The following is a 121,896-nucleotide window of genomic DNA, read 5'->3' as shown; positions in this document are numbered from 1 at the left end:
TTCGCACCCCAAATGCCTCTTATACTGACGACTGGCGCATAAAGCCTTCGGTAGCAACAATGGTCGCAGTGCGTAGCCTTGTGCCTCCTGCTACGCCAACATCCTGTGGTTAACTCTCCTCACCTTTCTTTTAAGGACCACCATGCTGAGTCTGGCCGGAGGCTACACAAATGTCTTGCATTCCCGGGAGTTCCTTGCCCTCCTTGCTATCCTTGGTGTCCTTAGCGGTAATCGGGTCTTTTGCGGTTTTTGTTGTCTTCGGGGCCATCCTGCTTTGAATCCAATGCCGAAAAAATTCAAAAATAGTTGCACAGTCACGGAAATCGGGGAAGGCTCTGTGCTGTAGTGTCACACCCCGTGAAGGCAATCAGGTAAGCAGAGCCAGCCGTCCCGCACTTCGTAAACACTGTGAATGTGAGTAATGCCGTGAACACCAGCAATACTGGTAGCCTGCGAGGTCTGGACAGCCTCACAGTGAATCCATTAAGGCATACACCGTAAGTTTATCCGTTCATTCCAAAAGGAGTCTTACGGGAGAGGAGAGTCAGCGCTGCCCTTCTCTGAGGTCAGTCAGCAGCCATCTTGCCCCACTGTGGCCTAATGTGCATGTGTTGTCTCCCTAAAACATGGTCTAATTGGTATATACCTAATTGGCATATTTAATAATTATACGTCTCTACTAATGTACACTACATGTGCCCAGGGCCTGTAGAATAAATGCTACTAGTGGTGCTCCAGTACTGCTTGTGCCATCCACTTAAGCAGCACTTTAATACATGTGCTCAGCTTGTCATTGCAGCCTGTAGACAGTGTCTCCTAGGGCAGGATGCTGCGTAATTAAAAGGTAGGAAATGCACATTTATGTTTTACATGTCCTAATAGTGAAAAACTCCTATATCTTTTTTTCAGTACTGTGATGCCCGCCCATCTCATTGAATAACATTGGAGATTCATTATTATATTTATTAAGCTGCAATTCCTTAACAAAAGGAGGTAGTTATAACATTCTTGGTACCTATAAACTTGTACTAATAAAGCCTCTTTAATGGTAAAGTCGAATATATCATTACATGTGAAAATGCAACTTTTAGAAAGTTCACATTTTCTTGCCCTTAGCCTTCTATGCCCTTAGCCAGCCTTAGTTCACATGACTGGGTGTAACTGACAGTTGAGCCTTTGTGAATTCATCCCAGACTGTCACACTGTAGTAGGATTAGCATAGCCTAAGTGGCCTTCCTACAGGCATGATGGATTGTGGAGCTGAGGACAGCCTTCCTTGCACCTGAATAGGTTGTTCTCAGCCACCACACAATAAGCTTAACGACCCTATAATGTCTGTGCAGCCAGCTAGGAGGCAGGATACTCCTGGAATGTCAAAGGACCTTTCTGGAAACTTCTCCAAATTTCTAAGAGCAGGGCACCAAGGTAAAGAATTAGGGCTCTCAGGCCTACTCTTCAGCTTACCTGCGGAATGACTCTCAGAAGACAGCCTGCTGGTGTGACCTGCTGTGCACTCTGCTGAAGTAAGGACTGCTTTGCTGCCTGAAGCCTGCATTAAACCCTCAGAGGCCAGATCTGCTTTGGAGCCCTGCATCAACACATGCACCCAGGACTACCAGAAGTGACTCCAAGGGCTAGTTCGCTAGCCTCCCACCATCTTGAGCCCGCAACTGGACCCAGCCTGAGTGGGTCCCGAACCCTCAAGAGGTCTCCATCTGCTCCTGGACCCTTGGTTGTTGTGCTAAAGGAGCCTATGTGGCCATTTTCCCAAACTGAACCTTAAAGTATAAAAAAAGAAAAAATCATAATTCCAGTTCTACTGATTGCATGTTTGTCAATTTAGTGTTAAATCACGTATTCAAATGTACTCTATTTTATACATTGGTTTGGTATTTTGCTTGTTTTGTATTCACACATTGTAACTGTTTGTGTGCTTCATAAGTACTTTACACTTTGCCTCTAAGATGAGCAGGACTGTGTTTTGTGCCAAGCTATCCAGGGTGAAGCGCAGATAAATTATGTGACCTTTTGTGGTTCACCCTGCAAAGGATTATGACTGATGCTTGACCAGGACTCACACCTTGGTCAACCAACAACTTAATTTCTCACATTAATCATTTTGACCGCTTCAATTTTACTTCACCAATTCAATGAAATGAGGTAGTGATTGATTAAAAGAGGAGGAAAACACAGTACCAAGATATTTGAGTTTAAGTGGGTTCCATATAATATTCTTCCCCTCTTGCATGTCAGGAGTTCATAAAACATTCAAAGGGATTAATGAAATTGTTCTGATAATTATTGTGTACAGAAGCAGATTGTTTGAAAATATTTAAAATAATTGGAATCAAGGTAGAAGACGTACTAACAAAAAAACAAATATAATCCACAGACTGCTAGAACAATATCCTGTATTAAAATACTTGTATTGTCTGTACTATTTCCGATAAAACATAATAAAAGGTTCTATCACAATGAGAAATAAAAGTGGGAAGAGAAGACATTGTTGTCTAGTAACTTTATGCAAAGTAATAATTGAAGAAATAAGACCAGTGAGATAGATTTCAGCTGATCGGCTATTATATACTGCCTTGAATTTTAAAAACAATTAGGACCAAAATGAAAAAAAAATCCAACACACCCAATACAAATTGTAATTTCACCTTATTGAATGCTTGTTCAGCATCTGAAGCTAATAGGCCATCAGGAATTGTCATTTTATAAATAAAGGATAGAACATGACATAAGTTGTGTGGTATGTGCGGAAAGCTTTCCTTTCATTAAACTTGTTTGTTCAGAGTGAATTAGGGATGCGAATATTGGGACTAACCTGTTAGCTAATGAATTATCATAAATTGTACAGTCTTGCTAGTATGAGCAATACTAGTTGATAATTAGAAATTGAAATATCATTCATTTGGGAAGAGCAGCAATAATCACTTATTTGAAAGAACCCTTAACAGTAGTACTAGATAAAAATCATGAAATAAAGAAAGAATAGACAATAGTTGGTTCTCAATGTTTTATGGAAATCAGCTGAAATACCACCTGGACCAGGTGTTTTTATTGAGTTTAGGGATTTAATTGCTAAAGAGATTTACTGCAGACGAATAGGGTTTCCTAGCGTACGTCTATCTGCTGTAGTAATTTGAGGCAATTTACTCTATAAGAGGAATTTGTTAATAACATACTCCTAATAGACTATCAGACTCTCATGAAGGTCAGACTAAAATGATAAAAATTAGTCAGGCCTTTTGTCTCTTAGGGAGCGATTACCCTACGGCAAAGGCTCTGAGCTCCCGTGCCGCGTCGTAATTTTAGAAAGTTCGCATACGAGGTGCCTCTTGGTACTGTGGGATTGGAGCAGCGCCCATCTTGGGAGTAGATTTTACAGGCCGGTCGGCGGACCAACGGTGCGGCTCTCCTTTCATTCCCCCTGAGCGACTATAAGTTCGAGCTGTCAGTTCGAGCTGAGTTGTTGCCTGACTCGCTCCGCGAAGAACTTGAGGCGGAGTCTCTGGGGCTTGGTGTGCAGTGGCACTTTTAAAATAACTAACTTTGTTTTTTTTAATTATATGCATTGTGCGCTGACCGCTATCGCGCTGTGTTTATTTTAATTATTTTCTCACGCTGAGTGTTAGCGCGTGTCACCGCTTTCCCCAGTACTGCTCCTGGAACCATCGCGCTGATTGCAAGCGCTAGCACTGCTTATTGCCGAGTGCTTTTATATTTGGACAGGCTGTGTCTTCCGCCTTTCTGACCCTTATTCCCACTTGTACCTTTTCTTTTTCGGCACCCGAGGCGGAAAGCCGGGTGCTTTCTCCTCGCACTTTGTTTCCGGTCTTCCCACGCCTGTGTTGGGTGGCAACAGCACTGTGGAAGGAGAACTGTCTTTTTTTTTCTTCCCCACCCCTGTCCGGCATATGCGGTGCCGCTGGGTACTGTGGGATTGGAGCAGCGGCCATCTTGTGAGGAGATCTTACACACCGGTCGGCGGACCAGCTATGCAGCTCTCCTTTAACTCTCCCTGAGCGACTATAAGTTCAGGGGCTCTTCGCTCCGCGCACAGACACGCTTTGCGGATGCACCTATCCCGCGCCAAAGGAGCGCCTAAAGTAAGCCCGTCTGCGCCCATCAGCGTCCCGGATGTGGACGGGTGTGGACATGGGTCTTCCTATAGTGGGTCTCTCCTCTTTCTTTACCACTATGCTCTCCTATACTTCTGTGGAGCTCCTTTCTCTTCGGGGCGAGGTGGCTACGTGCCGCTGCATTTTTCCTGGTTGGTGGGCTTTGAGTAAAGGCTGCCATGATTGCGGATGGCGTTTGGTCGGCTCTCATGTCGCATCCCCTGCGACCCTGCCAACTAACAAACCTTGATCTCTCAGCAGGCATTCTTTGGACATCCACAATCTGTTGACGGAGTCCAAGCCGCCCTGTCTTTTTTTAACTGAGACCTGGCTGGGAGAAAGTTCTGGCCCTGACCTAGCGAATGCCATTCCTACTGACTATGTTATTATCAGAAAGGACAGGGCCTTAGGAAGAGGGGGCGGGATCGCTTTGGTAGTTGACAAGCGCTTCCCCTGCGCCACTCTCCCCACTGATAATATTTCGGTCTGTGAGTCTCTTGGCTTTACCCTCTCTCTATCCCCACGCCAAGCCTGTGCTGGGCTTTTAATTTATAGTCCTCCGGGTCCCATAGGCCTTTTTTTTGAGGAACTGCAGGCTGTCCTCTCTGTACTTTGTTTAAAATCCAAACATTGCATTTTATTGGGTGATTTTAATTTACACATGGTTGATGGTAGTGATTTGGATGTTGTTAAGTTGTGGGACATTACAGCTCCTCTAGTGCGGTTACCGTATGTTTCTGTCCCCACACACAACAAAGGCCACACTTTAGACCAAATTTTTTCTACAGCTGCGATCTGCACATCACCCCCGATCCCTGTCCTATGGTCTGACCACTTTTTAATAAATTTTATTATATCTCCTGTCATCACTACCTCCCCCAGACCGTTGGAAGGCCCTAGAGGGACTGCTAGGGATTTTCACCGGGTCTCCCCTGAAATGCTGGCATCTGCACTCTCCATGCACCCTTGTCAACTGTCTGGTAGTTTAGAGGAAGATCTGGATTTGCTACATAGGTGGCTAGTAGATAGATTTGAGGAGTTAGCTCCCATGTCTATTCCTAGAAAATCCTGCAACCGCGCCTCAGCAGCGTGGTTCACTCCTTTTCTTGGTGAGCTGCGCCGAGAGTGTAAAAAAGCTGAAAGGGCCTGGCGCTGCATGTATGATCCTAGTGACAAAAATAAATATAGGGAACTCACGAAGCTCTATCACCTCCATAATATGGCTGGTAAAAAAGCTTATTATGACAAAAGAATTGAGGACGTGGCGAATTAGAGTAAAGAAATGTTCCGCATTGTAAAAGATTTTATCTCCCCTACCTCGATATTGCCATCCCACTCCCACATGGAAGCAGCGGTCCATCAACTTGCAATCTTTTTCACCTCTAAAATTAAAGCTATTCAAGATACTTTTTCCCCTCTGAGCTCAGTATCTGTATCCGAGCACAGGCTCTCTCGGTTTCCATCCTTGGTAGTGGAAGTCCCCTCTCTTTCTGAGTTTCCTCCTCTGTCCCTACCTGCCTCTCTTGACCTTCTCACCCAGCTCAAGTCTGGCTCCCCGCAGGATCCCTGTCCCACTAAATGCCTTGGAAAAGTAGCACCAGCCTTAAACTTCTTGTTTAACCCGGTGCTCAACAAGTCTTTGAGCACAGGGGTGGTTCCCCAGGCCTGGAAGCAGGCCTTGATCCTCCCGCTTGTCAAGAAGCCCAATTTGGACCATCTAATCCATGATAACTATAGGCCGATCTCCCTTCTCCTGGCTCTGGCAAAGGTGTTGAGAAGCATGTTCACATCTCCCTCTCTGACTACATTGAGAGTAACAACATCCTTCACGATACTCAGTCGGGTTTTCGCACCAACATGAGTACGGAGACCGCTCTCCTTGAAGTTACTGATGCCATCCGGGAAGTTCTGGATTTAGGTGGAAACACCATTTTAGTTATGCTGGATTTGTCGGCGGCCTTTGACACCGTTCCCCATGACGGTCTCCTTTTAAGACTCCGGGAGATCGGATTGCGTGGAGTGGTGGTGAAGTGGTTCGGCAAACGGTCTGGGCGCCACCTTTCTCCGCCGACATGCCGCCATTGGAGGTGGGGGTGCCTCAGGGCTCTATCTTGAGCCCCACCCTTTTTAATATCTACATGGCCCCTCTGGCAGCAGTGACGGAGTCGCTCGGTGCCTAGATCGTATCGTACGCTGATGACACCCAGCTCCTTTTCACCTGCACTAAGGGCTCTGACTTTGATGGTATGCGGATCAGAGACTGTCTGGGGGTGGTCTTTGACTGGTTTTAACAGCACAGTCTGAAAACGTAATTCCAATAAATCGGAATTGCTTTTCTTTGGCTGCTCTCCTGATCCGAGATGGAAGGCCTGGTGGCCTCCTGACTTGTACCCTCCGGCAGATGCCTCTTCCAAGGCGAAGAATCTTGGCTTCCAGATTGATGATGGCCTTTCCTTTGGGCCTCAGATTCGCGAGCTCACAGGGAAATGCTTTGGCATTTTAAAAATGCTAAGGAAATTCCTTCCAATCTTGTCCCTGGAGCACAGAAAGACCATAGTACCGGCTTTGATAGGCTCCCGTCTAGATTATGCGAATGTGCTCTATCTGGGATTGCCAAAATTTCTTCTTGCGCGCCTTCAGCTAGTGCAGAACTCTGCTGCAAGGGCCATTTCTGGCCTTCATCGAAGAGCGAGTGCATCGGAGCTGCTTAAAAGGCTTCACGGGCTCCCTGTGGCGAGACGGATTACTTTTAAGGCGCTTACTCTCGCCTTTAAGGCACTTTATCTTGCAGGGGCTAGATACATCAGAAGGTGTCTTGCCTTTTATCGGCCCTCCAGAACTCTGAGATCGGCTTCTTTGGCCATGGCTTCTGTTCCTCCCATCAGACGGGCTAGAATTGGGGGCCGCTCTTTTCGATACTTGGCACCACGATGCTGGAACTCCTTGCCCGTCTCTCTTAGGAAAATCAGCAATCTACTGGTTTTCAGGAAGGAACTGAAGACATGGCTTTTTACCCAGTAATTTTTTTCTGCTGCTCTGCATCTGCGCTGGATTGTCTCTCCTTCGGGTCAAAGCGCCGGGACACTCCATGGAGCAGCTGTGCACTATAAAAGAGCCAAAATACCATACCATAACATAACATTTTGCCGTCTGGTTTCCTTTCCCACTGCCTCATTATGTTGGAGGCGGTCAGAAAGGAAACTGGCCTGTCATTCCTGCAGGCTTCCGACAGGCCAGTGAGTACATCCACTAGTGGGAAGCTGGCAATTAATCTCAAGGACGGGTCTTTCTGCCCTTTAGATTACGTTCACAGTTTACAACATGGTATCCATGCCGGTCAGTCCAACATGGATATCATGTAATGCGTGTTTGAGGGTCCAGGTTTGATGCTCAGCCTCCTCAACACCTATAGTGCCGCCCTGTTGATCCCTGCTCTTTGTAGCAGGCACCTTGAGGTACAGGGTACCGGAATGAGCAGCATCTCCAATTTCACTATGAGAGCATGCATTTCAGCCGGCTGTATGCTACCATAGTGAAAAATAGGAAGCAACCGGGGCGGAGCTTGCCGGCGTCCATGAAAGACGTGTGAGCGCTGAGCTCCTCGCCTGAGCCCCTTTAATATCCGACAAAGCTAACCTTTTGGCACCTGGCTGGCCCTAGAAACTGTGGGTATTGCTTCAGCTGCCCCCGGTGCTGGTGGGGGCACCTTCCCCGGTCGAAATCGGTTGTGGTTTCGCTCCGCTGGTCGGCGGAGGGCGAAGTGACGGACCAGGCCGCAATCCACGGACTATCCTGAGGGGCTGCCCGGCCTGCGTCACGCTGCGTGCGGCGTGTGGTGCCGGAGTGGACTCGGTCTACCAGATTGGCGACTATCCTGTAGTTTCTTCTGAGTGCCTTTAACCTGAGCTTTGGAGAGTGGACGTGGTCGCACTGCTCACGGAGGTGCGTTAACCGTGGACCAACTGCTGTTGCCTGGAGGTGCGCCGGCAAGGTGCGGGAACCCCTCGGCGGGAAGCTATACCCTCCCGAAGACATTTGTCGGCGGACGCCTCCACCTGGGACGCCTCGGGGGCCGACGTGGCACAGTGGCCTGGGAGTGTGCTGGAGTGAGTGGGTGCTATTCCCTTGTCATCAGTGAGACCTGCACTGTTGTGCGCGCCCGGTGGCGGGCTTCGTCGTCCCCTGGGCCCGCCCGAAGCTAACGGCCTGCGGCCGCCATTTTGGCTTCATTTTTTGCTATGCAACAACCTGCTCAACGGAGTTCGCTCCCCCGGCGCTCCATTACACCACGCCGGCACTGGCTGGCGCCACTTTGGCTGGCCGCGGGGTGCCTTGCTAATGACCCATTGGCGATGCTATGGGGAAGGGAGATAGGAACCGACCGAAACTGTTGTTCGATCAGCGGAAGCCGAAGGGTGCTGAAGGGGCGCCTCCGGAGACCTCAACGCAGCCTGCGACTGCTGATAGCTCGCTGTGTGCGGACATCCGCGAAATGCTTTGCACCATGGAAAAGGGCTTACAGGACAGTATGACGGCGATCGGCACGAAAATTGACGCTTTGTCCTTCAGGATGGACCGCATGTCTGAGAGGGTGGACAAACATGCTGAGCGGCTGGATATGGCGTAGCGGCGGCTGACAGAGGCGGAGGAGGCCCAAACGGAAAGGGATAAAGATCGAAAGCAGTTCAGCCGCCTACTCCAGGTCATACAAGACAAGACGGAGGACCTGGAAGCACGCTTACGGCGCTCCAACGTCCGCATCACGGGAGTGGCGGAGTCTACCAATACTGGCAAGATGGAGCTGTTTGTGGAGAAGTTACTCCACACGCTGCTAGGGGGGGACGTCTTCTCCCCTATGTTCATCGTCGAGAGGGCCCATCGCACCCTGGGACCGAGGCCGCAACCTGGCCTTCCACCACGGCCGATCATCGCAAAACTCTTGAACTACAGGGACCGTGACTTGGCACTGCGGCTGGCAAGGGAGAAAGGGAATCTACAGTTTGAGGGCATGAACATCTCCCTCTACCCTGACTTCACGGCGAGAGTACAGGAGGAAAGAAAGAGCTTTGCCCCGTATAAAAAGCAGATGAGAGACATGGGGCTAGACTACGCCATGTTGTACCCAGCGAGACTCAGGATCAATAAGCAGGGGCACTCGCATTTTTTTATGGACCCAGCGGACCTGAAAAAACCTCTAAAGGAATGGGCCAAGGAACAACGCAACAGCCCGAGGGGTCAACGTGAAGACAAGGAGGAGGCCGCCTCTATGGACGGCCGGGGGTGATCCACCCTACGACCCTGTACTCGGCTTGGCTAGGTCTCCAGTGCATGTCGTGTTACAACTACAGGTCCTATGAACCTACTTCTTTGACTTTGTGGAGTGTGGTTTTTGCTGCTTTGGACATGCTGCAGGGATGTGATATTACTATGGTTTACTGATTGGCTTTCGTATTGGGGGGTGCTACCCTCTGACTGAGGGGCTTGTTATTTGTCACTCTGCTTTTGCTGGGGCTGGGGGGGTGCCGAACGACACTAGGTCTGGTTCTTGCTTGATTGAATTGCTGTCTGGCTGGGAACCTCTGCCCCTGCGCTTTCGGCTCTTGACTCTCTGGAGGGTCTTTGGGTTTGTAGTGTGTTGTGTTGGGGAGGGTTCAGGGCGGGTGGTGACGTGCTCTGTCTGACCGGGTTGGGGTTGGTTGGCTGTGGGTGGGTAGACGTTTGTCCTATTCTTCTATTGTTGCTCATGCATTGTGGGAAGTTCGGGGACTGTTGGGGGGGTCTGTTTGAGCCAGCTACTGGAGTGTGTCTACTGTACCGTCTCTACTCTGATAAGCTCTCTGTCTTACAATGGCGAATGTTGAGTCTCTAGGGCCGGAGAGCGGCCCAGGCTCTCTTCGACTGCTATCATGGAATGTGAGAGGGCTCAACGATTTTCATAAACTTAGGAAGGTCCTGGCCTACTTGCAGCGACACCAGATTGATCTCGCCTTGCTGCAGGAAACCCATCTGCCTTTGTCCAGTCCCATGTTGCAGACGAGGGGTCTTGGGAACGCATGTGTTGCTGCAGGGTTCACCACACATGCAAGAGGGGTGATCACCTGGGCTAATCCCAAATCTCAGTTGTCGCTTCAGCAGGTAGCTGTGGACCCGGAGGGTCGGTATGCGATTGCTCGATGTGTGGGGAAAGGACATGATTTGTTGCTTGTGAATGTGTATGGCCCCAATTATGACTCTCCTGTTTTCTATGCCTCGCTAGCAGACAGCTGTAGACTATATGTGGGCTCTAGGATGCTGTGGGTGGGGACTTTGATTTGGTTTTGAACCCAGAATTAGACAGGTCGGCTGGTCCCCCCAGGTCCCCGGCTGCCTCGGCACTGCTCCTGTTAACGGAACTAGTGAAGCTTGACCTGCTGGATGTGTGGCGCCATAGGCACTCGGGGCAGGGCGGGTTCACCCATTACTCAGCCTACCATGACCTCCATACGAGGATTGATTATTGGTTCATCTCCCGGTCCCTGCTTGATTCGGTGAAGGGGTGCACTGTGTTGCCTCGCACGCTGTCTGATCATTCGCCTCAACTTTTGCTCCTGGTTGCCCCAGCTAGGAGGATTCCCCCGTTTACCTGGAGATTCCCCCCATATTCCCTCCTAGACGAAGCCTTCAGAGGGGAGCTGGCTGAGGACATAGAGGTGTTTTTCTCAACTAATGTGGGGTCGGTGGATAGTGTCCAGGTGCTCTGGGATGCATTTAAGGTATATATCAGAGGGATGACGATGGCTAAACACTCAGGGGTGCTCAAGGCTATCAGGCAACGGTTGAAACTGCTTGAAACACAGCTGGCTGATCTGGAACGGCAGGCGGGAGGTACGGGTTCTGCTGACGTCACGGACAAACTTAAACCCCTGTTAGAGGAATTTCATGAAGAGGCGGACAGGGAGATAAAACACATGGGTAAATATGCCACAGCGCGCGCGTATGGGGAACGAGACCGCCCTGGCTCCCTTCTTGCCAAACTGATGCGCAACAGCAGGCCACCCTTAGTGATCGGGGAGTTGGTGACGGCTACTGGTGACGTGGTGACGGAGGAGCAGGATATCCTGGCGGAATTCCATACTTATTATACGGCACTGTACTCGTCGAAGTCCGGCCACCTTGAGGAGGAAATCGACGACTACTTGAGTTACATACAAATGCCCTTCTTGGCCAACTGGCAAAGAGAGATTCTAATGGCCCCGTTCCAGAAAGAGGAAATAACGGAGGCGCTAGAGGGAATGAGGTCGGGTAGCGCTCCTGGGTCGGATGGCCTCACGGTGGCTTTTTACAAGGCCTTTCAGGATAAGCTGGTCCCATACCTGATGCTCCTTTTTGACGATATTTGTCAACAAGGCAGCATGACGAAATCTATGAGGGAGGCGCTGCTCATAACCATCCCGAAGCCGGGCAAACCCCCCAATGAATGTGGCTCTTACAGGCCGCTTTCGTTGATTAACGTGGACGCGAAACTGTATGCGAAGGTTCTGGCGACACGTTTGGCTCTTCTGGTCCCGGACCTGGTCGCCCCGGAGCAAGCTGGGTTTGTCCCGACGCGTAACCTAACCTATAACATCCGCACGGTGTTGGGCACTATTCAGCATGTCCAGCAAGAAAATAAGGCTGTGGCCATTTTCCTAGACATGGAAAAGGCCTTTGACTCTGTAGAATGGTCGTTCATGCTCAGAGTCCTTCGTAAGTATGGGCTCGGAGAACCCTTTCTGCAGATGCTGGGAGCCCTGTACTACAAACCCACTGCGCGGCTAAAGATAGGGAATTTGGTCACTGCCCCGATCGAGATCAGCAGGGGCACTCGGCAGGGCTGCCCCCACTCCCCGCTGTTGTATGCTATGGTGGCGGAACCCCTGGCCTGCGCTATAAGAGATTATCACAGGTTCGAGGGAATCAACTTTCCATCTTACCAGATTGGTATCTCGACTTATGTGGACGACACTCTGCTGTATGTCCGTGACCCGGAAGCAAACCTCTCGGCGGTATTGCGGGAAGTGGTGAGGTTCGGGGCCTTATCGGGCCTTCGGGTCAATTGGAATAAGTCAGTGGTGTTGCCTTTGACTCCGGTAACGCTCCCATTCGACTCGGAGTACCCATTGCAATGGACCACGGACTCCATACGTTATTTGGGGATCCGCATTCACACTGACCCTGAGATCGTGATACGCGAGAACTACGGGGTTGCCTATTCCAAACTGGTGGATGATGTTGAGGTGTGGTGCAGGCTCCCGCTGTCCCTTATGGGTAGGATAGCGCTTATGAAAATGGTGGTGCTCCCCAGATTCCTCTTTCTCTTCACAAACATACCTGTGGTCCTCTCTAAGGCCTTTTTTCGGCAGCTTACCCAAACGCTTATACGACTTGCGTGGGGGGGCAAACAGCCAAGGGTTCAATGGCAAACGCTCCTTATTCCTTATGAACATGGGGGTCTTGGGGCTCCGGACCTGGAACGGTACTATAGGATTGCGCAGGGGGCACATCTTCACACTTGGATCCACGGGGATCCTAGCATCCCACATGTGATATTGGAATGCCTCTTTGCAGACTCTACACCTCTCCCGGCCACGATATGCTATCCAGCCGATCGAAGGGTTGGTAACTTGGATTCCATTGCTGCCACAAACCACGCTTGGCATGCAATGGTCCGCTCCCGAGAGAGTGAGCTGTTGTACTCTCCCCTACTGCGAGTGGAGTGGGCAGTGTGGTTGGCCCCGCTAACGGAGAAGGGCGTCCTGAAGGCGTTGCGGGAGTTGGGCATCGACAAGGTGGGGGACCTCTTCTTAAATGGCACTATGAAGACGTCGCAGCAGGCTCTCCAGTCCTTCCCTGGGGCGACGCTATTGCATAGCTTCCAATACCACAGGGTTCGTAGAGCGGCGCTGGTATCACTGGGCCCGGAATTGGCAGAGCCACAAGAAGTGCCTGAGCTCACGTATGTGATTAAGACCCCCTCTTCCCGTAAATTGATACCTGCTCTTAAGAAACTTGGTGATGGGCACCGGCAGTGCCCCCCCTCCAGGGCCCGATTGGCCTGGCAGGCCGACCTTCAGTCTCCCATCTCGGATGAGATGTGGCTCTATTGCTGCACGAACACTAGGAAAATTTCACTTAATAGTAGGCACCGCCTAATTCACTTTAAGTACCTGCAGCGGGTGTATTACACGCCGGAAAGGCTCCACAGGTATGGGCTACGGGAGTCAGCGGAGTGTGAGCGCTGCCATTTCCCTACAGCTGATTTTCAACATATGTCCTGGACTTGCCCTAGTATCCATAAGTTTTGGAGAGAGGTCTTCACGGAACTTAGCTCTATCCTGGGTGTGGAGATTCTGCCCAGCCCGGCGCTGGCGTTGCTGGGTTTCTCTAAACCGTTGCCAGTGGCATTGAGGCGACTTGCTGACATGGCGTTGCTGATGGCCAAGCGTCTGGTTGCGTTGTGCTGGATGAGGGGGCCGGTTCCTACTAAGAAGCGCTGGGAGGCGGATTTGCTTTACTGTTGCACGCAGTCGGAGGTGTACAGTGAACTGCTTCCCCCAAAAAGTCGCCCCAAGAACTTCTGGGGGTTATTTAAGGAATTCCAGAGCGCGCAAGGGGACAGTCCTGAGGGGGAGGAGTTGGATGGAGTTGGATGAAATGCAGGAAGGTGGGGTGGCGATGGTTGACTTTGATGAGAATTGTGGTTGAGTGTTTCCATGCTGAAGGTGGGTGGGGGATCCCGCCTGAGTCTTGCCCGTGCAGTGTGCTGGGTGAATACTTATGACGGCTGTACTGGGTAGTGGTTTGCATAGTCCCTCTCAAACTTTGCTCCGTTCCATTGGGCCCTTGGGTCAGTTGCTATGGGTCCTAAGTTCTACTATAGACGTGGTAGTTAGTGCAGGTGGGCGAGTGGACACGGGTATAGGTAGGCTGGGTAGTTCGTAGGGCGGGGGTTTGTTTTTGAGTGGGTTTTTTGTGGTTTAATGCACCTTTTCATTTCTCCCTACCAGGAGACTTTATCCTCAGGTCTTTAAGAAGTTGGCTTAATATATGTGTACAGACTGCATTACCTTTGCACACCGAACTGTGATATGGAGTGTCACCACCAACGCTGCTGGTTGGGTTCTTTTTTGTTATATTGAGGTCAGTCATCTGCTGCTTTCATAATTCGATATTGTCTCTTATTTCTTTCTTTACTTCCAGTGCGCCGCCAGGCCTCTGGGATGTTGGCGTCGTGGCTGTGTGTGTGGCCTCTACTCAGGGATCTGGGTGTGAACTACTGTTGCCGCCGGCCTCCGGGTTGTAGGCGATAAAGGCTGTGTGCACATTTCAAAGGTGTAATAAAGTACAAATTTAACAAAAAAAATAAAATATAGGAAGCGACCAAATAGTTTTCGGTCACATCCTAATGAGGCACCAAAGGGGTGTCAGGTGGTCCAGGCCCAAGTCGGTGTTGGGCTGAAGTAAGTCTGCACAACATCATAATGAGCCCCTAAATGTGGGAACATTGTAATGAAAGGTTTTATTTGACTGAGAAGAGGAGTCATTTTGCTGATTGCTGCTGCATTATCTCTGATTAGTTTCTTATTATCAGGCACTTTCATAGAGAGAGTAGTAATTTCTCACAGAATCTGTGTAATATCGGAACATATCATATCAGGATTGTTATTGAATTGCTTTTATTTGCTCAAGATTGCAGTGCTGTCATACTTCTTGTGTTTCAATAACTTTGGATTTCAAAGGAGGTGTCCGGGCTACTTGTTTTCTTTTATTTGAAAGGAATGCTACTGATTTGGGCCATAATTCACATAAAAACACATTAATGTTAGGTAATGTTTCTTGAGCCAGTAAAAATAATAATATAAAAGTATTATCACAAGCAGGTATATAATACCAAAGAAGGAAACTGTGAAGTCAAGGAAAATTCCTAAAAAGCATGTTAATAAATAAATCAGTCAAACATATTATTTAAAGACAGAATAAAAGCCAGCAAAGTCAACACATTGCAGCAGCAATACCTTTAGGAGGGGCAATGCATTGAAGAAGAACTGTAACAGAGAAGGACCTCAAAGACAACTCTTTCACCAGTCCCACATCTTAGAAACTGCAAGTATACTTGACACCTGAAAATACCTCAGGAAAGATCGCTCAGCAGAAGATTGAATGCGGTTTCACTGGACTTCCAGAAAGCTGCAGAAAAATGTACCCAACCTTCACAAAAAGCAATCAAAGATTGCAGGTATGGCGGAGAACTATACCTCATAAGCCTTCTTGGTTCATATGAGCAGTTATGATGAAGAAGACTCTGCGATATACCTAGTTCTGAGATTTGCAGAACTAGGTATATCGCAGAGCATCTGTGTACATATTATTACACGTTATAGAATGACAGCTGAACCCTGCCTGCCTTAGCATACAGGAAATTACAACAAGTATAAATTATGCAAACATACATTTATAACAAATGTTATTTTGTTGTGAAGGCAAAAATAGTGAATGCATATTTGTGGTAAACGTTTTAAAGGTAAGTATTAAGTGTTCATATATATCTCTCCATTCTGGTGTGGCTAGCAGCGCCACTCGACCATGTTTCGTCAGTGTTTATAAATTGCTTTTCAGAACTAAACGTTCTATGCTATTGCTATCCATCCTAAGAATGCTATAACATTTGGGAAAGAATATACAGCCCAGCAGTCCAGCGCTAGAAGCCAAGATGGCAAAGATCTCCACGGCCACCATATTCCGGCCCTTAGTGCTGAGGTAGGCAGGAATGAAGGAGACCCAGACGCTGCAGAACACCAGCATGCTGAATGTGATGAGCTTGGCCTCGTTGAATCGGTCAGGGAGGTTCCTGGCGAGAAAAGCCACCATGAAGCTGGCAAAGGCCAAGAGTGCCATGTAACCAATCACACAGTAGAAGGCAGTGACAGAGCCCTGGTCACACTGCAGGATTATCGTCCCAGTCTCAGACTGTGTGTCAGTGCCAGGGTGAGGTGGGGAGGTGAGCAGCCAAGAAATACAGATTGTCACTTCTCCCAGTGTGGACAAGAGGACAATAGAGCCGGACACCCGTGATCCCAGCCATCTGCTTATTCTGCTCCCAGGCCTGGTGGCATTAAAGGCAATGACAACGGTGATGGTTTTTGCTAAAACACAAGACACAGCAATAGTAAAAACAATCCCAAATGCAGCTTGCTGGATCAGACAGGTCCATGTCATGGGGTGTCCAATAAATAGGAGGGAGCAGAGAAAGGCGAACATTAGGGTGACAAGCAGTGTGTAGCTGAGATCCCGGTTATTGGCCTTGACTATCGGTGTGTCTCGGTGTTTAATAAAGATTCCCAGCACTGCAGCTGTGGCTATAGAGAAAGATACAGCTGTGAAGACCAAAACTTCACCAATGATATCACTGTATGAGAGGAAAACAATGGTTTTGGGGATGCAGCCATCCTTCTTGTCATTGGGCCACTTGTCCTCAGGGCACTTCTGGCAGTTTTCCATATCTAAATTGAAGCAGATAAAAATAGAAGCCATAAGTGTTCCATCAATGCTAAATGTAGCAGTATGTTTACAACATTGTTAATGGCATTTTGATATGTAAAGAATAATTATATTGAAAGAGTTTTTCTTGTTGTGATTTATTTACATATTATTATGCTTTTGTGATGCCTCATGGCTTTTGGGACCTAAATTCAGATTCTGAGTGACATAAATCTATTGGCCCTCTCTTTTTCTTTTTATTTAAACAGCAATTTATTCATAGAGGATAAACAAACCTTAAGCATTCTAATTCTAATCCAATCCTAGTAAATAAGGAGTTAACAACCATGAGGCAAAGGTCAGATGATTTATGATTAGGCTGTCCAGTTTTAGGTTTAAACCTATAATAACTGACAAAACCCCACTGAAAGAGAAATAGCCCACACCAGTAAAAATATATAAACACTGAGAAAATGCCTGCACAACCACAAACTAAAAGCCATTCAAAGAAAGGAAGAAGGGAGTGAAAGAGTTATTTTTTCCTTTTCGAAGGGGCCAATACAATGTAACTTTGTTATACAAGCTAGCAGTAAGAAAGTGTGGGCTAATATTATTCTGCTTGAGTTGTGTTGTTTTTAGATGCCTCTAAAACATTGTTACTTCTTCCTTTTGTTTTTTTTCAGTTCTGTGGTCGTTGGTCTAAAGATGCAGAGTTAAGAAGCATGTTTTAGGTCTTGTTTAATTATTGTATAAACTGTAGAGAATTGGGAAATATCAAAATCATATTTGATTCTGTCAGTGATAGATAAAATGGCTGGTTCCATAAGAATCTTTCCTAATGTGTCATCACAGTCACCCACAGAGAATGGGTTAAAACCCTTGATACATCAGCCACCAGTTTCTAGTGAGTCGTATTGATAGTAGGTGAATTTCCAACACCTCAGGCTATAAACATTCAATGCAAGGTATAGTGACAAGTATATGTGAAAAGAGCGCATTCGCCAAACATCTGGGATGGTGGTTGTTGGAACTGGCCCTTCTTGCAGGGTTATCCCCAAACTTTTTGCTTCTCCCTCCCCTATTTTTCCTGACCCAAAGCTGTTGGCAATAGGACTCTGGGCACTTTACCACTGCTGATCAGTGCTAAAGTGCATATGCTCTCTGTGTACATTGTTATTGTAATTGGTTATCCATGATTGGCATATTTGTATTACCATGAAGTCCCTAGTAAAGTGCACTCAGTGTGCAAGGTCTGGTGATTCAAATGCTACTAGTGGGCCGGCAGCACTGGTTGTGCCACCCACAAGAGTAGCCCTAAAATGGTGTCTCAGGCCTGCCACCGCAGTGCCTGTGTGCAGTCTGTGAACTGCCATGTTCACACTGGCCAGGCCGAACCCTTCCCTTTCTGTACACATTGGTCACCCCTATGGACGGCACAAGGTACCCCCCTGGGCAGGGTGCAGTGTATGTGAAAGGTAGAGCATGTACTAGTGCAGGTGACAAGCTCTGGTAGTGAATTACACCCATTTTTGTTTTTCACTATTGTAAGGCTATCTTGCCCCATAGGCTATCTTGGGGGATGCTGGCTACAGTGCTACCAGCATATCATCCCATAGGAGCAAGATAGGACATAAAAGTCTAGTATCCCTGAACACAGAATTTAATAATTCTTCTTTTAGGAAAGGTAGTTTTTAAATCCTGTGTTTGAGAATAGCACTTTTAGAAAGTTGCTGTTCTCTTGTCTGACCTTTCTGTGTGCCTTGGCCTGTTTGGAATTGACTGTCTGGTTTGAGAGTGACAGGGGCTGGGGAGCCCCCAGGAGGCTGGCTGAGTCAGCCCTAGGCTGAATGACTGCATCTGCATCTTGAGTGGTGGGTGGTGATAGCACCGGGACCTGAATAGGACTGTGCCTGCCCCCCACAGTGTTGGCTCCACCCCCTGTGGTGCATCTGATGGCTCTGCCCTGTACTGGGAAAGGAGAGAAGGAATCATGTCAACAAAGTGCTCCAGGGCTGTGCTCTCCCTGCACAATGCTTTCTCCACCTCCTACTGTGCGGCTGACAACCCTGCTCCTCTCTCTGAATGGAAAGGAGAAGCCAGGAAAATAAAGTGCTCAAGGTACACCCAGAACTGGTTCAGACCGGGCTCAGAGCCCTCCTGCACAAACGGAACAAATAATTTTAAGGGTATAAGTACAGGACCCCTGACTACAGAAAATTAGATCATCCTGGAATCAAGAAGGAACCTCTGCCAAGGATAAAGCTGACACTGAAGAAGGAAGACTGTCCTGCTGTTGCTCTGCTGGACTGACCTGCTGTCGCTTTGCTGCCAAGGAGAGGGGAAGGACTTTGCTTTGTGCTGTGTCCCCTTGCTTGAAGGAAACTCCAAGAGCCTGAGAAGAGCTGGCCTCCTGTTTTTTAGGTGCCCAGAAACAAAAGGACTTCACCCTCAGCTTCCCTGAGCTGTGCTGAGAGAGTTATTTCCTTCCTAGAGTGCTTGGGCCAGTTGTGGTGCTTCTGGAAGTTGTACCTGTGTTGGGAACCTGGAAACAAAGATTTTAGAAACTTGCTACAGAAAATTTAGTGGATCGCTTGCTTGCGGAGTGCATTCCCGATAGTGCGAAGAAATTCCCGCTGCTATGGAGGTTGAGATTGTCACAGCGCCTGTCACCACTGCCAGAGACGTTGCACCCTTCGTTTGTGGGATACACCAGACCGGTGCGGAAATATTACCATCGCTGCGAGTGTTGTCACAGAGCCTGTCGTAGCTGGATGAGCTCATATCCATTCTTGCTTGCTGACCACATCACTTTGCTGTGAGTGTCGTTGCAGAAGCCATCGCATTGAGGAGCTGCAAGAGCGAGATCACCGCTGGTCCGTGCATGGTCGCCCCGGAACTACCTAACCCTTGGAATGAGGCTATAACAAGAAAAGGGTCCTGCCAGGTGTGAATCATATCTCTCCTGAATTCGGACTATAAAATCTTTACAAAAATCTTGGAGGGAAGACTAAGATAGTTGACGACGTGCTACACAAAGATCAGAAGGGCTTCGTAAAAGGAAGGTATCTACACAAGTTAACGGGTTCATAGAAGCAAATAATTTGGCAACAACTTATGCAACCCCTTTAGCAATAACAACATTAGATGCCTCTAAAGCCTTTGATAGAGTTTTAGTGAATGGGAAGCCATCTTCATCGTTTAAAAAACTCAGAGGTACAAGACAGGGCTGTCCCCTTTCCCCCCTTTTGTTTAATTTTTATATAGAGCCCTTTGAACATATACTTAGAATAACAACCAACATCCCTTCCTTTCCTCAGGGGGAATGGGGGAGAAAGGTAGCATTTTATGCGGATGACCTTATGGTTCTCTCTTGTCGGCTATTATACAGTTGTACAAAAGGGGGTGGTGATGGACGGAGCATCTGAACCAATCAAACACTCACACCCAGTCAACAGATCTGGGTTTAATCCTTCACCAGTTGGTTTCATCATACAGTTAGCTTTATAATTTGTCAAGGTGTTGGGTTACCTAGTAAATGAGGACAAAACAGAGGTTATGGTATGAAATAAGAGAAAGGAGAGTCGGTTGATCAAGAAGGAAATGCGATACCTGGGGTTACAAAATTGATCAAGATATAAATGAAATCCTAGAAACTCCTAAATAACCCCTGCTCAACCCTGTGGTTATTTGGCAGTCGCAGGAAGGCTTATCTCAGAGGCAGTTTGTAAAGCATTTGTTAACACATACAGTAATACAGTGAAATCACTACATATGGACACCACAAAGGTTTTATAAAAATAATTCATCTTTATATAGACTTAACACAAAACCCAAATGACACGCTTCTCCGATGATGCAACAGCAACAGCTGTGACGGAGTCGCGCTTCTTCTCGTTGAATCACGCTACCAGCTCCCAACTAAGTGCAGTCTTCCCCAGACAGAATTCCCAGCAAGGGAATTCCGAGGGGAGCTGGTGCTGAAGTCTTGTATCCCTGAGACTTCAGCAGGAGGCAAGCACAGTTCAAGCCCTTGGAGATTCTTTTTCAACAGGATAACATTTCCCCTATCCTCGGCAATTAAGTAACCACTGTAGGCCAACCCCAGAAAATCGCACACTGGCACAGGGGCAGTCAAATCCTTCACCTTCCTTGGTTTCTCCTCCTTGGCGAAGGTCTGTCTTGATTGCCAGAAGATATCTAAAGTCTTAGGGTCTGGGCCTTAATATTTATACTAGTAAATACTTTGTCCTCTGAGGGCAGAGGGTGCCTGTGCCGAGCCAAAACCAGTTCTGTGCAGATTCCTGGCAGGAGGTGGAGACAGCATTGTTGAAAGCAGACCTGGCCCAGGTAGCTGAAAGGAAATCTCCTACCACCTACTCTCTGGTCTATGAGGGCTCAGGGGAGTGAAAGAAAATCACAGCCCTCCACTCTCTATTCAGCCACGGTCCTATTCAGCCCAGCCCTGACTCGTCAGACTGCTGGAGCTCAAGCCCTCCTGTCACTCACAAACCAGACATGCAATACACAACCTAGCAGAGGCAGGCTGGATGGCTAGGCAAGAACATACCCACTTTCTAAAAGTAGTATTTTCAAACACAGAATGTTAAAACCAACTGTTCTAAAAGATGTATTTTATCAGTTCAGGCATACAAAATTAGTTTTTCTACCATGTTGCCTGGGTCAGTTAGGACCATAAGATGTTATAGTCAAACTGCCCATTCTAGCCTATGGGGACAGGTAGCCTTGCAATAGTGAAAAACAAAATTGGCTGATTTCACTATAAGGACATGCAACACATATCCTACCTTTTCTTACAATGCACCCTGCCCTTAGGCCTACCTTGGGGGTGGAGAACATATAGAAAATGGAAGGTTTAGGGACTGGTAAGTGGGTGCACTTACCAAGTTGACGTGGCAGTACTAACTGCACACAGGCTCTGCAATTGCAGGCCTGAAACATACTTTACAAGCTGCTTCTTTGGGTGGCACAACCAGTGCTGCAGGCCCACCAGCAACATTTGACTTACAGGCCCTGGGCACACATGGTGCACTATACAAAGGTCTGACAATTAATCAAATGAGCCAACCATGGAGTCACTAATCCATTACAATACTTTATAATAGAGAGCACCGTGGCACTGAATAGAAGTGGCACAGTGCCCAAAGCATCTAAAACAAGCAAAACATTTCAAAAATAGAGGAGACAACAGAAAAAAATGGTACCAAGAGATGATAGTGTAGTTCAGTATAGATCGGGCACTAGCTCCTTGGATTGTGAATTTCGGTGGAGAACCCACTGTATTTCTAAGGTTAATAACCTGAATTCCCAAATATTCTAACTTTGTCACAAATGCCCAACTTATGTGATCTGAGCGGTATGTCAGCAGTTGGTCCGGTGTATGGATTAGATTAGCATTGAATTCACCTGTTATTATTGTATCCCAGTGAGGATTTAAATTGCTTAAATCTGAGACTGTTGTTATTAATAACAAATTAAGTACTTTTTTCTTATTTGAACTTGGGTTCATGTAAACATCAGTCAGCAATACTGAACAGCAAGATTCCTCCTATACGTGAGTTTGATTAGTTGCAGGCTGGGTCTGGGGCTTTTAGTTGTTCAGATTTATGTTGAGTGTTGTTGACACATAGACAGCAAATTCCTCCTTTAGGGCATTTATTTTTGTTAGCTTCCACAAAATAATGAATAAAACCTTCCAGAGGCAGGTTATCCAAGGCAAATGTCTCCTTGAGTGGTAATATCTCATATGCTTCCTAATCCTGAGGCGGTTTGCCATCTTCTAGAAGGTTGTTTGCCCCTGCTATGTTCCATGAAAGAAGATGCATCTTCCTTGGTGGGGGCTCCCTGGGTCATTCTACCTTTTGCACGTTTAGTGTGGTTGCAAGCCACTTCTAATTTGTTTGGTTTTTATCTTTTTGTGAGTCAGGGTCGATCTTCTTTTCTGGTGAGCTTCGGTTGCTTCCTTGGAAATTCAGCAGAATTGAGTAGACCTCCCATCTGTCTTATTCTTTCAAATCTCATCCTTTAGTTTCTTGGCACTTCTCCTTGGATGATTATTCTCCCCAATCTTATTCTTTAATTTCTTGGTGCTTCTTCTTCGATGTTTTGAGGGATGATTCTAAGAGTGTATAGTTACACCCTTGCTCCTAATGGTTTCTCCTCCCGTCTGTCTTATTCTTCCCAATCGTATTCTTCAGTTTCTTGATGCCTCTTCTTCGATGTTTCGAGGAATGTTTCTGTCAGAATGCTCACTGGACTCAACCAACCATCCACAGGAGCGAATGCCTGTTCCCAACTCCCCTCAAAGGATGAGGGCCCAGATTGTATTTCAAAACCTGGACTACGCATTCACGGGGGAAAGGGTAGTGGGGGAAAAAGAGAGACTACCTCCAGATTTAGTGATCATCTGCTTCTTCTCGGTCACTTTAATTTCAGCTCTTTGGTCAATGGTTTTAGAAATAAGAGGACCTAAACACACTGAATTATCAAAATTAGAATAAACCCATTTTACAATAGGAATATTAGATAAGCATATATTTTGTAGAATCTTCACACACACACACGCCTGGATCTCTAGGAAGGCTAGCTTCTCTCTATAGATTAGTCAGGCTCAACATTTAATTCTCAAAATATTTTGAGTGGTTCTTGATGATGAAACAGACTATAGTCTAAGACTAGAAGATGAGATAGTTGTTTCTGAAGAACAGTCTATGGTGATTCTAGTCTTTTTTTAATTAGAACATTAGTTATTCAAAGGGTGAACCAAAAGGAACGCTCTTAGTGTATAACCGGAAAGTTCTCCACAGGAAAACATCTCTTCCAATGTGATACGCTGACGAACGTTCTTCTCAGCTACAGGAGACTTTGTGACTAGAATACTTATCTTCAAACAACAAAACGCGAGGAACACTAATCTATAAAGGCCTAGGAATCTGGGTTGGAATTTCCTAATCCCTCTTAAATGAAGGTGTTCAGTTGACAACCAAACCATATCTCCAATTATGTAACTGGCATATTCTTTAGTTTCTTGGCTTTTCTACTTCGATGTTTTGAGGGATGTTTCTTGGGGTATATAGTCTGACCCTTGCTCCTTATGGTTTCTCCTCCCATCTGTCTTATTCTTCTCAATCTCATTTTTAACTTCTTGGTGCCTCTCCTTCGATGTTTCGAGGGATGTTTCTAGGGGTATATATTCTGACCCTTGCTCCTTATGGTTTCTCCTCCCATCTGTCTTATTCTTCTCAATCTCATTTTTAACTTCTTGGTGCCTCTCCTTCGATGTTTCGAGGGATGTTTCTAGGGGTATATAGTCTGACCCTTGCTCCGTATGGTTTCTCCTCCCATCTGTCTTATTCTTCTCAATCTCATTTTTAACTTCTTGGTGCCTCTCCTTCGATGTTTCGAGGGATGTTTCTAGGGGTATATATTCTGACCCTTGCTCCTTATGGTTTCTCCTCCCATCTGTCTTATTCTTCCCAATTATCCCTTCCGGTGTATGTTCAACGCTATACTGGATGCACAGCATAAGTATATGAGAATCAACACTTTACAATGATAAATAGCTGAAAATAAACCAGATCAATCCATTGCTTTTCTCAAAGATTCTGGAATCAGAAAAATTCTCGATGTGTAATTGCTAACAGAAAAAAAATCAAAATTCTGAAAAACTTGAAACATGAATAACTCTGATTGACATAACCTCTGCATATTACAGTTCAATGTCCCACCCCAGCCCAATGCATTGCGTTTCTGGATTGTATTCATCCCTTCAGTCATTTGTTTGTTCAGTTGTATTCTAGACGATCTTGACTGTTGCACAGCACCATTTCATCCTAGTTCTTTTTTGCACTGCGGAGCGTAAATTTGTGTGTAGGCATTAATCCCTCCACTGGGCGTGAATCGCGTTGTTTGAATTGTAATTTTTCTAAGTAAATATTTCAATATGTAACATTGTTTATATGTTTGTTTTTTCTCACAGTTTCCCCTGAAGAAGGGATGAATACAATACCGAAATGCATTGGGCTGGTTCCGACACAGTTTCTAATGAACAGAATGATCTCTGTAGACTTTCTGACTGATAACGTAATAAGCCCCATTGTCTCCTAAACAATATATCTGTAGCCTGTGTCATATATGTTATTAATTTTTGTTTGATGGGAATTTAACCATATGTTAACAAGTCCAGTACTTCGTAAAGAATTTCAGGTTATTTCATGGAACACCTTATTGAAAACTGGTTGACCTTTTACCGGTGTCAGCTGAAGAAGGTCACCAAAAAAGATTTCATATTTTCCATCAAAAAATATCATAGTCTGTTTTGAGAACCTCTTGCATTCTCAAGTGAACAAAGTTTAGTGTTATATTTGACTCCATATACTAACCACATGGATTATTAAAACCATCAGTTTCTAAAGAACCCTTTTATTAACTTGTTGACTATCCTGTTCCACATGCTATTTCTCTGAGAAAGGGCAGTCTGTTGGATTAGGTTACCAAGTAACTGTGGCTCTACTTTGACTATTTCATCTACAAGCACTTCCAACTCCTTCTCTGTAAACCGGGGCTGCTTCCTTGTGGTCATGGTGAGGGTGAATGTGAATGTGTAGGTGGGAAGGTGAGGATGAGTGTGAATTTAAAAAAAAATTATGTTTATAAGAATTGTTTAACAATTAACCCCTTCCATGCTGGTGACGAACCCCAGCCGTCATGCACTACGGTGCTCGTGTGCTGATGACGGCTGGGGTTTATCATGGTCCGCCCGTGTTCGTCCGGCGGCCGCACAGGGGAAAAATCGCAGCCGCACGGAAGGGGTTAAAATCTGTGTAAGCTGTGTGTTGGGTGAAGTGTGAGTGTATAAGGCAGAACGCAGGGAGTGTGTGGGAAATCCTGTGATCTAGTAGCAGTTGTATTAGAGCAAAGGATCATGGTCATGTTTTTGTCCCTTTATATAGGTGGATTGGTGGGTGTGGGTTGGGCTAGTATTTGAAGTTTTGTTGGGCTAATTTGGCAGTGCCAATGCTTGTTTTGAATATTTTTATGAGTTTCTAATTATCATTTGTGCAACCAACCGACACGGTTCGTAAACTGTGTTTGGTGCATCGTCTTCAGTTCCCTGGGGTAAAGAGAGTCTGATTTAATGCAAGAAAGCTATTCTTCATCGTTTTCGAACGAGTATTTCATATCAGGCTTATATCTGGATGATTCGGTCATGCGGATTGTTTTCCTACCAACTCAGTGGGAGTTTAACATGCAATGCATCGTAATCCTTCGATCAGCAAGCTCATGGTCGAGTTGGTGGAAAACCATTCCGGAACCAAATCAGTAGGAATGTTATCCTAATGAGATATTAATCGGACCCTAAGACGTGATTCTTCAAAGAAGATCAATGACTACAACCCTGACCTTTTGTCTATGTGGAAGGCAAACATGGGCCATCAGTTTGTTGCAGATTATTCAATAGTTACATCATATTTATAACGTCTGAAAAGATCAAAATGAAAAAGGTTTTAGAAGATATCACTAGAAAATGTTAAAACATAGTTGTACAGCTTCAGTTTAAAAATGCTTTCTCACTGGGAAACCGGATCTTTTGAAACCTGTGATCAGTTGATCTGGTTTAAGGCTGGCTTGTACATGCAAGAGAGTGGTGATGTCTTTTCCAGGGACTGAGGGGCAGATTTACCAGCCCATTGTGACACTTTTGCGCCGCCATTGCTTCACTTTTGTGACGCAGAGGTGGCATAAACAATGAAGCCAATTTACAATGTGACGCATCTAGGAAGATGCGTCACGTTGTAAAGCCCTGCATCACAACATACCTGCATCAGGTTTAATGTATGCAGGGTGGGCATTACCATGCAGGAAGGCCTCATAGAATTAATGCAGTGAAATCTACAAGATTTTTCTGCACCATTTCTAGGATGACACTGCGTCAAAACTTTACACATGTTTCAAGCATGGTTGGGCTACCTGGGGAGAAGAGTGTTGCACTGACTACAACTCCAAACAGGCACTTTCCTGTGTGTAGGACAGAGCCTGATGGGAGTTTGTGTCATGGAAAACACTCTTACCCCACCCAGCACAACCACTTTATTGGGGCCCAGGGGTATCTTACAGTGACAGGATGTGTACTAGCAAGATGGCTGACACTGGGGACTGGTGTCTGAACCTATCACAACTATCATATTTGCCTTTGTGCCATACACACCAGCCACCAGTGACATCCGTCTTGCAAGTACACTTACCAGCGTTGTCTGGATCACACTCCTCCTGATGGCTTGGTTGGGCGGGGTGATAGGAGTAGTGTAAGTCTATCAAATAGAGCCTAAGTAGGCAAACCTCCGTTCATTCAAGTAGTCTGCCACAAAATGGACGAAAGCACAGTTTGGGATTTCACCTGACTATGGAGTAAGTGTAAAAATACATGATTGGTTTAGGGACAAAGCTAAGCAGCCACACATTTTGCTGACCACAACCATTCACTTGTGTATAATGACATGAGAACAACAAGTACATCAGCCACACCATTTCCACATATTACTAGGTTAATAAACAGATTTTGAGTATGTAGACAGCCTAACACATGTGACTACCAAAGACATGGACTAAGCCCAGTACACAGGCCTCAAAAATACCAACATTGGGAAATAAAGAGTATGTGTGTCACAGTGAAAGAACAGATGTGTCATACACCAACCGAGCAGTGTCATTCACTGGGTGTCACAAACCAGTCAATGTCTTTGGACATGTAGTGCAAAATAAACACAACATGCCCATGTATGCACATAGCTAGACATGTTCACCAATCCCATCCTGTCAGAGTTACATTGTCCACCAAAGACATAGGCCAGCATCATGGCTGAATGAGGACAATATATGTACATTATTTCATCATTAGGCTCAGTAGCCCATGTAATGGGTATGGTTTGAGGGGCTGTGGACAGTCACATCAATCATTGTATCTTTTATGTACCCACATGGTGAGCTGGGAACACCCTCGGAACTAATCAGGACAGCCTGTCCCAAACCTCAGTCGACTAAGAACTCTCTGGCATTGATGTCCCTCAACCATCCTCGGATGATGTAGAATGACCTGGCACATCACTTTAGGGTAGGCCCACAGCACCCGCAGCGGCTACAGCAGGATCCTCTGCGACCACTCTCAACTCAGCTGACAACACCCATCTGAACCTTACCCAGAAGGACACAAAAGCCCGAGCCACCACTAATAGCACAGCAACACAGAGCACTCTGGAGTTGGTGGATAGCAACATCCCTGTCAAAGAGGAAGGAAGCTCAGTGTTGAGTGTGCCACCAACAACTGGTCATGCTCCGGTGGGTAGGGGTAGTGGGAGAGGCAGTGGGGACCTGGGCTGTCATGCAGCTGGTGCTGATGATGAGGAGCACCCAAAACTCTCCCGGATACTCAATGCGTACAAGGGTTGCCATGGAGAATTTGTCCTGGTCGTTGGGATCCTCAGGAACATTGAACAACTGTAGACAGCCCAAAATCAAAAACTGGAAGCTGTCATATCTAAAATTGATGACCTGACTTCAGTGGACTAGGACATCATCACCTGCCTGTGATCCCACTACATCCGGTGCATCAACATAAGCAATTATGTAAGGGGTTCTGCTCTGAACCTGTACTGGATCCTTCGCATGTTGTTATTCCTGATACCGCCAACATCCCCTTCTGGTTGTGACTCCCTATTATGACCTGGCTATGTGCCCTGCGGTAAGGGTGAGATTATACACAAAGTGGGTTTTGTTGGATACCTGCTCAATCATTGCTATAATAATCAGGAAACAGGATGTGGGACTGTGCGATTAGGATGACGGGGGAGTGGCAGGTCATGTTGTGCTCAATTTTTTGCTTAGTGTGTAGTTCTGAAAATTCTGGACTCGTGCAACAAACTTTGTCGTAGCATGACGATTTTGGTGTCAAAAGACCGATAATGGCTAGTACACTATGCACAAGCATTTTTGCCATAATCAAGTAACGATTTCACCTCGAAATCGCCATTTTCGTTTTTGAACCCTTGGGTTCCATTTTACGCTTGGCAGCCATTTTGTGAGTTGCCCTTCACATTGGCTTGTAACCACAGCTGAATTCGATATCAAAGGACACATTCACCTTAATTGACTTTTCTGTGACCTGGGCAAGCTGGAACCATTGCCCCAGGCCAAACCTGTTTGGTCAGTTTCTCTCCCAGTGGCCGAACAAGATAGCATCAAAGCACAACAGGCCATAAACTGTTCCCATCGCACACACCCCGCCTAAATCTTGCTCACACCTGTCCCTGCTCTTTTCTCTTCTTTTGCTTTATGATGAGGAGGAGCCCGGTTTTATTGAGGGTACACCGATATCTGATGGAAATGTTGGGCCTTGCCGGGTAATTGATCACGAACTGGACACACTAAATGTGGACTTGTCATCATGACTCTGCTTTTTCTTTTGTAATGAAAATATGTGAATAGCGCACTGTAAATCCAAGAATGTTTGCCCTGTAAATCTAAGAATGCTTGCCTGAAGCTTAAAAATCTGTATAAAAGGAGAAGCCAGGCTTTGTAAATTTGAGCAGTCTCCTGAGAATATACGCACTGTGTTGTTGTACTTCTAGGACGCTTGTTACTTGGTTACAGCCAATAAATTACAGCTTTGACTTCACCTAGAAGACTCGTGTTTCTGTGGTCTGAATCTGGAAAGTACTCGAGGTCTTTGGGTGTTGCCCCTGACACCACTGGGTTACCGGATCAGTACCTGTTCTGAAAAACCCAGTACCTCAAGTGGCATGTATTGATCAGTCAACAATTGGTTCATCAGGTAAAGTGAGGTGTAAGATTGTAAACAGGCTAGGTCTAGGTTTACCATCTGATTGGGTTGATGTATTGTATTGCTACTTGGTGGATCAGCCATGTATTTTGATTTAATTTTCCAGTGTGGTTTCTTTATATTGTTGGTTAATTTCAAGCTATACAGAGTAGATAATGTGTTTCTTGCTATGGTGTTGGGGAACTAGCAAGGTAGTTAGGATAAATGATATCACTTCCTGAAATATGACTTCCTATGACATGAGATGTTGTATTCTTTGTAGGAGTTTCAGATATTCGGATTTTGCCAGTGCAAATAATGCATGTAGGTGTGGACATGGAGGAAGTGCAAATGTCTCTGTGGGCATACTTTTGTGAGTACATTGAATTTCTGTTGCCCTGTGATGTTTCGTTGTGTGCTGTAGCGTACTCATTCGTTCATTATGTTGTACATGCATATATGTAGCTATGGGCCTTCCTGTTCCAACATAAAATGTGTGTTTCTCCCTTTATTTCACTGTCAGACTGTAGATACCTGATGTTGACATTCCCTCATTCTCCATACACAACATGCTACAGAAAGCCATTTTACATTTAGGAAACAATAAAAAACCGTCTCTTCGAGAAAGTGCAGTTAGACCAGAAACGTCTTGTGGTTGCAACTAGCGCTGCGATACCTAAGGGTATGCATGCGCTCTATCAAGAATGAATTAATATTAATAATAATAACACTTTCTACTGTACTGACTTTCGCTATGTAGTTAAGTTAATCTGGAGGGGTAGGTGTCTTACATACTGGTGGTGATGGCTGCGTTGGTTGGGGTTGTTATATTTCTCATAGATCTATAGTAGAGGGAAGACATGCACAATGGACTCTATAGCTGTACAGGATCAGTTGCAGGAAACATGTTGTGACAAGATTTGGAGTCAGAATACTCCCCTTCTACCTGCTCTGATGAGGTTGTTGGCATGACAGAGTCGGCTTGTCCGAAAAATTCTTCTTAATAGAGCTGATTGTTTCAGATTTGGAAGTGGCTCTGAAATGCTCCATTCGGTATTTCCGATAGCTTCCCAGTCGGAATTTCCAATCGGATTTGGAGTAACCGAGTCAGTCAGTAAGCAATTGGTTTTGGTGATTGTAGGAGAGTAGGGTCTGGTATCCTATGGCCACCCCAAATTTTTGCTTTTTTCTTCACTGGTTTATGGCTTAATGTGGCTGTGGGGCTGCTAATCAGACCCACAGCCTGCTGTTCTCTCTCTAAATAATGCCAATGCACTCTAGGTGCATTACGAATTGGAACTGGTTCACCTTATAGGCCCCTGTAACAGTATACTCCAGGTACCCAGGACATAGGTGTATCCAAGGCCTACCAGGGGCTGCAGCATGTATTATGCCACCCCTGGCCTGGCCTCCATATTTGACACAACTGGCTGATCACGCAGCTGGGGTAAGTTGGTGTAATCACCTCTTACTTAGATATAGTAAACCTATATCTAACCTAACTGGACACATGTTAACCTATAAGCCACTCCTATGGAAGGCCTCAACAATCCTGGAGGCAGAGTGCTTGGTTTCATGTGAGATGGTGCTCTGGCACGAGCTGAGCCCGTCTGCAGCTGTCGAGAACAACTCCCTTAGCTGTTCCGGGATATTGCCATACCATATACTCTTACGTGCATTATAATCCTCGCGGTTACTTGCTAACTTTGGTTTGGCTTTATCAAAACTTGTCGAGTAAGGTGTCATACGAATTGGGATACTACCCCCTCGCCAGTTTTGGCGACGGGGGTAGCATTCCACCCTTCTAGAGGGACACGACATATACATAACCTGAACCCCGGTTAAAGTTAAACTATTATTTATTATTATTTATTATTTTTGAGTATTTGTAAAGCGCAGCTGATACCTTGCAGGCTTCCTGGCGCTGGAGAATACTCTACTGAGGAGAGACCGAAGTATATAGCAAGCGGGAGAATTTAGGGGAATAGCCAGGTCTTGATGCGTTTCCTGAATGGAAGCAGTTGTGAGATCTGGCGTATGTCAATGGGCAGACTGTTCCATAATTTGGCCGCTGCGACCCTGAAGGATCTACCACCGGTTCTGGCTTTGTTGTATCTGGGCACCTTTACCAGACAGGCCGAGGATGATCGCAAGTCTCTGGTAGGAGTGTACCACAGGAACAGATCTTGCAGGGGTTTGGGCCCAAGTGCATGCAGGGCCTTGAAAACAATGCAGAGGGACTTGAAAGCCACACGCTGCTTTAAAGGTAGCCAATGCAGCTCGGCTAGGGCCGCTGTGGCCGAAGACCTTCTCGTCCAGCCAAGAGCCAGCTTGGCAGCGGCTGATTGAATTCTTTGAAGCCGGTCCAGCAGCGTGACTGGAGACTCAAGGAGCAGGGCGTTACAATAGTCAAGGCGACTGAGAATCGTGCACCTGACTATCAACGCCCGGGCTTGTGCAGGGAGAAGTGGCATGATTTTTCGCAGGGAGCGTAGCAGAGCTGTGCAGATCCCCACTGTTTTTGCTTCCTGGGTTTCCATACTCAGCTTGTTATTGAGCATGGCTCCCAGGTTGCGGACCGAGGGGACTGGCTGAGGTTTGTCCCTTGTCTCTGGAGGCCAGAAGTCACTCGGAAACTGGTGAGGTATGTTGATGCCAGCGCAAAACAGAACCTCTGTTTTGGAGGAGTTGAATTGGAGAGAGTTTCTGTGGAGCCACCCAGCCGTCTCTTAGGCAGTCGTGGAAGGAAGTTAGAGGGATGGAATCTTCTCCTTCCCAGGAGAGAATGAGCTGGGTGTCGTCCGCGTAATTAATCGTTTTTATCCTAAATGACTTAATTAACGTGATCAATGGTTTGAGGTACACGTTAAAAAGGATGGGACTGATGGAGGATCCCTGTGGAACTCCCTGGGGCACTGGTGCGAAAGCGGATTGGAATGGGGGGAGGGAGACAGATTGTCTCCTGTCCCGCAAGTAGGAATGAAACCAGAGCACAGCTGTGCCGTCCACACCTGCTTCGCCGAGTCTCTGCATTAGCGTCCTGTGGTTGACCGTATCGAATGCGGCAGACAGGTCCAGCAGTATCAGTGCTACTGGCTGGCCCCTGTCTGCAAGCATGCGAAGATCCTCCATGGCTGTCAAGACCGCTGTTTCGGTGCCGTGGGCAGGAAGGAAACCGAACTGGAGATCGTCTAAGAAGTTGTTCTGCTCAAGGTGAGTGGAGAGGCAGGAGCTGACCCATCGTTCAGCGACTTTCGCAGGAAATGGCAGTAGGGAGATGGGTCGGTAGTTAGAGAGACAATCTGAGCTCAGGGAGGGTTTTTTTAGGAGCGGGGTGACTAGCGCCTGTTTCCACGGGGTTGGGACATAGCCACAGAGCAAAGACTGGTTACATGTTTGGTGCAAAGTGCCGAAAAGTTCTGATCCAAAGCTTTTCCAAATTTTTGGAGGCAGGGGGTCGAGCGGGGAACCCGAGGTAATTCCGAGCGCCAGTCTTTCAAACTCGGATTCAGGGATAGGGGGGAATTCACGTAATTTAGCCGTAGGGCTGGGTCCTAGAGGCGTCAAGTCCTGAGAGCTGGTGCTGGCTCCCTGGATGTTGGGGCCTCCCAGAGAGGGGGGGGTCTTCAGGTTTTGAATGATGGTGTTGATTTTATTAATGAAGAATGCTGCAAGATTATCACAGAGGGCTTGGGTGGGAGGCTGTGTCGAGATGGCACAGTCTGGGTGGGGTACATTTTTAAGTATCTGAAAAATGCTTTTCGAACTATTGGTGGCGTTGGTAATAGTGGAGCAGTAATAGTTAGCCTTATTTTGGACAATGGCAGTTTTGTAGGCCCGGAGGTTGTCTTTCCAGAGAGTTTTGTTGGTGTCGGAATATCCTTGCCTTCATTTTCTCTCTGATTGTCTGCAGGCTAGTTTGAGGGCTCTCAATGAGTCGTCGAACCATGGGGCAGGTGCTCTTCTCTTTGGTTTGCACTTTTTCTGAGGGACTAGGCGTTCTGAAGTGTTGGAAATCCTTGTGCAGAGGGACATGTAATTGTCCTCCACCGATTGAGCGGTGGAAAAGCTGTCTTCCACCTCGAATACGGGGCCGGCCAGTCTTAGTTTATCCAGAGCTTTCCAATCTCGATACAGAGAGTCGGGGGCGGTGCTGAGTGACGGTCTGCTGGCTCTGCTGCCGGCTATATGAAATTTAATAAGCGCGTGGTCGGTCCAGCACATAGGCAGAATGTCGCTCAAGAAAACTAGCTGGGGAGAGGAGAAAATTAGATCAAGCTGGTGCCCAGCGGAGTGTGTAGGTTTATTGACCAGTTGGGAGAGTCCCATACCTTCGCAGGAAAGTAAAAGATTGTTTAGAGCAGAGTCCAGGCTGCCATTAGGGCAGAGGTTAAAGTCGCCCAGAACAATCAGCTTGTTATGGGAGGTAGCCATATTGGTAAGGGTGGTAAGGAGCGACTGCTGCTGTGTGGAGTTGAAGGCTCCCGGCGGGCGATAACATATCACCGCAGTGAAGGTTATTCCGGATTGACAGTTGATTGAGAGGCCAAGTATTTCCGTACCGGCCACTGGGTCCATATCAAGGGTTTTTATGGACCAGGAGGCTCTATATATTATGCCTACTCCACCACCCCGACCCTTGGGTCTAGGGAAATGCAGGATTTTATAATCTTGTGGACAAGCCCAATCCAGTTCTATATTACAATCGGAATGGGTCCAGGTCTCAGTCAGGAATAGTGCGTCAAGACGGTGGTTATCAATGAGCTGAGAGATTTCGTTGGCGTGTTTAGGCAAAGACCTAACGTTCAACAGGCCACCCGACAGCAGACCTTTGCAGGCGAAATCATGCAAAGGGTAGGCAGTGTCTGTGAAGGAGAGATGGCCTTCATGAGCAAAATCTCTGAGACGGAGTAAAGACTCACGCGTCAGATGCGGAAGGCTGGTGGTGAACTGGGTGGCAGGAACCTCGGGGGCCGCTCCAGTCGCTGCCGAGGCGCGGACGAGCGCAGACGAGCTTGCCTTATGCGCGCCTTCAGCGCGCAATCATCGCGCCCGCTGCACTTCCTGCGAGAACTCATGATTTGTAGTGGAGGTCGGTGCGTAGGAGGGGGGTGTGGTCAGCCGCAGTGGGCGTGTCTGGCGGGTCCCTCGACCAGGAAATGGTGGCAGGACGCGATCAGAGAGCGAAGCAACAAGCTGTCTGCCGCTACGCTCCAGACAGGTGATGCCAAGAGTTGTTTTTAATTTGAATTTAAATTTGAATTTAAAAATATTTCTATAGCGCGACGTTCACCAGACGGTTTCTTGGCGCTTTTGGGAACATGGACTGCAGAAACAGAGGGATAAACAGAAATCAATTCAGAATTGAATTTACAGTGGAAAAGCTTGGCTGAACAAAAAAGTCTTCAGGCCCTTACGAAAGAAAGAATAATCTTTGGCCAGACGTAGGTGGGCAGGAAGGGAGTTCCAAAAGGTGGGTGCCAGAAATGAGAATTTGGACCCACCCCATTTTTTTCTCTTGAAACGGGGAACCTGTAGGAGAGCTTGGGACGAGGACCGGAGCTCCCTAATGGGAACATATTCCTTCAACAGGGCAGAGATAAAAGCAGGGGCAGTTCCCTGGCGAGACTGAAAGACCATACAGCCCATCTTAAAAAGAGAGCGCTGCCGAATAGGCAGCCAGTGTAGAGCCTTTAAAAGTGGCGTGGAGTGATGAGAGCGGGAAAGGCCATAGACTAGCCGAGCCGCCTGATTCTGCACTAGCTGGAGTTTTCTTAGACTGTAGGCCGGGATGCCGTTGTAAAGGGCATTGGCGTAGTCCAACCGGGAGATCACAAGGGCAGACATAATTAGTTTTAGTGCCAGAGGGGAAAAGAAACGAGAGACAGTGCGAATAGTGCGGAGAGTGAAAAAACAGGAAGAGACGACAGAACTAACTTGTGAATGAAGAGTGAGAAGGTTATTCATTCTTATGCCAAGGGTCTTGACGGTGGGGGAGGGAGTGGGAGAGGGACCAAAGGAAGAGGGCCAGAAGGAAAAAGAAGTCCAGGGACTGGAGGAGCCACCCATGAGAACCAGCTCAGTCTTGTCTGGGTTCAACTTCAAATGGTTGTGGCTCATCCAATCCCTGATGAAAATCATAACAGTTTGAAAATTAGAAATAGAATGAGAAGAGGGAGAAAGATCAAAGACGAGCTGGAGGTCATCTGCATAGTTATATACAGTGACCTCCAGCTGCTGGAGTGCAAAGATAAGAGGGTAGATATACAGATTAAACAAAAGAGGGGAAAGAGAAGAGCCCTGGGGAACACCACAGGTGATCTTAAGGGGAGTTGATGTGAAGTCCCCCAGCCGGACTGCCTGGGTGCGGTCCTGCAGGAAGGACGAAAGCCAGACCAGGGCTGAGCCCCCGATTCCCGCCGCTCTGATACGTGAAAGCAAGATGGAATGGTCCACCGTATCAAACGCGGCGGAAAGATCGAGGAGTACCAGAGCCTGGTGTTTGCCCTGGTCCAAGCCCTCCCTGAGTTCGTCCTGGACCGACACCACAACGGCTTCCGTCGAATGCCTGGGCCGAAATCCCGCTTGACAAGATGCCAAGCTGCCAGTTGCTTCCACGTGAGCACTAAGTACCGACGTGGTATATCGCTCAAGCACCTTGCCTAAATAGGGTAGCAAGGAGATGGGCCGATAGTTAGTTGGGGAGGATGGGTCAACACCAGGTTTTTTTAAAATAGGTACAATAGAGGCCGATTTAAGGGCGGGAATTACAACCCCTTGTGCAAGAGAGCTGTTAAGAAAGGTGATCGGGGGCTGAGTGCAGACTGAGTAGATCCGTTGAAGGATGTGGGCCGGACAAATGTCGGCCGGGGAGCCCGATTTTACCTTGGGAAGTAAACTCAAGAAAACTTCTTCCGTCAGAGGGGGAATCGAAAGTAAGCAGGATTGAACAGAGGGGGGGAGGGGATCAACATAGCTAGAGGAGGGGGGGGGGATGTTAGTCTTGATCTTAAAGATTTTGTCCAAAAAGTAATGATTCAGAGAATCACATAGGGCCTGGGTGGGAGGGAGGTTGGGGCTGGTCCTATCTGAGAAGGCCAGCTCATTGACGATATTGAAGATTTCTTTCGATTTATTGTCAGACACTAAAATTTTGGCAGAGAAGTGAGCAGATTTTGCTTCTAAGATAGATTTTTTATATTCCTGTAGTAATGCTAGGTAGCGCGTTTTCTGTACAGGGCAATACTTCCTTCTCCACAGTCTCTCAGCTCGCCGGAGGGACAGCTTTTTTTCCTTTAAATGGTCGTTAAACCACCGGTTTGCCTCCTTAGGTCTTTTGGTCGATATCCGGCGTAAAGGGGCTATTATGTCACATCCCTCCGTGAGCCAGGAGTCAATCGCGACAGCTTGTGAAGAGGATGGTAAGCCAGTCAGATCTGGGGCGGAATTTAGCAAAGAGGATGATAGGACAACAAGATCGGCACGATTCCAACTTCGTGCCCAAGTGTTTTTTTGTGGCAGAGTCTTAGTGACAAGATTAATATGGAGGGAAAAAGAAATAATAGCATGGTCCGACCATGGGCATGGGGACACTAGCAACGAAGAAATGGCATAATTAAGGGACCAGACTTGGTCGAGCACGTGGCCACGTACATGAGTTGGGACATTGATGTGAGAGGTAAAATTCATTGATTGCAGTGATTCAGTAAATTGCTTAGAAGCAGGACATTCAAATGGGTCATTGGGCCAGTAATTAAAATCCCCTAGTACTAAGACTGAGGCATGATTGACCGCCAATGTAGCTAGTAAATCCTGGAAAGCTGATATAAACAAAGGAGTGGGCTGGGGCGGCCGATAAGTTAGCAAGCAGATGAGCGGGGGAGAGAAGGTAGAAGAACGGACCACTAGGTGCTCTGTGGAGTCGATGAAAGTAGAAGGGAGGAGCTGAAAGTTATACTCCGACCTGGCGATAACCGCCACACCACCCCCTTTCTTATCTGCCAAGCGATCGGCACGAAGGGCCGCATACGATGGGGGAAGGGCAGCTAAGAGGGATGGGAGGAATATTAAAATCACAACAAATACACTGTAAAACGATCACAAATTTTAAAAGTTAGCTACTTCCGGCTTCCGCCTCAGGAGTGTTCTCAGGATACAATGAAGCGCTGGTGCTTTGGCGCTCAATTTATACAAACTGGGAGGGGGGGCATGGCCAGCCGCGGTGGCCGTGTCTAGCGGGTCCCTCGACCAGGAAATGGCGGCAGGACTCGATCAGAGAGCGAAGCAACAAGCTGTCTGCCGCTACGCTCCAGACAGGTGATGCCAAGAGTTGTTTTTAGTGCAGGAGTATTAAAATCACAACAAATACACTGTAAAACGATCACAAATTTTAAAAGTTAGCTACTCCCGGCTTCTGCCTCAGGAGTGTTCTCAGGATACAATGAAGTGCTGGCGCTTTGGCGCTCAATTTATACAAACTGGGAGGGGGGGCGTGGCCAGCCGCGGTGGGCGTGTCTAGCGGGTCCCTCGACCAGGAAATGGCGGCAGGACGCGATCAGAGAGCGAAGCAACAAGCTGTCTGCCGCTACGCTCCAGACAGGTGATGCCAAGAGTTGTTTTTAGTGCAGGAGTATTAAAATCACAACAAATACACTGTAAAACGATCACAAATTTTAAAAGTTAGCTACTCCCGGCTTCCGCCTCAGGAGTGTTCTCAGGATACAATGAAGCGTTGGCGCTTTGGCGCTCAATTTATACAAACTGGGAGGGGGGGGGGGCGTGGCCAGCCGCGTTGGCCGTGTCTGGCGGGTCCCTCGACCAGGAAATGGCGGCAGGACGCGATCAGAGAGCGAAGCAACAAGCTGTCTGCCGCTACGCTCCAGACAGGTGATGCCAAGAGCCTCAGCATCACATAATGGATACTGCCAACACAGACACAAGTCTGACCTCCTGCTGCTGGGAGTCCTTCCAGCGAGAGAGGCTTGGACTAAGGGTTTCCTGCTTTGGGAGGTGCTAGCACCACCCCAGACAGGATTTTGTGTATTGGGAAGCACAGGGCTGAATAGAAAGAGACATGCCTGGGGCACACAAGGTGTCCCTGTTCATAAGCCAGTCCAAACCGGTGCTGGGGCTTTCCAGCCCCAGTCCTGGCGCGGAGCTGGACAAAGGAAAGGGGGTGTAACCACCCCCCTTCCTGGTCCAACCCAGAGGAGGGACCTAGCAGGTAATCCGACTCCCAGATTTGGAATAAGAGTAGGAGCTGTGTCCCAAGACTTCAGATCATATTGAACTCGACTTGAAACTAAGAAGAAAACTGGACTTCGACATTCTGCTGCACAGTAGACTGAAGAGCATCTCTCATGTGGCCAAGGAGTGACCACCCTGTGAATACAGGCACCATCCAGCAACTCGACGTCTGCTTTGCCGCTGCCTCCTACCAAAGCCCTAGCCCAGAGACCAACGAGACCCAGACTCCCAGACATCTCAGAGCCCGATCCACAGTCCCTGAAAAGAAGAGACCCGTGGGGGCACCGAGAGGCGTGGGTCCAGCCATCTCAAAAGACCCTGAGAAGCTGACTGCGCAGCACCTAAGGCACCCCGATGCTGTGCTTTGGGGTTTGAGAATCCCCACCAGCGAGCAACATCTGCACCAAAGATCAGCCCCCCAGCATCTCCACGATCTGCGTGGGGCCCTTTTGCACTTTGCCCCTCGACGCGCCATTCCGGCCACTTGCCACGTGGCTAGCGGCCATCTTGGCAATGAAACCAACAAACAACACTGCTGGTCTGGTTGCTCCAGACTGGCCCTTGCTCCCCTGAAAAGGAGCACTCCGAGTGAGAAGCTTGCATTGATTCCTGCGTGGCTTGCATTAGCCAAGGCCTGTTTGCTCCAATCAAGTTGCCAACATCGCCATCAGCTAGAGCTTTTGTCGAACAGCTCGTGACCGACTCCTGGACGTCCTCGACCTCTTTGTGTCCATGTGGCTGCGGAGACAAGCTACACCTCTTCGCCTGTTTGCACCCGACATCGCCTGGTTCCATCCTGGTTCAACGGTAGTCACTGGCTAGTGACTTTGAACATTGTCCCCTCTGCTTTAAGGTCTTCACCTCTTCAGATCCACCCTTGGATCCACCGGAACTCTCCTCGACGACCTGCCTGCAGCATCTTCAGGCACCATCGACTTGCGTGACGAAACCCAACACTACTTTGCACCTGTGCACCCGCTTCCTGTGGGTGAGGTAACTCAGCAACTCTGGTATTGCTATACTGGTACACACCTCTAGTGTCTAGGTCTAAAGTTTTATCCTTCTAGGTCAGTCGGAAGGTTCCTTAAACAGTAACTTTATAACTTTTACGCACCATTGACATTGCATTGGTGCATGCGTGTGCTTTAAGCGCTGCACCCAGTCCCGTGGGCCTTTCCCGACATCTTCACTGTTAGTCCCGAACAGCTCCAGCGATTCCCAGGCCCTAGGCCTACTTCCTTTCCGATTGGTGGTTCTTATACCACTATTTTAGTATATGGTTTAGATGGCCCCTAGGGCTCATCCATATTGTGCAACTTTTGTATATTTAAATTGTGTTTTGTTTTAACGCATTTGCTTCTGTGCTCATAAAGAGTATAGGGGATACTTGTAGTAAATAAATATATATATATATATTTTCAATATATATCTGTGTGGTGTCCTTTCATGTGATATTCAAGGGGATTGTGTATGGTAAAACAGCTTGCTTCACATGCCTTTACAGAGTTTAGCCTAAGACTGCTTTGTCCACGCTACTAGGATAGCTGGTCTATAAGGTTGACTTACAACCAATCATCATAAGGGTTGCTTGGCATGGTACAAGGTGATCACTAGAACTAGTGAGCATCAAATACCAGGCCAACTTCTCACAGTCATTATAATGCGCTGTCCGAACAACTGCATCCGAGAACGAGTCGGTCTGACGTTCCACCTCCATTCAGGCCCTCTGATGCCCTTCCACCGACATCGTAATCAGCCCCAGAATGTTAACAATTTGCCTGCCAATGGGAATTGCTCCACCAATAGAGGATTGTACCACCTGAGGTACAATTTCTGCCACCGTATGCATCAGCATTCATGGTACCCCCTCAATAGCAGTTATACCTGAGGTATTGACGCAAATACAGAATGAGTACGGGGCAGAACCTGCCTTGGACTTGGTGATGAAACTGATGGGCAGCTTAGCCCAAGCATCAGCAATCATGTTAAGTATACAAGGGAAAGCAGCAGCGGTGGCTATACACCAGCGCTTAAGGGAATGCACTCCTGGACAACAGGAGCAAGCACTACCAATCATTATCAAAGAAAACTATGCTTCACTGCGTAGAGATAATTTGTGAGCCAAACCTAGGAAATCACAAGGGGCAGTAATTCTGAAAAGGTTAACTTGAAGCAGGCACCCAATTCTTGTAAGAAGAAATGGGATAATAAACATAATAAACAAAGTTCACCAAGATCGCGGGGTGTGTCTCCTCAGCAGGAGCCCCTTGAGAAGAGGTATAACCTTAGGAACCGTGATAATATTAAAAACCTGGCCGGTATCATGATATTGAAATACATTACACTTGCTCCTTTCAGGGTTCATCAAAAAACTCAGAGAGAGAAGGACAGTTAGAACAGAGATCGAAGAGTGAGTCATATAGAAGATGCAGACACATCTCACTTCAGACTAACAAAGAAGAATGAAAAACTAAAACTATGCCACAAGTTAAAAAGAAGAAGGTAGCTGGCCTTAAAATAAGACAGGCCCAGGCTACTGAGGACGACCTGATGGAAATTCTGGTGACAGCAGCGTTGAAGGAAAATATAACGGTGGAAACCCCTTATACAAGCGTAAGTGTCTAACATCGTTTACACAAAATTAAACTACAAATATAGTGGGATATACCCAGGAAATTGACACATCCTTTTGTCTGAAAGAGATTGGTCACCAGAGTTCATCATGGATTGCCCCAAAGGTGAGGAAGTCATGTTACCAGCATTTTCCGACCTCATTCCAGAGTTCCTGAAACATTAATTTGCGCAGGAGTGGACGTTAGCACTAGCTCCCGCACTCTACCCTAATCATGTAGGGTGGAATGCTGAATCACCTCATCATGAAATCTAATTAAAATCTACTCCAACTCCACAGAGGCAGTAACTAAAAAATATGAAGCAAAGAAACAAGTCAGGGAGATCTTAGATCAACTTGAATATCAAGGTGTCATTGAAAACTGCGGGCATTATTTATGAGGCTTTGCAACAGTTTTGCACTGCTGTTGTGTCAGGCATCGGCGGCATAAAACATGCCCCCTGTTGTGCCCTAATTACAATGTGACACATTCGCAGGGGGCGTTTCCACGCAAGTTAGCCTTGTAGAAGTGACACAATGAAATCTATGAGATTTCAGTGCAAAGTATTGCACTGTGTAAAGTACTTGTACCAACATTCACAGTAACACAGTGAAAACACCACAAACTGACTCCACAACAGTTTAGAAATATAAAGGTGTATAATCTAAACTACACAAGACCAAAACGACAAATCCAACATACACCGTTCAAGAATATCTTTCCAAATGAGTTCTTAAGGTTGTGTTAAAATAATCTACAGTTGTGTCACGTTTTAGCCAACAGTACCTTTAAATGCGACAAAGTTCCAAGTGAAAAGCTGTAGCGGTGAAAAGCAAGCGGTGCGTCACTCCTGAGACCCTTGGGCAGCTATGTGACAACCCCGGTCGATGTAGCAGGCGTGTTGCGGTGACTCCGATCTGTACGGGGAGGAATGCGATACCTTGCGTGGATTCCGGTGCACAGGTGATGATCTTTGAGGCAGCGACTATCTCAGGTGTGGTGATGATGCGCGGCTCAGCGACGATCTTCTACTCTCGCAGCCCCTCGATGCGAGGCTCTGCGACGACTCTCGCAGCGACGTGATGCAGACCACAAGCAAGCGGGCGATGATCTCACCCAGTGACGGCAGGCGCTGAGATGATACTCGCAGCGATGGTAATCTTCCAGCACCGGACTGATGCGTCCCGCAAACGAAGGATGCAACGACTCTGGCAGCGGCAACCGGCGCTGCAACGATCTTGGCTGTCAATGCTGTGGGAATTTCCTCGAACTGACGGGGTTGCACTCTGCAAGCGAGCAATGCGATAAACTTTGCCGAAAGTTCTTTAAAGCTTGGTTTCCAGCTTCCCAACACAGGTACAACTTCCAGAGGCACCACACATGGGCCAAGCACTCCAGTAAGGACAGAACTCTCTCAGCAGAATTCAGGGAAGCTGGGGGTGAAGTCCTTTTGTTCCTGGGACTTCTTAACAGGGAGCCAGCTCTTCTTCAGGCCCTTGGAGATTCCTTCAAGCAAGGGAACACAGCACAAAGCAAAGTCCTTCCCCTCTACTTGGCAGCAAAGCAACAGCAGGTTAATCCAGCATAGCAATAGTCTTCCTTCTTTAGTTTCAGCTTTCTCCTTGGCAGAGGTTCCTTCTTGATTCCAGGATGATCTAATTTTCTGTTGTCAGGGGCCCTGTACTTATACCCCTAAAAGTCTTGTCCCCTTTGTGCAGGAGGGCTCTGAGCCCGGGCTGAACCCGTTCTGGGTGTTTCTTGAGCACTTTATTTTCTTGGCCTCTCCTTTCCTTTCAGAGAGAGGGGCAGGGTCATCAGCTGCCCAGCAAGAGGTGGAGCTAGCATTGTGGAAGGCAGGCACAACCCAATTCAGACCCAGGTGCTACCCCCTCTCACCACTCTAGGTGCAGATGGAGCAATTCAGCCCGAGGATGGCCCACTCAACCTCTGGGAGCCAACCAGCCCCTGCCAATCACAAACCAGACAGTCAATTCACAAAACAGGCCAAGGTACACAGAAAGGTCAGACAAGATAACAGCAACTTTCTAAAATCGCTGTTCTCAAAAACAGTATTTAAAAACAACCTTTCCAAAAAGATGTGTTATTAAATTCTGAGTTCAGGGATACCAGACTTTTATGTCCTATCTTGCTCCTATGGTAATATATGCTGGTAGCCACCGTAGCCAGCATTCCCCATGATAGCCCATGGGGCAAGATAGCCTTACAATAGTGTAAAACGAAAATGGCTGTAATTCACTACCAGATCATTTCCCCTGCATTAGTACATGGTCTACCTTTCACATACACTGCACACTGCCCTAGGGGCTACTTTGGGCCTCCCATAGGGGTGACCAATGTGTACAGAAAGGAAGGGAAGGGTTAGGCCTGGTCAGTGGGGACACTGACCAGGAGGACATGGCAGTTCACAGACTGCACACAGGCACTGCGCTGGCAGGCCTGAGACAACATATTAGGGCTACTCATGTGGGTGGCAAAATCAGTGCTGCAGACCCACTAGTAGCATTTGTTACACACTCAGTGCACTTTACTGGGGACTTCTTGGTGACACAAATATGCCAATCATGGATAACCAATCACAATAACAATTTACACAGGGAGCACTTGCACTTTGACCCTGATCAACATTGGCAAAGTGCCTGAAGCATCTATACCAGCAAAAACGAAGTCCAGCACAGCATAAAAAAATACAGGAGGTAGAGGAAAAAAGATTGGAGAAACCACACCAAAGATGCCAGGTCTAACACTTTCACTCTTAAACAAATTTGAACTAACTAGAATTTTGAAGAGCAAGTTTGCTGCTAATAGTCTGAGTTATCTTGGTCATGGATCAGCGCTGTTGACATTCATTCTATAGCTAAACTGGTTTCTGCCATTACTGATGCCCCCAGTCCCAAAAATAAGGACCCCGTTAAATCCTTTTTGGGACTTGTTGAGTTCTTTTCTAAGTTTTTACAAATCCTTTTAAGCAAAACTTTTCATATTAGGCAACTACTTAAGCTCAAGTCTGATTTTGTGTGGTCTGCTTTGTGTCAAGAGGAATTTTCTGACATCAAAAACGCCAACTCTTCAGCTACTGCCCTCCAAGGTTTTGACCCTTGTGGAAAAAACATAATCACCACTGACGCCAGTGATACTTGTATTGGTGCTGTTCTTTCACAGGTTAATGAAAAGGGTTATGAATCTATTGCTGCATATGCGTCTAGGTCCTTGACTCCTGCGGAGTGCAAATACTCTGTTATTGAACGTGAGGCACTCGATTGTGCTTGGCCTTTAGAGCATTTTTGCACCTTTGTTTGGGGCAATGAAGTTACCATTAAATGTGATCACAAACCTTTAGTTACAATTTTGTCCAATGTTGGTATGGTCAACGTTTCTGCCAGATTAGCACACATATCCATGCTTTTATTAGATTTTCTCTACAAAGTGAAATATTTACCTGGTGAGAAGAACACAATTGCTGATTTTCTTTCACATTTGTCTGTCTGTCGAGAACTAGGATAATCTCATGGATAGTGTTCAGGTTGCCATGGTTGTGGGACCATGGATTTAGATTCTTTTCGTAAGGAAGAGTGGAATGAGTCTTTGACTAAAGACGAGTGTTTAAAGAAAGTTTTTAAGAATGTGTGTGCAATAGTTGGCCTTGTAAAATTGATGTTAAAGATTTAGAAGCTTTTTGGGAGATCAGGGACGAGTTATCAGATGTGATAACAGACAGGTGGCGAAGCTGAAAGGGGGCTTGCCACTGGCTCATGTAATTCACACATTGAGTCTTTAGCGTGTTCGGGTGCACGTTGAAGGTAATTTGTTGGCTGATGAAGCAAAGTGTGAACTGTTGCCATTGCTGCAATCACTCGGTCTACCACGAGGATAGTTGGAGTAATCTTGATAGCTGTCAACGCCTCGCATACCAGCTCTGCCTCGCCCACTGTTTTCCACTCAAGTACACCTACAAGTTAGATGCACAAGTTATTCTGTATGCTTTAATTCCAGGAGTGGGGATAAATTAGTACCAAAAATTGATTGCAGATTAGGATTCATTCTAGCTGCACATGAGGGTTTGCATTCTAGGCAGGCAGGGATCGCTGCAATGATTTCACAATTTAAGCAGTGCTATTGGTGACCAGGTCGCTCAAAAAAGACCAAGAACTTTGTTCTCAAGTATGACATCTGTCAGCAGATGAAAGGTTCCACCACGGCACATCCAACTCAAACACCACTACTTTTATCAGACAGACCTCTTGCTTGTTTCTATTTAGATCACTGCGGTCCCTACAATATGACGGGGCTTACAAGTACATCTTGGTGGCAGTTGATTCAAGCTCTAGATTCTTGTGGGTTTGGCCTCAGCGCTCGACTGGTGCCTGAACTGTTATAAAGGATTTCTGAGTCCTCATTGGCACTTACACAATTGACACATACATTCCGACTGTGGTTCTGTGTTTAGCTCTCGGGCTTACAAAGAAGCCAAGGGAAGATTGGGTATGGCCTTGGGGTACTCCTCTCTGTATCATCCCAAGGGAAATTTGGTTGTGGAGAAGAAGACCCATGACTTAAAGCAATTCTTCACAGCTAAGATCTTAGGCTTGGGTGGCAGTTGGGTCATTCACCTATATGGGGTCAGAGGGCACTAAACAACATGCCAAGAGAATCCCTAGGGGGCGTACCCTAAAAGAGGTCCTGTTTGGGATAAGAATATGGGTACCTAACCTCGATAGTGGCCGCACTGTGCAGATGAAAAAGCATTTGACATCAGTGATAGTTTGGCTGTTTTACAGGAGCTCAATGACTACCGGGTATTACAAATCAATGTCCAAATGAAATGCATCACCACTGGAGAAGTGAAAGTTGTTCCAGCAAGGCCTGCCTGGGTCCTGAGGATTAGTGACCTGGTCAGAGAAAAGACTGTGGACAAAAAATAATTTGGGCCATCTTGCAGAGCGCCTGTACCTGTGCTGGCTGTCGAAGGTACAAGAATAGTACTTCTTCCGTCCTTGCCGGCAAGAAAGAAAAGAGATTCCTCTCAATTGATCAGATCAAACCCCACTGTTGCCACTTCTCAAGAGTAGGCCACTTTGGTTCCTGGGTAGTAGTTGCTCTCTTCTTGCTACCATACAGGAAGTTCATATGGAAAGACTAATGATGTTTGAAAACTCAAATATACAAAGTGAAGGAGTTACCAAAAATGGAATGCAACTTCTACCTGTTGAAATGGAACAACATCAAGCCACAACTGAAACCAAGATTTTAATTTGGTCAAATACCAATGTCTATGTGAATATGTATTGAAGCAAGTAATCTGCCATTTTCACAAAAGCTGCTGAGCTACCACAGATAGATCGGACTGTGTATGGCTACTTCATTAACTTTGACAATTTCTAATCAGATCTAAGTGAACCTGAGACACGGCCACCACCTCTTCACCACAAGCAACAAATTTGTGAGTAGTACCTTTAGCTGAAAAATACTTTTTTTGCTCATTCCTGGCTTCAGCTATTGCTTGCAATTGGTCTATTTTTCCTAATAATTTGGATTGGTTTAGTCATTGTTTTTTTATTGCTCATAAATTGGCATTATCACCCAGAACGCTCTACAGTGGAATATATGAACTTGGTTAGAAACCGCATCCATCATCACACCGTGAACAAAGGAACCTGTCCTTAGTGAACATTACAGCAGTTCCAGTTCCTGAAGAAATAGGTTGGGATAGAGTTCCCTATGATGTGTATGTTCCTGCTGCACTTTTAAAAATTCCACACTTGTTTAAATTTCTTTTAATTATTTCATCACCTCTAGTACTGTCTCTGATTAATAAGACATTGAAACTGTGCCTACTACAATGTCTGATTTAGAACAATCTGCTGCATGTTCACAGGATGAATTGTATGATGACATCTAATTTTGATACCATGTTTTGTTACCAACAATATGGTCAACATTTTTTGCACAAAGCTTGTATCCCACATAATGTTTTCACTTACCATCAATGGGGACATTGCCCAACATCAACAAAAGTTAGTACTACAACGTTTGCACAGAAGATTGCTTATTTGTCTGGGTTTAACACTTCAGTCCAGGCCTCCTATTACTATAGGCTTGCACCGACATCTCCAAAGAAAAACATGCTCACTAACAATAAGCTGAAATACTCTGCTCCCTCTATTTCCCAACTGTCTTTACAAGTGTTCGACTGTTGGAGGGACACCACTACATTTAGTAGTACTGACATTAGGAATCCTAACATTACTACTACTAAATGCCTTTTGTGAATAACAAAAGTCATAAAGTTAGGATTTTGTCTCAGATTACTTTCAGGCCTATAATCTGTATCGGGGAATAAAGATTGACTGGTTGAAGGAATTGAAGCCTTATTTAGAGCATGCCTCATTCCAAGTCAGATAATTTCCCTGACCTAGACTGTGCAACTATATTTTATTCTTGGCTTAGCCAGGATTAAGGATTTGAACAAACCTCTGATTATCTCACCCACTCACTTGAGGGATGGCAAAATTATATGATACACAGCCAGGTTACGTTAGACACGTTGATGCATAATGGCTTTTACAATTTATCAGACCTCAATTGGAAGGGAAGGCTGGTCTAGACTATCAACAAAAATAAGTGTCAGTCAAGATTTAGGGGTCCCACCGAAGGGTTTAGTAACCATGACCCACGCTAAGTACAATCAGAACACTTGGGGTGGTGATATCGTACAGTGTCGGGAAATTATGCCTAGAGTGGCTAAAACTTTGACATTGTCTCAGGTGAAACCACACTTGTCCCTTTTACCATACAACATGGATCTTAGGGATTTTTTGGTAGGTCCCCAGAACCCATGTCGTAAGCGCTTCGTGTATGTGGTACTCTCCAGTCCTGTCTTCGGATTGAGAGACAAGAAAAATATTACAAATCCTGAAATAAGTAAAATGCTCCGCTGGTTTGGCACCATACGATTGTGGCCCTGATATTAATTAGAATTTTTTTTGTATCCAAGATATCTCTTACACAATAGTGCTTCATTGCAGTTAATCACACATAATCTAAAGCCACAAGAGGGATATGTTTGCATATAATATTTATGCCACAATATGTATGTTAGATGATATTATCAGGCATGAATTTCCCTTAGACAACACGCCCACTTCAACTCCTACTAAATAATATTGACACAAGAGCTAGCAAAATACCTACCTACTCAGTTCATTAGTTAAGAATTCTAACAGCTAAATTTGTACATGCATGTGTTCCTTTTACTGTGTCAGTATTTTTGAGATATTCTTCCAAGTGCTAAACAATTCATTCTTTGAAAAAATAACTGCTCATATGTGTACTTTGCACAACTGTGCTCAGGTCTGTAAGAAGTATAAAGTATTGTCTCACCAGTCCTGTTTGAAAACTCCCCTTCGGCACATGGCACACAGTTGAAACAGCAGATGGGTCTCCCTATAATTGGAGCCTTTCGGTACCCAGGGAGACAGCTCTGAGTACAGACAGAGCGAGGAACCTGTAGGGAAAGAGGAAATAAAAGAAGAGATGAGATTTGATGAAAAATCTGAGCTGAAGGCCCAGGAGTGGCTCTGACTGAAGACAGAGTGTGGAATCTGTGAAGAAAAGGGGAATACATGAGAGATCAGATGTTAAGTCTGAACTGAGGGACGAATGAATGTTTTCACAGTCAACAGATCGAGGAATATTTGGGGAAAGAGGGAAGTCTGAGCTGAGGGCCCAGGGGGCAGCACTCACTGTAGATAGAGTGAGGAATCTTTGAAGGAAGAAGGAAAAGGGGACTGTGTTATATTTTATATCGGTACCCTCTTATAGGTTCAGGGAACATCGTACACATTCCCTACATCAGCTCCGGTTATTTCATATGTACGAGCCCTATAAGGACATAACTCCAAATAAGGACAGAATGCCTTGCAAGGACATCACGCCTTATAAGGTTTGCTACCTTTTATTGACTAAACCTTTCACCTAGTTCTATGACTAGGGTGGGATCTGCCCGATCGATATTGCTAAGACGTCATCCTTAGCACATATGAATAATTGATGAGTACACTCTCCAGAAGGTATACTTCACCACTCCCATCGATGCACAAGGTTTAATCCCCAACGTCATCCTCATACTGAACAATGGGCAACATACGCACATGGGCTGTGTAAATACAGCATTTCTTCCTATCAGTAGGCAGGAGGCAATCAAGAATTCATGGCCGACACACTTACCAGAGATGCTGCGGCTCCGGCATGCCATCGCTCCAGCTGACAATGGTCTGACGATCCCTTATGGGGTGTTCAGCTCAATTTCAGGATGAAGTCCCACACTCTCACTATTCAGGTATAGGGGTTTGACTAAAGCCTAGCAAGATTCTTGGCTCTTAGGCTTTCAGGCTCTATAGCACCTACTCACATGCTAGGTACAGTTAAGTACATCTAAACAGGCATCTTGGGAGTACGTACTTTTTTCATAAATGCATTCTATATTTATCTATGTGTTCATGACTATTGCAAAATTGTAGAACAATACTATTTTTTTTAATTCACTGTACTGCTGGTTCTATATCTCTGCTACTGTGTCACAGTTGTAGCAGAGCACTTATTTTACATGAGAAGAACAACAGTACAATACATTATTATTGTAAACACGCCAGACTGTTTCTTCTGTGTATCTCTCAGAGAGCAAAACAAGTAAGCATGAGTGACTGGGTCAAAAGTAGTATATTGTTTTCACAAGTCTGAGGTTATTGTGTTCTAAGGTTGCCAAAAACAAATCTCTCTGATAACAGGATATTCTAGTGGCACTACGAGCTAGCTAGTGCGAAAACATAAGCTGACATATTTGATGGGGGTTACCACCAAGTCCACAGTATATGTTACCTGTAAGCAGTGTTGGTCCTGCATGAAATGATACTATTGGAACTAAACTACAACTGAGATTAGATGTAAAAACTGAGCCAAGGGCCGAGAGTCTCCAACACATACGAAGACAGGACACTTCAAATCTCACAGTATGAACAGGTTTCATTGTGTTCCTTTATAAGTTATTAGCTGAATGCACCAAGTGTTGAGAAGAAATATTACCATGTTAAAAGAATGGAATGAGGGTGATAATATATCCCTATGTGGCAGTTTCTGTTCAGAAAAAAGGAAAACTGAACAAGCATTTATCAGAATGATTCAGAGAACTCTTGAATGTGATCTGTGGGCTATTTAAAGGTTGGATTGACAAGTGAGTATCTATTTTGGTGAAGGCCACATCCTCAGTGCTAAATGAATACTAAGGATGTGATATTTATGGCTTGGTACCTACTGTGGAGCTATGCCCAGATACCACGCTCCTTCCACACACATGAATTTTTGACCAGCAGCAAAATCTCATCTGATGCAGGAAAAAGGTTTTGAATTTGTATGATGTCAGTGTTTATCCCAAAATCCAATCCACACACTGAACATGTTGAATTACAAGAGAATGAATAGTTCCTGAAGAACAAGGTGGGACTCCCACAGTTAGCCCCCCTGGGAGACAGAGATGTAGGCTTTAAACCCTACTTCGTACTCTGTCACTGAGGTTGGTAGTGAAAGCCTGCTTGGTACCAGAGATGCTACAGAAGGAGGCGGTGGATTACAGGAATAGAGACTCGTGTGTCTCCATGACAAGCAAAAGCTTCATTCACCTGCTACTGTCCCTTCCTTAGTTGTTAAATATCTAGACAGTGCATGCCATGTTCTTTTGTCGCTGACCGTCAGGATCGAGCATACTGTCATCTCTTTGTTTACTTGGGTCTCAGCAGCAATAAGAGCCTCCCGTTGTGACTCACAGCTGAGGGTCTATGTTCCCGCTCAGGGAGCATTGTGTGTGTTTCTTCTATGTGGTCTAATACATATTGTCTAGAACAGGATACTCTCCATCTCAAAGATGAGACAACTCATTTTCAATCCTAAGGAAGTGTGGTGGACTACATACTATAATGTGTGGTACTCTATCCTGTTCTGATCCAACCCCACTTGCTTTTTGTTCTGTATATTTGTGTTTCAGCTGCAGATGGCAAGGAGTTCACAAACTAAGGTCTTGCAGACCTCCTGTCCTATACTCAGCTGACCGAGTCATTGGTTGTTTAGACAGTGTGTTAACTGTGTTATTTTTCCAGATCTCGGTCATGCACCACCCGCCTAAAACCCTTCCCGTTTTAGAACCATCTCCTGAATAGTTACTCGGTGCAAAGAGGTCTGTATTATACATCTGCACTCGGGTAGTCAAAAGGAAGCCGAGCTTTGTACGAAGACAACAGCACAATGCAGTCAAAACGTGATAGTTTAGTGTTTCCTAAATTAGAGAAGTGTTGTGGAGCAGCCCCTAGGTGTATAGATGGAAAAGGTTGGTATACTGTCCCTCACTCAAACTTTACATACACAGATCAATGACTGTAAAACCTATGGTTTAGCATTTATGTATATATATTGGGCCTCATTTATGAAGCTGTGCGTCACTTTTACGCCGCCGGTGTGTCACTTTTTATGACGCACCTGTGGCGTAAAAAATGCGCCTTGTTGCGGCATATTTACAAAGTGACGCATCTAGGTAGACGAGTCACTTTGTAAACCCCTGCGCCACATTATACCTGCGCCAGGTATAATGTATGCAAGGGGGGCGTATTGACGCAAGGAAGGGTCGTAGAAGTGACACAGTGAAATCTATGAGATTTCACTGCGTCACTTTTAGGACGCCGTTGCGTCAAAATCTTGCGCCTGCCTCACAGCAGGCGTAAGGCTGACGCAGGCCCTTTCACATGGGGCTTGCCCCATATGAAAGGATGCATTGCTGGAGTTGCGTCACTTTTGTGACACACTCCAACAATGCGTCACTTTTGCTCTTACACATACGTCAGAAATACTGACGTATCTGTAACTCCTTGCGACATGATGCGTCATATAACAAATATGACGCATCAGGAATGTCGCAAGGAGTGCGCACTGAGAAGTGACGCATCGCTGCTTTCTCATAAATGAGGCCCATGGTGTTTTTCTAATACAAACCTAGCAAGATGACAGGATCTAAGACAATCATAAAGTCAATGATTGGCAGGAAGCCAGTTGATGGATGGTTATTGCATTGTGATGTAATATTCTTTAACCCCTTCGCTGCGGCGGCTATTCCGCTGCAGCTCTAAAGGGGCGGGGCGGCCGTGCGGCGGCCGCATGCTGGTGACGGAGCCGCTCCGTCACCAGCCGCGTTTGAGCTATGCTGGTGACGGAGCGGTTCCGTCATGACCCGCCCCACTCATTAGAACGTCCGCGCAGGCGCGAAATCAGCGCCGCGCAGGCGCGGCGGCTGGGCCATGACGGAACCGCTCCGTCATCAGCACAGCTCAACTGTAGCTGATGACGGAGCGGTTCCGTCATCAGCAGGGGAGGGGTTAAAGAGGGATGTTTCAACCCTTCCTAGCAGCGTTGGGATGGTACTTAAGAAAATGGGGATATTGTTCCAGATGATGTGTGCATAGACACAACATGACTGCTTCAATTTATTTTTTATTTTTAATCTTCTTAACCACATCAATGCTAAGGCAATTTGCCCCTGGTGCTCATCTTTTTCAATTCCCATTGTTCATGACGAGCTCAGCTCGTCATGAGCACACGACCAGTGTACTGCATGACGAGCTGAGCTCGTCATGAGCAGCGAAGGGGTTAATCTGTGATGTAATTGTATGCTGGCTGTGAGTATGTCAAGATTGACCAGAGATTGTGAGCTTCAAGAAAAGCAGGGGTGCTGGTTGTGAAGGGATTAGAAATTACCCCGATTTTTTGGTTGAAGGTTGTACAAAGAGACAAGGGGGGGCAGTGGAGTTCATCGAGAATGGGGCTGATCATATTTCTTCATATTTCTGCATGGCCTGGATAAGCTGTGCTGCGAGGTGTCGGACGTCCTTAAGGGGTGCCCGTGTGGAGTCTGAGAGGTCAGGAGCATGGTGTTGGCCTGCTCCAGATGTGTACGAGGGCTTGAACAGCAGTTTTAAAGTTACTGCAATTTCTTTAGAAAAGAAAGCTGGTACCAAAACATGTTTTCTTGGAATGTGTTCCTTGAGCGCGAAGTTGGTGTCTAGGGAGCATCTAAGTTACTTGTCATTCGGTAAAAATTGGGTTTCGAAGTCATCAAGGTTTATGTCCATGTTCATGTCATGGAGCCAGGGACTGCTTCATGTGTGTAATTCTTTGTAAATAGCAGAATCTCTGTCAGGGATGGGTTGATATACTGGTTGGGGCGGGACATTCATGTCTTGATGATGTGAAGGCATTATTTGAGATGTTGGATGTCTGAAGAAGAGGAAACGTTCAAGTAGATCTGGTTCACAATAGTCTATTGTAAAATCTCTGAACCACATTTCTGGTGATCACTTTCAATAGTATGCCTTTGAGGGGTGCGCAGTTTTTTTTTGTGTTATAGATTTTAGTATTTTCGTATGTATTTTATATGTATGTTTAAAAAAAATCATTTTTAAAGATATGTATTAAATGTTTAGAAAGTAGTAATTTTTTAAAGGAAATTTTGTGTTTTAGTAACAGAGCGGGTTGTTGGTTAGCAAGGGAATAGGGTTAATTAATATGTTTTTATTTATTGTTATTGATTGTTAATTTATTGGTAATCAATTTATATTAATTGGTTAATTTATAAGTATATTAATTATAATTAAATTAATATTAATATAATGTTCATTTATTGTTATTGATAATTAATGTATTGTAAATTAATTATTACATGATAATTAATTATGATTAATTGAATAATTGGTAATTAAATGAAATATGTTATTTTTAATGTGTATCGGGTTGTGGGTGAATAGGCGAAAAGGGTGGAAAGTAATTTAAATATAATTAATTAATTAATATGTGTTTGTTTATTGTTATTGGTTATTAATGTGTTGCTAATTAATTATTAATTTATAATCAACGTTTATTAATTGGTTAATTAAAACTTATATTAATGATAATTACTATTTTTATTTGTTATTTATTGTTATTGTTAATTAATTTATTGTCAATTTAATATTATTTGGTAATTAATTTATATTATTACATTAATTGTATTTTTTTTATGTGTTCAGCCTTGTGTGTTTATAGGGTATATGATGGAAAGCAATTTAATGTTATTTGAGCAAATACTCATTTAATTCAATAGGTCGTTATAAAGAATAATTTAGTTAAATAATTATTAATATATTATTTAATTAAAAACATTTTTTTTTATTGTGTTAATTTAATACTTTTGCAATCCTACATTTTCCAAACTGCTGCATTCACTGGAGTATGAATAGTAATGTTAACTCCTATGCTAGCCAATACTTTCCCTACTGTTGCACTCACTCGAGTGGGAATAGTAGTTTTTACCCCTCTGCTATCCAACCATTTCCCTACTGTTTCACTCACTGGAGTGGGAATAGTAATTTTAACTCCTACGCTATCCAACACTTTCACTACTATTGCACTCACTGGGGAGGGAAATGTCATCAGTGATGTCATGAGTGATGTCACTGACCATGTCAATGTCAGGAGTGAAGTAATATGTGACGTCATCAGCAGTGCATTGCGGGCGCGCAAGTTATAGTTAGCTGAACTAACTATAACAGGGAAAGTTCTATGGTTTTGTACGAGTGAAATGTCCAACTATCTATAACGCCCCTGAAACCTATGTTTTTTCAGTGAATTTCTAAGGTTTTTTAACTCTTAATTCCTAACTATAACATGCCTGAAACCTATGTTTTTTCAGAGAATTTCTAAGGTTTTTTAAATGCTAATTCCTAACTATAATGTGCCTGAAACCCATGTTTTTTTTGTGAATTTCAAAGGTTTTTTAAATGCTTATTCCTAACTTTAACGTGCCTGAAACCTATGGTTTTTTCAGTTAATTTCTAAGGTTTTTGAAATGCTAATTCCTAACTATAACATGCCTGAAACCTATAGTTATTTCAGTGAATTTCAAAGGTTTTTTAAATGCTAGTTTCTAACTATGCCTACAAAGGTACGACGTGAAGAAAGAAGAAAAAACACACAGAAAGAAGAAAAAGAAATGCATAATGAAGCAACAGAAGTCCTCAAAGACTAAGAAAAGTACAGGAAGAAGGAAGACTTGCAGAAAGAACAAACAGAGAAGCAGAAAGAGGCCGTGTTGCTAAATCATCCTGTACCCCCAACTTTTTCAGATGGGTACTGGTGGTAAATGCCTCTGACTAACCAGTCCTTGAGCCAGTGCTATTCTAAAAGACACTTAGAATACAGTTAAACCACCTACATACACTAGGGAACACTATGAGTTGGGCTACCCCTGTGATTAGAAGGACCTAGTATATAATAGGGCAGGGGGATTAAAACTACCTCTTAAAATGTGCCACGGGGCGCGTTTGCACACTGGTGTAGGGAGGCCCCCCTCCTGAGGTGACATGTGTGCAAATATGCCCTGCAACATGTTTTAATTTGGGGGATTAAGTCCCCTTGAATTCTGAGGGTCCCTGGGGTCGACCTAGCCCACTAGGAATCCTCCAGTAAGCGCCACAGAGCTCCGTTGCAGAGAGGTGTAAAAAAGGGCACAGCCTGGACCACCTCTCTGCAATGCAGTGCAGTGGCGGTTACTGGAAGCACCTGGTGGGCTAGTAGGCCCCCAGGGTCCCTCAAAATTGAAGGGGAATTATTTCCCCAACTTAAAATGCGCCACAGGGCATGTTTGCACACGTCACCTCAGGCCCCGTCCTCTCCCTCCCCCACTGTGTAAACACGCCATGTAGCCATTTTAAGTAGAGAGATTAAGTCCCCTTGAATCCTGAGGGTCCCTAGGGTCAAATTAGCCCGCTAGATACTCCAGTAAGTGCCATTGCAGAAAGGTGTAAAAAGGGGCACAGCCTGCACCACCTCTCTGCAACACAGCGCAGTGGCTGTAACTGGAAACACCTGGTGGGCTAGTTGACCCCATGGGGCCTCAAAATTGAAGGGGAATTATTTCCCCAACTTAAAACGTGCCACAGGGCGTGTTTGCACACGTCACCTCAGGCCCCGTCCCCTCCCTTTATCACTGTGTAAATGTGCCCTGTGTCCGTTCTAAGTTGGGAAATTAAGTCCCCATGAATCCTTAGGGTACCTAGGGTCAAACTAGCCCACTAGGACCTAAAGTAATGCCACTGAGCTGCTTTGCAGGGAGCCCCCAGGGGACTTCAGGATTGAAGAGGAATTAATTCCCCAACTTGAAACGCGCCACAGGGCATGTGTGCACACATATCACCTCAGGCCCCGCCCCCTCCTTTCACCACTGTGCAAATGTGCCCGTGATGTGTTTTAAGTGTGGGGATTAAGTCCCCTTGAATCCTGAGTGTCCTTGGGGGAGGTGTAAAAAGGGCCGTGGCCTCAGAACACCTCTATGCAACGTAGCCCCATGGCACATACTGGAGGTTCCTGGAGGGCTAGTTGGCCCCCAGGGACCCCCAGTATTCAATGGGAATTCGTTCCCCATCTCAAACGCACCAGGGGGCGCGTTTGCAGAATGCGGAAAAGAGGGGGAGTGGCCTCTGGAGCAATGCCGGTCTTTTATTGTATTTATTTCTTCAAGAAGGGATGCTGTGTTGCCCTCCTTCTTTTTCTAATTTATTGGCCCTGGGGACCCCATCCCCCAGGGCCTGCCCCCTAAAAAAAATTTAAATAAAAAAATTTGGAAGGGGACCACATGGCCCTCCTCCCGAGGTCTTAATCGGCCCTGCATTGCCCCCCTGCTCAGGCCTACTATGGCCCCAGGGACCCCATACCCGGGCCAGCCTTTGGTTTTTTATTATTTTTTTTTTTAATGATTTGGGGAGGGGGGGCCGTGTGGCCCCCCTCCCGGGCCACTTGTAGCTCGGGGACCCCATACTCAGGGGCTGGCCCTCTCCGTTGGGGCCATGGGGGGTCCCCCCACGGTCCCACTGGCTTCCCGCGTCCCTTGGAAGCCGTCGGAAGCTAAGATACAGCCCCTCATGTGAAAAAGTTATTTGGTTTGCATTTTGAAAGAGAGAGCAGGTTTCCCCATCTTGTGCATCAGTTCTACCGATAGACAAGATGGCTGCCAACACTTGCTGGTTTGGAGTGTTGACAGCCAATTAATATGAAGCTTGTGATGGAGAGGGGGCGCACAGGGTGTGCACTGGGTGCGCACATCCACCGAGGCCATAGACATCACTATCTTTATTCCTTAATTTCTCAAAAACTACGGAACCGATTTACAACATTTTCTGTAAAGTCACTTTCTGAGCAAAGCAGTACCTTTTTGCAAAATTTGGTGTAATTGCGTTCAGCAGTTTTCGCTATAACAGTGTCTAAAGTTTCCTATGGGAAAATCATTTTTCCATCTTTTTTTTAATTTCTCAGGAACTGCAGAACGGATTTACACCATTTTAAAAAAAGGGTGCTTTCTGAACCAAGGGCTACCTTTTTGCAAAATTTGGTGTAATTCCGTTCAACAGTTTGGGCTGAAATTTCGTAGGGAAATACCATGGGGAAAACGTGTTTTGGGACCCCCTATTTCTCAGCCCCTGCTTGACGAATCACCCCCAAACTTTGAGGATAGAAGCAGACTACAACTGGCCATACATTTCGAGAATTTCGCGAAGATTCGTCAACTGGCACCAAAGTTATTGCTAATAGAATGTTGCGGATTACCTATGGAAAAATAGGTCCTAACTATAACTACCTACTAGCAACCGCCAGTAGGAAATATATATTACATTTTATATATCTATATATGTTTAATTTTTTTAAGTTACATTTATCTATTATAATTGTTAACATTTACAAATAAATTTAAATAACTTTTTTTAAGTTACATTTATTATTTATTTTACATTATTTTCTATATAAAAAATGATATTTTCTTCATGGATATTATTGACAACAATATTTTTTATTATTATGAAGATAGGAAGTTGATATTATTCAGTACGATATTTTTGTTCCGTTACTTTGGTAACTCGATATTGTGGCTGTCGATATTCTATCAGTGATCCACTTACCTTATCAATATTCATGAGGTAGGTGTCAAATTGGGACTGACTGTGATTGGATACCTTTACAGGGATGGAGGCCTGCTGGGACAGCAGACCACAACCTCTGTGATCACTTCTTAAATTAAATCAACTTTTTTTTAAGTGCATCCCATTTTTCTTAAATGAAACAGAACTACATGTATTTCTTAATTTACATTTCTTCTAAAGGTAGCAGTGACTCAATGGACCTCTGCTTTCTTCCACACAAACTGTTTTTCAAAAATCTCACTCACCTGTTGCTGGTTGGGCCCCTCAGAGTGCCATATGATTGAGCTTTGGGTGATTGAAAGCTGGTGACCTGGTGGGGCTAAAATGTCAAAGCTTCCAACCTTGATGCCAGTTATCGATCCATTAGGAAATTTAACCCAGTTTACAATGTCATACTGTGCAGGCATGTCAAAGGATATGCTCTCCCCAGTCGGTGTCTTAAAGTGTGTCTTCATAAGGAACTTGTTCAGCTGTTAAAAGAACAAAATACTCATCAATTAGAGAAGGTGTAGAATCATTGGTTGAAGTAGCTTGTATGTGCAGGAAGAGTTTTAAAGTATGTGACATTTAAAGAAATCAACTCTAATGGAAACACAAATTTGTCAGCACCTTCTAGGGTGCGATATGACCCCACGTGCTTTTGTGCTATAATTTACTGCTGATAACCCCAGATGTCTAGTATCATCCTCCAGCCAATGGAAGTGAGGTACCAGCAGAGGGGTAACAATGTACCCCAAGGTGCAATTGTTTGTATGCGCTGTGGGGTTTGCCCTCTGAGCCTTTGATCACAGCAAAGAAACCAGACCCGGAGCAAGGATGAGAGAGTCTTTGAGGTGTAGGGCCCATGGACCACTTCAAGAGAAGAAATCAGACAGACATACCTGGATGCAAGGAAGCATAAGTCACTGTGTGATGGACGACACACACCAACACAGATACAGGGTACATACTCACGGGACAGTGAAGGACACAAGTTATATATATATGTTCATATGCAAGTGTGTGCACTTGTATGCATGTAGTATTTAAATAACATGATCTGAAGGGTAATAGAGCACTGTACAGCGTGAAACATAAATGTGCTTTCATGGAGGGCTGAACAGATTTTACTTGAGCAGCAGGAAAATCCTGCTGAGTCCCTGATTTACAAATACGCCCCACCCATGGCTGCCACTTGTCTGCCCATGCCGTAGTGTGTGGGGTTCTAAGCCATCCTCCAGTTTACTTTTGGTCACTTTGACTGCACCCCTAGAGTCTGGAGCTCCACTGTGGAAGGAATAACCAACATACAGCAGCATTAGTAGATAAAAGATGATCAGTTCACTGGCGGATAAGCACATGATCAGCAGACAGGTGAATAAGGAAGATTGGTGTAGAGCAGTGGTTCCCAAACTTTCGAATCCTGTGGACCCCCATTGACTCACCACTGGAAGCCGGGGACTCCCAAGCAATTTGTAGGATTTAAATTTCAAACATTAAAAAAGTAAATCAAAAAAAAATAACACGAGTGACCACAAAACAAATACTCGAATTACTAAGTGTTGTAGGGCCATATTTTCAACCCCTATCACCATCGGAACATCACTTTTTGCGATGTTTCCCTGGCGATAGGGGCTTCACCTTATTTACAAGGCAGCGTTAAGCCACTTAACATGGCTTAACGCTGCCTTGTAAATAAGACCCCCTTTCACTTAATGCTTAGCATGAAAGGGGTGGGGAGTGGGTGTTGTGGTGGGCGTTTCCCCAGCAACACCCATTGATTTTGATGCTGCCCCCTATTTACCAGGGCAGCATAAATGCCTTGGTAAGCACAAATTTAAGACCAGGGAAAACCTGCAGATCAACATATTATTTAAAAAAAATTATATTTTGTAACTTCCATGTGTGCTGCATTAAGCAGCACACATAGAAGTGACAAAAGAACATTTCAAGATTTGTTATGTGCAGGAAGGGGGACATTCCTGCACATAAACAATCTTCCCCTGTTAAGTGTAGCACCTGACCAGGGGAAACACAGGGCTGCACCATATTCTTGTAAATATGGTGCAGCTCTGCGTTTCTGAAGTCGCGGAGTGTGTTGTTAAGCCAAGGAGGCTAGCAACATTCTCCACCACTTCTGTTGTATTTATGTATTGAAAGAATTTGCAAGAGAACGAAAAAAGTTAATGGACAGGTTGGCGCTGCATCTCCGTGAATAACTTTTCCATGGTTGGTTTCATTTCGCAGAACGAGGCTCCGGCTCCTGCCAGGGCCAGACTGAAAACCCAACGCAGCCCTGGCAAATGATTTCAAACCAGTACTGATACGGTGCACAATGCAGTGAGTGTGCCTGACCACTACAAAGGGGGCTTTGGGAGGCTCCCCCCCAAAAAAATCTATCATTATATAATGATTTGTATTAGCTTTTAAAGAATAGTAAATGAAGACCTGACTATGCACCAGAGTCCAACAATCTTTCTGGGCGTTCTTCAATGATTCCCCCACAATCACACTCCAACAGTGCCTCTCATCTCTCCTTAGCGCCTCTGTCACATGTATTTCATTTTTTATAGAATCTCTTATACCATTGTAGGATGTCAGAGCACCTTACATCACACACATATAGAGACAGTGAATCATACATGTAAATCAGTGTATAGAAAATGTTACATTATGCAAAGGTGTAGGATTCACATGTCATTCATACTGGCAGGCGTTTTTAAAGAGTGCTTGGTCTGGAGACGCTCAAAGTCAGGATTCAGAGGTTAACAAAGTGGTTAGCATTGATTTTAACAAGAAAAATGTTTTTCCACCCAAGTAAACCTTTTGAGAAAACAACATAAGTCACTAACTTTTACCTTGCAGTTTGCAAGCAGCTGTTTACAGGTCACTGTGCTAGATTGACGATTGTCACTTATGAACTGCACAGTAACTCAAGAATCTCTCAGACAAAAGCAGTAACCCAATGACCTATGCATATAAAATACTGTTTTTTAAAATGCATGGTACACGTTCTTTGCAGTAGGCATATTAACCCTCTGTGCTACATTAGATAAGTCAGAGCTGCCACTGGACAAAACTCTCATCTCTCTCCAGCAGGGAGCAGGGATAACTGATGTCATCTTGACACTTTTATTGTACTTTGAAAACTGCTAATTATGCAAGATACTTTGCAGTGCTTTTTAAACTGCAGCCTGCGGACCCCCTGGGAATGTGTCAGGGACCCATGGGGGTCCGCGGACCACAGTTTGGGAAACACTGGTGTAGAGGAGGCACCACTGGTGACTTTGAAGTGAAGTCCTTATGTCTTTACCAAAGCCTCTCCGGGCAGGCAAGTGGTGTGGATTTGGGTTTAAAAGACTGGGGAGAGTTTCCACTTATTCATTAAATTACAATCTCAAACAGCTGCATATTGCAAGATACGATGTAGCAAGACGTCCATCTGTAATTGTTTTTTTTATTTATTCTTAAATGTTTTATTTGAACAGGTCAACAGTCATAAAAGCTCATCAAAACAGAAGCTATGATTATTATGGTGGTTCACCTTGATGACATACAAGCAGAAGGATTCTGATATTTTAAACCTGGCACAAATAAGCCAAGATAGAAATACAGACAATACATTATTTTACATTGCACACGCCCCAAAGTTTCCCTTTTAGTTTGACCTTAGCTGAAATACTTTTCTCCAAACGCCTCCGAAAGTCTATGAAACTTTGTGTAAGATCTCGACCTTGATGTATGTCTTTTTTCATGTTCCTTGGTTTTATATCATCTGGCCACCATTGCTGGAATGTTGGGATTACTTCCAAGTTTGAAGGATTATTGATCTAGCAATTAAAACAGTTATATATACTTTTTTTTCTGTGCAAATCACCTATAATAATTTTGGGTGCATAACCAAACACCGCTGTCTGGGCCTCTATAGGTTGAGACAGTTCTAAGGTGTGTCAATAGTACTGCTCAATCTCAGCCCACAATTGCTTTATTATTGAGAAACTCCAGATGCCATGGATCCATGAACCCTCAACTTCCATCAAACACCTAAAGTAATTTTCCGGGAATTGGGAGTTCATTTTATGTAGAAAAGCTGGGGGTATGTACACCAGCCACTTGGCATGAAATTGCATCTGTAATGAAAAAAGAAAAGGGTGGGCAGTGCACACCATTTTACTAATTAAGCACAAGTGTTGTTTGAAAAAGATATAAAGAATTTTATCTGAATAGAAATGTTGTAGGTGTGCTAAACGGTGTACGTGGGCTGCCTGTCCTACTCTGGGAATAATTGTGTGAAAATCAAGAGCGCTCTCACTTGATTACCCGTGTGCACCACTGAGAAAATGTCTGTATGATATTCAGCTTTGACCAAATTTAAACATATTCATCCCAAAACAATATATCAATGTATGCAAACAGATGAATGACACAAATTGAATTCAACCTAAATGTGTTATATGCACAGATCACAAAATAATGTCCATGTTCATATCAATTATGGACATTTGACATTGCATGATCAGACAATAAGAATTTGTTTCTGTTCAATCTATACAATTATCACATTTTATGTATGACACCAAAATGTTTAGAAGTAGTCCAATGCATTTCGGCACATCAGTCCCTTCCTCGAGGCCACTGAAATTAAAACACACATATATTTCATGTGAGATGTAAGTCAACAACAAAATAAAATGAGTTTAGAGCTACCAAATTGTAAGAGCCCAGCAAAGGGTGCCGGTCCATTTGTAATATAGGTGCATACCTTAGTTCCCACACCGAGTTGTGAAACAATTAAAACAAGTGAACAGCCCGTACACCGGGTTTACGAAAAACAAAAATTAAAGGATGAAGAAATAACACAAATACAATACAAAAAAGGAGTATGCTCCAAAAGAACCTACAAAAGAACACAAGAGAAACCAAATTAATCCAGAATGGGGTGCAGTTGAAAAAAAATGGCACGGCACCCAAAGGTACCTGAATGCTGCACAAGTATAGCGGTATGCTGTGGAAACACACAGCGCTAAGTACATGAGTGCCACCATAAACTCAATGCGGAATGAAAAGTACACATACCACGCATCTTACCTGTAGTTGTTATCGATGCACGCGAAACAATAACTGCTAAAATCTAAATGAGATAACTGCAAAAAAATCAAAAACACTGAGTGTCCTAAATACCACTGCTTCTGTGTGATGTTGTTCCAGTAAAAAAAAAGACGCTTACCAGCAGAAAGCTCAAAGGTCCCTGAAACTCGTCTAGAATTCCAAAATAGCTGTACAAATCGGTGAAAGATCAACAAAGGCTAAAATTACGCCCACGGACATGAAAGCCAGTCCGTACTTCTAACGGTGAATGTAACGAAAGAAACCTACCACAAAATCTCGGAGGGGCAATCTCTTCTGCTCTGTGCTACAACCGGAATGTTCACAGTGAATGAGCTCCGTGGTGCAAAAAAACGTACGCCAAGCCGGTCATGTGACCAGTAAAACCAAAATAGAACTGGCTGCACTTGGAATAAAGACTCCTCCACGCAGTTCAAGGGGCCACCACGAAACCGGTACACAAAAATAAATACAAAATAAATGGACAGCCACGGCTGTCTCAAACGACGCAACCACTTCATTGAAATTTACAAAACGACTAACGAAACTATGCTGAACCCGCTAAACAGAAAAAATTAAACAATGATAAATAATCAGGGCTGAGTAAACAAAGCCACATAGAAATGAATACACCCATCGTGATGTGCAACAGAAAGAGAAAATCAAAAAGAGAAAATCATGAACCCTCAATGAAGTGACATATACAGAAAGATTTCAATGGATGACCATTTTTCTACATGAAAACTGAATTTCAGAGTCAGTGTGTAACCATAACTCAACAACTGAAACATCTGGAATTCATTTTGTCGCAGAGAGTTGAACCAAAGACTACATGATTCGACTTTGATTCGGTATCATAAACATAAGAGAATTCCTTGAGGACTCTGCTTGGCAATCAAACCGATGTTGTTTCGGTTTCAATTGAACAAATCATTCAGGGACAGCTAGTACGAGGTTTTAAACAAATGTTCATTAGATCTTATCTTGCTGATAATAGAAGAATTATCCAAAACAATTAAAGATCTGCAGGAAGAAATATTCGATGTCAAACAAGATTTATCAAGACGAATTGAAGGTGAGGATTGGTCGCGTACATTAGAACAAATGAACATCAAACTAGATAATTATGAAAAAGAACTTCACTAGTGCAAACTCAGGAAATTCAAAAGAGATACTATCGATTATCACCTCAACAAAGTTTATACATGGGCTGAGATGTATGCACAATGCAGACCTTACAAAAATCCCAACACCTCATCCGAGGAAAGTGTGGTCTCGGATCGTGACACACAAATAACTAGACCTCCTCTGACTATACAAACTGAAAGAAGCAATACCACCAGCATCAAAGATACAACAGAAACTTCATCCACAGTGCTGCTTTTTTATTAAAGGGCCCCCCGCCATCAAAACCGCCAGACCTTCAGACAGCATCAATATGTGGAAATTTACCAAAACCAGGCAAGGAAAAAGAAAAAACAAAGGAGAAACAGCATCAAAATCAACGGAGTAAGAAACAATAATAATCAACCTTTCCTCACAAACCCTCAATCCACAACAAATACGTCTTATTAACAAAGGCACTTCGTTTGTTCCTACACATCATACTACTTTCCACCAAACAGAAGTTGCTTTTTAACGATTTATGCATACGCTCAGATTGAGTCATTTTCTTTGACTAGAAGGAGTACTTGGAATTCAGACCCAAAAGCACTTTCATTCCTCCTGTTTCACACAAAATACTTGATTGCTTTGAATCATTAGTGAAACAAGATCTTATGAAACTCAACTATCGGCAGTACAAAAAACATAACCTGACTGTCACAGAGAGGAATCTTCTGAAAGAACTAGCTAACAATGATACTTTGAAATTCCAGACAGCGGATAAGGGAGGAGCGTGGTTATGATGATTCAGGGTACTATCACCGAAAAGTTCAGGAACATCTCTCTGATTAGAACACATACTTGAAACTAGATCATGATCCCACCCCAGAAATGTTGATGACATTAAAACAAATTTTGGACAAAGCTGAGAGTATGGATTGCATGTCAAGAAGAACCAAAAAGTATTTATGGCAATCCAACCCCAAGCGGCCACATATCTACATGCTGATGAAAATCCATAAGCACAGCACTGATCCCCCATACAGGCCCATCGTATATGGGCGCGGGTCATTGTTTGAACCTTTGGGAAAGTACATTGACCACTTTCTTCAACCTATCGTTTGTAATTGGAAATCTTACACAAGGGACAGTACGGATTTTTTGAATCAACTGAATCAGATAGATTTATCCGAACATTCCGGACATTTTGCTGTGCACCATTGATGTGACTTCTTTGTACACATCTATACCTCTACAGGAAGGTTTGGAAGCTATTGAATTGGCTTTATTAAATAACCAGAAATTCGAGCACACAAGGTGTTTCTGATGGAGCTGTTGGAATTTTGTTTACAGCACAGATATTTCCATTACAAAGATGACTACTTTCTACAAATCAGTGGTACATCGATGGGTTTCGGGCATAGAGTGGGGTGCCGTAGTCGAGTCTCCTTGTGATGAGGGTATGAGTGATGGTCTTTCTGTGCTCAAGGGGGATCCATTTGAAGGTCTCTCATAGGAGGCGGAAGGTGTGGAATCATTAGAATAAGACTGCATTGATCTGGCGGTCTGTTTTGAGCTCGGAGTCCAGGATGATTCCCAAGTTGCCTGCGTGGTCCCTAGGGGTGGGAAGGTTTTCAAGGACAGTGGGCCACCATGTGTTGTTCCAGGAATTGGGGTTTGGGCCCATGATGAGTCTTCCGTCTTGTTGGTGTTAAGTTGTAGGCAGCTGTTTTCCATCCATTTGGCGATGGCTTCCATGCCTTCTCGAAAGTTGTGTCTGGTTGTGTTGGGTTCATTGGATAGGGAGAGGATGAGTTTGTTGTCGTCTGCTTATGAAACAATGTTGAGTGCGTAGGTTTTGACGATGAGGGCGAGTGGAGCCATGTAGGCATTGAAGAGCGTTGGGCTGAGGGAAGATTCATGGGGGACTCAGCAGGTCGTTGGTGTAGGGTCCTAGAGGAAAAGGGGGAGTCTGACCCATTGTGTTCTGCTGGAGAGGAAGGGTCAGATCCAGTCGAGAGCCTTGTCCAGGATCCCTGCGTCATAAAGTCTGCGTAATAGGATGCTGTGGGAGACTATGTCGAATGCCACTGAGAGGTCGAGGAGGATGAGGGTTATGCTTTCTCCTTTGTCCAGTAGGGTGCGGATGTCATCTGTTATGGCGAGGATGGCGGTTTCCTGCTGTGTTTTTTTCTGAAGCCAGACTGGGAGACAGCAAGGATGTTGTGCTCTTCGATGAATGTGGCAAGTTGGCTGTTGATGGCTTTCTCAATACCTTTTGCATAAAACGAGAGTAGGGAGATGTGTCTGTAATTTTTTAGGTCGGTGGGGTCTGCCTAAGGTTTCTTCAGGAGGGGGGATGAACTCGGCATGTTTTCAGTCATCAGGGATTGAGATGGTCACCACGGAGTGATTGATGGTGTGGCAGAGCGTCGGTGCGATGGTGTCGGTGGCTCTGTTGAAGATGTGGTGAGGGTACAGGTCCGTGGGGGGCTCAGAGTAGATTGACTTCATTGTCTTCAGTGTGTCTTCGGTCATGAGGGCTTTCCAGCTATCAATCGTTGGTTTCAGGGTGTCGGGGTTGTTGTTGGTGGTGCCCTGTGTTTGTTGTCTTCATCAAATTTGTTGTTGATAATCTTGCTTTAGTGGTGAAAGAAGGTGCTGCCTTTGTCGCAGAGGTCTTGTGAGGGAGGGATGTCAGTTGACTCACTGGTGTGTTGGGCGGCACTAAAATTGTTATGTGCTTCTGTGGTTTTGGTGTTCTGCACTCCTCTTGCCTATTTTAGCAAGTCTGTTTCTTCTTTTATGCACTTCTATTGCTGCTTGCTACATGCCTCTAGCCCCTTTATGTACCCGATTTCCCTCCTTGTGCAACTCTCCTGCCTCTTCCTGTACTTCTCTTGCCTTTTTCTGTACCTCTGTTGCCTCTTTCTGCAACTCTATTCCTTATGTCTTCACTTCTGTTTCTTTCTATACCTCTCATTCACATTTCTGAACCACTTCTGCCTCCTGCTGCACCCCTCTTCTCTCTTTCTGCATTCCTCTTGTCTCTTTCTGCACATCTGTTCCTTGTTGCTGCACTTCTTTTGTTTCTTTCTGCACCTCTTTAGCTTCTCTCTGCTTCCCTCTTACCTCTTTTTCCACCCCTCTTTCTGCATCTCTGTTGCTTCTTTCTGCACTTCTCTTGACTCTTTCTCCTCCCCCAATCCCTCTGTCTGCACATCTGTTGCTTCTTTCTGCACTTCTCTTGTTTCTTTCTGCACCTCTACCCCTTCTTGCTGCAACTCTTGTACCTCTTTCTGCTCCCTTTCACTCTTTCTCTACCCCTCTTGCCTCTTTTTGTACCTCTCTTGCTTCTTTCTGCACCCCTATTGCCTCTTTTTCCACTCCTCCTCCCTCTTTCTGTATCTCTGTTGCTATTTTCTTCGCATCTCTTTCTTCTTTTTACACCCTTGCCACTTCTTTCTGCAACACGTTTGCCTCTTTCTTCAATCCTCTTTCCTCTTTATGCTCCACTCATCTCTTTCTGCACCTCTGATGTTTCTTACTACACCACCGTTGTTTCTTTCAGCAATTCTCTTGCCTTTTTCCGCACTTCTTTTGCTGTTTCTGCACCCCTCTTGCTTTGTGTTGTGCCCCACTTGCTTCTTTCTGCAACCCTCTTGCCTCATTTTGCACCCCTCTTCCTTCTTTCTGCAACTCTTTTGCCTATTTCTACACCTCTCTTCCCTATTTCTGTACCACCTCTGTTACTTCTATCTGTACTTCTCTTGCTTCTTTCTGTACCCTTCGTGCCTCATTCATCACCTCTCTATGCACTGATATTGCTTCTTTCTGCTACTCTTTTGTACAATTATGCACCCCTCTTGCCTCTTTCTGCACCTCACTTGCCTCTTTCTGCACTTCTCTTGCTTCTTTCAAACACCACTCTTGTGTCTTTATGCACCTCTGTTGCCTCTTTCTGCACTTCTCTTGCTTCTTTCAGCAATTCTCTTGCCTCTTTTGTTAATTTTTTTGCTTGTTTAGCATCTGCACCTCTGTTGCTTCTTTCAGCACATCACTTGCTCCTTTCTGGACTCCTCTTGCCACTTTCTGGACCCATATTCACTCTTTCTGCACCTCATTTGCCTCTTTTTGAACACCTGTTCCCTCTTTCTGCACCTTTACTGTCAGTTTATGCACCTCTATTGCCTCTTTCTGTATGTCTATTGCTTCTTTCTGCACTTTTCTTGCCTCTTTCTGCACCGTTTGACCCTCTTTCAGGATCTCCGTTGCTTCCTTTCTTTGTTTTTGTGCACCCATCCTGCCTCTTCCTTTACCTCTCTTGCCTATTTGTGTACCTCTCCTACCTCTTGCTTAACTTCTCTTGCTTCCTTCTGCACTCTTTTTGCCTCTTTCAGTATATCTGTTGGTTCTTTCTGCACTGCTCTTGCTTGATTCTGCACTCTCTTGTGTCTTTCCCCACCACTGTTGCCTCTTTCTGTGCCTCACTTGCTTCTTTCTGCACCCCTCTTGCCCCTTTCTGCACCCTTCTTTTCTCTTTCTGCGCCACTCTTGCCTCTTTCTGCACTCCTGTTCCCTTTTTTTGCACCTTCCCAGCCTGTTTCTGCACCTCTCTTGCCACTTTTTTGTACCTCTGTTGCTTCTTTCTTCTTCCTGCATCCCTCCGGCCTCTTTCTGTACCTCTCTTGCAACTTTGTGCCCTTCTCCTACCTCTTTCTGCACACCTCATGCCTCTTTTTGCACCTCTCTTGGTTCTTTCTGCACTGCTCTTGCTTCTTTATGTACCTCACCTGCCACTTTCTGCACTTCTCTTGCTTCTTTCTACACCTCTGTTGCTTCTTACAGCACCTCACGCGCTTCTTTCTGTAATCCTCTTGCCACTTTCTGCATCCCTCTTACCTCTTTCTGCACCTCTCTTGCCACTTTTTTCATCCTTGTGCCCTCTTTCTGCACCTCTCCTATCTGTTTTTGAACCTCTCTTGCCTATTTTTGCACCCATGTTCCCTTTTTGTGTGCCTTTCCTGCCTCTTTCTGCACTTCTCTTGCTTCTTTCTAGACCTATGTTGTTTCTTTCAGCAATTTGTTTGCCTCTTTCTGTACTTCTGTTGCTCTTTCAGTGATTCAATTTCCTCTTTCTGCACTTCTCTTGCTTGTTTTGTACCTCTCGTGCGTCTTTCTGCACCTCTGTTTCTTCTTTCAGCACCACACTTGATTCTTTCTGCAATCCTCTTCCAACTTTCCGCATCCCTCTTCCCTCTTTATGCACCTCTCTTGCCTCTTTTTGCATCCCTGTTCCCTCTTTCTGCACCTTTCCTGTTTGTTTCTGTACCTCTCTTGCCCTTTCCCGTACATATGTTGCTTCTTTCTGTACTTTTCTTGCCTCTTTCTTTACCCGTTGAGCCTCTTTCAGCACCCCTGATGCTTCTTTCTGTACTTCTCTTCAATTTTTGCACCCCTGCGGCCTCTTTCTGTACCTCTTTTGCCTCTTTGTGCAACTTTCCTACCTCTTTCTGTTCTTCTCTTGCTTTCTTCTTCACCCTTTGTGCCTCTTTCAGCACCTCTGTTGGTTCTTTCTGTACTGCTCTTGTTGCTATCTGCTACTCTCTTGCACATTTCTGTAACCCTCTTGCCTCTTTCTACACCTCTCTTGCCTCTTTCTGTACCTCACTTGCCTCTTTATGTACTTCTCTTGCTTCTTCCAACACCTCTGTTGCTTCTTTCAGAAATTCTCTTGCCTCTTTCTACACTTCTCTTGCTTGTATCTGCACCTCTGTTGCCTTTCTGTACCTCACTTGCTTCTTTCTGCACCCCTCTTGCCTCTTTCTGCACCCCTTTTGTCTTTTTCTGCACCTCTCCTGACCTCTTTTGGCACCCCTCTTCCCTCTTTTTGCACCTTCCCTGCTTGTTTCTTTTGTACCTATGCTTCTTCCTTCTGCACTACTCTTCTTTCTTTCTGCACTACTCCTGCCTTTTTGGTACCTCTCTTGCCTCTTTGTGCACCTCTCCTATCTTTTTCTGTATATTTTGGACCCTTTTGCCTCTTTCTGCACCTCTCTTGCCTCTTTCTGCACCTCATTTGCCTCATGCTGCTCTTTCCTTGCTCTTCTGCAGTCACGAGTCGGAGCATGGAGCAAAAGAACAACATCTTGGAAGAGGCCTGGAGCAGCACATTGAATAAAGTAAGTATTATTATTTACTACAGCCAAGTGTGACCTGACTTGACCCGACTAATAATGATGATGGCTGCAGCTTCATCAGTGTGAATGAAAGCGTGGGTGATAAATAGTTTAAACACCGGTGGTCGGGACCTTTCACAGAATCACATGCAGACTCACTGCCAGTTAAAGCAGGCCCGGTCGCCAGTGTTGCCTCTTTAATTAGTCACGCACTGTGTGCATGCTTTCGGTACAAGGCAGCCAACAGGAAGACACAATGCCTGAACTTTTCATCTTCCTGTAGTTATGATTAATAAGTCACTGTCAGTGACTTCCTAATCATAACTACAGGAAGTAGGAAGATCAAAAGTACAGGCACTGTGTTTCACTGAGTAGATGTGACACATTAAAACCTGCAAAGTACATGGAAGCTGGCAAGGGGGGCGGTCATTGGTGGACGGCCACTGGCTTTGTCCCTGTGGCAGCTGTAACACGAGTTCAAGGATCTGTGCAACTTGCGAGCTCTGTCTGTCTCTGATAAACAAACACATACTCCCTATACATTATACAACAATGGCACGTGACGTGCTATGGTTTTCTGGTGGTTTGGAGTGGTGTTTACCGTATATTTCGAAGTAGCTGGGCATTGGCAGTGATATTTGTTGCTGCGCGGCTGGAATCGATTAGGTATGCTGTAGTAAAAGCTTCATGGCTAATTACGTTTCAATTATCTTTTCTACATACATGTTGAGACTATCGGGGACTGTGTGATTTACAAACCATCGTTTCAACGGTCGAGCCTGAATGAAAGAAACCTCCATGTTAGTAACTTTTGAAGTATGCAACATGCTAATTAAGAACGGAATTGGAATGTAAAATATGTTTAACTCTTTTAATGAGATATGTAACTAACACTTTTACAGTTGAGACGTGCCATAAAAAAATCGAATCAGTATCACTCCTGCTCAGGTTAAACTGCAAGAGGCCCTGATATCCAGAGGGCAACTCGTTTTTTCATGAAATGTAGTCTAGATCATTCTGCTGCAAAATTGTTGGCTTAGTTTTGAAATGGGCCCAGAGAAAACTGAACTAATTCCCATTTGCAGTAATTACAGAACTCCTGCTCCCACCTGGAATTCGTCACACTGCTCGGTGGTCCTATGAAGCGATACATAAGTTGGGGCAGCCATTAGGGTAGTGCACGAGGTACCATTTGAAATGCGCTGCCACTTGTGGGGGGTCTCAGTCTGTACCAGAAGTGAATCCATTGTGCCAAGGGCTCTGGCTAGTGCAAAGAATGAAATGGGCCCACTGGCAGTAGCTGCTCTTTGAATGTTGAAATACAGTCGTGATCAAGTTTCAGTCGGCCCTTCAGGTCTTTGAGCCCCCGTGCGACAGCGACTGCTGCACCAGTGGAATCTACGCCTATTCTTCACACAGGCCCGACCCGGGACGGGTATTATGTTCTGGTTTGACTCTGGTTGGATGATAGCTTCATTTTAATTGAGGTGAGTTTGAAGTTTGTGTATGAAAGGTCTGCATCTTATCTCAACTATATGTGTAGAGAGGATGTGGTGCAACGGTCAGAGTGGCTGACTTTCAAACTGGAGAGCCAGGTTCACGTCTTGGCGTCAAACTCGAGATCCTGTGATTCTAGGCAAATCACTTAATCTCACCTTGTCTACTAAAAAATGAATGTGTCCATCTGTAATGCTACTGAAATACTTTCTGGTCGAATTTGTGCTATATAAAACTGCAAAAACAAACAGAAAAATGTGTAGCGCATACTAGTGACCTTTAATGTGAAGTTAGTCATGATGGCTTTAGCCTCCTCGTGGAAACAAGACTGTGATTCAGACCTGCTAAACACAGACTTTGTACACCAAACTTCATACCCTACGCAATTGAAATGAAGCTTTCACCCAACAAGCTCAACCCACTGAGCTACTTAAGTTTATAAAACCATTCTTGGGTTGATAATAGCTGATAGAATGTAGTTTCATGGCGCAAGGTATTGTATTGCAGAAATATATCAGATGTCACCAACTAGCATCCCCTCGCCCATTCCCTACCTTCACCCAGCTGAGAAGCCTTTATCCACAAAACATTTGGGCTCCATGGTTTTAAGATGGCTTATTGAGTTAATTCGCAGGTTATAGACTTCAGAGTTTAGCCTGTGGGGCACTGGCTCAAATATTAAAAGGGCCAACCCAGCATTTCATCTTTCTGAGACTCATTAAAAGGAGCAGAAATGGGCAATAGCAGTACGTGATGTACCAAGCTTTGCATAATCCGCAGGCCCCTCCACCAATCAAGTTTCTCCATCTTTGAGTCCCCTGCTCTTTCATGAACTCGACCGAGTGCCCTGCTGCTGAGGCGTGTATGTGTGTGTATTATCTGCAGGTCACACAGATGCACCCAACAGGCCAATTCATTAACCGCTCCCTGTCCAGTATTGTTCCCTGTCCTCCATCACTACTTTAGAGCTGGTACACTTTCCTGCAGTGCTTGCACCCAAACTCTTACTGCTCCACTCTCTCGGACATTTATGTTAACTAATGTAGAATTCTTCTTGCCTTGCCATTGGCATTGAGATGATCGTGAGGATATTTATTTTGTCTTGGTTATCGACCCAGTGTGATTTATTGCAATGTAACATTTGTTAGTATTTGATATTTTACCCTTAATTTGGACATTCATTTTCCATTTAAGGTATGTTATTGCCTTTTGTGAGGCTACACTTTCTGAGATGTTATTTGTCTCTAAGGTTATATGACTGGGCTTGTGCTATTGATTGTTCAAATTGGGTTTTTTCGCTGCTATAGCATTTGGAGCATGGAGATGTTGAAGAAAAAAATAGTAAACTACCAACTCGTGATAAGTAGGGTCCTCTATCACCAGGGCTGAGTCTCTGCACAGAGTACAGCATTTTGAATTTCCTTTGACGGAGCGAGTGGGCCACATTTAAAGTGCTGGTGGTGTGGTTGGTTTCTTTAAATCACATAGTTTACCTGCAGGAATCTAACCTCTTAGGCCTGTTATTCCAGAGGTGCCATGACTTAAGTAGTGTAATAACCCAGACTGGAAAGGATAAAGTCACAGGGAGTTTAATAAAGTTCTCATCAACTTGAGTTGGAAAGCGGTATTAGGCTGTGATCCAATTTGCAAGTAAAGCTCTGCTCAACTAAACTTCCATGTTTGTTTATTTCTGTACTGGAGAGTAGGGCACTCTCAAATCCTGCACTTACAGGTAGGGGAGAGGGACCATGGAGTGATTGCCAATTCTAAGGATCTTAGTTTAGATATGTTTAAGCGCCTTCTGCTCAGAGGCCTTCATCCAGTGAGTACAACTAATCCTATAAAGTAAGTAGCTGAGTGCCCTTCACAGATACTTGGGGGAGTCGCAGTTAGTGTTGAGTAATTAAGCGTGGCAGGTACAGAGAGAAGTTAAAGCAATACGAACACTCTGCAGATATTCTTAGTGTTGTCTACAGTTGAGTTAAAAAGCCTTGGATCAGACAGTGCAGCTGACAGTGCCAGCCGAGGAGTGCTGGCCAACAGACAGTGTGAGCAGGGGAACACAGTCACATTCTAGTGACTGGTGCAGACTGCTTTCTGCATCAGGAAAAATCCACAGTCCACATGAAATTTAAAGTTAATTCAGAAAGAGAACTACCCCAAGGCATGGTTTTTCAGGCCTACGACTTAAGCGCACAACACATAAGAACTTATTTCATCAGAACAAATCCACAGTCCACATGAAATTTAAAGTTAAATCATAAATAGAACTACCCCAAGGCATGGTTTTTCAGGCCTACGACTTAAGCGCACAACACATATGAACCTATTTCAATCATTCGTATTACATAAATTCAGTTTAGCACACCTACATTATAATTATGCTATTGCTTATTATGTAAACTAAAATGAAGCATCAGTATTAAACCAAAACTAAAAGATTGGGAATCTTCACATGAATAATTCTAGCCCGTCACATCTATTGCCTATGTTATTTAATTCATCGTCTAGATAATTCTAAAACATGGCATGTAAAAATGCATTAACCTGGTTTATATTTCTAACATACATGTTTACAGGCAACAGGATTATATGCGGGTGCTCTCTACATGTGATTATGATGAACCCCTATGAATGATTAAACCCCAAAGCGAAAATTCAATTCATTCAGCAGTGTAAAGTAAGACACATGCCTTTTCATAAACAAGCTCTGTTGATAGGCAGGAGCAGCCAGCAAGGATGCATTTGCAAAGCAACTGGCATTGTGTGTGAAAAGGCAATTAGTGATTAATGTCCCAGTCTAAAAATATCACCATTACACCTGGGGTGAGGCAGATGTTGCCAGTGTGTTAATCTGATAAAGGCTTCCAAGTTAAACCATCATCATAAGCAGGTCCTGTACTTATAGTTACAATGGATTTCAATACCATAACATGCATCAGATATAAGAATGGGGCAACTGTTCAAATTGCACCTTGCAGCATTACAACATGTCTGTAAAGCACTTTCTGGCATACTTCAGAGACTTTGATAATAGCCCATTAGCATTAAGGACTTCCGAGCATTCTGCATTGCCTGTTTCATAGTAGTGAGTATGCACTACTCACTACTGTTTGTTCTGTGCACTGATATCTTGCATCTCAATTTTACTTTATGCACTATCTAGTGTCAAAGCTTACACTTCATTTTTACTTATTCACAGGGTCCATCGATTGACCCAGTAACTGGCAGTAAGGCCAGCATCACTGCAAGACTCAAAGCACTGCCCTACTCCATCACACCACTTGAATCACTAGCTCATTTTCAGTTATACAAAATGAATACAGTTGACCAGCTACTCCTCACACCATTTTCTAGGCTGAAAGAAGAAGAGAAAATGCATGTCAAACGTTTAGGGCCTGATAAGCCTGAAATCAAGCTTGAACAGTCTACAAAAGATTGTGGCAAAGATTACACTTGAAAATTCAGTTCTACGTGGTATACAGGGGAAATGTGGCTTATTGCTAGCACTACCAAAAATTTGCTGTTCTGATTTCCCTGCTTACTGTTTGGTGGTGAAGTACCATGGACAAAAACAGGAGTTACGGATTTAAAGCATCTCTCTGAAAAAATAAAGAAGCACAAGGCATGTAAATCGCATCTAAATAGCTCAATAAAGCTTGCCATGTTTGGAAGAATGAATATAGCTTCACAGCTGGATGACAGCTATCGCATTGCAATAAGAAACCATAACCTAGAAGTTGATCAAAACAGGTACATTTTATCTAATTTAATTGACTGTGTGCTTTTTTGTAGCGCTTTTGAATTGGCATTACGTGGTCACGATGAGCAGGAAGGCTCTTCAAATAAAGGAATCTTTAGAAGCCTAGTTGATTTTGTTGCTAGCTTAGACAGTGCAATGGACACTCACTTAAAATCCGCACCACATTTTAAAGGCACTTCCAAAACCATCCAGAATGAACTCCTGGACTGCATGTTGGAAGTAACAAGGGAAGTCATAATACAGCAGTTGCGAAGCTCTGAATTTGTGGCTATCCAGGCGGATGATACAACTGATGTATCCACACAGACTCAATCCGTTCTGGTTTTCCGCTATATTGATGCCAGCAATGAAGTTGTTGAGAGATTCTATTGTTTTAATCAACTAAAAGATTCATCTGTTCATACAATTGCAACAACTTTGCTTCAGGAACTTAATAATGTTTTCCCAGAGACCACTGACAAAAACAAAGTAATTGCTCAAAGCTACGACGGAGCTATTGTGATGAGTGGCAGCTCTGGAGAAATCCAGAAAAAAGTTAGAGATGTTTTTCCCAATGCACATTATGTGCATTGCTATGTTCATCAAATTAATTTGATTATGGAGCAAGCAGTATCAAGGATCTCAAAAGTAAAAAATGTTTTTGCTATTGTGCGAGGCCTTCCAGCTTTTTTCTCACGATCTCCAAAAAGAACTAAAGTTCTCCAGGACATAGTTTCTAGAAGACTCCCAAAAGTGGCTACAACTCGCTGGAATTTTCACATACGGACTGTCAATATGATATATGATCACAGAGAAGACTTGAAAAAATGCTTTAGGGCCATTGAAAGTAGTGGTCATTTTGAATCAGTTGCTGTACGCAAGGCCCATGGATTCATCAGAACCTTGGAAGACAGGGAGTTCCTTTTCTTCCTTTTATTATTTCAAGAAATAATGCGCCATGTGGACATTTTGTATAACCAGCTACAAAAGCAGGACATAGATGCCTTATATATACAAAGCAAAACAACCGATTTTGTCACCCAAAACACCAATGTAAGGGCATCTATTGACAATCTAGATGGTAGACTGCAAGTGGAATCTAAGTTTTCAAGCCACAGAACTGATTTAAAGGTCTTGGGCCAAGTTGCCAAAGAAGTTTGTGATACTATCATTGTCCACGTCAAAGAATGCTTTGAATTTACCAAACATCTTGTAAGTGCTACTTTACTCCAAAGTGACCACTTTGACAGACATGAAAGATCATTTCCAAATCAAATACTCAATGAAACTATAAAGGCATATCCCATGCTAAACAGAGAAAAATTGAACTCTGAGCTATCGATAATATATGGAAGGCATGAATTTCGAAGAGCTACTGGTGCCATTCCTTTTTTTAGTGTATTTGTTGAAAACAATCTACAAGAACCATTTTCAGAGACTATGAATCTGTTGAAGATTCTGATTACCACACCCAGGACCACAGCAGAGTCTGAGCGGTGTTTTTCAACTCTAAAGAGAGTTAAACAATTCTTTTTTTTTTTAAACAATTTTTTATTGAAGTTCTTTGGTTCTTAAAAATCTGAGCAGTTATATACAATGTCAAAATCAAGATCAAAGCATAGGTAAAGTAACATTGCATCCAGAATACAGACAACATAAAATATAGGGTTACTTTTTACCAAACAAAAACAGATCCATAATTACTCAAAAAATGAATCCCAAGTCTTTTCAAACTTCCTCAACCCTCCTATCCGTTTTGCATATAAAAATTCACTTCTTCTAACATTTCTTATCTTTTGCAGCCATGCTTGGAGCGACGGGACCTGAGTTGATCTCCAATTTTGCAATATTAACGACCTTGCTACAGCCATTACAATATATAACAATTTGACGATTTGATCATCAATTTCCAGTTCGGAATCGTACCCATAAAGCATCAACTTCTCATTGTATAAAATCTGAATCTTACAATCAGTTTGTAGAAACTTAAATATCTCATTCCAAAAGGGTACAATTTTAGAACAATTAGCTATGGTATGAGACCAATTAGCAGGGGAGAAGTGCTGGCATCTAAAACAATTGGCAGATGTGTTAACGTACATTTTTGAGATAGCGGCTGGTGTATAATATAGCAGCCATTTATTAAAAAATAACATTCTTCTCCAATTAGCACCGCGTAGCACTTTAAAGAAACCAGGGGAATGGAAACGCTGTTTAGCTCTTCACATTGAGATAGATGTCACCCCGAAAGTTATTAAAAAATGGCAAGATCAAGAATATCACGTTCTCTCTATAAATGTTTGGAAAACGTTAAATGCGTTAAACTTTAAAGTGCTACGCGGTGCTAATTGGAGAAGAATGTTATTTTTTAATAAATGGCTGCTATATTATACACCAGCCGCTATCTCAAAAATGTACGTTAACACAGTTAAAAAATTCTTAAGGAACACTATGATAGAGACTCGTCTGAATGCATTGGCCATGTTGTCTATGGAAAAATAACTTATCAGAGACATTCCAGACTTTAATAGGCGTACTATCGAGAAGTTTGTCTCTCTTAAATATCGACGTGCAGAACTTCTGTACAAAAAGTGAACATGGTTGAAACCCAATACCCTTTTTGGGGGGGTTTGGCCTATACAGCTAAATGAAAATGACAAATTTTCAGCATGTTCCTAGTGCTTTACAAATCACAATCTGTTACTGTTATAAGGTTTTTGTATTCATCAAAAAGATTTGAGCACTTTTCATTTTTCCATCTTTTGGGTTTGCACTTTGAATAGGTATTTTTCTGTGTGTGTATTCTTTATTTACCAATGCTGCTTAAAAGTTCACATTTTTTAAATTACCGTTCCTCATTTAATATTATTGTTCAAATATAAAGAGTGGAAACCAAGCTTTGTCACTTTAACATATTTGTGTATATTTAACAATATTTTTTACCATGTTATCTTCTGGGTGTGTTTTTATTTATTTGTTAATGCCAAAATAAAGTTTAAATGGTATACATTGTTTTTCTTTTGTACATTAAGGGCATCATTTATGAGGCCCCTTGTGCTGCCGGAATGTCACTTTTTGTGATGTTCCATGGCGCAGAAGCCTACTCCATACGTATGAGGCAGCACTAAGCCATTTTATTTGGCTTAAGGCTGCCTCGTAAATATGGTCCCCTTTAACACAGTTTTCTGCATGAACTGAGTATTGCTGGGGGTGTTCCCAGCAATATCCATGGCTGTTTGACACTGCCCCAGATTTTGGAGAAATCTGTAATCTGAGGCAGCGCCAAAAACTTACGCCTCCTCAGGGGAGGTGTAAGGGTGCCACAAGCACAACGTGGAGAAATATCTTTATTTCTCCTTGTTCTTTCTTTTTCTATGTGTGTTGCCTTCTGTAGCACACAGAGAAAGAGGAAAACGCCTCTTAAGATTGCCTGCAATGCAGGCACCCTTGCACCATGGTGCAATGGTGCCCGCATTGGGGCACAGCAGCTCATTGTGTGTCGGTGCAGGGGAAAAAGACAGGAATGCTCTGTATCTGATATTATACGGGGCATTCATAGCCTTTTCTTTTGCCATAGGTCAGAGCAACAGGAATGCCTGCTGTGCTGCTCTAAAGCAAAACCTCATACATGAGGACCTAATTGGAAACTACTCTGTTCACTGAGTTTTTATTGTATTTACTGTTATGCTCTACATTTACATATGTTTTATTATTTATGTGTACATTTAAAAATTAAACTTATTTTGTTAACTCCCTTTTCTCTATTGTCATTTTATAAACCATATCTGTCACTTTCACTATATCTCTGCTATCCACCCAAAATCTGGTTGTCAGGTTTGTATATTTTGCACCTCAATTTCTGTTATGTGGACCTTCTGTCTGTGTTCATTTATGGTATATAAATGTTATATTTTACAAACTAAACACAGTTTGCTGGAATATAATTTCAGTTTGTCCGGCTAATCTTAAAAAAAATCAAGGATGAACTGCAGTCCTGGGATGGATCTTTTTGGCCATCTAATTTTTAAAGCACTTGCAATGTGACCAATGGTGTGAGCCTTGATGAATTCATCATCCATAACAGTAAAGAGGCAGTAATGTGTTACAGGTAGAAAACACTTAGAGGGCCTGTTTCCATTGGTTGTGTGTGCTTGGTTTGGGGTTCATTTTGCCAGCTGACCAGTTAGAGGATTGGGCACATTTTTATATGGTTTTAATGTTTTCTTCTCACTTGTGCTTTACAATGCTATATTTGTACCCTGTGTTTGCAACACTTTGCAGTAAATATGTGGCGTAAAAGCCACCATTTGAATCCATTTTTTGAAAAAATTTCTTGCGGGGGGAATCCCCCTGCCGCACCCTCCTTTTGCAGTTCAGGCTTGCTGGCTTCGCACACCCGCTTGTTAAACTATGGTACCATTTTTCAGCCCTCCACTTTCAAAATCCACCAGCCGCCCCTGCTTAGAGGTAGTATTACCCCCTGCCCTATTATGTGCTAGAGCCTTACAAAGGAGGTCATGCCAATCACAGGTGTATCCCAACCTATAGTGTATCATAGTGTATGTAGGTGTTTTCACTGTATTCTAAGTGTCTTTCAGGATAGCACTGGCTCTGGGAAGTTACTCAAAGTCAGTTACTTCAATAACCAGTCAGCAAAAAGGTATGGGCACAGGATTACTTTGCAACAAAGCCTCTTTCAGCACCTCTGTTGGTTGCATATCTCTTGCTAATTTCTACATCTTTCTGGACTTCTGTTGTCTCATTCTTTATTTTTTTGCTTCTTTATGTGCTTTTCCTCCTCTTTCTGCACATGCCCTACCTTTGTAGGATTAGTTAGAAATTAACATTTAAAAAACCTTTGAAAGTCATTGAAAAAACATAGGTTTCAGGGACGTTATAGTTAGTTAGACATTTCACTTGTACAAAGCCAGAGAATTTCGGCCTTTATAGCTAGTTAAGCTAACTATAACTCACCCCCCTGCAAGGAACTGCTGATGACGTCCTATATTTTATCATTCATGGCATGGTTAGTGACATGACTGATGACATGACTGATGACATCTTACATGATATCAATGATGACATCACTTATGACACTGGATGAGACACTGAAGGCTGCACAAAAGCTAGGCGCTGCATTATCGCGCTTTCATTTTAAACGCTCCCTTTTTCTCATTGTATTTGTCTTTTTTTTTGTTTAACCCCTGCTTTTAGCTGCTAGTATCTAGGGCCCCCTTACCTGCATCTTAATTGGTTTCCATCGCATTTCGCGGGTCCGGTTCCCGGTTCCGGGTGGTGGGGTAAGAACGGGCGCCATCTTGGAGTGGTGTTAGGACGAGGAACACCAACAGTGAGTGGCCTAGCGCTCCGGATGTCCAGAGTGACTCCTATTTAAGGCGAGCATCTTGGGGAAAGCCCTTGATGAGACACTGAAGGCTGCACAAATGCTAGGCGCTGCATTATCGCGCTTTCATTTTAAACGCTCCCTTTTTCTCATTGTATTTGTCTTTTTTTTGTTTAACCCCTGCTTTTAGCTGCTAGTATCTAGGGCCCTCTTACCTGCATCTTAATTGGTTTCCACCGCATTTCGCGGGTCCGGTTCCCGGTTCCGGGTGGTGTGACGTAAATAATTAATTTACTCTCTTAATTTCTATGCAGGTAAGTACTTAATCAATGATAACTCAATTAAAAAGAAAGAAAACAGAGTCCGTGGTGTTAGAGTTTCTAAGGGTTTTATTCCTCATAAAGGAATCAGGATATCATGTTCTGACCACCACAGGGGTGTCAGAAGGGATAGATGAGCGCGCTCTCGTTTATTGACATTACATAGCTTATATACTTGATTTACATCATAGGTTTCAATGTGAGAGGCGTAACAGCTGAGAGAAGACAAGATAACAGTATACACGTGGTACCAATACATCATCAAGAGGCGTAAACTAGGCGTGAACTAGAGGTGTGTGCTAGAAACGTCACTGATAGGTGACGCAAGTGGGTGGCACCAAGGGGTGGTGCTAACAGAATGTTGCAATGTCAGCAGAAATCGGAAGCTTGGATGCGCGCGCAGCTGTATGACGTGTAACTGACGGGGTGCAGGGGTCTTGACATTTACACTGACGGAAAGAGACAGAAGTCTGGCATGTCAGATCAACTTGTACTTCTATCATATCTGGTATCTGATGTTTAGGAACTATACTATCTGGGCGAAAAGGTCTCTAGGGTAGAAGCTATTCTATGCTAACTGTGGATGCGTGTATAAGCGCCTGAGTGTCTACATGTGAAGCGTGGGGGCACGGGGCCTTCCATGGAAGCATGGCAACGGAGGCTATGAATTACTTGCATTAAGACAGATCGGCCTCTTGGCTCTGCAGCTGGAGAGGATGTTTACAGGATCTAGTAGGCAGGAATGTATTCTCGGGGAGCGGAACAGATAACTCGAAGGTTATAGTCAGTCTTGGCAGAAAGCAGGCTTGAGCTGAGCGCGAGGGGCCGCGCTGAATATAGGGCATAGTTCATGAGTACAGAGGTAGCCTGGGCAGAGCCAGGAGCCACAAAAGAGGTTCAGATGGCAGGAATTCAGGGCCTACTCTGGCTAGAGCAGGAAAAAGTGAAAAGTGTACTACAAAAAGACGTTGGCATAGCATACTTAGGAACGGACTATATAATCCATTCATGGTGCGTCTGAAAGAGGACAAGTTAACGGTGGACGCAAATGTATTTGCGTCTTCATAACTGGTACAGGAGGGAAGTTACATGCACTTTAAGCTGGTACATGGAGTCGGTGGGGTACGCGCTAGGGAACACAACATGGCCAAAATTTAATTTTCCTCATTCCCTCCTTGTTCCCTACGGACCCTTCATGAAATATCGATCCTCATGAATCGATCAGTCTGTTCTTGTAACATCATTTGTTCTTCTTTCTTTCGGTTACGTTTTGAGTGAAAACTGGAATGTTCAATGCAAGAAGTGGCACACAGTCCACAAATCGCTGGCCCGCACTGTAGGCACAGGCAGCAACTGAATACTAGGACTAGGCCAATGCCTAGGAAGGATAGGATTTTCCATCCCCAAGCTGTTAACGTTGTCCAGAACCAACCGGACCAAGTCCAGGTGCCTGGATTCTGATGTATCTGATTTGCAATTTTATGAAGACGGGTGATAGCTTGATATACAGATGGTGCATTCTGTGGAATGAAAACACAGCAGCTTGACCCGATGACCTTACAAGCTCCACCTCTATCTGCCAAGATGACGTCAATTACAAGGCGATTCTGAAGGACAACAACCCGCATAGCGGACTGCTCCTCTGTTAAGTTTCCTAAGGCGGAGGTAGTTTCATTTACTACAGCTTCAAGTGTTCTAGTTAATCTGCGTATTAATTTACTATTCTGGACAGGGCCTAAGAAGAAAAAGAATCCTTTATTAAAGTCAGTGTACTGTTCCCATGCCGTTTCTGTGTAGTCGACAAGGGGGGCATCTCTTCTGGATCTATTCTTTACTAAATTGCTATTTCTATGGTAATCAGAAGGAGCTAGAAAAACGGGTGGCAGAAGGAATGCAATGTAACAGGTACCATCCCAATCTGGAGGTAGACGAATGTATGCGTTATGACCACACACAAAGTAAGAATGACTGATAGCTTTGAAAGATGACTTTCCATCATCACTGAATTCGACCACAGTAGTGCATTTACTATGACCTAAGTGTACTGAACCTTTCTTCTTGATACATAATTCACCAGTGACTGGCAGTACTGACATAATAGGTAGAACTGGTGCGGCTTCGGATTCGACAGTAAGAATCATAAGGCTAATTGTGTAATTACCTAATCCATATACTTCATTTTCTAGATCAGTTCCTATTCTAATGGGGAGTCCCTCCTTATCCGGGTAACAGACGTCTAGTAGGATCAAGTTCAGGTTTCCCCAAACCCAACCCCCATCGAAAACGGCAATGTCGGGATCTAGAGAATTAATTATCTTAAACCATGCTCCGCAGGAGCCATTGTGAGTGAATGGGTACGGGAAGAGAGGCAGGGCTCCCTTGTAGTTCTGGTAGGGAGGGAGTCGGCCACATATCCAGCAATTTGTAGCATTGTTAGTTTGATGAGAATGATGTAACATACTAATGAATGTATTGTTGCGCAGCGCAAGTCTGTAGGAAAGCTCATGAGGAGGTAACTCACTAAAAGTGTGTTCAGCAGAGACATTGTAAGCAGATTGTTCACGCTTGAAGATAGGAAAGTATATAGATAACAAGGTACTAGCAATAATCATTAATATACTGATAATAAACATAATTATTAGCGTCACTATGCAGTGACTACGAAGTGATTTGCAATATGTTCTTTTCTTTTCCTCTCTCTCTCTAACTCGATCTAGGGGATACATGTCAGAAACTATTTAACCGATTCACCTAGGGGAGGACTTAAACAATTAAACTGTCTGACTTGCTAGATCGTAACTTCATACGATATTGTTCTTGAGGAGTTTTTTCTCGTTTGCATTCGGAAAAGTCTTTGATATCAGAGTCTTTGGTGGGGGTGGGTGTGTCTTGTTCCGGTTCCAGTCCTGGGAATGTTTTGATATGGCTTAGGTGAACCCACCCCTTTCTTCCTTCCAATTTGACTGCAGTCTTTGTTGTTAGAAGAACGGTCTTCGGAGACTTCCAGCGGGGCTCCAACGGACTTTTCCTGTCGAAGTTTCGGACTAAAACAACGTCACCGGGGCGGACATCATGCTCCTTCACATCGGTGTTGTCAGGGAAGGCTGCGGCAACCTGTGAACGACATGATTGGAGTGCAGACATCAAGGAGGCAAGGTAATCTGTCAACATATTAGAATCAACATCGGTTATCTTTTTAGGAATGGGCGTCCCCCACATATTCGGTGGTCTTCCAAAGACCACTTCGTACGGAGATAGCCCTGATCTCGAATGGGCGACCATTCTCATATAGAATAGTGCCACCGGCAGGGCGACTATCCAGTCGACCCCTTTGTCCTGACATATTTTGGCAAGGCGAATCTTTAATGTCTGATTATGCCTTTCTACAAGGCCTGCTGCTTCTGGATGTCGGACACAATGGAACTTCCACTGGTATCCCAATAACAAGGAAACTTCTTTCATTAGGGCAGACGAGAATGGCTGACCGTTATCTGAGTACACAACACGAGGCAAGCCGTACCGTGGGAAAAATTCACGAACCAACTGTTTGGCAGTGGTCGGAGCAGTGTAATCTGAGACTGGGTATGCTTCGGTCCAGCGGGACAGAGCACAGACAACTACGAGAACATATTTAAATCCTCGACAACGGTCCATCTGGATATAATCCATCTGGAGGACTTCAAAAGGGTGATCGGGAGGATGAAATCCACCTTGCTCTACAGGGACGCTTTTACCTGGATTGAACTGACAACAGATCATGCAAGTACGCACTTTCTGTTTTGCGGCTGCTCGTAAGTGTTTATTGTTCCAGAGATTTTGCAAACTGTCTAGCATTGCTTTCTCTCCTAAGTGGGCAGGACTATGTGCTGTATTTATCATGACTTGAACCATAGAGTCAGGGAGAAACCATGTAGATTTTCCCTTCGTCATCCAACCCTGATCTGTCTGGATCCCTCCTAGTTCGATCCATTTCTTTATTTCGTCTGCAGTAGCATGTGTCTGAATGTCAATAACATCTAGTGTGGGATCTCTGACTGTCATGCAGTTTGTCGGATCTGTTATCTTTGTCGTGTCAGTTGTCTGAGTGTGAGTCAGTGCTGTATGTTTTGCTGTCTTATCTGCCAGGTCGTTACCCTGGGAAACAGAATCTGTGGCTTTAGTATGGGCTTTACACTTCATGACTGATATGGCTGAAGGCAGATGTATTGCTTCTAATAGTGCTTGAATGAGAGGACCGTGCTGTATTTTGGTACCATGAGAGGTCAGGAAACCTCGTTCCTGCCAGAGCATACCGAAGTCGTGTACGACTCCGAACGCATAACGGGAATCTGTGTATATGTTAACATTTCTGTTCTTTGCTAGAATACAGGCTCGGGTCAGAGCGATGAGCTCTGCTGCTTGAGCAGACAGTGTATCAATACGATGTGTTTCTTTAACTTCAGTTTCAGTGGTCACGGCATATGCGGCCACTAACTCTCCTGTACTTGTTCTCATACATGAACCATCCACATAAAGTGTCAGGTCTGGATTTGTCAGTGGAACATCTGTTAAATCTCGTCTGGGCTTTGTTACTGCATTAATAATCTCTATACAATCATGTGGAGCTGGATCTGTCATAACTGTAGGTAACAATGTTGCTGGGTTCAAGATACTGCAGCGTCTGATTTCTATGTGTGGCTGGAATAATGTCAATTCGTAACCTGTCAATCGTGCTATAGTCAAGTGTTGAGTCTGGGTTCTGTTTAACAGAACCTCTACAGAATGTGGAACTTGTACTGTTAACTGATGACCTAAAACAATTGAATCGCTTTGTCTGATTGCTAACGCTGTTGCTGCTACTGACTTTAAGCATGCAGGAAGTGCCTGTGCTACTGAATCCAATGTACTTGAAAAATAAGCGCAAGGCTTATGTGAACCTGCTTGATCTTGAGTGAGGACAGACAATGCTGTACCATCACGTTCTGTAACAAAAAGTGTAAACGGTTTGCTGTAACATGGTGTCGCTAAAACTGGTGCTTGGCATAAAGCTTTCTTTAATTCCTCAAAGGCTTGTGTGTGTTCCTGAGTCCAAGGAAGGACAGTCGAAGTCGCTGCCTCCTGTGTCGTTAACTGGATGAGTGGTTTAGCTAGAAATGCATATTGAGGAATCCATTGTCTGCAGTACGAGGTGAGGCCTATGAAGGCCCGCACTTCTTTTTGTGACTGGGGTCGGGACATGTTTACTATTAACTGAATGCGATCGGGAGTGAGCTGTCTCCCCACTTTGGACAGCAAGTGACCCAAGTACACAACTTGCTGAACACAGAATTGTAGCTTCGAAGGAGACACCTTGTGTCCCTTGTCGGCCAGAAAATGCAAAACTATCAGAGATGCTTGTTCACATTCGGGCTCACTTCGTGCGGTGATCAGCAGATCATCGACGTACTGTAGTAAAGCTGTATTAACTGGCATTTGAATACAATCTAGTTGTCTTTTCAGTGCTTGACTATAGATGCTGGGGCTTTCTGTAAATCCTTGAGGTGCGCGGGAAAATTTGAAACTTCGTCCATTTAAACTGAATCCGAAGAGATATTGGCTCTCCGGGTCAATGGGTACACTGAAGAAGGCGTTCTTGAGATCGATTACAGTAAAGAACGTTGCTTCTGAATCAATAGCAGTTAACAGGGTGGAGATATCGGGGACCACAGGATACTGTGGTACAATGCATTTGTTCAGTTCTCGAAGATCAATCACCAGCCGGTATACTGGCGGTGCATTGCGGTCTGTACGTTTGAGAATTGGAATGATAGGCGAATTACAGATATTGGAGTCGGTCTCTACGACCACTCCTTGGGCGATAAGCTCTTCAATTATTTTCAGTAAAGCCACTACAGCATCGGGTGGTAACTTGTATTGTCTGATTCTGGGTAGAACAACTCCTGCCTTGAGTGTAACACGGTATGGTGTGATATGCATACAACCTACATCAGCTGGGCCTTTTGCCCATAAGTGATCTGGTACATTTTTCAGTCTGACATCAAAGTCACGTAGAACATAATGACCCTTGAAATCCCGTAGAAAGAGTCTGACTCCCTCCGGGGAACAACATATTATAGCTCCTAAAGCCTTTAGTGTTTTAATTCCTAACAGATTTTCGGGACATGATTTCGTAAGTAACAAATCTGTAACTCGAGATAATGGACCCACAGCTAGTGGTACTGGTTCTGATACTTCATTTACAATAGGCTGTCCTGAAAAACCAAGGGAAACATTCTGTGAGCCTGAGAGGGGTGCCCCTGGAACTTCATTATGACTTATAGTAGTGCGACTTGCCCCTGTGTCAATTAAAAACTTTCTGTCTTTTCCTAATACGTGACTATGTACATAAGGACCTTCTTGATCTACAGGAATTTCAATAAGAGGCAAATCATTTTCCCTCCCTAGGCTGTTTCATGTATAACGCTGATAATCTGGATATGCCGACTGGGCATACTGGTACATTTGTTGTGAGACTTCTCTAGTTGCAGCAGCGGGCTGTGTCTGAGCATGCTGTGGCTGTGGTACTGCTACTGTCTGTACTGTATGGGACTGATCATGCATAGGCTGTGTATTCTGCATTGGCTGTTCGTTCTGTGAGGTCTGTTGATGACCCTGTTCATGTCTAGGCGGACGCGGTCTTTCTTTAGTTTTACCTGTCTCGATGTTATGTTTTAGGACTGGACATTCATGTACGTAGTGACCTGGCTGCTTGCAATAATTACATGTCCCTTTAACGGGAGCGGCAGAATGATTTGTCTGAGCCCCACCTTTTCTATGACCCTCGGCTGGAATTGTCTGAGCTACTAACATTTTCATTTTCGTGTCTTTCATACGTTTCTGTTCCTGCTCTTGTTCTTCCCTAATTCTATTCTGGTGATATTGTAACATTTGTAACATCTGTGATGGCGTATTTGCCTGCCAAGTGCTTTCAACCTTGTACACTCTATTTTTAACCAGTGGTAGGGCGTTCTCTACTAATTTCGTTACAAAAAGGTGTGGATATGACTCGCTACTAGTTTTTAGGCCACTATTGATAATGAAACATTTCTCGAATCTCGAATAAAAGTCACTAGTATCTTCATCTTGTTTCTGTTTGCAGGACGAGATTGCGTCCCAATCTTCCTTTCTAGTCGTCAATAATCTTGGCAGAACCTGTACTATTAAACCTGGTAATGCTTTAGTCAGATCCCCAAGGCCTAACCCTGGGACTCGTTTCTTTTCTTCGTCTTCTATCTCTGCCCATGCTATCTTTGACTCTCCCACTTCCCAATCCTTCTCCTTTAATTTCTCGTAAATGCCCGTGGGCAACAGTACTTTTAACATTTTCATAATATCATCATACGTGTAATCTCCCATCAGTAACATGTCTTTAAGCTCTCTGTGAAAACCTGCAGGGTCTTTATCATGGCACGGAACTAATTTCTTCATTTCTAATAGTTCTAACTTAGTCAGTGGTGTGTGAACATACACACGTTTCAGGATCTGATCCGCACCCATAACTGGATGTACTTCTCGTAAGGGATTCTGACTTTCAATGCCACCACCGCATTGCATGTGGTACGTTTTTCTTTCTGGAGGCGGGGCGGGAATATATTCTGAGCTCAGGAAAGTGTTATACTTACGTCGTTGTTCTAGAATTATTTGTATTAATTTGGTACTAAAACCTCTCCATCTATCCATGATTAGTGCTTCTAATGTTTCGTGTAAGGGACCTGGATCAGAATGATGGTTTCTGAACTTGATAAGGAGGTGCTGAATCATGTATACACCTGCTATTTTCTGCTCTTCCGGGGAAAGGTTCAAGAATGTCTGCACTAACGTGTCATCATTATATATGTCTGGGTTTTCGGCCCACAACACGGCGGACCGGGCTAGTTCCTGTTCATCCATAGAATTGAGTATATGATACCCTACTCGATCTCGAAGCCTTTTATCAGTTTCCTGGAACTGATGTTCAGAAGAATTCGGATTTGTTAAAGCGGAGAAAAGAACTCTCTTGCTCTCCGGACGGACACCTTTCCTAAGGTAGTTTCCCCTACCTACATACGCTACGATATCTGTAGACTTTTCTGATGTTTCATCTTCATCTTCCTCCCCGGAGGAGGTTTTGTCTGTTTCTTCCTGATGTGCAGTTAATACTGCCTTTCTAATTTTCTGGGACATAGTGGCTATGCTAGTCCCCTTGTCATGTTTTGCTTCTGCTATATTTTGGCCCCACTTGTTCAATGCATCTAATTCACTCTGATCTGTCCCGGGCCTGTCTCGTTCTCTTATCACACAATTAATGAAGAATCGTAATATCTGTTTCTGAACGTCAACTTTCTGTTTATACATGGCAGCTTTGACACTGTCGGGGTCTTTCCCCGTCTGTATGAATTTGTATAGTCTGTCGAGGGCTTCCTGCATTCCTACACAGCATAGCAAGCTATCGGTGGCAGATCTTAAGCGCAGTGATGCTAATACCATTAGATCGTCTGTTCCGGGTACTGGATCATATCTGCAGAATGACATCCTATCTTTTAATGCGTCAAGCCGGGCTGAATAGGGAGACTGGAAAGGATTCTGTGTGTCTTTTAAATGCAATCTGTGTGTCGGTGGCGGGTTCTGTAGACCCGCTGTCGCACCTCCTGAGGCGGATGCTTGGGCATTATCTCTCCGTGGAGTCTGTATCTGGACTTGAATCTGTCTTTTAGTAAGATCAGGTAGTACTGGTTTCGGTAGGTCTGTCTTAAGTACGGGGGGTGGCGGAGCTGGCGGAGCGGGAGAGGTCTGTCGCGGTACCGGTGGAACTGGATCTGGGGGCGTAGTGCCACCCCCATCCCTGTCAGTAGGCAGGGCACGAACAGGCAGATTGGTGTAAGCTGGTGCTACATCCTCTAGATATGAATTCAGGAATATGTCTTTAGTAGTTTTATGCATTACTTTAGTTGGAACTAATGGTGTCGGTAAGTTTTTCGGTATTTCTGATTCAGTTTCGGATGGGCCATCTGCTGCGAGGTACATACCGTTTACAAGATTATTTCGGGCACGGTCTATTTGTTCTGTTTTTACTCGGATCCCTTCAGTAACTAATTCGTTTTCTCGCTCTTTATCTGATTCTTTAAGTCTGTCTTCTCTACGGAGTGCTTTGTCAGCACGCTTACGTGATTCCTTACGCCAAAATTCTATGGCGTCCTTCTGAGATTGCCTAGCTTTCTTTTTCCATAATGCTTCTTCTACCCTCATGATGCACTCGGCATCCCACGTTCCGGTAACAGGCCATCTGTGTCTCTCGTCTAGATGTTTGGTGTAATCGGCCCATAAATCTAGATATAATATGGCATCTATGCCGTGCTTTTGGTACATAAAATTGCCTGGAGTGTCCCTAGGGGGGATAGGAATTTCTTCCTCTAGTAACCCTTTCCTAGTTCCTATCTGTTTTAACTTGCTGAGGAACGGCATCTTGTTTACTTATTACTTGAACGCTAGATTTTTATTCCTTGATACGAGTTGCTAGTTGATACAAGAAATACAATAATACACAATAAAACAGTCACATTCATACCACAACATTAATTACATAAAAAACATTAAAGACATAGCTAACTACCCCCTACACTGAATGTACCGCTCAACGGTACGGATACACTGGTGTAACAGTGCAGAAATTCGGAATACTTTATATACTGCTAAACAGTACAGATACACTGCCTAAAAACAGTGCAGACCGGACTTGCGTACCCAAACCCGTCTAGATACGACCCAGCAATGGTACTCACCGGGAAGCACGGAAACAGAAGGCCTCGGAAAACTCGACTGGACTCGACTCGGAACTTCGGAAAACTTCGGAAAACTTCGGAAAACTTCGGAAAAACTGGTGGGCCTCTTCACACCTCGGACCTTGCTTCTTTCGGCTGGGCTCTGGTCGGGATCCTCCGCACTCCTCACCGCCTCGTCTGGGCACTGATCGCAGTCTTCGTCACCTCCGTGTGTCAGAGGGGGATGCAGGAAATCCTGCCAGTACACGTGTTGTCCGTCTAACTGATGGCAGGGGACACGGATTGCAACGCACCTTCCGGCGCGTGAGGTGGGGGAGGGGTCCCTGTTCGGGCGCCAAAATGACGTAAATAATTAATTTACTCTCTTAATTTCTATGCAGGTAAGTACTTAATCAATGATAACTCAATTAAAAAGAAAGAAAACAGAGTCCGTGGTGTTAGAGTTTCTAAGGGTTTTATTCCTCATAAAGGAATCAGGATATCATGTTCTGACCACCACAGGGGTGTCAGAAGGGATAGATGAGCGCGCTCTCGTTTATTGACATTACATAGCTTATATACTTGATTTACATCATAGGTTTCAATGTGAGAGGCGTAACAGCTGAGAGAAGACAAGATAACAGTATACACGTGGTACCAATACATCATCAAGAGGCGTAAACTAGGCGTGAACTAGAGGTGTGTGCTAGAAACGTCACTGATAGGTGACGCAAGTGGGTGGCACCAAGGGGTGGTGCTAACAGAATGTTGCAATGTCAGCAGAAATCGGAAGCTTGGATGCGCGCGCAGCTGTATGACGTGTAACTGACGGGGTGCAGGGGTCTTGACATTTACACTGACGGAAAGAGACAGAAGTCTGGCATGTCAGATCAACTTGTACTTCTATCATATCTGGTATCTGATGTTTAGGAACTATACTATCTGGGCGAAAAGGTCTCTAGGGTAGAAGCTATTCTATGCTAACTGTGGATGCGTGTATAAGCGCCTGAGTGTCTACATGTGAAGCGTGGGGGCACGGGGCCTTCCATGGAAGCATGGCAACGGAGGCTATGAATTACTTGCATTAAGACAGATCGGCCTCTTGGCTCTGCAGCTGGAGAGGATGTTTACAGGATCTAGTAGGCAGGAATGTATTCTCGGGGAGCGGAACAGATAACTCGAAGGTTATAGTCAGTCTTGGCAGAAAGCAGGCTTGAGCTGAGCGCGAGGGGCCGCGCTGAATATAGGGCATAGTTCATGAGTACAGAGGTAGCCTGGGCAGAGCCAGGAGCCACAAAAGAGGTTCAGATGGCAGGAATTCAGGGCCTACTCTGGCTAGAGCAGGAAAAAGTGAAAAGTGTACTACAAAAAGACGTTGGCATAGCATACTTAGGAACGGACTATATAATCCATTCATGGTGCGTCTGAAAGAGGACAAGTTAACGGTGGACGCAAATGTATTTGCGTCTTCATAACTGGTACAGGAGGGAAGTTACATGCACTTTAAGCTGGTACATGGAGTCGGTGGGGTACGCGCTAGGGAACACAACATGGCCAAAATTTAATTTTCCTCAGGTGGGGTAAGAACGGGCGCCATCTTGGAGTGGTGTTAGGACGAGGAACACCAACAGTGAGCGGACTAGCGCTCCGGATGTCCAGAGTGACTCCTATTTAAGGCGAGCATCTTGGGGAAAGCCCTTGATGAGACACTGAAGGCTGCACAAACGCTAGGCGCTGCATTATCGCGCATTCATTTTAAACGCTCCCTTTTTCTCATATTATTTGTCTTTTTTTTGTTTAACCCCTGCTTTTAGCTGCTAGTATCTAGGGCCCTCTTACCTGCATCTTAATTGGTTTCCACCGCATTTCGCGTGTCCGGTTCCCGGTTCCAGGTGGTGGGGTAAGAACGGGCGCCATCTTGGAGTGGTGTTAGGACGAGGAACACCAACAGTGAGCGGCCTAGCGCTCCGGATGTCCAGAGTGACTCCTATTTAAAGCTCCCTCCTCCGCGCAGCAGACCTGCGCAGCGGGCGTGCCTTCGCTGTGCCGGAGTCGTGCCAGAGTCCTGCCCGTCTGCGCCCGTCAGCGTCCCGGAGGCGGTCGGAGCGACGGGGAGGCCTGGATCTGGTGGGTAGACTTCACCTGGAGCTATCATGGTTTGTTATTCATCCTCGCAACTGCGGTCTTTACAAAAGACATTGTGTGTCTGCTTTAAGGTGTTTCCAGGTCGTTATAGGGGCAAGAGGAGATGCCCGGGATGTGGCTGGTCTCCAGGCAAGGTTTTACGGACACTCCCTGATCGGGAGAAGGCCTCGGTGAAGCATCCTTGTATGCTGTTAAATACCAGGTCAGTGCGCAGTCACGCTCAGGAGCTCTTTGACCTCTTTACTTTGGAAAAACCGATGTGCCTAATGCTTACAGAGACCTGGCTAGGAGCTTCTTCCCAACCGGATATCGCTTCTGCGATCCCACCTCAATATAGTATCTACAGGCAGGATAGACTGGAAGGAAGGGGCGGTGGTGTAGCACTCGTGGTGAAGAAATCTGTTGTATGTTCTATTATCCCCACTGAGGCTATCAAAGGGTCGGAATCCTTGGCCTTTTCTTTATCATTAGCGCCTCATCAGTCAGTGAAAGGGCTGTTAGTGTATAGACTCCCTGGTCCAGCCGGTACTTTTTTCGATGAGCTCCAATCTATTATGTCAACGTTGGGCATGAGAGCTGACCATTGCATCTTGGCTGGTGACCTCAACTTTCACATGGACGACGTTCTGGACCCTGACGTGATTAAACTATCTGACATCACGGCTTCCTTGGGCTCAGCTCCCTATCTCTTTGAACCAACGCATGACAAAGGCCATACTTTGGATCAGGTCTTTTCTACATCCCCCATAGAGGTGACGGCACTCCTGCCGGTCCTGTGGACAGACCATCGGTTGGTCAACTTTCACATACTGAGCAATAAGAAACCCTTGAGCAGTGCCCCTAGACAGCAAGGACCAGCGTCAAGGGCATACCATCGGGTGACTACAGAAATGTTGTCACAGGCACTGTGTGAACACCCTTGCCCTCTTACGGGGGTTTTGGATAGGGATCTGGAGTCCTTACAGGCCTGGTTTGTGGATAGGCTGGATGATCTGGCCCCTTTGAGGGCCCCCCGTTTATTGCCTAAACGGGTTTCTGCTCCTTGGTTTACTGGAGCGCTGCTTGCCTCTCGCAGGCAGTGCAAGGTGGCGGAAAGGGCCTGGCGAGCTAAGTATGATCCAGCTGCCAGACTCGAATATAGAACCGTGGTCAAAGCTTATTAACGAGACATTCTCCTTGAGAAGAAGAGATACTTTGCTAGGAGAATTGAGGATGCCTCAAATTCCTGCAAAGAGATCTTCTCGATCGTCAGGGAATTTATTGCCCCACGGTCGATTGTGACCCAGACTGCCCCTTCCGAGACGTGGGCATCGGATCTCGCATGCTTTTTCACCACAAAGATTAAGCTCATTCAGGCCATTGCCTCCCCTTGTTTTGAGGTTGGTCTTGTGCCTTCAGTTCCCCTAGGGCCAGTTTTGTCAGACTTTCCGCCTATTCCAATTGTATCGTCACTGACACTGTTGTTGAGTCCTTCGGGGCCCAGATCATATCCTACGAGGATGACACCCAGCTGCTCTTTACCTGTCGGAAAGGAGAGGATTTTGATGGAGAGAGTATCCGTGAGTGTCTTGGGGCTGTTTTTAACTGGCTCCAACTGAACAGCCTCAAGTGCAACTCAGATAAATCGGAGGTGCTCTTCTTCGGTTGTCAGTCCGATCCGGACTGGCAGGTATGGTGGCCTGCTGACATGTCTCCTCCGGGGCGGTCATCTCAGTTAGCTAAGAACTTGGGGATTAAAATCGACAATGGCCTGACTTTAAGATCCCAGATCCTCGCCCTCACTGGCACCTGCTTTGGCCTTCTCCGTATGCTTCGGAAGTTTTTTCCTCTGCTTTCTGAGGACCACAGGAGGACTACGGTACAGGCCTTGATCGGTTCAAGACTGGACTATTCCAACGTCCTATATCTTGGCCTGCCGGAATATCTCCTGCAGCGGATGCAGGTGGTCCAGAACACGGCAGCGCGTGCCATTTTTGGCCTGAATAGGCGTGTCAGAGCTTCTGGCTTGTTGCAGTCGCTTCACTGGCTGCCTATCCGACAGCGGATAGTTTTCAAAGCCTTAACTCTTGCACACAAGGCCTTCTATGTCACAGGGGCTAAATATCTTCAGAAGAGGCTTGTCTCTTATCGTACTTCTCGATCTCTGAGGTCAGAGTCGCTGTTTCTTGCCATCATTCCTCGTGCGAGGAAGGCTCGTATGGGAGGTCGTTCCTTTATGCTCCGGGCCCCACAGCTCTGGAATTCCCTACCCCTGGCACTACGTAGCACCCCAAATTTGTTGGCTTTCAGGAAGGGCCTGAAAACTTGGCTTTTTGCTTCCTAGATTTCTGTATTTTGCTGACCCTGTTTCTTTTAATCTGTGTGTTGTGTTTGTATTTTTCAGGCTGTCAATAAAGCGCTGGGACACTCTTTTGAGTAGCCGAGCGCTATAAAAGACACAAAATAACATAACATAACATAACATATGACATCATCCATGTGATAATATGATGTACCTCCTCACACCCTAATATAACCTTTGATACATCCACTCTAAAATACAGACCACCATTTTTGAAATAGACACACCAATACTAAGTGTGGGCTGAAAATCCGCTCCGCTCACGGAATTTGCGAATTTTTGGCAATTTCGCGGTCTGTGAATCACGTAAACTTGTCAATAAATTTGCAATTCGCAAGCTGGCAGATTTTTTGCTTGGTCGCTCTTCAAAAAAACATCTCTTCATGCAGCGCTGACTTACCATGATTCTGAGTTTGCGGAGTTGTTTTTCCTCCCGGTTTGCAAGCGCTGCACCATTTTGGATCTGGCTGCGTGATCACGCGAGACTTTTCGACCACGAGTACATCATAGCAGCCCGCCATCTTGCACAGCGGGAGTTGCTAAACGCGAATACTTCATAAGGGCCCGCGATCATGCACCTCACGAGAAAACTATTGCGAACACGTAGATGCACCGTGCAGTTGACATCCGGCGAGAGATTTGAACAGCTGTCTTTGCCGAACTTGCAAACATTGCAATTCTGCACAAGAAATCTACCGCAGGCAGCATAAACCTTCTGAAAATGATGATTTGGATCAGAATAACTCCTCAGATTGACATTTGGCTGCACTTTTTTGTGCAAGGAGTCCATTTTTAGGGGGGTTGGGAGGAATGAAGTGCCCCAGAGTCTCCAACTTCCTGTTCCTGTCCAGCAGGCTCACCCCAGTGCTTTGTCCATGTCCTGGTCACTTTTCATTTGGATCTAGAGTTGGACGGATTATTTTTTATGGCTGCTGTTGGATATTTGTATTTGAGGACTTTTAAGATTTTACAAGTAAGTTGGTGTTGTTTGTTTGGGGCATTGCAGTTGCTGCAACTACAAATTTTAAACTTTTTCACAACTTAAAAAAATATATATTGTGGGTAGGCACAGTATCCAGTAGGCCCAGGGTTAGTCATGGGTGTATGATACAACTGTTTCTGTGAGTTTTGTTGAACTTAAATATCATTTATGTCATAGAATTGAATAGCTCACTGTTATATGTGGAATTTTTATTTTTATTTTGGGGTGCGTGTAAAGCCACACTAGCCAGTAGGCCCAGGGGTATTCAGTGGTGAATAGACCAAGGCTTTCGTTGGTGTCTCTTGAATATTTTAAACATCATTTAGGGCATGGATGGCATTGGATTGTGGTGTTTTTTGTGTGTTTTTTAATTTTTGGGGGTGGTGGGGGCCATTTTGAGGCCTGGTCCAGGCAGGGCAATGTGGGTGGGAGTCAAGGGGCCATTTTGAAGCCAGGCAGTGTGCTTTATGCCATAGACCTGCACCCAGTCTGCCCTGCTTTGTTTCATCCATTATGCCCAGGGGTACTCAGTGATACATGGACCAAGTCTTTCTGTGTGGTCTCTTGAATTTAAACATCATTGAGGGCATGGATGGCATTGGAGTGTGGTTTTTTTGTGTGTTTTTCAATTTTTGGGGGTGGTGTTGGGGACTGGCCACATGGTTGGGGGCCATTTTGAGGCCTGGTCCATGGCCTGACTTTAAGATCCCAGATCCTCGCCCTCACTGGCACCTGCTTTGGCCTTCTCCGTATGCTTCGGAAGTTTTTTCCTCTGCTTTCTGAGGACCACAGGAGGACTACGGTACAGGCCTTGATCGGTTCAAGACTGGACTATTCCAACGTCCTATATCTTGGCCTGCCGGAATATCTCCTGCAGCGGATGCAGGTGGTCCAGAACGCGGCAGAGCGTGCCATTTTTGGCCTGCATAGGCGTGTCAGAGCTTCTGGCTTGTTGCAGTCGCTTCACTGGCTGCCTATCCAACAGCGGATAGTTTTCAAAGCCTTAACTCTTGCTCACAAGGCCTTCTATGCCACAGGGGCTAAATATCTTCAGAAGAGGCTTGTCTCTTATCGTCCTTCCCGATCTCTGAGGTCAGAGTCGCTGTTTCTTGCCATCATTCCTTGTGTGAGGAAGGCTCGTATGGGAGGTCTTTCCTGTATGCTCCGGGCCCCACAGCTCTGGAATTCCCTACCCCTGGCACTACGTAGCACCCCAAATTTGCTTTGTGTCATAAGCCTGCACCCAGTTTGCCCTGCTTTGTTTAATCCATTATGCCCAGGGGTAGTCAGTGGTGCATGGACCAAGTCTTTCTGTGGGGTCTCTTGAATTTAAACATCATTAAGGGCATGGATGGCATCGGATTGTGGTGTTTTATGTGTGTTTTCTTTAGTTTTGGGGTGGTGTTGGGGCCTGGCCATGTGGGCGGGGGCCATTTTGAGGCCTGGTACAGGCAGGGCCATGTGGGTGGGGGTCATTTTGAGGCCTGGTCCAGGTAGGGTCAAGTGGGTGGGTGTCAAGGGGCCATTTTGATGCCAGGCAGTGTGATTTGTGCCATAGGCCTGCACCCAGTCTGCCCTGCTTTCTTCCATTATGCCCAGGGTTACTCAGTGGTGCATGGACCAAGGCTTTCTGTGGGAGGTCTCTTGAATATTTTAAACATCATTTAGGGCATGGATGGCATTGGATTGTGGTAAATGTAAACATTCATTTTTGATTAGAAATAATTGCAATTTTTATTTTTGGTCTTTCCCTTTTTGGGTGTGTTGTAATATTAATAAATGCCTAGGTGCAAATATTAATTGAAGCAGGACATAAGCAACATTTATTTAACTGATGTTCCTCTGGCTTCCTTTGCTTTTAGGTGCACAAAGAGAACCATGAATCAATCATCCTCATCGTTCATCATCAGTGCTATGAAATCCTGCTGTGGTGTGTGCAGCACGTCACGTGACGTCACGTGTGGCCACAGACAACTCTGCAACTCGTGCAACTGCGGCCTGCTGTTCTTCTGACATCTTAAGAAGATGGGCTCAAATAAAGGTGGTCGTAGCTCCTCTACCAAGAAAGTTGCCAGTGCCACTGCCAGTAAGAAGGAGCAGAAGAAGCAAGTGGGACCACTTACCAAGGAGAATGGTGTGCCCACAGACCCTATTTTTGGGAAACAAAAAACTACGCCCACAAAAGCGGTGTCCACCGGGACCAAGCTGGGAGCAGCACCTCAGCTTCATTGGTCTCAGTGCCACCACGCCAAGTTAGGCCCAAGGCCATGAGTGCCGCAGAGGCAGCCACTTTAATTGCTCATTCACCATCGACCAGTGATGTTGGCGTTGAATCATCGCAAGAAAGTAGCATCCAATCGACGTAGGGTTTAACTCATCTGATGAGTGTTCAACAACAGCTGCAACGACAACCACAGGTGCAACAAGGAGTGGCTCAAGGAGAGGCGCAAGGAGTGGCGAAGTAGAGGTGCAAGTAGTGGAGCAAGTAGAGGTGCAAGTAGAGGTGCATGGAGAGGCGCATAGACAGGAGCATGGAGCGGCACAACTGCCCACAATGCTTGTTCCTCCAGAAGTAGGGGCACATCAGGAAATCGAGATTCAAGCGGAGGTATCATCCGAGCAAGCCACTCCTCCTGATGATCCATTCTCTTCCAGATCCCCAGCAAGAAAAAGGTCAAGGAAGGCTAGTACAAGTTCTTTTTCAAGCCCCCTTCCTTCTGATGATCTTGATCTTTATTGGAACCCACCAATGCAGTCTGAGAGGGAGGCACGCCATGAGCCGACAAAGGTAGCTAAGCATAAAAGGAAGGTTCCCGCAAGGCTTTCACTTATGGGTGATGACGACGAACAAGAAGTAGAAGTGGTGGATTCTGCTGCTGATGAACAGTCTGACGATGACGACCCAGTCATCACAGTCGTCACTCCAGCCCCAGCGGGCACGCAGCAGACAGACATTTTTACCCTATCCCGAATTGCTGCTGAGCGGGATGTGGGTGGCATGGCACTTGTACCACCACCAACACAGGTAACTACTACACCAAAACGACCTACAGCTGTCATATTTTCTCTTCTGAAGGGCCAGCAGGGACCTCCATCCAGCTCGACCTCCATTACCTCAAGTAGTGGTGCTGTAACTGTAAGTGCACAACAGAGTCAAATTTGGCCACACCCATCCTCCACTTCATCTGGCATTAAGAGTAGCACCTCCACCACCACCACCATACATCTCAACTCCCCAGTTTGGGACTTCTTTAGTGTTAGCAAAAAGGCGGAAAGCCTAGTTATTTGTTCAATTTTTAAAACTGTACTTAGTCGCGGTAAGCTTGGTACCAACTATGGTACCGGAGGCCAGAGAGGTCATCTCCAAAAACACCACACTATCCAGTGGGAGGTGCACCTAAGTAAGATCCGGGAAGCCAAAAGTACAAATCCAAATGTAGGCATTGATATTGCATCTGATGACAAAGAGGAACTGATCATGCAGGGGTGAGGTGAACCAACGAGAGACATTTTTTCTGTAGAGAAAAGATGTCTGCAGGTGTTGACCCTGCCACAATTTTTCAAGCTAGTCGGAAACATGCAACTGTAGCCATGTTTGCCATGGAGAAATCTCATACTGCAGTAAACATTTTGGAGGAGTTTAACAGTAAGGTCTTTGAATGGCTGCATCCAAGAAAGCGCATGATTGGTTATGTTTCCACAGATAATGGCAGTAATATAGTTAGGGCCATGAATGATGGTGGCTATTTCAGAGTGCCGTGTTTGGTGCACAGTATTAACATTGTCGTTTAAGATTTCTTGAAAAAAGAAAACACAGTCAGCAAGTTACTGACCACCTGCCGAAGAATCTGCACATATTTCAGCCATTCGTTTAAGGCCCGGAAGCAGCTGAGGAAACTTCAACATGAATGTAGAGTGCCAGTCAGAGGACTCATCCAGGAGGTGGCAACACGTTGGAACTCAACCTTCTACATGCTTGAGCGTCTGTCTGAGCAGTGCTTGGTAATCAATGAGTATGTCTTTGCACTTGGTTCTTCTATGAAAGACATGAGGCTAGAGTTGGAGGAATGGCAGCTAGTTAAAAGCCTGAGAGACATGCTTTGTTCTTTTGAGGTCTTCATGCGTGAAGTCAGCAGGGAGGACTGTACTTTGGGCAAAGCTATCCCATTGTAGTGCATGCTAGAGCACAAACTGAAGGTGGTGTCTTCAACATTAAAAGATGATACTGACAAGCAAGATGCATGTCCGTTGGCGGAGAGCTTATTAACCCGCCTAGTTGACAATGAAAGGCTTAAAAAAATACATACAGAACAACATTACATTTGTGTCACTATTCTGGATCCACGGTACAAAAAGGCACTGGCCAGCAAAGCATTCATTCCTTTTACTGAAGCTGGTGTTTTAAAGTACAAACATTGGCTAGCTCTGTCAGCCACTCGGTTCGGAAAAGAGCAGCAGGAAATTGAAGGAACCGGCAGAAGTACTACTGAATCAGCAGGCCATCAGGCATTCAGGTCCAATTCTGTGACCGAAAGCAGTCACTTTCCCTCACAGCCGTTACCTACACCAGCAACCATATCATCATCCTCACCTGCACCAGGCCCAGCTTAATATTGTCGGAAGTGGATAGGATTACTTATCAAGGGTTTGTTCTTTCCAGTGCTGATTCAAAGGCCACAGATGATACGCAAAGTGGAGCAGCCCTGGATGACCTTGAGTGTATGGTGCAGGCCTATCTGGATGACCCAACAGAGGTCTACATTGATCACAACCCATTGGTGTATTGGTATGGGAAAAGGCCTCGCTGGCCACTGATCACCAAGCTGGCTCTAAATTATTTGTCTTGCCCACTCGCAAATGTGTCTTCTAAACGTGTTTTCAGTGCTGCTGGTGCCATTGTAACTTCAAAAAGGACCCACTTCTCGCCCAAAAATGTGGGGAGGTTAACAATGATCAAGATGAATCAGCAGTCAGTCAGTCAAAATACTTTATTGCGATAACTTAATATCATACAAAGACAATGGCAAATATATACGCAAAGTTACATACAACAAATACGTTAAGAACAGATAAAAGCATTTTAGAATTAACATGTTAAAAAACCAACGTGCACCAAGTTACATTTTATGGCTATAAAATTTATACAAAGTGCAAGGTGCTAAAGTGCAAGGTGCTAAAGTGCAAAGAAGGTTTAAAAATTACTGAGGATGTCCCCAACAGAATGTTAAGAATGGGCAACTACTAACCCTGTTACAGTGCTTTCTAAAAATGCTGGCCCAATGGTCGCCAGCAGACAGACTAACTAGTATGCAGGTCTATACTACAAAGGGAGGTAGACACGTTTTTAAGTCTGATATTCCTGCTTCTTATAGCTCTCACCAGGAAACTAGCCACATGAAACATAATCCTGGGAGTTTGTAACATTTGCAGATAAATAAGAGCAGGTCTGACTAAAATAAATCCTGCTTCCTTGAGTATAGGTACGAGAAACGATCTCCGAGCTTCATTGTAATAACTACAAAACATTATAAACTGCATAGTACTTTGCTCACAGAAATGATCGCAAGAACAGGGCGGTGCCTTTTCAGGGGTACTCCAAACAGGGTAAAAACCCAAGTTAAAATGTATCAAATTAAATCAAAAACTAGTTAAAATAAACCTGTGGTAGGGATGGGTCACCACATTAAGGTAACTGTCAGGACCGTTGGGTATAGGCAACAATAAACTCGCCCTGACACAGGGTTTCGTCAGCTCAGTTTCTTCCCTCTCCAGGGATAGGAGCTCCTTCATTGCCACTTTGGTGTAAACAATATCTTTGAATGTTATAGAGTCAATAACAGTAAAGTTCAGGCCTCCCCAACCTCGAAAAACTACCCTTAATATACTTCAACCACCTAATCCTGTGTACATTATCTAGTGTCAAACAGTCCCTCATTATGATATGATTTAGAGGAATTTCTGTATTAAGCCACATCCTAAGCCAGGCGATTAAAGGTGCAGTTCTAATCAGATCTGAAATGTAGCCTTCCCCCAAATCCATATGAACGGTATAGGACGGGGTTGACTGTGGGACACCCAAAACAGATCTAAAAAATTTATTTTCCATTGTCTGTATGGGATCCACTCCCCTATGACCCCACAATGAGCCACCATATGATGCAACTGAGATGCATTTAGCTTTGTATATTTTACTGACAGCTGCAATTGGCCTACCCCCCAGTTTTTTAGAAAACCCATGGAGGGCAGCAGATGTCCTGGCCAGCATGGCTGCTCTGCTTTTAACATGAGGACCCCAGCTACCTTTCTCATCAAAGGTGATCCCCAGGTAGGGAAAAGAGGAGACGCGTACAAGCTTTTCCTGCCCACAGAAAAAGGTTTTATGAAAAGGTTTCCTTGAGGCCAAGCCCATGAGCATAACCTGTGATTTTTTCGCATTTATTTTCAGGTCAAGAGAGTCCATAAAAGATTCAAAAGCATCCAGGAGTCGTTGAAGCCCCACCCCAGTTCGTGCAAGAAGAACCGCGTCGTCCGCATAAAGGAGAACTGGTATTCCCTGTTCCCCTGCACGTGGGATGTCGCTTGTAACGCCCCTGAGGGCAGGCTCCAGGGCGTTCACGTATAACGTGAACAACAGTGGTGCCAGTATACAACCCTGTCTGACTCCCTTTTCAGACGCGAAAACATCTGTGCACCTTCCATTCGTGGATACTCTGATTTTAGCGGTAAGGCCAGAATGAAGGTCAGCCAATAAATTAACTATGGATCTATCCAGGCCCATGTCTAGTAATTTTCGCCAGAGCTTAGTTCTGTTGACCATATCAAACGCAGAGGAGAGGTCCATGAACCCGAGGTACATGGACCCATCCTTAGCCCTGGTGTATTTCTCGATCAGCAGGTGGAGATTAAGACACTGATCCAGGGTACTTCTTTTGGGTCTAAACCCATATTGCACATTACTCAAGATATTGTTCTCAGAGGCCCATTCATTCAATTTCACTAATATGACTCTCCCTAGGATCTTGACTGAGGAATCTATCAGTGAAATTGGCCTATAGCATGCAGGATCCTGCCTATTTCCTTTTTTAAAAACAGGAATAATTATTGATGTTTTCCATGACTTAGGGATATTGTCACGGTTTAAAGCATTAAAGACCCTGCAAAGCAATCTTGACCAGAAGTTAGGGAAGCATTTAAAGGCATCAGCAGGAACACCATCTGGTCCCGGTGCCTTTTTATTCAGGGTACAATCGATGGCAGATAATACTTCCTCAACTTCAAAGTGCAAATGATTCCCTATTGGAATGGTATTCGCTTCCTGCGCCCTGTTTTCAGCGTTATAGTGGTCTGAGTAGATATCTCTGAAGTGTTTAATCCAACCCTCATCAGGGATATTAGTTTCTAGGGGGGAGTTATCCTCCCCTGTGAGTAGGGGTTGGTTGACAATCCTCCAGGATTCTCCACTATTTTTTAATATGGCTGGATCTGTGAGTTGTGTCCAGGCTTCATCTTTAAGCTGTTTTTTCCTTTCTGCAATGGCCTTTTTATATAAAGCTCTACTATTACTGATGAGGTCACAATCTTTTGGAACGGTTTTTAAAGCATTGAGCAATGCAGAATGTGCTTTTGAGCATCTGTGATCAAACCATCTTTTAAGAGGTTTCGACTTGGGTTTACTAATCACAGAAAGCCTGCCGTTTATCTTACTACATATGCTACTAAATGCAAGGATCACTTCCCCATCATTAGCGTCACTAGATAAACACACTCCAACCTCCTCCTCAGCCTCTAAAAGGACTTCTTGAACAAAGGGTTCTGGGATTATACTATCCCATTTCAGCCTCCGTCCCTGGTCCTTAACTTTAAGATTTCTTTCTTCATGACAAGGACCATGGTTTCGCCCTAAAAGTTCAGACGCTACTAGGTCCATGGAAACTGGATTATGATCACTAAAGGCGGATACCACAGTTTTATACATTAAAACTTTGAATAAAAAACATGCAGAGATAAAAATATAATCGATAATAGAGCCATTGTCTGAGCCCTTAAAAGTAGGGGCCCTGACCCCCCCCTCCCTACAACTGGATTCATATAGGTTTCATCTTGCGAGGAAGTTTTCTAGACAACCCCCCTGTTTATTATGTTCAAGATGAACCATTGCACAATTAGGAGGGGATTCTGTGTCATCGCAAACACACATAAGTGAGCAAGGGTGTATATTAAAATCCCCTACGAAGATGATTTCAAATGCATTAACCTCTTCGCTATAGACTGACAGAAAATCATCCAATCTACCTAGACTATATGATGTAAGCAGCGTTGGAGTTATAAAAATTAATAAACAAAATGTTGGGAGATTCCACACGAGACAATTCAACAATAAGACATTGCTCAGATCCTGAGTCACATTTCTTAAGGCTACCTTTGATGTCAAGTTTAAAGAGGCTTAACAGGCCTCCCTTCGCTCTTCCTGCTGTGCTAGCCACAGCAGGAATACAAAAATAACTGTAGCCATCAAGAGAAAAACTATTGTTGGTTTCCCAGGTTTCCTGCAAAGCAATGATATCATACTTATATATAAAATTTAGCCATGTTGCATTATCTGCTTTAGTCTTGATACCTGCTATGTTCCAAGTAAGCATGCTGAGAATAGGCACACTATTCCCTGTCTGTCCGGAATGTTCTGACAAAAGTCAGTCATTATGATCCAAAAAGGATAAGGGTGCAAATCGATTAGACAGTAAGAGGGGTTGAGCAAAAGGATTCTGATAAACTAGGGGTGCTGGTTGATTTACATTGTTGCGATGATGTTCACGACCCCATCTATAGTTTAAATCAGAATTAGAATCCCATCCAAAGGCTGGTGTTTTAGGGTATGTAACGTTCTGTTGCTCACCATAAAAGAATTTCAAGGTTAATGGTACAACAGAACCCTGCCTGCGTTGTGGTGGGAGTAAATTAATGAGAATGTTAGGTAACACGCCTGAGTGTGAGAAGCTTACTGCCACGCAATCCCCCTTAAATTTTTTAGGGCGATTACCTAGCCATGGAACCCTTTTAGCAGTTTTAATCTCTTGAGCAAACTGTTGTCCCCCCCCTGGGGCTAATCTTATGTTAGTTGTAAGCCACTGCAAGGCTTTATTGGACAGAGAGGAAGGGGATTCTTCAGTACCGGCTTCTAAAGGTGGTACATTTGCCAGTACTAAAACAACAGGGGAAGCTTCAACTATAAATTGAAGAGGGTCAGTTGGCTGAGCATGTGCAGGGGGTATCTCAACCGTTAAAGGACCGTCCCCTCTATTAGTATTAGAACCACTAGTTTTTGGATCAGGAAGCTGGGGTAGTGGATTATTTAATGCGTCAGCTGTGTTCTCCCCCTCTTGATCATCAGCTTCTCTACTGTTATTGCCCAGGTTTGACACCAACATCATGACATTATCAACACCCTCTGTTAATTTGTTCATCTGCCCTCCCAGCTTTTTGACTTCAGATTGTAATTTGTCAATTTTAGAAAGTAATGGTTTAACAATGGATTTAATTTTCATGTCTATCAAGTCAGCAATTCTATCAAACAAGTCCTCATCATAGCTGACATTAGGCTTAACACTTCCCCCACCAACTTCCTTATGGGTTGCTTTTGGGGTGTTTACCCTCTTCCTCCTGGTCCCAGATCTTAGTCCCCCCCGCCTCGGCGGGTTTTTAGTTTTCCCAGGGTCTAACCGAGAAGTTTGTTCAGTGATAGAAGTATCTTCATCTGTAGGGGTAGCACGAATTTCCTGATCCACATCACTGTCAGATTTATTTCCAAGCTCCACTATAAGAACCTCTGGACCAGATAGTACATTGTCATTTAAGGAGCCGGATTCCTGTGTGGTGGGACAGTTGAAGCAAGCATCAGAGAAAGTCTGCAGGGACACTGAGTCCTCAGGTGAAGGGGTTAGAGAAGGGGACAAACAGTGTAGGTCAGGTGACTGACTCAAACCCAGGGATTCTCTCCTCTGTAGGTTAATTTTTTTCACTGTTTGTACCAAATAGTTTTCCATTGTGTTAGCTGGTGGTGCAGATCCCTTTTTAGACATAATGATGATTATAACAAAGAGCCTGAACTCATCAAACACACGAGGGACTATGTGACACCAACAAAACAGTCTTACTTGTTCAGTAGGATCCCTCGCGAGCCTCGTGCAGAGTTTCTAGCCCTGCCCCTGCCTCCTCCTGCCGATGAGGGCCGTAGAGGGCCCGCCCTTTGCCCGGGCTTCGCCCCGGGCGTCCCGCTCGCGTCTCGCGACGCGGGGGTTCTCCTTCTTTTAAGCAGTTGTTTTGGCGCTCACAGGGCGCTACCGCGTCACTCAGCACGCGCCGCCGCGAGGCCTGCCGGGATTTGAAGTCTCCCGGAGCGGCGGCGCGGAGTCCGGTGTCCCTTGACTATTGGCGGTGGCGGCGGTAATGGCGGTGATGTCTGCGAGCGTTTCTGCACGCTTTACTGGGTAAGTATGACTCTCGGCGGTGGCGGCGGATTTGTGGTCGACTCCCCGCTCTGCCGGGGTTCTCCTTCTTTTAAGCAGTTGTTTTGGCGCTCACAGGGCGCTACCGCGTCACTCAGCATGCGCCGCCGTGAGGCCTGCCGGGATTTGAAGTCTCCCGGAGCAGCGGCGTGGAGTCCGGTGTCCCTTGACTCTTGGCGGTGGCGGCGGTAATGGCGGTGATGTCTGCGAGCGTTTCTGCACGCTTTACTGGGTAAGTATGACTCTCGGCGGTGGCGGCGGATTTGTGGTCGTCTCCCCGCTCTGCCGGGGTTCTCCTTCTTTTAAGCAGTTGTCTTGGCGCTCACAGGGCGCTACCGCGTCACTCAGCACGCGCCGCCGCGAGGCCTGCTGGGTTTTGAAGTCTCCCGGAGCGGCGGCGCGGAGTCCGGTGTCCCTTGACTCTTGGCGGTGGCGGCGGTAATGGCGGTGATGTCTGGGAGCGTTTCTGCACGCTTTACTGGGTAAGTATGACTCTCGGCGGTGGCGGCGGATTTGTGGTCGTCTCCCCGCTCTGCCGGGGTTCTCCTTCTTTTAAGCAGTTGTTTTGGCGCTCACAGGGCACTACCGCGTCACTCAGCACGCGCCGCCGCGAGGCCTGCCGGAATTTGAAGTCTCCCGGAGCGGCGGGGCGGAGTCCGGTGTCCCTCGACTCTTGGCGGTGGCGGCGGTAATGGCGGTGATGTCTGCGAGCGTTTCTGCACGCTTTACTGGGTAAGTATGACTCTCGGCGGTGGCGGCGGATTTGTGGTCGTCTCCCCGCTCTGCCGGGGTTCTCCTTCTTTTAAGCAGTTGTTTTGGCGCTCACAGGGCGCTACCGCATCACTCAGCATGCGCCGCCGCGAGGCCTGCCGGGATTTGAAGTCTCCCGGAGCGGCGGCGCGGAGTCCGGTGTCCCTTGACTCTTGGCGGTGGCGGCGGTAATGGCGGTGATGTCTGCGAGCGTTTCTGCACGCTTTACTGGGTAAGTATGACTCTCAGCGGTGGCGGCGGATTTGTGGTCGTCTCCCCGCTCTGCCGGGGTTCTCCTTCTTTTAAGCAGTTGGTTTGGCGCTCACAGGGCACTACCGCGTCACTCAGCACGTGCCGCCGCGAGGCCTGCCGGGATTTGAAGTCTCCCGGAGCGGCAGCGCGGAGTCCGGTGTCCCTTGACTCTTGGCGGTGGCGGCGGTAATGGCGGTGATGTCTGCGAGCGTTTCTGCACGCTTTACTGGGTAAGTATGACTCTCGGCGGTGGCGGCGGATTTGTGGTCATCCACCAAATTAAAAAATATGTGAATCCATGCAGGAAGAAGAGGACACCGACTTAGGTGGCGGATGTTCTTTTCTGTTAGCTGACCTACTCCTGTCTCAATTCACAGAGCTTGAGGACGAACTCTACTTCCCTGACACCTAGGCCTGAAACTGACTTCCTTTTTAGTTTGTCCTGACTCCTTATTCACTTTTACTCCTGTGTGTCTTTCTTTGTTTTGCAACTTTACCACAACAAAACTCTAATCACAACAAATCCATCAGCAGCACTGTCTTCGTCTTATATTTAGAGGTGCCTGCTAGACCTGACATCATTGGCCTGAGTTTCTCCTCCATGTCTTCTGTTTGCCTCCTCTGTTTACGATGTTTTTGCTGGTATATTGGTTTGGGCACTGTGCCACTGCTGATCAGTGCCACAGTGCAAGTGCTCCCTATGTTAAATTAATATTGATTGGATTCCATGTTTGGCTTATTTGGTTTACTGTCAGTCCCTAGTATAGTGCACCAGGAGTGCCAGGGCTTGTAAATACAAATGCTGCTAGTGGGCTTACAAAAAGGGGGTGGTGATGAACAGAGTGTCTGAGTTAAACAGACTACTCTTACCCAGTCCAAAGATCAGGGCTTGATCCATCACCGTTATTTATCTCACTGCCCCATCCCAGCTCAGAACCTGGCTATATGCAAATCAGTCTGTCCCTGGCCCAGTGCATCATGGGAACAGGGCAGACTAAACTACCAAGCCAATTCTTCACCAGAAAGGAAACAAGCTACCGGGGACCGGTTTCTGGCATTTCAGCCTTCTTCGGCCCGGCTTGCTTGAATCCTGATGGAGCAGTGAGAAAGGGACTCATGTCTGAGTATACCCTGCCACACCTATAGTGGCCAAAAACGATTTACAAAAAGGGGGTGGTGATGAACAGAGTGTCTGAGTTAAACAGACCACTCTTACCCAGTCCAAAGATCAGGGCTTGATCCATCACCGTTATTTATCTCACTGCCCCATCCCAGCTCAGAACCTGGCTATATGCAAATCAGTCTGTCCCTGGCCCAGTGCATCATGGGAACAGGGCAGACTAAACTACCAAGCCAATTCTTCACCAGAAAGGAAACAAGCTACCGGGGACCGGTTTCTGGCATTTCAGCCTTCTTCGGCTTGCCGCACGTATTGTGCCACCCACAGAAGCAGCCTGGTAAAATGTGTCTGAAGGTCTGCCATTGCTAAACCTACGTGCAGTCTGGTACTGTCACGCGGACTGCGCAAGTACACCTACTTGCCAGTCCCCAAACCTTCCCTTAACTTCATGTTAGTCACCCCTATGGTAGGCCAAAGGGCAGGGTGCATTGTAAGCATAAGGTAGGACAAGCCCTGATGTGTGTGGCATGTCCTAATAGTGAATTACAGCCATATTCGTTTTTCACTATTGTAAGGTTACCTGCTCCCCATAAGTTAGAATGGGCTGCCAGGGATATTAAGAGCTATAATCCTAGCTGGCTCGGGGAGCATGGTACAATATCGAGTTTGGTATCCCTGAACTCAGGGTTTAAAAACGCATCCATTTGGGTGGATGGTTTTTGGACTCTGGGTTTGAAAATAGCACTTTTAGAAAGTGGCTATTTTCTTGTCTGACTATTACCGGTCTCTGCTGGTTTGGTGTGTGTGTGACAGGGGCTGGGTGGCTCCAGAGGTCTGAATGAATTAGTGTGGGGTGAGTGAGGCATTTGGATTGAGAGTAGGGGAAGAGTAGCTCCTGATAGCCTGCCCTGCCTGACACAATGCTCGCTCCACCTCCTGCCGGGCGACTGATGGCTCTGCTCCTGCCAGTGACAATACTGGCTCCACCTCCTGCTGGGCGGCTGAGGACCCTGCCCTGCACAGTGAATAGGCCAGGTGCCTCGGTCTGGCTACATCCACAACAAACTCAGGATGAGGGGAACTCCCCTGCGTGGACAAAGGGATCAAAGCAGAAAAGCGGTATAAGAGAAGGACCTCTGAACCAAAGAATTTAGATAAATTTTGACAAGGAACCCTGAACCAAGGACAAGAAGTCTGCTGATCCAAAGACTTGCCTACCCCTTCTGCCAGAGTGCTGTTTTCTGGGGGGAATCCTGCAGTCACTTCTTTATTTTTGCCAAGGAACCAGGAGAGAAGAACTGAGTGTGTACTCTCAAACTTTGCCAAGGAAATCTCCAAGAGCTGGCCTCCTGTTGAAGTCACAGGGATAAAGGACTTCACCGTTTGCTGAAAGTGCTTGTTGCTGGAACTTGAAAGTGCAGCATCTCTGAAGAAATCCAGCAATCCCGATGCCGACGGACACCGCCGAATACAGCTCGACATCATGAGTGCAGCTCCCGTGTCCCGCATCTTCGACGCCGGCCGCTGGGCCCGATCGACCCTAGTAGCGAAGCCGCTGCCGACGCCTTGACCCGGAGCCCTCTTGAAGCAGTGAGCGCTGCTCATTCTGGCAACATCGACATCGACGACGACGCCGTATCCTGCTTCGCCTCGTGAGCGCTGCTCCTGCCTGACATCTGTCGACACCGCTGTAGATCGCCCCGACTCTGAGGCCCGATCGACTCCGAAGACTCAACGCCGGGACACCTCGACGCCGTAGATCATCTTTTCTTCGTTTTCCAAGGTACTGTGTTGTGGGGGTCTGTTCCGACTCCGGGCTCGACGTAGCGCTCCTCGCGGTCGACGCCGAACCTTTGGATTAACTTTGCCTTGATGTTGTGTGACTCCTGTGGGGTTACATTGTTGCCAAGAACTGTGATTTAAAGAAGAAGAGTTGCTTTTGTTACTAAAGACTTTGTGCTAAGAAGAAACTACACTTGAACTATTATTTTTTCCTTCCAAGAGTATTTATTAAGATTGTGGTATATTTTTGTTGTTATTTGGTCTTGTGCTAAGCCTTATATAAACATCCTTATTTTTATAATACTACTGTGTTGTGTCCATTTGTAGTGTATTCACTTTATTACCGCATATGGTCATAAATGCTTAACGCACTGCCTCTGAGATAAGCCTGTCTGCTTTGCCAAGCTACCAAGGGGGTGAGCAGGGGTTATCTAAGTGTGTGATCCCCTTGCCCTGATTAGAGGAGGTCAGTTCCTATTTGTCAGAAGTGTATACCTCTGCCAACTAGAGACAGTCAAGTCTAACAGTGCCGCTGTCTGCAATCCTGAAGTTCACAAGTTCACAACTCAGCCATGCTCCTCTATCCTCCTCCTCCAAACTCCCCCTATCCATTTCCCTCAAGGCAGATGGCTGGATTACGCAGAATGAAGAAACTGTCGCTTGGTAAACGAGTCCCCTCAAAAGAAGTGGGACTGGAATTACTGACTATATGCTGATTGCTGACAGTTACTTCTGAAATTGACACAAGAGGCTGCCCAGGTAATGATGATGGCATGCAGTGGACAGCACTGGCTGTCTGGCTCTGATAAAAGCAATTGCTGTTTGTTTGTTGTGCATGAAATTAATCATATGTCTTCTGTTATTATTTAATATTTTACACACTAAATGTAACTCAAGTCTACTCTGTTTTTTTACCTTGTTTAATTCAAATTGAGCTTCTACTGCAGGGGCCACTGCGTTGCATTTTTTAATATATAAAATGACCTTGGACTAACTGTGTGTGTAGAGTGCGACTGCATGAACAACATTGAGTTTGCCAACATACCATGATGATGATGAGTCTTGATGATCAAAGTTACATAATATATTTTTTATTTACAGTAACTCACTGGGATGGATGGATCATCATTGTCGGTTTATTGAAGAACTATGGCCATTTCGTTAGTAGCAAACAGGTAAACCAGTCAACAACAACTACAGCAGAACTACATGTCTGTCTAGTCGTGGTATGGAGTGGTTGAGCCAGTGTTGTGTTGTTATGCCAGAGTCCAGACAGTAGTTCATGTAAAATTGCGGCTATGTGGCTTGCTGCATACAAATTGCTTTGTCTGTCTGTGTCAAAGAGGTATGCTAAATCAGGTTGCTTCACGCAGTGGTGCCTGCCTTGACCGTCTGCATGGCCCTGGCCTGCTGTGTGCTAATTACTATCCTTGAAAAGGAGACTCAGAGTACCTAATTTAGAAATAATGCTTGTATGTAATACTGTCGCCTCTGAAACTGAAAGTGTTATTGTTGCACTGCACACCGTACCTTATATTCACTTCCTTTTTTTCCATCAACAATTACAGGCCAGCTTTTACCCTGTGCCATGGGAAAAATGATTAGCTCAGGCTTACCATTAGCGATCCGCAATTCCGCATCCGCCTGGCAGGCAGTGGACAGTGTGTCTGGTCACCAAGATTGATCGACGGAGCGTCAGATGGAATGGAGGAGGACCGTGAATAAGAGGGATGTATGTCGTTACAACGCATACTTTTACTCCGCATACCATTACAACGCGGTTTTTACAACGCATACCATTACAACGCATAGCGCTTTGAGGTGCTGGATAGTGGTAAGTATAATTTACTATTCTAACTCCAGTCCCCGTGGACCCTAGGGAAGGTGTTGGATAGTAAATTAAACTTACCTCTTATCCTAGAGCGCCCCCCAGCGCAATGCGTTGTAATGTCATGCGGTGTAATGCCTGCGTTGTAATGGTAGTGCGGAGTAAAAGTTGCGTTGTAACGGGTGTATACCGAATAAGAGGAATGGCTGGATGCATGCAACTTGCCAAATTGAACAGGACAACTACAACATACAGTTACCGTATCCTCTTCACTTCTCCTTATCTTTTAAATAATGTTGTTGTTGTGAACTTCTATGAGTGTGACTCTGTGAGTTTGTTTGCTCTCTGCTTCAAATTCATCCCTCCAGCTATTCGATAATTTTCTTTTTTTAAAACTAATTTAATGTACTAATAAGTGTTTATTCTCCCTGAGGACAGATAGGCAAGTGAAATTGCGTAATTACTGCCGCCCTGTACTGTCAAATTGTTTCTTCATAGTTAGTAAGTTGTAGTAAGTACTACTTTTCAGTAACCTAACCATCCATTTAGCAAACAACTTCATGCATACAGTAGTGCACTGCCTTTATGTCCCTTAAAGGATTTATTGCTATCTTCGTATCCAAAGATTTGTTTTTCTTCATTTGTTGTTTGTCCATGCTGTGTTTTTTTTCCTCTCTCCACAAAACTCTCCCAAAAAACCCATTCCCATCCAATTTTCAAACCCTAACCCTCTTTCCCTGGGCTATATGGTTTTCATTGAGGTGTGACTAAATGACAACAATAATTCCACACACTAGCTGGGGAGGATAATGTCAAAGCAACAGAAAATCAATTTCAAGGCTGGTGAATGAATCTGAGGATATATTCTTACTGTGTACTGTACTATCTATCGTACTGTTCTAATGCTACGCTCAGGCCACTCAATGTTTAATTTCCTTTTTTTTCATATGCTGCTACTGTCAGTGTGTACCACTACTACAACCACCACAATGATGACATTTCATCTGTCCAGGATTCCATAGCCAACCTTAATCCCCATTTGCCATGCACCCAGCCCTGTGCCTAACCCTATTCTCAAACACGAGTCACAGGTAAGATAAGCATTTTGGGGGAGGAAGAATAATGGAGTAGGAGGAGAGGAGAGACTGACGGTAGTACTAGAAAAGTAGTCGGACAATTGAATTCACTAACTCTGTCAGTGGCACTTTTGTACAAATTTGGGCGATTAGACGATTTGAATCAACCAGTCAGTTACGTTTCAGGAAAACCAACATACAGTTTACCCCCCCCCCCCGCCTCCCCCACAAAAAAGTTTTTTAAAACGCTTATGCTATGTTTAAGTAGAAATAAATGATTATTGGAGCCCTAACAAAAATAAACTATCCCACAAGAAGACCCAACCCACTCCCCTCCCTAATCCCAACGAATGTCGATTAATTCAAAGTCCCCAAAGTCCAAAAACCCCAATGCCCAATTCTGCCCCCCAAAAGTCTTTAAAAAAGGGGCAAGGGACAGTCTCTCCTCTACTCCCGCCGGCGGTGTCCTTGGGCCAGGTGGTCACGCTGCTCTCTGCGGAGGTCCTTGAGCAGGGTTTTCAGCCTCGCCACCTCCTGCTCAAGGTTTGACAATCTGAGGGTCAAGCGGTACAGACGAGCCTTGCACCTGCTGTGGGGGGCAGCTGATTTTTTTGCTGCTTGGCGGTGGCGGGTGACTGAGGGACCACGGCTCTGTACCGCTGAAGGCTTGTGCTGACTGGATGACCCAGGATGGGCGGAGGAGGATGCAGCTGTTGTGGATGTTGATGTCGACTGCATGTCCTCCTCCTCCTGAGCCACCAGCCTCCGATATTTGGCGACAATTGCCTCCAGCTTCCGTTGCCTGGCCTGTCTAGCCAACTCCTTCCTTGTTAGTTTGGATGGAGCATCTATGTGAAGAAAGAAAAACATACTGTAACCAATGCTCTTTAAGGTTAACACAAAATATTTCAGCAGAAAGTTGTGTCACAGTAGCACTGGCAACTTGCAAGCACAGTACATAACATTTGTGGCCTGTATCTATCCAACATCCCACTTTGTTGCCCTCTGCTCTAACATTAGTGCGAGTTTCAGGAATTCTACTAGCACTATATGGACTCACTACATTAGACTCAGACAGTACACCAGTCTTCTCCTCTCTTGTTTAGCGAAATTGGTACGTAAACTTGTGGAAGCCGGCATAATGCCAGCGCAGTCAACTTGCACCTGAGAAAAACAGACGCAAGCCATGATGATACATACTTGCGTTACTGTACCAGTCCAGTACATGCAGGTGGTGAAGCTCTTACTTTTCTATTATGGGTGGCACTGGCCATACTCTGTTACAAGGGATACTGCTCAATTAACTTAACTTTCACACTACCCTGCCCTGACTACTACAAAAGGAAAATGGAGAAGATAAATAATATGATCATCTATCCCTTCACAGGAAATTTGCTTACATATGGTATGAATTTAGGTGGTTTGTTTTTTATTGAGTGAACACCGATAGGCCACACATGAATGACAGAGTTGTAATTTTTTTAAATTATTAATAGAGGTAGTGAGTGGTGTCCGTAATCGTCCGATATATGCTGTGCTTGCAAACTACTGTTACTAGTCATGGTGGTATTATAAAAAATTACAACTTCTACTTTCCTCAGCTTTGCTACTCTGGCACGGACGTGTGGTGTTGCATGCTTTCAAAGTAATATTTCATCCAGTGACCGTCTACTCTGTGCACATACATCTATTCTATCTATGAGGAAGCTAGTACCATGATCCAGGCATCCATCCATTTAAAGTAAATGTCAATTATTCTTCTTAATGTCTCAACTGGACAAACCTTACTTTTTCTCACCAAAAAATACCCTTTTTATTTTATTTTGTAAACCGCCAGCCATCTGTGCTTGACTTGCATTTGAATTTGAACCAAAGGATATATTGCGCACACATACAGGTTCTGTTTCTCCTACCCAGGCAGTCCTCTTTCCTTTCTCCTTCCACCCATCCTTGCTTTAGCCTTCAACCGGCCATGCATCATATTCCCAGCCACCTCGGGCAGCATTCAAAAAAACATATCATTCTTTGCCAGTCATTACTTTTAACTCGCTCGTCCTTCCTTACACCCTTTTTTCCTTTTTCATTCATTCCATCCATCATGTTCATCTCTGATCTGACTTGGCATCTCGATAAAACTTTCACAGCTGAGTTGAAGTCAAATTTAGAGGAGGCCATTGGTTACTCATCAACTCTGGCCGCTAATGCTATTGCTAATGCGAAGTCAAGGGTGAATGTCTTCTACCTGGTTGACAAAAACTTAGTTATAAATTTGTAAGTCTTCTTAACAGTAAAGTTTACTTGTACTGTAGAACATATACACCGCTGCAGAGAGCCCACTATGCAGTCTGCAATCTCAATATATAAGGAATATATTAACTTACCACTGCCTGCCACTACCGTGGCCACCCCCACAGCAGTCCCTGTTGGCTGTGGCACCGCATCCACCCCTGGAGTGCCCACCTCTGCGCTGGCCCCGGCACTGGTGTTTGGCTGTTCCGAGGGTGTTACGCCTAAAAATACATTTAATATTTTTAGATGCCATATACACCACTCCCCATAGCTGTCGAAGTTCCGGGAGCCCGCACCCGGCACCAGACCTGCCGCCTGCTGCGACGGTCTTGGGGAGGTGGTGATAGACAAAGAAAACCAGTGCGGCCACCTCCACCACCCTGAAGATCTCCCGGGCTTCTACTGCCTCCCCCATTAAGCGCTCGCAAGGGAGCCAGGTACGGGGTGCGGGACCCTACCCCTTGATGTTCTTCCTTGCTCCCTTTGCTATGGTCCTGGACAGGAAAGGAAAATAAAATAGGAAAGAAAAAATAGGGAAAAACTAAATAAAAGAAAGAGTTAAAAAAGAAGTTTTAAGTAACCAAAAGTAGAAAAAACACAAAATAAAGAGATAGGAAAATAAAGAGATAGATAATGAGTAAAAAAAAATTAAAACAAAGTTCAAAGAAACAAAGGATTGCAAAGATGAAGGAAGGATTGAAAAAGCATGCCCAGAACCATAGCAATGAATGAAAAACAAGATGGACACGCCCATTTGACCGCGTGGGTAAGTTCGCACAATATTTCCCCCGCGAGCACGCAAAAACGGACGCAAACACGTAATTGCGGCCCGCACGTAGGAATTGCACAAGGCGAGCATGCAACTGTCGCCCGGAAACAGAAATACGCAACGTGAACACTGAAAACAAGATGGCCACGCCCATGTACGACCGCATGGGTAACTTCGCAGGCGCCACGCTGAAAAAAAAACCCGAAATACACAACGCGAACACTGAAAACAAGATGGCCGCGCACATGTACGACCGCATGGGTAACTTCGCAAGCGCCGTGCTGAAAAAAAAACCAGCGAACACGCAAAGTGCCCCGCGAACACGCACAAATGTAAAAATCTTCAAATTCGCACAAATTCACGGATTTTGCAGACATCGAATTCGCTTTCGCATGAATTCACGTACCGCAAATTCGCAGAAAATTGCGTCAATACTTAACCAATACCAGGTACTATATACCCTCACACTGACTCCATGGTATTACTACACATCCACTCATTCACTCATACAATCACTCATGCATGCAGTCACTCATCAATACAACACTATCTTATGCACTCATATACATATACAAAAACTCACACTCTACCACTCATCCATAGAGTTACTCACATACTTAGTTAGTCATGCAAAGAATCAATCACACTCCCATTTATTCACCTATGCAGTTATACACACACCACCTCACTTATTCATAAAAATACTAACACAAATGTACTCTCTTATATAATCACTGATACAAGCACACAGTTATCCATACAGCCACTCCCACAATCCCTCACTCTCATATATAGTCATTTATATACTCAAACACTCACAAATACTGCTTTTCACATATATAGTTAATCACACATGTACCACTGAGACATCTATTCACTAACCAACACACCCATACACACACTCACCCACCCACACAATGCTACACACATGCAGTCTTGAATCCATACACCCATTGAATCACCCACACAGGTAACGTTTTATATCGTGACTCGTGGAAACTTCACTCTCTTGAGCCATGAAAAGCCCCTTCTAAGGGAAACTGAATGTATAAAATTAACTGAAAAACATTGAAAAAAACAGGAGACAAAAAATGGAGTAAAATAAAGTTAAAATTGAAGAATATAATAAAGAGTTTAATTCATTGGATTCATTCTTGGTGAAAAGAAGGGTGTGCAGCTTGTATGGGGACCAAACCCGGGTCTCCTTGGATGGTGTTCACTTTTCAAGCGCTATGGGCGAAGCGCTACCTAGCTTTCACGCCGCTTCAGTTTTGAAGAAACTGTGGTCTAAGCATTGAGAAATGTGATTGAGTACAAAGTTGTGCCTTCCACCACCCCAATCAGTGTACATTATATGACGTTCTTCCTCCGGTTGGTTTGCACCAGGAAATCAAAGTGAGTTGTTAAATATGGACAAAAATGAAGATGGGACAATGTACAGCGCAATAATAACATCTACAGCACAGAGGAGGTTAACACAGTCGTGAGCTATGATGATCAGTAAGGAAGCACAAGAGACTTTTGAAGCTTTTATTGAACATGTGACATTGGGCATATCGCTGAATTAACATTATAAGTTGCAGGATGAAGTATGTGAACACAGCCACCTTACGCATATTGTTTTTTTACCAATGTAATCAACAAGGTGCATTTAATAGGGTTAGTTTAACATCAGGGAAATGTTGGGTGATTAGGCATATCAGAAGAGAGATACCTTGATGCATGCTGGGAAATGTAGTACTTAAAAATGAAGTCGAAGGGAAGAGTGCATGTTGTAATCCAAGGGAGTGTTGCTTTAATGAGAAACAGGGGTGTTCAGCAGAACAGCCACTGAAAATGAAGCGCGCGCAGAGCAGAAAGTTGAAGCTGGTAATTGTGCCGGTCGCTCGAGCTGACACGTAATGGAGGTGAAATATCGAGGGTGCTAGTACCGTAAGTAGCTTGAATGAAGGCGGAATGAAGTACAAGGCAACGTGATTACAATAGTCGTGGCAAGTACATTTCTGTCGGTTAATCCGGTTAGTGAAAGACAGAGGTTTGAGGTAGACGGGTCAAGGGCATCATCTTTTGCAATGGTAACAGCGCAGCCAATAACACAGTGGTGCAACGCATGAGGACGGTGGGAGTTGAATTATATTCAATCTCGGCCTGGAGACATTATGTGAACATTAGATGACATGTTTGGCATATGTGCACAATACTTTCAGCAAAAGCCTCAGGAATAGATGTAAGATTTCACATAAATATGTAATGCTTTATGTTGGTTAATTAGGTGAGAAATGGAATGAGAATACTGATTGTCCTTTTAACCCCTTCACTGCGGCGGCTATTCCGCCGCAGTGCTAAGGGGGCGGGGCGGCCGCGCGGCGGCCGCATGCTGGTGACGGATCCGCTCCATCACCAGTGTCGGTTGAGCTGTGCTCATGACGGAGCGGTTCCGTCATGGCCCGCCCCGCTCAATAGAACGTCCAGCGCAGGCGCAAAAAGCACAGTGCACCCGCAGCTGATGACGGAGCGGTTCCGTCATCAGCGTCCAAGGGGTTAAGGTACTGTTTGTATTTTAGATATCCCTGACGAAGATAATTATTCCCGAAATGCATTGGATTTTTATATCGTGACTTTTGGAAACGTTACTCCCCTGTGCGATGAAAAGCCCCTTCAAAGGGAAACTGAATGTATGAAATGAATTGAAAAAAATGAAAAAACAGGAGGCATCAAATGGAGTAAAATAAAGTTCAAATTGAAGAATATAATAAAGAGTTTAAATTATTGGATTCATTCTTTTGGTGAGAAGGTTGTGCAGCTTGTATGGGGATAGAACCCAGGGCTCCTTTGATGGTGTTCACTTTTCAGAAAGGAGAGCATGGTTACGCCTACAGCCAAGAAACGGCATCAACAGAAACTATTGCATGGAAAGTATTTTTCTAATGCATGCTATAGGAGGACAACTACAAAAGATGATGTTGCAATTCATTTAAGAGAGCTCATCCACCCCCTAAATGTAACAGAAATAGAAGTAAAAGATAATATAGAATGTACGAGAGGCAAGCACTAGATCCCAGGAACCAACATGCAAAATCCTAAAAGACATTACACCTAAAGTCCCCAAACACATAACAGACCTACTACCACCTATCCATACTTTAAAATGTTTAATTGTTTGAAATAAACACGCCATCTGCAATACCCCCAACTACCCCTAGATTGTAGTAAGTCAAAGACATACATAAAAACTTAACAATGACACTTAATGAGGAACCTTTCCTTTACATAAAAACCTAAACAGATCTAAATATTGTCTACAGCAGATAACGTACTAAAACTAAGACAGTGTGAAACATGGATGATGGATGGGACCAATGTTCCCTCTAATTTGTTTATGTGTGGCAGTGTAAGGTCTCTGTGTGCTGCAGCCAATGCTACGTGCGCCAAGAACCAGGCCGCGCATGTGGGTGCAGCGACAAATATCAGTGCAAAAATCACTCCAAACGTTTTCCTTAAAAAGTGAGAAAACGGTGCATTTCCACACATAAAGTGCCACATGATGGGTTTTAAGGCAGGTTTGCAATTTACATACACACACCATGACATGCATTGGTTACACAAGCAAGCTCACTTCGGCTTTAGTAAAAGCACAAGACTCCAACAGTGGTACAAATATAAGATTTACTAACGATTCTCAACTAGAGCTCTGTTCATAGGGTGGGGAAATGTTGGGAGCCTATACAAGATCGCATAATTGGAGGCACATGCAGGGGGGCACAAGTTATGCCCCCATGTGTGCATGCATCCCTAGTTCCTGCAGGGCATGAACTGTTGACACAGCGACCTCAAATCAATTCTTTGAATGTTCTGAGATCCCTTTTGAATTCAATTTGGAAAATTCGCTTTCCTATAGAGGAAGGCTAGGTGTATATCCCTCCTCCAGAGCACCAAATTATACATGGACATTTAAGAAATGGACACTTATGAATATATTCTACCTGTACTGAGTGAGTTGTGTTTGCCTACATACTCAGCCACCTTCCATTTCTCTGTATATATATATATATATATACATATATATATATGAAAAAAGCAGTCCCTGTTCCGTCAATGGTTGGCGGAACACAGCAGGTTTAGACCTCCAATGGCCCCACAGAACGCAGCAAAAATCAGGCCAAGAAACCAATCAAGCCTCAAGTGAGTTGCAGAATGGCGATTTATTCAATAAGAGATGACGCGTTTCACTCCACTAGGGAGCTTGTTCACATAGCGAGCTCAGAGCCATTTTAGACACATATATAGTGAAAATAAAGGTGGGACAATACAGAAAAGTGTACACACCCTCTTTGCATTTTATAGTAGAAATAGTAAAAAGACTGAATATACTGCAAGTGCAAGAAAATGAAAAAAGACAGACTTCTATTCACAAGAACAATAAATAATTCATGTGTGAAAAGTGTGATCAAAAAATAACCAAAGATAAATATAAACACTGGATGTAAAATTCATTAATCAATGATGTAATCAAATACATTTTGAATATTTCATTTGAGAGGTAAACAAAACCCAGAAATTTCTATATATATATATTCACTGAAAAAACCATAGGTTTCACACACGTTATAGTTTGGAATTAGCATTTAAAAAACTTTGCAAATTCACTAAAAAAAACATAGG

At 44.9% G+C, this 121,896-nt stretch overlaps 1 protein-coding gene across 1 annotated transcript; it reads right to left on the bottom strand.

Moving 5' to 3' along the window:
- Nucleotides 1-15,743: 15,743 nt before the first annotated feature.
- Nucleotides 15,744-58,827, bottom strand: LOC147725226 (vomeronasal type-2 receptor 116-like). Its single transcript, XM_086967140.1, has 3 exons — nt 58,618-58,827; nt 48,711-48,834; nt 15,744-16,645 (listed from the first exon to the last, which is right to left on the bottom strand). The coding sequence occupies exons 1-3, from the start codon at nt 58,825-58,827 to the stop codon at nt 15,744-15,746; spliced, it is 1,236 nt and encodes a 411-aa protein (XP_086823266.1).
- Nucleotides 58,828-121,896: the final 63,069 nt, after the last annotated feature.

Source organism: Lissotriton vulgaris, chromosome 4_1, assembly GCF_964263255.1.
Source record: "Lissotriton vulgaris chromosome 4_1, aLisVul1.2, whole genome shotgun sequence".
In the NCBI taxonomy this organism is placed as follows: Eukaryota; Metazoa; Chordata; class Amphibia; order Caudata; family Salamandridae; genus Lissotriton; species Lissotriton vulgaris.
The sequence above is the reverse complement of the archived record's forward strand: the minus strand, read 5'-3'. Positions and strand labels throughout refer to the sequence as shown.

Excerpts from the sequence above, each read along its gene's own strand:
- LOC147725226 (XM_086967140.1), bottom strand. The coding sequence starts at position 58,827 with ATGAAGACACACTTTAAGACACCGACTGGGGAGAGCATATCCTTTGAC. Across the intron at positions 48,835-58,617 it reads AGGGGCCCAACCAGCAACAG|GTTCCTCGCTCTGTCTGTAC; the intron begins GTGAGTGAGATT and ends CTTTCCCTACAG. Across the intron at positions 16,646-48,710 it reads GGAGTTTTCAAACAGGACTG|ATATGGAAAACTGCCAGAAG; the intron begins GTGAGACAATAC and ends GCTTCAATTTAG.